This window comes from Labrus mixtus, chromosome 6, assembly GCF_963584025.1.
Source record: "Labrus mixtus chromosome 6, fLabMix1.1, whole genome shotgun sequence".
NCBI lineage: Eukaryota > Metazoa > Chordata > Actinopteri > Labriformes > Labridae > Labrus > Labrus mixtus.
The window spans coordinates 27,780,464-27,920,734 of NC_083617.1; the positions used below are offsets into that span (position 1 = coordinate 27,780,464).

The following is a 140,271-nucleotide window of genomic DNA, read 5'->3' on the forward strand; positions in this document are numbered from 1 at the left end:
CGCAAAAAATGTATCTTCTGTAGGTCATCTATGAAACACTTAATGGAGTGCACAAAAAAGCGTATACTGTATAATGCTTTTAAAAAAATAACTATTTTGAACATCAGCTGCAACTTTACAGTCACTGAAATATTTGTTTGTTTTACAAAGCAATTATCCATTTACAAAGTAATATTAACACCAGTTGTAACTTAAGTCATTCACATAATGTTGATGAATGGTTTATAAACCAATTATAAAGCAATTGTTAAAGTTTTATAAACATCAGTTCCAACTTTATAATAACCATCCAAATAATGTTTATAGATGCTCTACACATTATTTATTAACCATTTACAAAGTATTATAAACATCAGCTGCAACTTTACAATAACCATCCAGATAATAATTGTAGATGGTTTATAAACCAATTATTAATCATTGATAAAATATTAATTATCGATCTAAAAAATATTTATAGATGCTTTACAAAGTATCAGTAAGGGATTATAATCTTCATTTCCAACTTTATAATAACCATCCAAATAATGTTAATAGACGCTTTATAAAATATTTACAAACCATGAACAAATATCTGGTCCATGTGGCTCTGTAATGTTTATAGATGTTTTATAAACCATCTCTTAAAGGTTTATAAATCATTTGGTCATCATTAACAAACACTTTATAAAGTGTATGAAATGTTATAATGTGTACATCAATAAACTGTTAACATAACATAAATTAAAGCATTACAAATCATTAGCAAACATTATTAACTATCAAATCATTGTTTGTTAACAGTAAATAACTATTAACTAATGGTTAATTAACTATCTATTTACCCTTATTTACCCTTTATAGATGATGGTTATTATAAAGTGTTACCCCTACGGAAACTCTCCTTGTGTTTCACAGCAGTGTTAGGTACTGCAGTGTTTAGTTAATCTAATGAAATATGTAAACATACATCAGGGTTTACAGTAAAAATCATAATTTGTGGGTGAAGTGTACCAAACCATCACAGTGGATTTAGTATCACAGTGTTTACCAAGTACATATAAATGAATACATCACTGACCGCCTCAAGTTGAATTTAGTGACTTCAAAAGAATAAGTAGTAAATGGTTTTACCTGATTAAACTCCTGATCCTCCCTTGAGATTCACTCACAGAAATGTGCTCTGAACCCAAACAAAGAACTGTTTAGTGATTTTCAACTTTGCTATGACAACGTTGCCATAGCGATGACTCTATGACAGGCATTCTTAATCTGCTGATCACTTATGAAGCTGGGGAATGATAACAGTTTGTCAGATCCGGTATATGTTAAGATGATTTGCAACCTGGAGCAGAGAAGTACAACAATACGCTTTTCAAAACAGCTTCCTATGAGCATGACATCAGAGATAATTGGCCTCCACTTTAAGTAAAAAATAAGGTTTCTAACAGAGTGAAAATTGTGTCTGTATAAATGCTTTGACCTACATCAGAAGTAAACTAGCTTACCACACAATATGTAGTGACCTGTGGGTTCATATTTTTGTCCTGGTTGATATCAGCTGTACAAAAAGTTGTTAATTATCTAATCGCATCATGGTCGACAACTAGTTCACTAAATCATAATCTGTGGCTAAAAATAGTTCAATAAAGACCTTCTGCTTCTACGTTTAGATCTAGATCTTGTTGTCAGTGATTTTTACTTGTCAGCTGAGTCATGTGTCCTTGTATCTGATTAGTAATGTTAGGGAACCCCTCTCCAGCACACACAGTCTGTGATTAAAATGTTGAACACTGACATACTGTAAATGTCACCCTATAGCCATAAATGTACACGGCTGCGTGTTAAACCTCAGGGACTGTTTAAAGTGTGTGTGTGTGTGTGTGTGTGTGTGTGGAAGCTTGCTGCTGTAAGGATGGGTATGGAGGAAGGACAGAAGGAAGGAGGGGAGAGGGAGAGGGAGAGAGAGGGAGGGGAGAAAAAAAGGGGATGCACGTCATTCTGACACGCAATTGGTGGGAGAGAGGAGGAGGAGGCGGAGGAGCGCGAGAACACTCTTACAATGAAGGGTTTCATGTAGTACTACGACATGGTGCTATGGGCTTGAATTAATTATTTCTTACATAATCAAAAATATCAGTTTATTTTGACCCACTTTACCCACCATACACAAGGTCTTTATATCTTTAACATGGTCTCAGTGTACAAAAGTGAATCTTGCCAAATAAATTCACTTACTCATACATATAATTGCAACTCATGAAAAAGAAAGTCAAGACAAGAGTCTGTTTAAAGGGATAATGTGAGGAAAAATGTGTTGCAATATACAAGAGTACAAAAGCCAATAAAAAAACAGGCACAGATTTCACGTTATTTATCAGATTGTAAAAGGTTAACTCGCCATCTGCGTCCATCACTTTGTTTTGTAGCCAGATGTGACAATATTTGGACCAAAGGGTGGATACCTATGAATGCATCTATCGTGAGTGACAGGTTGCTTTGATAGAATTTCCGAAAGCAGACTACATTTATTTAAATGAAATTAGGAACATCACTAAAAAAATAAACTTGACACAAACACATTTTTTTTTTTACAGTTTCAATGCTGCATTTGCATCACTTTTCAAAACCTAGTAATTTTTTTAATTACAGGCTGTTGGAGCGGGATCTTGCATTAAAGATGAACATGTTATGTAGATGGGTTTACACACACACACATAAATAATCCGTTTATGGTCTCAATGATTGTACATTATCTCACCAATGGTTTTATATGATCGCTGTTTTGATCTTTTGGCTGAATAGAAAACAGATGAATAAGGGATTTTTATTTGACTGTGAATGGTCCTACAAAACCCACAATGCACCTTTAAGGAACCCTTCATTTCCTGTGTGTTCTAGGCTCTCAGTGAGCGCGCATCTTGACGGTGAGTGGAGCCCCCATTCTGAAATGAGGGCTGCGCGCTCCCGTCGCAGGAGCAGTGAACGCGCTTGAGGGGCTGCGGTCCCATTGACGGTTCCGTCTCCCTGACAGCAGCATCAGCAGCAGCATCAGCATCAGCATCAGCGGCGGCGCTGCAAAACAAGAAGAGTCCGCCTCGCCCCGCAGACACACGGCCAGCCGGCCATCCGGACCGAGTGGAAACCCGAGCCGCCTTCGGGGGACCCCCACCTCTCTGCCCGGCCTGAAGGAAGGCAGCGAGATCCTCCTCCCGTGTCCCAGCATCCCGACCGACCGCCGGAGAGATGGGCTCCCCGTGAAACGGTGGTGGTGGAGGGGAGAGGCGGGCGGGCGGTGGGAGGGGGGTGGGGGGAGAAGACAGCGGAGCAGCAAGAGGGAGAAGGAGAGGCTGAAAACCGGGAATCGAAGCGCTACCACCACCACCACCACCGTCACCGCTGCGACTACTACTACCGGAGCTAGCCCCGACACTGCTGCTGCCGCCGCCGCCGCCGCCGCCGCCCTGGGTGCCCCCCACCACCGCCATGGGAACTCCACATCAGTCGCTCAAACCGCCGCTTCATCCGTGGGCCATGTCGTGATCCGTGGGCTTCGCCAGCGGGTTTTCTATCCGTGATCCCGACCGAGGCGAAGAGGAGGGAGAGGAGGAAGGAGGAGGAAGAGGGAGAGAAGGTGGTGGTGGTGGTGGGGAAGATGTTCGCCTCGGTGGGCCCTCGGGGCGGCCCGCGCCCACCAGTCGCCCCGGCCATCCCGGAGCCGGACCTGAGCCATCTGACAGAGGATGAGAGGAAGATCATCATGGCTGTGCTGGCTCGGCAGCGGGAAGAGGAGGCGAAGGAGGAGGCCATGTTAAAGTAAGAGAGAGAGGAAGAGGAGAGGGATAGTGTGTGTGCGTGTGTGTGTGTGTGTGTGTGTGTGTGTGTGTGCGCGCGCGCGCGTGTGTGTGTGTGTGCGTGCGTGTGTATGTATGTGTGTGACTGGGCCTGGGCTATTTCCGTTCTGAAGATCCACCTCCATTCTCTCTTATGGTTGAGATGTTTCAGCACTGTATCTGCCCATGCATGCAAGCTTGTGTGTGCGTGTGTGTGTGTGTGTGTGTGTGTGTGTGTGTGTGTGTGTGTGTGTGTGTGTGTGTGTATGTGTGTGTATTCTGCAGTTCCATCCGCACAGAACTCACTCACTAACAAACAGGCCCACAAAAGCTACAGATGTGTGCATGCATGGCGGCGCCAGTGTGGACCAGGTTCACCTCTGGTTTGCAGATTCTCGCTGCTCCAACTGTGGGTCAGGAGCTCTGGAAGGAGGAAGACTATAGGGTGATGGAAGGATGAAATGAAGGGGTGTGTCATCCCCATGCCTCAACATCAGCAGAGAATAAAAACTAATCTGTTGCCTGAACTTGCCTCCGCAAAATCACCAAAGCCTGAGTTGGACATCAGGACTTTAACTGAAATATTTAAAAGATAGATGCAGCAGAAGTCTGGCTGAAGCCTGGCACTCAGAGTTGCAAAAGTAAAACCCTCCCTGTTGGCTTTTATCTGTGCAGCATCCATCTCAACAGCTGCTGTTCTCCGCTCTGGGGTGCGGTTGAGCCTTTCCCAGCCGTATGCACTGTATGTAGGCCAGTGCTCTTGCAACAGACATCACACGGGCTGTTATAGAACCAGTAGGCCTGTAACAGTGAGGGAAAAGGTGCCTGTGTAATGTCATTTTGAATCAGGAGCTGCATCCACCTCCTCCTCTGTACCACCACAATCCATACAGACATGTATGTGTGGAGAAAAGTCTCCTCCTGATTATTTGGCCACTGCAATTGGTGCAGAAAAGAGCCCACATCCTCCTCTTCTACCTCCTCCAGGACCCAGAGAATCTTCATACATTTTCTGCATGGTCTGCATGGAGCAGCATGCATAGATGGGCTGATAGAAAAAGATAGAGCGACCCACCTAAGCGAGGCGCTCCTCAAGCTTTACGTCCCTGTTCTATTTTAAGCCCTCTGTGCGGACTGATAGCCCAGCACTGGAACGGAAGATCGATTCATTGCATCTAAAGAAGGAAATGTCCAATATATAGCTCCAACTCTAAGTGGCTATAGATCATTTTCAGTAATGTATTAGAAGCCGTGGATTCAGTCATGTCATACTGTGGCTGCTGCAAATAAGGCAGGGCTGTCAGCACATACATGTCTTGTACTATATTGGCCTCAGCAGTGTTTGCTCTCATCACTGTTTGGATGGAGAGCAGTGTGTGTGCGTGTGCGTGTCTGTGCGATTAGGTCTGCACTGAAAAGCTGCACTGGTTGACTAATACATGCATGGTGAGTGTGCTAGCAGTAGGGTAGTGTGGGTTGTAATGCAGAGAGGCAGAGAATACTCCACACTTAGGAGCATTTTTAGGTATACTCACCATCACTCTCCAGGCTCTTAAAGCATACAGGATCACTCGATATGTTGCATATACTGTAAGTTCAAAGCCACAGCATCATGATATGATGGTGAATATAAAGAGGGTGAATAATGACATCCTGTCAATAATTGTACTGTGTTAAAGTGGTTATAAACTACAAACAGAAAGACTGAGGAAGAATTGTTAACCTCTGCTGCAATCCTTGATATCTTCTTTAAAGCCTAAATCCCAGTTACATAAGTACAGGGACGTAGTACAGTAGAGCTCCTCCCCACGGCAATATAACAGACACCAAGTGACCTATGAACAGCAGTCCTTTTGCATGCTATTAACATCGGAGTCAACCTTTATTGTGCATAGAAGTGGAGTTACAAATACTCAAGGTTTGTGCATTCTATAGATGCACGAGTCGAACTAGCTGACAGTTTAAGGCCAGGCCTCTTTACAACACAGAAATGATGAAACAGTGTTAGAACAACTGGCAGGTGTGCGGTTTCTTTCATCAGTTTCATCACGACTGGATGAGCAGTATGTGCTATTTATAGAGTAGATCCACTGAAGTACATTGTGATAAGTGCATATTGTTGTGGGCTATTTTTTTTATTGAAAAACGTTTTAGCCTTGGTGATCTACTACGGAAGCCCTTAGCGGACATGCAACTACACATTTTGTTTTGATATATTTTTGAGTTATAACAAGTTTTTTCCAGCTTTTTTCTCCAGACCTCGACTTATACGTTTTGTTATCTCTGGATGATAACACTGGTTACATGTCAACAAGTTCATTTAAGTCTTTTTGTCAAGATTTCCAGAAATAAATTAATTGTCACAGAAAAACCAGTATTGTTTCCAGAGACGAGATAAAAGGTCAAGATCTCGATAAAACAACCTCGGTTTAGTTTTTATCCCTGGAAACGGAGTACACTAAAATGTATGGACGCATGTACTCTCATGCGGAAGTCAGATTACAAAATCTTGTGTCTGTTACGATGCTCACTGTGTCAGATTAGGCGATCAAAGAGTCATCAATTTGTACCATGACTTGACCGACAGACATGACAGACTACACGGTGTTACCCGACCAATTGCGATGACCGATTTGATGACGTTGGAAGGAAGAGGGGCTGGGGTAGATGACACCTGGCAAGAAGGCTGTAAACAAAACAAAACAAGGAATACATTGTGGAAAGCAGAAAACATTTAAAACATGTTGGACTTTCTGCCGGGAAGTCGTGAGGCGTCCCAAATGTGGCCTTGATTGTTGTTCACTATGACTCACTACACGGGCTAAAACGATCGATTATTGGGGCCGGATCAACGTGCTGTCTGACCTCAGAATTAAGGCTTCTGTTATCTACCTATGATGCATATACTGTAGTAGCAATTTGCTATCAGCATTTAGAAACTCTACATTGTGTATTATATTCCAGGGAGATGTCATAAAATGGAGCAAAACAACTAAAAGTCAAACATTTCTAATACAGACAACCAAATCTCTCAGAGAGAAAACAAATCTGATAGAGAGGTGATGAATGTGTCATCTCATCGTTTTACTGTTACTAAACCCTCTCTGATTCCTCTATGAAGATACAGAATTAAGCTATAGAACAAGTGCTGAATGTTCTATTACATTGTTGTGTGGAAACGATCGGCTCATGCAAACGTTAGTTAAATGATTTAAGGGTTACTGTCACAATCAAAGATGAATCACATCCTGTCATGATGGAATGTAACTGATCATGCAAATCCTGAAGTCTTACAAGATATTTCCCAAAAACTTTTTAGAATCAAATCCCGCGAAGAAGTTCAAAGAATTGGTGCCAATTACAAGCCATTGGATCCGATCGGGCTCAGAGAAAGATTAACATGTCACATCATGTCACCATTTTTTTAAAGCATGAAGCAGTGAAGTATCAATTTGAATGCTTTTCCCCCAGGAGTTCAGACGTTTCCCTCATTTACAATATTAAAGTATATTAGCAAACTCTCTCAAAGTTGCTGGAGTTGTGTGATCGATAACTGCAATGTGTTGTGTGTGTGTGTGTGTGTGTGTGTGTGTGTGTGTGTGTGTGTGTGTGTGTGTGTGTGTGTGTGTGTGAGTGACATCAGTATAAACTGACATATTGCAGGCTTTCAAATCTGCACTTTAAGCCTCTGATGATATTGTTTTGTTCCAATATTAAAATGTATTAGCAGACTCTTGCAAAGTTGCTGGAATTGTTCAGGCCTAATATCGGCGAGCTTACATAAGTTATTTCATGAGTCAGCTCATTTATTTGGTGCCTTACAGAAGTAAGCCAGTGGATGTCTGAACCGCTATGAGAACACAATGAAAAGTCGATATGTATGTAGCTTTACTTTTTTTTATGTATACGTATTCAGAGTACATAATTGGTTGATATACTATAACCTCAAATCACAATGGCACAGTCATTTAATTATTTGTCAGCAGACACCAAGGGAACAACCCAAACCTTAGCCTAATTGAATGATTTTATGAAATGAAGAGGACGAAAAAGTCCATCAGATTGTCCATCAGGAAGGAAGTCTCCTCCTTTACCAGAGTAACTCGAGGACGTCAATCTTCATCAGTCACTGGTTATTTTTAACTGTCAATGCAGCAAAGTATGGTTAGAAGAAAGAGCCATCACCATATCTAACACGCAGAAATGTCTCTTAATGAGAGGGATGCCCACAGTATTGACGATCAAAAGACACGTCTTCTGTTTCAGACAGCGTGGGTGTTGGCGGGGATTTCTCTCTCCGGTTTCCTTTGTGATCCGACTGATCAGAGCCCGCACTTCATGTTTATGGATGAGATGGTTTGGAATCTAACTGTGATTGTGTCAGTGGACATATTGAAAACATGTCATTGTTTAAGGCCTGTGTAGGTTTCTCCTACACTGCAAAGAGAGTCCAAATGACGTTCCCAATAGCTTACGGTGCTTTCACACATGCACAAAACTCAGAGTAAATGTTCTGTGGGAAGTTGGGGTGAGCTGATGTGAGAACGCTGCAGGAAATATTCAGGAAAAGTCACAGCGAGCGAGCTCTGTTGATATTGTGAATGTGTTGTACTACACTCAGCATTCAGACTTAGCAGCATTGCATCCGACTCTGTTGCTTCATCTTCCATTTTCGTGTGTTTTATTTTTTATTTTTATTTTTTTACATCATGTCTTCCCTCCTGAGACCCCCTCCTCCTGTCGGACAAGGATAGTCTCCCTTTGTATGGTGCATGTTTTAACAAGCAAGTCAGGAAGATTTCAGGGGCAGTCTGCCTGAAAAGTTCTAGAAATGTTCAGGGGTGCGTCATGCTAAAACCGCTTTAGATTGTAGTAAGAGGGTTTGCCTGAGAGTTTGGTTTGTTTGAGTGAGTTTACTGTTGTTTAAAGTCAGTTGACATTAAAGACTTTATATGCGATTTTTCAGACTTAAATATAATATAAATCAAGTATATCCTCTGAAAATAACTCTGTGATTCATGACTGTCTACAATGGGTGTAACACCCGAGTCCCACTGTCTGTGATGCTTTCAGAGTTTTCAGAGTCCTATCTTCACTTTGTTTACATCGCCTGGACGGCCGGCTGACTCCTCCCCTCGTGTATAAAAGTTGTTTAATTGAGGGACTAGAGAAAAGAAGAATAACATACTGTACTCACTGCTTAACTGTGTTTCTAGATCACGCTCATTTCAGGTAAATTTACATGCAGTGTGAAGATACGAGCATAATAAAGATCACTAGCATTAGCATGCTAACACAACAATGCACCGCAAGTTGTTTTGGTTTCATGCTGGTGCTCAAGGGCGACATCTGCTGGATCAAAAAATAAAGCCTTTAAAAAAGATGCTGGGCTATGAAAACTAACTACAGAAATCAAACTCAAAGTGTTATTCCTTTACTTTAAAACCAGCACCTCTTCACAAGCTGAGCGGTCTAAGTTACAAAAAGTTTTGGCACCAAAATATGTCTCTAATATCAATGTTATACTTTTGTCTGATTTAAGTAATTCCTCTAAAAGTGCTTATTCGTGCCGATGTCAGGCTGAAATTGTTATTCTTAGCGTGTGACAACATAACTGAAAGGATTGTTACTGAGATTGACTTATTTGTTTAAACAGTATGTCGCTTATTTTGAAAAGAGAGCACATTTTATAACTTCTCTTTTCATACCTCATGGACCCCTTAAACAAATATAGGCTACAGATGAGCCTGCATTTTTGCCTTTTACACCAATAATGCATTGGGCCTGGACTTACAATTCCAAAATCAAGGTCACACAACAACACAAACCATTTAAACAATTGAGACAGTTGAAGACAAGCAAGTCCTGTGTGCTGCAGGCTTTGAAGTGAGCGAAGAAACAGCTAAAAAAAAAGGCATCTTTTCGTAACCAAAAGGGGAGTTCAGTAGCCTGGCGCAGTTTTGGTAATTTGGTCATCATGAGCCTGGATTTGGCCCTTTGTAATATAGCAATGAGTAAGGTCTTTTACCTGCTTTTTGTAAAGTGTCTCCAGACAACACTTGTTATGAATTGGCGCTATACAAATAAAGATTGATTGATTGATTGATTGAGTAGGGATCCATAATGTTGACACTTGGAATAACATTCCCAGTTTTGTGTAAAGTGTAAAATAAACAGGCTTTTCTATTGGTAAAACTTTGATTGGGTTAATTTTTTGTACATTGCAACCATTATGGTCTGAAGGAATACTGCAACCTTAAGCCATCTACTGGAGTAATACCAATTTTTTGTGCATGTTTTATTCTTTCAGACCATACAGTTTTGTGAATATAGTGTCCAGGGTTAAAACATCAGAGATTTCCATTAAAGAATAAGGTTACACGATGATAAGAAGATGAGTTCAAACAGTAGGACGACACATAAATGCTGTCCTGAAAATCCACGGCAATTATGAGAGTTGAACAGAGTTAAAGTTAGCTTATATGTTTATCCTGCACTGAGATTTCAGAGATGTGTAAATGATCTGCATACAAATTAACTGAGAGCGTCAAAAAGTCAAAATCCTAACTTTGTATGTTTCAGAGAAGAGAAGCCAATCCAAGCAAGAACGGTTAATCTGGTTGGCCAGAAGAAACCTCCGCAGCAAAACGACGTCCGGTGAGTTCCATTTTTTACTCCAACAACAACTCGAATATCACCTTGTAGAATTCTAAACTGTCCCAAAATTAGTTAAAGAGAGTGGTTTAATAGTTGCTATTGCGTCACTTTATCGTCATTGCACCCCGCTGGCAACACAACCTCCTTTTATTAGCCCGCAGTCTGTCCTTTTTTCTCATATTCATGTTCGGTTGTGAAATTTATTCTACACCTTGGATGAGTCACGGCATAAAAAATATAAATTTGTGTTCTGGTGGCTGTCTTTTTCACAAGTGTGACTCAGGCCATTATTATGCAATTTGTATGATACTGTAAGTGGAGTGGCACTGCTCAGGGACCTTGTTCAGACCACCGGATTTGTTGTCAGGAAATATTTGAGTGAAAATATACGTCAGGAATCCACACACTCCTTAACCTGAGCGACTTCATATCCTGTTAAACACACAAAGATACAGTCGCTGTCTGTCATCTCTCAGACAGTAACAATATAGCTTCTAGTGTTGGAGCGTTGGAGATGGACATAATCAGTGTGAGAAGTCCAGTCCAGGTCCGGTTGAGTCATTAGAAACTAAAGATGTTGTGGCTCCTTTTAGAAAGGCTTCTCAGGCTGGATTCAGGTGCTCTGTCTGTCCCTCACTTTGCTCAGCTGTCATGTCAAGCTGCTAATCAGGAGGAAAGGCTTCCATCATGTGGATGGTTTTGTGCAGGTGCTTTTTGTTGACTGTTTGCAACTACAACAAGAGATGCACCATAACTCGGCATTTCAATATGGCACCTATTTTGAATTCCTTGGATTTTGCAGTCGGCTTTAGGTAGAAACTCGACTTTTTAAAATCATAGGCTAGTTTGGAGGTAACGTGGTGTAGTGAAGCTAATAAACACATGAGGTGCAGGTTTTTTCATGGATGCATTTACCACTTTTGGTGCACATTACGTCCGTTCCCCATCCCAAATCATCAACTTCTGTCACATTGCATCTCATAAATATGCACAAGGAACCCTTAAGCATGTCAGTGACAAGTCCATGACGCTTTCATCGGATCCCAACATTTCCCGATCAGGTGTGGTCAGGTCCGACCGGTCAGGTGATGTAGTTTTGGTGTTGTTCACTTAGGGCGCACTCACACTACGTTGCCCCGTACTGTGCTGGAGTACAACTGCACCCCCTCCCCATTCCCCCGCTGGCCTGCACCCACATTGCTCCAGGACAAACCGGGTCTCAGCACGGTTACCTCTTGTACATAACATGTAACATTTACGTGATCATGAAGCGTGTACAAGACAGATAGACTCCCCCCAAAAAAAGGCAAGCACGGTAGAGTCGGCATCCACACATCAGAGAACAACACAGGACCGCAACTTTACTGACTTTGTGGCTTTTTTTGAGTCATTTTGGTCAGATACAGCCATAACACTCCGGGGTTTCTCGATAATGGAAGGCAGGAATTGATTCTACGTCATGTCCACGTTGCGTGCCCGTCTTTGTGCTCGTACATGAGCAATTGACTGTACCATGCCAAACCCCACCTCTTTCATCGGTGCCAGGGACAAGGAAGTGTACTGGGAGCTTGGAATGCAGCACTCACATGAGTCACTTTGGGGGTCAAAAGGTCTTGGCCATGGTACAGATTGTATGGTGTGAGTGCACACTTATTGGGTTTTCTATTGCTCCATTGATGAGCTAAAGCAAGCTAAAACCAAACAGAGGACATAAGAGATGATTCAGGTAAAACGCAGTTCAGGTTAGTTATTTTAATGATGGCACACTCACTGAGAAAGACCCCACATACCAGATATTTAACTATGATACAATACTCATAAAACTCAAACGATATTGCTATCAGTTTCCATACCATGGGTCCAAAAACAGATGTATGAGGCTCCAAATATTGGGTAACTTCTTGTTTTTATTATAAAATTGCAGGCAAACTTCTGCAACACTGTCAACATTTCAAAAATGTTTTTGTGCAATTAAGACAGTTTACTTTCTTTCCCGTGCTGCAAAGTTTGGTTAAAAATACGACTGAAGATTTGTAGTTTTCTTAAAAGCTTTGGTATTCTTTGGCATTATCAATCATTAAAATAATAGAGAATTAATGGTTTTAAAAGGTGGTATTTAAATATATTGTACTTTTTTGTCAACCTTTCCTTACCACTGAAGTTTTGAATCTGGGTCTTTATCCCTCTTTGTATTGGACTGCAATGGTTGCAATTATTGAAGCCAAATACTTTTTTACAGAGAAGGGGTTAGGCGGAAGTTAAAGAGGACAAGTCATCTGAGCCATCTCAGCCTTTGGATGTGCACCTGTTCCTTTATTGGATAACACTGAACAGATCTAAAATGACGTTCAAAGAAGTCATTTACAAGTTATAAGCAGACATCCAAATACAGAGGTTAGCCTATTGATTTTTATGTTTTACTTATTATAAGAGCGAAGACAGAAGGACTGATCAAACTGATAGATACTTCACATTAGCATCTCTTATCTCATCTCAGTTAAAAGCAGTAAATGGTGAGAATCACACCAAACACAAAAACTGTTGTTTCTGTATCGATTTAAATATTTTAATACTGATGATCATAACATTTTGAAAGAGCCTTATCAAAGAGATGTCGATGATTTTCACTGACTGCAAATTCACACTAGAAAACAAATGTCCAGCTTCACTTGTGCTATCCTTTTACTTTTAAATGTCCCTTTAGGTTGTGTAATGCTTCTAACTAACATCATATTGAAAATGGAGGTGGTTAGAGGTCACAGTAACTTCTTCGGGAATAACGCCTCCCATCTTGTTTCCAATTAGCGGGGATTGGAAGCTTGATGGGTTGGTCAGGAGTGATTCTTTAAAAATGCTGAGTGATCATCTTTCCCTCACCACTGTGTGTGTGTGTGTGAATGTGTGTGTGTGTGTTTCTGTGTGTGAAGCCTGGTTATTTGATCAGCCGCTGGTTAATACAGACTTGAATTTGCGAACGCGTTACTTGAAACAGACTCGGTCGTTTCCACTCTTTGATGTTATATGAGCATCTCGGTCCCCGCTGGCTTATTTGCCCGTTGAAATGCGAATTTTCATGCGTCCTGTTCGTTTGCGGTGACTTCTGCAGCCAGTAATGTCTTTTTTTTCCTGCCACACAATGATCAAAGGATAAAGCTTGTTTATGCTCTATCTGTGTGCATTGTATATGTGTGTGTGTGTGTGTGTGTGTGTGTGTGTGTGTGTGTGTGTGTGTGTGTGTGTGTGTGTGTGTGTGTGTGTGTGTGTTGGATCAGAGAGTGAGTGGGATTACAGAGTAAGTCAGCTGGAGCACATCTGCTTCTCTGAGGAATCCCACAATATGGCCTCCATTTATAACATTATACAATCTGTGCCTTTCTGGTCAGTATTCCCCGGATTATTCTACAGACATTACAATCAGTATTCCAACATTATTCCCTCTGTCTCGTTGATCTGGTGCTGATAAACCTCGTCTAAGTGATTTTAATGTAAGACACACAAATCATGTACTTTTTTTTCTTTAAGGCTGATCTATGTTTTGATATGTTGGCCAGTGATTGTTAGGTAGCCTAGCATTCAGATCAAAAATTCACATTTTTGACATGAGACAGTAACTATCTGTTGGAGGTTTGTGCAGCTGCCAAATCAATTTTTCTTCCAGCACCAGCGTGGTTATTTGATGTGGATGGTGGCCTGTAAGATTTGAGAAGACTATGTCAGTTTAAATGTCTAGTCCCCTCCTTCACTTGAGTTCAAAATGTACAATAGAAAAAAATGGCACCCTAGCATAGAAACGCATGTGGAATCAGTGGTGGCTTGTGCGTTGTTCTCCTGGGGGGACACAATGTCTCACAGATAAACCAGGATGTACATCTACGATTGTTAGCTTGACGCTGACACATAATGGAAAAGCCATACACGGGCTAATAATAATTAACAATCTGTAATTTCAGTAAAATAGATAATGTTCAAATTAAGAGATGCTGAGTATGTTTCTTAGCACCTCTAGAGTCTCTGAGTCTCGAGCTTTCATTGGTCAAAGTCGTTGGTCTGTGAGCTGAATGAATTTGGTCTAAATGACCAGCAGATCAAGGGGGCGTGCCTTGACAGCTGTCACTCATTTATATACTACCAGACTTTCACAGTGTGTCTTGCAAAGCCTAATATGGCCATTATAATACATTTGTGGTTAATTGCGCAGCCTAAAGTTTGCAGTAGAACAAGCTACTTAGCTTCTTTTATATTTTTATTGATTCAAGATTCAAGATATTGAACTTCACCCTGAATTTGACTGAAGCCTCACTTTCATGAGAAACCTCAGTCACAGCCAGCAGCACTTTAAAAAACAAAGATGTCAACCTTGTTTATTTATTTCAAGGTTGACATCTGTGTTTGGTTTAATTTAAACCAGGTTTTTACCTTGGGATTCTGTTGACTATGCTCAGCTCATAGCATCTGCAAGTTTAGTTTTAAGCTTGAAGAAGTGGTGTAGGGGATTAAAAGCTCTGAAATATACAATTTAAAAGTTTAGGATTTAAACGTTTCTTAAAATCTGTTTGTAATTTGGTCGGCAGTAAATGCAGTTTAGTTAAATTTGGTGTTTCAAGTGCAGAGCCCGTTCAGAATGTGCTTGTTTGAATTGTGTTTGGTGAGAACGTGGCTCAATGTAGTCAACTGGTTGGTATGATGGCTTACACCTGGTATTGCTAACCTTAAATAACAGCAAACGTTAATCACACAAAATGACATTACATGCCTAGTGCGGAGTTAGCTTACTTAGTTGCACAACATTGGCCGAGTGATTTCATGCGACTTTTGTTAACGACGGTTATCTTACATGTAATAGTCAAACTGAAAGGGGGACCGTATTTAGTACTAAAGATAGACTCCAATTAGCAAAACGAAACGGTAAACTTACTTTACGTTGTAGTGTGGAGTGTGTCGAGTCCACTCAGCGACCTAAATAACATGGTCTTTGGCGAGTCTTCTTCTGCACGTGCACTCGTCTTGTGTTTCCGTTTTGATTCCATCGTATTGCGCCACAGCAAAACTATTTCAGATGTTTCAGCAATAATATGAGCTCATGTACACTTCACGATCAGCACTACACTTCTTTGGGTCCACAGCAATACACCCGCCGAGTCTGACGTCCATTGGACGAATGGTTGGGTAGAAACTCGACTATCAAACACACAGACACAGAGATTCCTGGATGTATAGATGAGGGATCTGTGATTTGTACTGTAGTTAAAAGTCTGGTTGCTGCATTTTGTACAAGTTGAACATAATCAAAATCCCCTGTCTTTAAATAATCTAACTCTGTAGAACAATGGTCATTCCTGTACTGTCAATAAGACAAAACAAACACAGCTCAGGGAAACCCTTGATGACAGATATCAGCTGTTCATTGTGTATTTCAGAAGCCATAATGTTTATTCACAGATTATTGTAACGTCTGTAGGAAACATGGTGGTGGGCAGAGAAAACCTGGCTGCTGATGGTGCGCTCCTGCCAAACGTTTGTCAGGTTGATCGGCTCAGTACAGACTGAATGGACTTCCTGTGAGCTGTTGACTGAGCTGCCGCCAATCTGAGAGCGCTGCGAGAGAAAATGGCTTGTTTTAAACTTGACCACCATGTACTTTTGAGTTTGTCTCTCAGGGTTTTATAAACTTTTAATAAGCCCGGAAGTTGTCGAAGTTTCTCAGTCTGTAAAGGAACATCAAGTCCTTGAGCTGAAGTTAATCACCATATGCGAGGCTTCCAAATGATAATATCTCTATGTCACAATGTGTGTGATGATGACCTTTTGTCACTGACTGGATTATAAATTAACATTGTATTCCTGTTGGATCCATTTGATCCTTAATTTAAGTCATTTAACAATGGTATGTTCTCGTAAAGGTCCACCTCTTGAAGTTTTAAGTTTCATTTTTTCAATTTACTCCATGAAATACCACAGACACCAAACCTTGAATTATTGCTTTAAAGAAAGTGATGGTATTATTATGTTGTGGGACCAGAATGTATTGTAAAGGTGTGTTAAAACCAAAGTAAAGTTTTTTTAAAGTGTCATGATGTGGATTTTCCTGTGTCTTATTTGCAATGGGCTTCTCTGATTACACAAACTGGCATCATCTGTGTAAAGGCAATGTTGGTGTTTATGAAGCTAAGTTGCAAAAGCCCCATGACTTCTGATGGTTGCTTCAGAAATCTTTGATCCAAAGTCCGCTCAAAAAGAAGTATTTGAAACGAACAGAGCTGTAAAAGCATGAATAAAGACTTTTTACAAACCTACATCATGACGTAGCTTTTTCCGCACCTGTTAATTACAATAAAATCACAGAAAGAATCTGTTCATTTTGTGTTCATAGCACTGTAGTTGATTTAATTGTGTGACTTTGTACACAGGGGCGGCTGTGGCTCAGTAAATAGAGTCGGTCGGCTCTCAAATGGAAGGTTGGGGGTTCGATCCTCAGCTCCTGAAGCAACATGTCCGATGTGTCCTTGAGCAAGTCAGAAGTAGTAGTCAGAAGACTAGAAAAGTGCTACATAAGCTCAAATCCATTTTCCATTTACTCTCTAGAGATGGGTAAGGTCTCACCTGCTTAAAATACCCATAACCTGCACTGAGCCTGAGCAGCCTTTGCCAACAGGTCACCAAAGTGGGCTTTGGTTATGTAGAAAGGAGTATCGGTAAACTTAATGCAGACTGAGAAAGCTGCAGGTAAAGTTACCCAACTGTATGTGCCACTAGGTAATGCAGTAACCCCGTCACAGCAGCATTTGGAATATTTAGAGAATATATTTTACACAAACAATATAAGCCATGCTCTCGTCCAATCATACATGCTCAGTGTCTTTGTGGCTTACAAATATTAGTTACAAATAACTTGGTCATAGATACTGATAAATATATTTTCTTTGACTTTTACATCACTGTGACTCACTGGTCAGGTCTGATCAAACTCAGAGTGTTTGAGCCTCTACCTCCAATCATCTGCAGACATCTGCATGTTTCTGTACAAGCGATACAGATGTACTGCAATGTAAGGATGTTTACGTTCACAACACTAAATGTGATTGGCCCAGTGTCCCCTGACAGCAGGGTACCATGGCGATGGCCCAGCAGAGCCGTAGTAACCTCATTAACCCCTGGGATTGGCGAGGAGTCTCTTCCTGACTTCCTTCAAGGATTGGCTGTTATCCACGGTCGTCCCATGAGTCTCGGCTCCAACGGGGACAGGGGAGGGACCTGACACACACTCAGATACATGTGTGTATGTTTGAGGGAGTTTTTACATAAAAAAAAAAAAAAAAATCAGATTTTTGTTTGCTTGTAACTGGATTTTTCCAAGTCAAAGGAAGGCATAACAAATTCATTGCTTGATGGTCACCAAGGTCTATAATTTGCACCAAAAATTGGTTGTTACTTTTTAAGGGTCAGGTATGCTTGATAATAACTAGTTTGTCTGACTTCTATGTTTTCTGACAAGGTGTAATTGGTAGTTAAAGGCAGGAAAAACATCCTTATTGGCTCATTTCTGAATGAATACTTTTCCTCTAAAATTACCCCCCAAAAAATATCTTTTATCAAACTGTATCATGGGATCTCCAAAGAAGAAGTTACATTTTGCCTTTGTCTTATGTTACAGTAGCTGTGTTGCCACGTTCTCAGGAAACAGAAACTATTTTGGCACATAAACAATCAAAGATACAGAAATCAGTGTTGACATTTTGTTTGTATATTTATGAATTGTTTAATCTCTAATTTATCTCACTAATTTAATTTAGTGTGTGTCACAAACAACTTTAATCTCCTCATCTTACTTCCCTTCCAATCTCTTATCTACACAGTACACACAGTACACACACACACAGACACACAAATTTCACCATCCCAGCAACACGTTAAAAATGCTCAAATAAAATTGTGCATTTCTTAATGTTTCACTCAACATCTCCAACAAGCAGCTGCACAGAAATATTTAAACAATGGTATAAGAAGCTATAGTTTTAACATAAGATGTCACTCTTGATGGCGTTATATGTGAATTAAAAACAAAAAAGGTCAGCAAATTTACTTAGGCAGCCGTGAATATACCTGGATGGTCCATCTGATCTATCTGTCTATATGTAGGAAACACTTCAGATAGATAGATAGATAGATCTGCTGTCCACCTCCCCTATGTATTAATTAACACAAACAAAGATTTAAAGAAACCCCTAAATAAATCAAAATTAAACCCGTACAATTAAAAATTAGGCCTACACAAAGGAAATGTGCATAACCGGTTTGGAATAAAAATAGATTAAAATGTACATAAGAATAAGTATTTGCAACTGAAAATAAAGCATTTTCTAAAATGATCCAGTATAACATCTATCAGAAGGGTGGGACGGATCAACTCAAGTCCAGGACCCATGGTGTTGTGGATCTGAAGCACTCTAAGTTTCTGGCTACTCAATTCCCCAGATGCACATTGCAACTATCCAGATTTCTTTCTAAATTTACTGTGAACCTGACCCCAGAAATGATCGTAGCAGTAAAAAAAAAAAATCTTAATCCAACAGTTGGCTTGTTGTTGTTTCTCACTTTTTATTAAATTAAAAATTAACTTGCCAAATAACATCACCGACGACGAGTGATTTTTACGATCACATTCAGGTTTTGAATTGGCAGCCATTAAAAAGGGTTGTATCAATATTTATAAAGGGGTTATATTTTCCATTTTTGATGATTGGGGGTGGGTGTTTTTTTTCCCCAGTATGTGTGTAAATTAGATTGTTTGTGTGGAGGATTATATGGCTTTACACATGCTGTGTGTTTCTGAGTGTGTACATGCTGTGTGTATGTGTGTTTGTGCTGCCTGGCTGTGTATGGCGTTGCCAGGCCATATGGAGCGCTGTCTGGGGAGCACACTACCCACTTAGCTCTGCTGTTGGCTCTGGTGCTCTCTCCATCTGTCCCTCCTCTTTCTCTCTATATCTCTCTCTCTCATCATTCCTTCCATCCCACACTCTCCATCTTTCCCTTTTTCGTCCTTATCTTTATCTTTTGTTCTTTGTTTGATCTTTTTCTCTAAGCTTCTTTCTTTCCTCTAAGTCTCTTCTTCACTCTTCTACACATCTTTTAGTTCAATTATTGCATTATTAATAATTGACCCAATTTTTAAACACATTTTGGGGTCTAAATAACTCAAATGAACCAAAAGTTTTTGGCTTCACATCTTGCCTCAGCTTGGAGTCATGGGACAGGCTGCAATGGCTGCAACACACTGGGTAAATCTGGCCTGAAACTGGCTGTAATGGCTGCTATAATCCTTCAGGGCAAGTATTCCTAACCAAAGTCTGCAGACTAAAAGTGTTTATTTTTACCCCTGATTGCCTCAGATTGTCATTAGGTGTCTAACAGCATTACGAAAAAGGTTCCTGTGCATATAGACCTTTGTGTTAAACAGTGAGATGCTATTTTTTTGATTCTGGAAACAGCTATCACATTCCTCTTTTCAAAGCCACCAGACTCCATTGACAGAAAAAGGACACAAGAGTTGTACTGGTATGCCGATGCTGTGATCCGTTCTTTTTTTGTGTTTTGTGAAATTGCGCGAATATTGTTTTGTGGCCGAGCTAGCCACACACACACACCCACGCTTCTGTTATGCAAAGGAGAATTACTGGTTTTGTCTGGTTGCTTTGAAAAAGCATATTTATCTCTGTTGAAACCATCATAAAGTTAGTTGTGAGACACTTTTGAGCCTGTCAGGGATCAAAACAAACTGTAGGCATACTTTGGTCAGACCCTAAACAAAGGCAGACTGTTGGCTGAAGTGAACTTCTTTTTCTTTAAGTCTCTTTAGGGGTCTTTTTGTCTGTATTACATCTGAAGAGAGACAGGAAATGCTGGGAGGAGAGAGTTGGGGATGACATGCAGCAAAGGACCGAGGTTGGATTACTACCCATAGCCGCTGCGATAAGGACTATAGCCTCTGTACAACATGGTGCACACAACATAACTGATGTGGCTGCTTAACTACGGTGTGCTGAAAGGGACACATTAGCACATAGTCATAATTCCAGTTCTGGTTCTGGTTCTGATTAACATTTTTAAAAACTGGTTCATTTTGGACCGCATGCATGTCATGTCTTGGCATCATGATTATCAGGTAATGCTGACAGCCCTATAATTTAGTCACAATTTCTTTTAAAAATCCCTTTAAAACCGTTTTTAAACAGATTTTTAAGGCATCAGTTTCACATAGTGTGCTCATAGGATCAATTATGAGGCGATCACTGAGCATGTAGTAGACGGTACACTTGGCTGTCAGATGAGTCTTTCAAAGTGAAATGACCCCTTCAACTGAGCGATGGTGCCATTGTCTTCCATCACAGCAGCAGCAGCAGCAGCAGAAGATGCTACTGTACTTTAGGTACAAATGAATACAACTTTTCTGAACTGAGAAGGTCTCAAATAAACTATGAATAACTTGAAACTTCTGCGGAAAGACTGATGCTTACTAAATAGCGAACCAATTTATTTTGGAGCAGTAGTCAAGTAGAAACACTTCAAAATATTAATGTGAATTTGCTGTTTTTGTGCTTCATCGTTGGCATGATTCTTTTCTCAATCGCTTCCGGTTTGAAAGTGCAGTTGGCTTGAGGGAGAAAGTTTCATAACCCCAATATACATTTGTAGATGATCACTTTCCTTGGGTAGAAAGAGGAGACCGGTTTCAGAAGAACATGGTCGCCCTGAGAGAGAAACAGAGAGAGAGAGCGAGAGAGAGAGAGAGAGAGAGAGACTGTGGTTGGAAAAGCGTTCAGAGAAGTACACTCAGAGAAAGAGGAGGAAGGGGGAGGTGAGAAGAGTAGAGGAGTGTGCAGAAGGAGCGAGGTGGTTTGGAGAGATACGAAGCATCACACAGACTCACACTGCTGCGTGTTAAATCACAACTGTCTGTTTGGGCATGAATCATCACCTTCTTCTCTGTTGGGATTTCCCAAAACGAGAATCAGATCCTGAAGAATTAATGACCAAAACTGTTTTGAACGCTGATGGCAGATTGGATAAATATGACACGCCGCTGCAAATGCTCTGAAAAATGGAAGTGAATAAAAAGAGTGGGATATTAGTATAAGGGAAAAAAGAAAGAGAATAGAGGAGAGTGTGATATAAGAAAAGGATGGAGGGATAGTCGGAGGGATGGAGGGAGTGGGGGAGGTGAGAGTACAGCCGAGCAGCTCAGCATGGAGAGCTCTCTGACGGAAGTGAGGGAGGGGAAGGGACGGAGGAGGAACAACAGAGCCTGGCACAGAAAGAGAAAAGTAGAGAGCGAGAGATTCTCCATGTCCCTGCTGCCATATGGTGAGCAGCCAGGCTAACACACAGCACATACATGCACTAAAGGAAGAAGTAAGCACAGAGACGGCATAATCATGGTGTGGAGGACCATCAAGTATCAAATATTTGTAAAAAAAAACACAACAACACCAAATAAAGCAGATAACCACAACAAGAGCATTTTAAATAATGAATTCCATCTACTCAATGACATGCATATATTATAAACATCTTACGCTGACCAAGGGTTCTCAAACGTTTCACAGTGAGTACCACCACAGAAAATATTTGGCTCTCCAAGTACCACCGTTATGGCCAACATTGAAAATCAGTAGCGTAGGGCTACTTAACTACATGTACAGTTTACACAGAAGATATGATATGCATAATATTTATTATTGACCGCACACCACGCACTGCGGCCTGGGCTCATTCTCTGTGCCAAAAGAATCCAAACAGGATGTGACTCCACGACTCACATACATGCAGTGATGAGGAGGAATAACGGTAATGCTCTCTGGAAGATGCTCTCTGGATTCATGCACACCTAAGTCAAACTTCAGATGGACTCACAAATGTAATCTTACATTTTGGGTCTGTGCAACTTTTAACACATCACATATAGCATGAAAATACTAAATTAAGAGAAAAGCTTAAAATCATATTACACAAAGATGCCATGTTATGAGACAAATCTCAAGGGTCTTCATGGTGTACAATTACAGGTACACATGACTTTACATACATGAGCTTCATGTCTGTTTGATGCAGCCCAACACGACGTATGTGACCTGTTTTATAATCCCTAGATTCCCATCAGCCTTAAAAGGTTATACACACTTTTCTACAAATAAAAAGGTGTTAAAGTGAGTGTAGGTGGATCTCCTTTGCATGCAAACAAATAGCTTTTCTGTTAGCACACACACAGACGCACACACACACAAACCGGAAGCCCATTTCTAATTCTGGCATGCATTTTACCTTCCATTCAATTTCACAAATAGCGTGCGAGGGAGGAAACTTTTTAATACTCGTCTATTATAGGAAACAGAATGAGTTCCAATCAATCTTGCAGATGACTCCTCTACAGTAAAGAGAGTGTGTGTGTGTGTGTGTGTGTGTGTGTGTGTGTGCGCGCCTTTGTGTGCAGGGGACCGGATTAAAGACAGGAGTGAGGGAGAAAGTTGTGGGATGTTAAAGAGGATGCAGAGAGGGAGACAGGGTTTGAGGAAGAGTTTGAGAGGATGAAACTTTTGAAGGTCTTCACTTAAACATCTCACAGCAGCTCCGAGTAACAAGGGAGTAAAGTTACTTTAAAATTAAGTGTCGGGGAGCAAATGAGAATGGGACGGAGAGAGTTGGAGAGCTAATTTCCAAATGGCTGCGAGGTGATTTTCTCTGACACTGACTCATTGTTATTTGATTCATGTCTGCCTGCTTTTTGAATATCGATCCAGGAACTGGAGGAGTGACTCATACTGAGCCATAGAGGCCTGAGTCACTACAGGAAAGAGAGTCGAAGCTGGCTCCCCGTCCCAGCCTGATGCCACCCTGCTTTATGAAGCCCAGGAGTGAAGGAGGCTGTGCCAACTTTTGGCTGAGCAGCAGTAATGACACTGCTTTATTTTAGGACACATCTACAGTATGTCAAGCAGGTGGTCTCGAACTTTTTGGGGAGTTGTTTCACTGAAACTTCGGTCTTTGATCAAGGACCCCAGCTCTCTGAGAGAAAGTGGTCCAAAAACAATTTTGGGAAGCAACTGTGGGAGCTGAATGGATGCTTTTTGCCTACGGAAATAACTGGGAGATCATGAGTGGACACATAATTGATGATTTTTGGCTCCAACATGAGAAAGTCTTCATTAAAACGGAATATTTGTTGAGTATTGGTTGGTTTAAAGTGTGCACATGGCCACATTTATCAAGGATAATGCTGCAAAGTAGGTCTGCTGCAGAGAGGAGCTCCACCAACTGAGATGCCAATTCATGAAACGTGTTTAAAGGAGGAGACAGGTGGTATTGGAGATTTCTCTTACTGTCGAAAATGCCATGGAAATCAAACAAAGAATTAAACAACAACAATCTGTTCCTCCTCTTTATAAAATCCTTTACCTTTCTTATTTATTCATTTATTTGTACGATGAAAAAGATTTACACAAATGAAAAAAATAGACAATATAAAGTGCAGGAAGAGGCAGAAAACTCAAAGAGCTTACTTGAAGCCTCCACCCATATACTTCTGAAATAAGAGCCCAACCGATGAATCAGCCAACCGATAATATCGGCCGATTTTAGCATACCAAGTGACTATCGGTATCGGCTCATTTTATTGCAGTTATACGCAGATATTACTAGATTTATTCACCAGTCAAAAAGTATTTCTTTTGAGTTTTATTGTGTTACACTAGCAGTTCTCTTTCACCAGCAGAGGGCGCTGTATAGATTACAACAAGAATCATCACTCTCCAGAGTGAAGCGGTGATGAACGTACATGTTCAGTTACTTTCCTGTTGAGTGAACATCTTGTCTTCATTATAAATCAATTATAAAAGTGTTTGATAACTGCACAAATGTGTTTATCTATATCTATATACACCTCTACAGATCGAAGATAGATCTTAAAAAGATATCGGCCGATATATCGTTATCAGATTTTCTTCTCTCCCTAATATCGCTATCGGTATCAGACCCAAAAATCTCATCTCGGTCGCGCCCTAGTTACAGAAAATAATACACAATTATGTTAAACAATGTAATAATCTACATACGGTAACAATGACAATCAAACCAAAAGCAGAAGATCTAAATATATGAGGTTTATTAGTAACTGTTTGTGAGTATGAGTGAAATGTCTATTTTTACACCTGTACTGACAACAGAGCAAAAATACTCCTAACAAAAAACTAAAATAATGATTATATATCTATATATATATATAGATATATATATTTATATGTATTATTATGTATATTAACATACTAAATAATGAGTATAGTTAAAGAGCAGCTGTTAAATGTTTTTCAGGCGTCTTTGGTAACATTTTAATTAGAGACAGGTTTTTGACAGATCATTTGCTGCCTCTAAATCGTACTGAAGCAAGTAAAACATTTAGGTGGATGAAGATCTAACGCTGCTTCTATAACTACAACATGGGGCAAACATGTCAGAAACAAACATAGTTTCACTAAAGAGCACCACTCTAAATGATGTTCTGTAACACTATAAGGTAGCAGTGTGTAAATTGTTAAAGTTTAAGGAGAATCTTCAGCTGCGGATTCACACACATTTGTTGTACTGGTGGCGAGTGGGGGCCTTGGCTTCATTGTGAGGCAATAAGTTCTGGGAATTTGATTGACTCATGTTTAATTTGGTGACAAAATGAAGCAGATATCAACTGAAATGGTAAGAAAATCCAATCATTTTCACATCTTGTCTCTTTTCTTATTTGATTATGTTGTCAGCTTCTTATTGCTGTCGTTGCACATTGCTAACTGTCACACTGCAAACATGGAACAGATTGTAGAGTATGCCCGCTGACCTGATGGGAACTTGACCACATTGTGGGGACTAGAGCTTATCGTGCCCTTGGGTCTCATGGTAGATTAATCTGACCCTGGCTGGTATTTACGGCAGCTGGATGGTTGAAGTGAGACGAGGGCGAAATAAACGACAGTGAATTCCTTCTTTCCCACCCCCTGGGACTTAAACCATTTTCTGGTGCACTATTAAAACAACATCTTATGAAATCATTAAACTGATATAATGTTTTCAGAAGATTAGTAGTTGATGGCTTGTACTCGCGGCTGCTAGAACAACCTTTAGTCAGGGGCAGAATGTAATTGTATGCCAGATTGAATAAAGGGCTTACTTATTCCCTACATCACCAGCCCACTCACAAACGCACAATGTTTTGGTGACCACATGAAAAGGTCACTGACCTATTTCAACTCCTTTTTTCCAACCTCCATCAAGCTGCAATCATCAGAGAGAAGAATTTATGAACCCAGACACGAGGCCTGGTAATGCATCCACTGGGTTTATAATATTAATTTCATTTATGATTCAATTCCTGTTATTGAAGAAGTAAACTGAAGTTTTCATCTAGAAAATGTCCCCCAGTGTTAAAATACCAACGAGGGATATCCCTGATAAAGTTGATGGTGTGTGTGTGTGTGTGTGTGTGTGTGTGTGTCCTCATTTGTCCTTGCCAGGTAAAGGTCCGTGCGCTGTCCAGCTTTGAGTTACGGTTCATTGTAGCATCTGTCACAGTGCCATAAAGTTTGTCCACATACTCCTCCCCCTCTCCTCCTCTCTCCTCCACCCGTCCTCACCCTTTTCATTCATCGTCTTTACTCTTCTCTGAATCACCTATATGGCCAATGGTTTATCTCATTCCTTCATGCTATAGAGCTCCTTTCTTGTCCAAAAACGATCGTAAAAAAGAAGAATGAGCCTTCACATTCGATGATATGTTCTTTGATTTGTCGTGAACAAAAGCTGCACACTGTAGTTTATTTTTTTGTTTTCGACTCATCTTGGAGCTAAATATACCCACTAATAGATCTCATGTACCTGAAAATAGTCACCAACAAATGCACCATTTCCTTCTATTTTAGTAATTACTAAAAAGCGACAATGGCCCAGAAATGTTTCCAACAAACGATTTAGTTATTTTTAGTTAGATTTTGTTAAAAATAGATACACTCATCATGACTCATTTTCAAAGATGGACGTACGTCTCTTATGGGAACCTAAGGGCCACACTATAGACTTTAACCGTAATGCTCTTTTCTTGGGATTTGTTTCCACAACGTTAACCTTTCAATGAGTTCAGTGATCAATTTCCACTTCCAAGAATTTTCCTTTGGTTGCATTTTAAACCATATGCAACACTCCACTGCGCCTGCTCTCATGGTAGTTTGCATGTTGATATGATATAAGGAACGGTGCACATGGACATGAGTTTCTCTCTTTTTATGTGTGTGTGAGTAAGCACACATTTCAAAGTCTTGTATGTTGAATGTTTGTTCTGTGCATGTAACTTGAGAAGCTTTGAGACAGCTTGTTAAGTAATAAGGACTTTTAGAGAAGAGGGCCTTTAAAAGATCGCAGCTGAGATGAACCGTTACAGAGGAAAGGGCTGAAATGAAGGTTAGAACGGACGCCAGTTTTAGAAATATAACGATTATTATTTTTAGCTGCAAATCATGCAAAGTTATTGTATAGGGTTTACAGAGTGATTTAAAAATGTCATTTCAGGGGTGCTGGTGAGCTAGTGGTCATTGTGCATGCTCCATGTGCAGCGGCAGGCGGGCGGGCGGCCCGGGTTTGGGTCCGACCTTTTGCTCTTTTCCCGCGTGCCCTTCCCCACTCTCTCTACTCAAATTTATCTCCCTATCCAATATCCTATCTCTAAAATACAAGTATAAAAAGCCAAAAAATAAACTTAAAAAAAGTGATTTCACTCAACTGACGGATAGAGTCACTATTTTAACATTTGAAGATTCCAGTTGGCGTTTCTTTATCCAGTGAATTTTCTTATTCCCGGCGACAGACGGTGGTGCGCTTCTAAAAGTTTGAATGCACAGTCTGTCTTACTTTATTCATTTTATTTAACCTGGTTTAAAGTTTCTGGTTAATTCCAAAATAAAAGCAAAAGACACATTGTTGTTGAAAGTTGGTAGATTTTCAAGATGCCCTCATCATGCACAGTGAAGCGCTGGAGATGTTTTCTGTACGAGGGATTTTTAGTATTTCCTTTATGTAATCCAATTTCCTTTGAACATTCTCATAGACAATGCTTAGGGTTTCTTTCTCTATGTGGAGTCCGAGTGCAGAGCTTGTTAGTGCTGCACAGCTTCATGATGAGACACTTTATGTTAATGATGTTTTCTGCAGTGAATCATGTGCCGTTTGTTTAAAATATGTAAGTATGCACCCACATAGACACACACTGGTCTGTTTTTATGTCTTCCAAGAGTGAAGTTTGTGTGCATAAGAAGGAGAAGCTTTTATTCTCACTTTGCTTTAACCTTGTGTCTCACTGCATTTGAATATGGATATCTTCCTGCTTTTTCTTAATGAGCTTGCTTTCTGTTTGTCCTCCATACTGTACATTTCCTTCTGATCTCTCTCTCTTCCTGTCGAACGGCCTCTTTTCTCCAGCCTGTCTTGTTCTCATAACGATCCCCCCCCCCCTCCCCCCATCCTCATACATATCCTGGCACTGATATTTGATGTGATAAAGGCTTTTTTGTTTTTTTCTCACCGTCAACAGAGAATCTGATGGCTTGTTGTGGTTGGCTGACTTGCAGAGACGTACTTGATATATTTCCTGCTCCTTGTTGTTTGCTTCTACGGAACGTCCTACTTTGTTTGTTGCAAAACACACAAACAAGCCACAAACACACAAGCACACACACGCTCACACACACACACACACACACACACACACACACACACACACACACACACACACACACACACACACACACACACACACACACACACAGAGCAAACACACCCCATTTGTGTTAGATTGTCCGTGAACTACCTGGTTTCTGTTGACTGAAGAGATCAGATCTGGTACTTAGTTTAGCATGTTGTTGAGTGATACGAGGCAAACAGTTAGCATGTTAATAAAAAATACTTTACACAACATCACACATGACGTAAGAGATTTACCATTGTGGGATGTGACCCAACATTTAAAGTGGGCCGATGGTGGGCTCGATGCAAAATCTTAGTCTGTCTTTTGAGTTGAGGTTTGTTTCTAATTTAAGAGACAGTCTCTGTGTTGTAACTCTGTAAACCATACATTCTAAAGTTTATACAATACAGAAGGATTTACTTGAAACATGCTTATCTTCATAATTCATCTTGTGAAGGGGAGATTTCATGGGTCATTTCATTTAAAGAGACACACACACCAAAACGGAGCGTTCTGAGAGAGCTGGTTTATACAGGGTCACAAACCTCCTCTGGTGTTTGATTCATGTTATATTTTGACCAAAGCACAGAACAGATGTTTCATTTAGACCACGGGGGACTGTTTGAAAAGGTGGAGAAGGGCTATAATAATGTCCTCTTTAAAAAAAAAGTGGAGAAAGGGAGGGGGAAAAGGAATAGAGGTCAACACATAACGTAACATAGTCAAGACAGATCCACAAAGACCACACTTGCAACTTCCCAGATACCCAACAACCATCAGCAACTACAAACATCAAAAACCAACATTTAATCAGTGTCAAACGATTACTGCCCCGCATGCCGTGTTGCGCTTATTTTGTCCAAAGTGTTGTTCATGTGTAGTACATTTTTCCAACTGTTTGATGTAATATTTTGATCACAAGAGTACATCACCACTACCTCAAACACATAGTATTGTATTAATATTTCTATGTATATCTTTATTTTTTTCAATTTTTATTCAATGCTACTTTTTCAAAAGTAAAAGTAAAAGTTTTAAGAGTTTTAAGAGTATTTAAGTTAAAGTTCAGTCGCAAAATTTCAACAGTTAATGCTGATTAATCACATTTTTTTACTGTCTCAAGCGGAGAGTTCTTTAATTGACCCTTCCTTTGTCCTTTTCATTCCTTTGTTGAAGTTTTATTTTAAACATGCCTCTTTTTTAATCAAGATTAGCGAGTAGACCAAACAGGAAGAAAAGTAGACCCAAAGTTAATAATGTGCTATGAGGTAAGGAAAGTACAAATATAAAGGAAAAAGAAACCTGGCAAGAGAAGATGGGCAGCAGAACTGGAACGTAAAGGTTTTAAAATATAATCTTCAAACCTGATGAACCCAATGACAGAATGAGGATAAAGACAGGAGAGTAATAAGATGCAGTGAGGGTGAGCGAGTGTATCCCTGGATGCTTCTTGTATTAAGTGTAGTTACATCCAGCCAATAAGGATTTATTCAACCTAATACCAATAAAAGCTATTTTGGATGAAGGCCACCTATCGTCAACAGTAGTGCCTTTAAAATAACAAGTCAATACAAATAATCTTAATAAGAAGCAAAACAGAACCCTTCATCTTCATGTTGAATCTCAAACCTTTAGAAAACAAGATTGATTATGAAGTAAGAGTCCATGTTTTTTATTTTTTAAACAACCAGACTCCAATGATAAAACAAGTAAAATGATCTTTCAGGATTCGGGAGTTGATAGACTTTTACTTCTATGATCATGTACATTCTTTGAGTTATTCTTTGTTAAGGGCCTTTCAGATTAGGTCACAGAACAGAAGGGGTGCGCACACACAACCAAAAAGCAATGGCGCCCGTTGCCAAGGGACTGAAACAACAGTCGGGAAAAGAGCTACTTTTTGAACACGCAGTATTTGTTTCTGTCCACTAAGTAGACAACTCAGATCTTTCTTCTGCTGAAGAGGAGGAGACGAGCAGCACGGAGTGTCTGTTCATTAAATCCTCAGGGCAAGACAGGATCTGGAGTTTTTCAAACTAGATATTTCTCTGCGATGTGCCTGTAGGTCTGTAAAATAGAGCTCAGGAACGTGGGACACCGTTTGTTGTGATCTGATCTTCCCTCCTATTTGACGCGCAGAGGTGACGTCAGAGATAAAAAAAAATGTGTCAGTCCGACGTCATTGTCAGTGTGAGATCACTGATCTAATCCCATTGGCTCGTTGTGGCAAGCCCTGCAGCTCATGTTGAAATTTCCGAGACGCGTGCTGAGCAACTGACCAATAACGACAGAGTGGATCGGCAGACCAATCAGAGCAGACTTGGCCCATGTGGGGTCTAACAGTGGGGGCTCAGCAGAGCGTAGCTGACGGACTCAGAGCGTAGTGGGAGCAAGGAGGAGCAGTACATGAAAACAGACACTTTTTTCGGACTTTAGCTATTGTGAACGTACAAAAGTAGGTACATAGATTAAATATACAAACCCCAAAAAGGGCATAATATGGGCTCTTTAAATCAATACTGTACCCTTTTAAAAACTCACAATTAACACAATAACAACACAAATTGTCAAAGACACAGCAGTAGACCAGAGTCCTGTGAGGTTAAAATACTGTTTTTATCATATCGAGTAGAGAGTGGAGAGTGACATGCAGGAAAGGAGCCACAGGTTGGACCCAAACCCAGGCCACCCGCCCAAGAGGACCACAGCCTCTGCATGTGGGGCGCACGCATTAGACCACTAAGGCTATTGGCGCGCTGCAGGGTCTTGTGGTAATTAAGAGACCTATGTAACATTTGTTTCAGGTTTTTAAAGGATGCTACCTCAACAACAGACATTTAAACCCCAAAATGTGAAAACGTGTGGAAGAGGTTTTAGCTTAATTCCTCTAAACAAGCCTGTAGGACTGGTTCATTATTCAATAAACAGCCCTGCACATCAGTCCCACTGGCTCCATATAACGAGCATGTAGACTGTATATTAGTCTATCTTAACAGAGCAGTTGGGACAGTCACAGTGTGAGTGGTGGATCAGGAAGTAAATCCTGCCGTGCTGCAGCAGCAGGTGACCTCACCCTGACCTTTGGCTATTGCTCCCAGGAAGTGTGTGCTTGTGCACTTAACTTTGTTTGTTAGTGTGTGTGTGTGTGTGTGTGTGTGTGTGTGTGTGTGTGTGGGCAGGTGTTAACATTTCCTCGTCCTTAGGGTCTCTGAAGGGTTCTTATCAGGGTGTATTTAGTTTGTACCGATGAACACAAAGAGCAATGTGGACTAAACGACTGGATGTAGGACTTCTTTTTTTCTGGCCTCAACTGCTGGGATTTGTAGTTTTTTAAAGGCTGAGCTGATGGGGGAGGAGGCTGAATCACTGACCCCCAGTCTGTAAGTAAACTGGTCCTGCAGTCAGAGAAAGTGATATGCTTTAGTATCTTATCAGATGAAATGCTCCTCACTCTGTTTGATTGATGGTTAAATGACGGAGCAGAGATTTACTGTGAGGAGCTCAGAGCTGGGATTTCAACTTGTAGTCCAACATGTCTCAGCTAGCTTTACCTTACATTGTGAAAAACTCCTCTCCATAGTCCTGCATTGTTCTATTCATCTTGTCACACTGGTGCATTATTATTATATTATTATACATTGTGCATTATAACAGATATATTGTTAGATGCATATTGGGACTTTTAGACTGCCTCTTAATTGAGACTCTTAAGAAGAATTTCATATTTGGTCTTGTTTTTCACAAAATGTTGCTAAAAAGTTGAATTATTTACGCACATAAGGTCACTACTTTTTCCTGCAGTTCTTCAGTAAAGGATTTCTCTCTATATATTTGGTCTGGATTGGATATTTATCATTAATATGACGTTATTTTCTGATCTAGTCTTTACTTTTTAACTTTTCGTCATTATTTGTTAAGTTGATGTCCAAAGAGTGCATCACCGACTACCTCTTAAAATAATTCTACACTTTCACTACTACTTTAAAAATAACAGAAATAGTAATTAATCACATTTTTGTTCTCATTATTTTGTCTGTCTTATTTGTTGCAACATTTTTTCAAAGTTTACTTAAAATTAGATTTTAAATTATGATTTATTGTTGGTTTTAAATTGTTGTTTTAGTTTTTAAGATTTGGGGAAAGTTGAAACATGTTATTATAGGAGCACTTTACCTTTATGACCGAGAACGCAGAGTTTTATATTGGTAAGATTTCAAGTGCAAACACTATTTAATCCTGTCGCTCTACTCCTCTCATCTCTCTTTTTTTTATCATTTCATATCCGGTCTCCTCCTTTTCTCTCCTTCTGTGACTTCTCTCCTTTTACCTTTTTGCCATTTCATAAAAAGAGTTAGAATAGTAAGAAGAGTTTTGTTGGGTAGTTTTCTTTGACATGAATGAAAAATGTTGGACTTTTGACTCAGTTTGAGGCTCTGAGGCAGCTTATTATTTTTCATTGGATCATGGTGTTAAAGGGAAATTCTGCAGATTTCAATCTTCCCTTTCTGAGTTTGATAAATAAGAAAACAGAATCCCAGGGAAAAATCAAACATGATACACGATGGGCGTAATTCATCGCCCACATTAAAGAAGATATTACGATACAGTGATTCTATAATAAATAATCAGACAAGACAATCATATTATGATCCTAAGATATTAACAACTGAATAATACAAATTGTAAGTTTCTCCTCTTATCATGCTTCTTTTTTAACTTTTCACTGCTGTCTTCTTCTCCTTTTATCCTGCTGTCAACCTCTTCTTTGGCTTTTTAACTTTCATTCAGTCAGCCTGATTTATGAAATTAAAATAAATAAATGAAATAATCGCATGTTTGAGGAGTCATGAAGTAGTGATGCAGTGAGTCAAATTAGCAGGGTTTAAAAAAACTGAAAAAAACTGAATTTAGCACCAGCCATTCCACTTTTGTATGACACGAGCCCAGAGAACAACATGCTCTGTAGAGTTTTGGTCCCACCAAGATGAACAGTGTGAAACACCTTCAGTTGTTGTAAATGTTCTCTTTGGGGCGCTGCATACAAATGTGTTGTACTTCCAGCACCGCTGCAGGAGTTTGATGGAGGTGTTGGCCTGGAAGAACTAGGACTCTGCTTAACATGTTGATCAATGCTAGAAATGTTGTTTGGACTGACTCCAGCATTCAGCTCTGTTTATACTGAATATGGCAGAAGATATCAGCTGAGTGAGGCAGGGGATGCAGCAGAAATGCATCCTGGGACATGTAGGCAATGCTGTAACAGATAAGAGCTGGAGAACTCAGCTTTCTCTGTCAGATTTCTTTTACTTTAGTTGACAACATTTATAATCAATACTGATACAGAAACCATGGAGGAAATTCCCTTACCCCCCAAAAGAACAATATGTCACTTTCTATAACTGAAATAGTAGTTTTAAAGGTCGCACTATAACTTTCATTGTCTCTTACTTGTCCACAGCGCAGCACTATCGCCTGTTAACTGCAGTTTGTAACTTTACAGCACTACAGTTTACACATCAGCCTTCAGCTACAGAGCAGCTAGTTAGCACGTCTCTGTACTGCTGATATGACGGCCGAGGCTAAGAGAAAGAGTACGGTGAAAGATGAAGCTAGGAGGAGAAAGAGAGAGAGTGACTGAGCAAGAAGCAGAGTGAAGTGAACACCGCTGCAGATATTATTCAGAAAAGATTTCGACATAACGTTCGGCTGTATTGTTAGCAGTGTCATCATCGTCTCATGTTTAGCAGCTTTAGAGGTGCGGAAAGTCCTCTAACTCAAGTGATACCTCAAGTTTGCTCACAATTAAATAACTAAATCCCTCTTAAGCCAAAAAGTTGTCTCTCTCATTGCGACTCTTCAGGATAGCTTTATAAGTTCAGAAACCGTGCAAACCAATTTCAACCAGTTAAATACACCTGCAAACAGTCTGCAAACATCAGACTAAAGAGTCATATTTGTGCAAAATCAGGTAATATTACTCTACCTTATTGGTCAACGTGTTTAACTTCTCGCACGTCTTTGTCGGCTTTGCACCTTCTGCTTGTAAACAAACATCGTTGTCTGACTGGTATAGGTGTGACAGCACTATGTGTCTCACGACAGTGCAGTTACAGTTAGAAACCTGCGGTGGGCACCAAAGAGCACCAAACCAAATTCCTACTTATTGTTGAGTGAGCGTGTCTGAGGACCTAAGGGGTCTCCTCTCTGTTCGATCTTCATGGCTTTTTAAGCCAACACTTCTTTATACTCCAGTCTCCTCTCTCTCCCTCTCTTCCCTTTATTTCTTTCTTTGTCTCTTTTCTTCTTCTCGCTCCTTTTCTTTTCCAGTCTCCATACCGTTCTCTCCTCCTTCTTTTATCGTCTTTATAGTTCCTTAACTCTGTTATTTATCATCCCTTGCTGTCTTTACTTGCCTTTCTTATGCTTCCCAATTTTTTAATGCTTATGAAAGGATGCATGGACAGAATATGTTAGATAATCTTGTTAAGAGCCATCTGTAAATTATTATGCGTTTTTTTAGACACCTGCCTGCTCAGATGAGAGTCAGGAGAAAGCAGCCCGACTAAATCAAATAAGAATACCCAGTGTGTCCTCTCAGCCCGTCAGCTCCTCTCTGGTCTGTTTCCCCTCTATTTGCTCCCTCCTCAATCTCCACAGTGTGAAATCCAATTAATCAACATACTGTAACGCCTTAGATAAAACCAATACTCTTCTCCTTTCTTTCCCACATCGATCTGAGGAGTTTCTTGAGTCGGCAAAGCGGCCTGAAACACAAGCACACACGAAAAAAGTTGATTGCACCAAAACACAAACAATTCAGAGAGAGCGGTGATATCGACTGGACTTAATGCAACGACTGTCTCCTTCATACTCTGGTTTCACTTCACTTCTGCTTTGCTTTGTTTATTTATTTGTTCATACAATGGAATTGTACATTTGTATTATTATTATTTTATTACATCACTCTTTAATTGGTGCAGTTACATCATCATTTTTTTTATGTCTGTCCGCTCAAGACTGACATAACTCTACATGTACTATTTGATTTTTAGCGTCCAAGTCCACATTACATAGCCTGTTCACTTCTGGTCAGTGATCATTCTTGCATTTTCTCCTTTCTTGTTGTTTCTTGTCTGCAATGGCTGTCCATTAAAACTGAGAAAGCAGTCTGTTAGCACGTTTGTTAAAATCCATTGGTTCAGTCAATTTCTACTGTATGTATGTCACTTTCATGTGATTTCACCCCCTACCTTTTAATGCAAGTACAGACTACTAAACAGGATACAGTTTGATATCTTGCATAGGCGGCCTTAGGCTTGGGTGAGCCCTGAAGTTGGTATGCACTTTAAACTAATCAACTAGTTAACTCATAGGCATCTTCAGCTGTACTTATTGCCTGAAGCTTTTTAAAGAAGAAAATGTCATCACTACACTCAACCTGTTATGCTTCTTAGGGTAAATGTTAGCATGCTAACACCTTTAGCTAAGTTTTGGGCCATGATTACTATTACCTGTAATATATCAAAAGCTTTACCATGTTGATGTTTTCACATCAATATGGAGACATTAGCATTTAGCTTGAATCATGGTTGTGCATAAGTGAAGCTTTGTATGGACACTAGCACATCTATAGATACATGAGGGTAAAAAACACCATCACACATTAGCAACACCCATTACTTTAATGTAAGTTTATGCAAGTGTCAACATGTCTCAACATAACTTTTGTTATACTATCGTAATTTACTTTGCTTGCACTCATATGCATGCTCTTCTTCTTGTCTTTCTTCTGCTGCAGCACTTGAATTTCCCCACTGGGGATCAATAACGAATGATCTTATCTTAACCTAAGAGTACAATCATCTACCAAAGATACCAAATATTCATTTTTCCCTCCTGCTTTTTTTATTGCAGAGGTATCCAGCAGCAGTTGTCCAGCTACAGGGAGACGGTGATCCGGCAGGCCTCGGTGGCGGCGAGCTCGGCCGTTCATCGGGATGACGCGCCAACCTGCGGCATCTGCCGCAAGACCAAGTTTGCAGACGGCTGTGGGAGCCTGTGCTCGTACTGCAAGACCAAGTTCTGCGCCCGCTGTGGAGGGAGGGTCTCTCTACGATCAAATACGGTAATTCAAACTAAAAATTTCTCCTGAATCTGCCACTAGCGATCTCCTAGTTTGACATGTGTTGACTCTGAAGCCGTCAGGATATAACTCACAGTATTTTCCTATAACAACACAGTCAGCACCTCATGACCTGTTGTTGGGATCATTATCACCATGGTAGAGATCAACAGATCCTTTTGGGGTTTTATTGGAAATGGGATCAGGGTGATCACTTTTTATTTTTTTATTTTACCAGGTAGTCTCATAGAGATTTTGTAATCTCTTTTTCAAGAGAGACCTGTTTACATCAGTGGCAATAAAAACAAAACAAAAAAACCTCGAAGTACATACATCAAAACACAAAGTGGATGCATGGCCAATACACACAACAACATCATACAAACACATTAAACGTCAAGTCAAGTGTCCAATGCAGGGCTATTAACATAGACAGCCCCCGACTGATTTAGATTTGTGATCTTTCAGCATCGCTTTAAATTCTACTAGAGTGACCTACTAGAGTAGAGTGATCTACTAGAGATCTCTCAGCCGCAAGCCAGCCTGTAGTGTGTTCCAGGAAGAGGGGGCTTACACTAACTTTGTATTGATTCGTGTCGACTTCCCCCCAAAAGGAAGCATATGGAGTCACATACTGACAAAAAGTATTTGAAGTATTAAACCAGTCAGAAACTGAAACCATGCAAAATAATGTTTGTTTAATTATTAAAAATATGTGTTAAAATTAGCTTGAAGGTAATGCTTTAACCTCTAATAAGAAATCTTACGTTGTTATTTTACATTAACTGAAAAGTTATTTAAGTCTTTAATTTATTTGTACTGGGTCATTTTATGCTCCCTCTTTGCAGGAAAATGAAATGTTTCCTCTCTGTTGCAGTTTTATTTATCATAGACATTTCCATTTTTTCTCATGCTAACTTGAGCGTGGGTACAAGCGAGTCATTGCCAAGAAATAATGAAAAACAGTTTATCTTTTCATTTTGTTTTTGAGATTTGAATTATAGTGATGTGAAAAATTATGTTGTGAGGAAAGTTAAGCTTTCTAATAAACCCCCAAATGTTAAACTTTGATTATAAATCAAGTTATGAGATGACATAAATTAGAGGAGAATTTTTCTTTCAACAGAGGATGAGGAAATTTTGATATTTGGATTTAAATCTCAACATTTCAATTCCAATTGAATCATAGGCACGTTGTCCTTATTCTCACCATGCAATTCTCTGAAGTAGAGGTCAGGGGGAAAACCCACATAATTATTTCCTTTTTCTTTTTACTTAATGACTGAAAACAAAAAGAGAAGAAAAATGGCTTCCCCAACATGATTTCATAAACAATTATTTAGGAAACATTCAATGACATGTTTGAATTTTGAGTTCATCTTTCACTATTTGGATCTTTTGGGGCTCCATATGATCGATCTTAAAAAAAAATCGTCTTGAATATTCTACTCACATATTTCATTTTAACGCATGATATCTAGTAGTCTGAACTTGGTGTGTTCATAAAGGAAATATTTCTCGTTGTGTCCGGTCTCTGGTACTCTTTTATAGCACATACTGTCGACCAATCAGTGTACAGCGGGGCCTCAGGTGTTGGAGCTCAGGTGGAGGTGTTGAGCCGTGTTTGAAAAGCAAGTGTATAGTATGCTCTGGATGTGTGTTGACATATACTGTATGTGGGCTGTGTGTGTGTGCGACTGTGTATTTATGTGTGTGTGTGTGTGTGTGTGTGTGTGTGTGAATATGATTGGTGCCTGCGTGTGTTTGCCTGTGTGTGTGTGACCCAGGCAGGAGCTGGTAAAGGTTAATTGGGCATTAGACTGAGCTGTGGACAAAGGGGGTGGTCTCCTACTCCGTCTCCGTATCCCAGGGGTCCGGAGGTGCCCTATACACGCACAGCAGGGCGTATGTGTGTGTGTGTGTGTGTGTGTTGGCATCGCGAGTCTTCCACTGAAATAAGTGACGTCCCCTCTCCCCCTCTCTCCCCCTCCCTTGCATCGCCAGGGTGACATTTAATGACCCCACACACGCACAAACACACACACTCTAAAGCGCACCCTAATGACTAACATGGGGAGAGTTCAGCTGTGGGGTCCTGGGTGCTGTGTTGGGGGCGGGCCGCAGCTGCATTCAGTGAGAGAAGGTCTTGGAAAGGTGAAATTTACTACTGTAAAAAACAAACGTTAAAAAAAAACAAAAAAACGTTGATGACTTATTTTGAACATCTGAATACGTTGTGATGTCGAGAATAACTTTCCAAATAAAGCTGAACTTTCAGTTTTAGGTCTGGATAGAAAAAATATTACATTAAATCACATTAAATCGTAAGCTCAAATAATTGTCTCTTTTCAAACATTAACTTTTTTTTTATAAACATATTTTTATTGAATTTCACATTTATCAGGACATGTACAATATATGTATTTGCATGTAACAAAAGTATGACATAAAACAACCCTCCCCAAAATAGAACATGTGGCAGTACATCAATAACACAAGAATAATAAAAGTAATTTGTACAATGCAAATGAAAAAAGAAATAAGTGAAATAATAAACATAAACAGTCACATTTGACACATATTTCTCGTACTAGTAACAGTTCACTATCATGCTTTCAATACATTGTCCAAGTCAGCATTTTTAACAAATTCCCAAAAAAACTCCCAAATTTTACCAAATTCTGAAGCTTTCTTCTTAACTATATATCTAAGTTTTTCAAGAGCCAGACTTGCTGATAATTCTTTTAACCAACGTCCAAGAGAGGGACTACATGCATTTTTCTAACAGAGCGCAATTGAACGCCTCGCCTGTAATAAACATAGGTCCACCATTACCCTCTCTCTTTTAGAAAGAGTACATTCATCAGGAAACAGACATTCACATGCAAATTCCCACAAGCAGTGAAATAGAGTGCCACGGTGTGAACTGCACTTATAACATAGGTCAGGAATATGAGGATCAAACTTGTTCAGTTTTACTGGAGTGATGTAAGTCCTCATTAACAAGTTATATTGTAATTAACTTTTTAAATACAATCAGAAAAAAACATTTGGGGAAGTTTTTAAATCTTCATAATGAATCAAACATGCTTAAAATTCAAATTGTCAAGAATAAAAAATAACTTTCAGGGTTAGTGTTAGGTAAAAAAGGAAATCTGAGCTTTGTAATTTTTTGTTGCTGTTTTTCTCATCTCAACAATTTGAATCATCTAAATACATTTTCTCACTTCTTTTTAAAATACAGTTGATTTTATTCTTGCAACGCAAATGTGATAAAAGTTTTCCTCCTCTTATTTGTTTTCTTATTGCTGGCCTTCACACTCCTCTGTTCAAAACGGTCGTGTTTGTGTCATTGAATTTAAGAATATTTCAACATATAACAACTAATTACTTAGCTGAAGGTAAGACGCAGGATCAAACAGATCGCCTGCCTCTCTGAAAGAAAAAGACATACCATTACCAGCGAACACCCGCTGTATGAAAACTGCTCTCAGTCAGAAACTTACAACCTTTGCTGTCATTTTCCGACATGTTACCAGACTCCCAGTGCAGGACCAGTGGAAAATCCTTATCCTTATCACTAACCCGTGTGCATGTTCTCTCAAGTGAGCATTACAGATGATATTAGTATTGTTGAACTTTTGACGACCCCTGCTTTTAGGCACCGTGCTTTACGCTAACGCTGTTTGCCACCCATCTCCAAATCTGCTTCTCATTTTTGCATTTCATTTTCATTCTGTATAAAAGTTCAACACAAGTGGTACTTTGTGCAAACATTAGGAAATGTACTGGTTGTGGCTGTCATGCTGGATCCTGTAAAGAGAAACAACTCTCAATAAGCTGAATCTTCTAGATTCTAGTTTCTTGCTAAGCTAGGCTAATACCCACCAGGCTCAAGCTACACAGCCGTGAGAGTGGAATCAATCACAACTTCCATCCTGATATGATCATCTATGACTTCATTGGACAACTAAATGAGTGTTGCAGATGTCACAAAGTCTGCCATGACTGAGGTTTACAATGAGACGAGTCCTAAGGAGATGTTAGCAATCAATCAATCTTTATTAGCGCTGAAGACACTTTACAAAAGAGCTGGTAAAAGACCTTTACTCTTTGTTATATTATCTACAAAGAGACAACATTAATCCAGCAGGAGCACTAAGCAACATTTAGCAAAGTTACAGTGGGAAGAAAAAACGTCCTTTAAGCGGCAGACACCTCGAGCCCAACACTGAAACAGTGTTGGGGTTGGAATATGGGATAGAGGGAGATGCAGGAAGAAGAATATGGATAGAAACAACCAGAGCAACAACAACAACAATGGATAATATAGATTTAAAGCTGCAATGTAAATAATATTGGTAAGAGTAGTATTAGCAGTAACAGTTAAGTGTGATAGTAGACGGATCAGTCTGATGTTAGCAGCTAGATAGGATTTAACCACTGAACTCTTTCAGAAATGTAAACGAATTGGCCAACATGTATTTATTTTATTTTCTATAACTTGATGACTTCGATCAAAGTTTCCACCTTGTATTGAAGGCAGTAAAAATGAAGATCATTGAATATATATAAAGATAGATAACGATTGATGATGACACCCTTATCAGTCGTCATATCCCTTTTTTTCTAAGATTGACGTTTCTCAGACTGCTGATTCACTCTTGTGGTTGTTGTGGTATGGAGTTCCTTCAGGTGCCATTGTTGTAAATAATAATCAGCGTACAAAGCGTCAACTTTGATACAATGAGACTGAATCCTGTCGGCGAGTTAAGGTTGATTTCTTACCATGAATCTTAAGCGGGTTGTTTTAGTCACCTTATTTTTACCAGACATTATCCAAGTTTTATATCACAGACTTTGTTTGTAAAGTACTTTAAACATTAACTCTCTGTTTGTTGGACAGTAAAGTGTGTTTGTTGCTGGTAGGACTGTAGGGTCATTACCATGCTCTCAGATATCATCTTTTTCTCACATTCTCTCTGTCTTTCTTTTTATTTTACATAAATGGCTGACTTGGCTGCAGGAGGACAAAGTGGTGAGTGCTGTGTTTTCTCTTTTCTTTTCTGACCACATAATTCTGCCTGCAACCTGCAAGACAATCCGTCTATACAGGTTCAGATTGAATGTATGCTTGTGTGTCTTCAGTTCTTTTTTTTTTTTTTTTGCCAATCCATGTGTCCATCATTATAACAGGTGGCACAGGGTTTTATCAGTAGTGGCAGTACGAGCTGCAGTGATTTAACTGGAAACTGCTTCAATTAAAACATTCTTTTCATACATTTTTCTTTTTGCATACCGTCTGATCTTCCTGCATCATCCAGCATGCACTACATCATGTAGGGAAATAAACCTGGACTTTAGAGGTAGACCACAAAGACAAAGCAGTACTGCATGAACAATTTTTAGATCTAGCAAGTGAGTAGTTACCGTGTGGGAGGAGGTTGGTGCATGCCAACACTGAGAGGATGTGTAAAACTCACATTAGGAACGTGGTCATTAAACAGACTTAAGATACTAAACTCTACTGGTGGGCGATTTTTAACTGGTTGTGAAACAGACTCAGTTTAATACAGATCCCTCTTTAGCTGTTTTCACCTGCATACAGTTTTGAAAATGTCCGAACAGCTTGCTACTGAAATCTTCCTCAGTTACTTATTCACACGTCCCTCACTGTGTGAAGTTGTCCCCTGTCAAATGGAAAGACGGTGGGATCTCAGGACTCCATGTATAAAACTATTTCTTCTTTTATTTCAATGCTACGTCTAATTGCATGTGTTCATGGCATCAATAAAGGAGTAGAAAGTAACATGTTGGTGAGGAGAAAAGAGTAAGAAGCAGCCTCATTTTGTGCATGAACATGGTAACGGTCCTGCACCAGTCTCTTGTTGTACGTGTCATCAGCCCTGCCTGCTCGCTCACTCGCGTCGATTCTCCTGAATATTTCCTGCTGCGTTCGGCCATCGGCTCACCCTGACTTCACGCTGACATTTTTTACGAGGGGGCTTGCAGGAAAGTGTAGTTGAAGTCGTTTATGTTAACCTGGGGATTTCAGGACATTTTCAGGAGTTTTGTGCATGTGTGAGAAGACCACAGGCGACCTATAGAAAACCAGTCTGTCAGGGAGAAGACTGACTGGTATAATTCATTTTGAATGTTTGTCCTCACCATTACTAATTAATATTGGCTCAGGATTAAATAAAAGTAATTAACAGTATCCTTCACATTCATTCAAGCTGAAATAAGGAAATAATGAGGTAATAGTTTGGAAATGTCTATTACTACGCCAGGGGGCTTTCAATCAAAACAATAGCAACTATGTCCATATTTTCTTGACCGTAGTGAAGACGAACGGGCGAAACCGACAGGAGGAAGAGAAAATGTTTACCGATGATGTATCCCAGTAAAATTGACTTGACGTATTTATCACAGCAGCACATACAGCAACAGTACGGCAGCTTTCAGCAGCAGCTCTCGCTTCCTTATGCAGCGGTCTTTGACGTAACATCAGGTGTTTCCATGGCAACGATAAACATGTCTTGTCTGTCATGGCGGTCGCCACGACAAGACACGTCCCGTAACAATTATAAAATTAGGGATTTCTCTGGCTTTGATAACTGTTGGAAATATTTGAGTTGATGTAAGTACTCAAAAAAAAAGTTAACAGATTCTGAGGTATATGTTCATAACTCTAAACACAAACTGTCCTCAGAGGAAAATGTGTACCACTGTTTAAAGATAAAATGCTACACAAAGAAGTTTTGGTGGGGGGTCCGCAACAGTGAAACAGTAACTCTCCCGGTAGCTTTTTTAGCTCCAAACAGAGTTCCAGGGACTCCTTTTTTCTTTGAGTAACCTTTGTGTATTCAGTTCTGAAACTATAGCATAGAATTGTTCCACTTCTCCAACTTTTAAATTTCACTACCAAAACTACACTGTAAAAGTAAAGTAAATATGCTATGTAAGATGTAAGGAGTCAACGTTATCGTAAAATAAATAAGCAGGTAAAGTAAGAGTATTTGTACTTTGTTTCTTCCCTCCTCTGATGCCAAAGTTTGCTGTTTGTAAACCAAAACAGTGGCACAAGTATTCTTTTTTGCTTCCGTACTACAAACACACATCAGACAGAAAAGTACAGGAACTCAAAATCCTTTCTTTAAGAAGGTGGTTGATTTTCGGCATTTTCCCCAGTTATTTTAAGTGTGTGTGGGTCATGCATCTTGTATCATATTTTGTTTGTTTGTATGGCTGCTCATTGTTTTTGTAAACTTTGTAAACTGTGCTGCAGGAAACGGTTGATTAGGAGATTTTCAATATCAGCAGGCTAGAGATGAAATAAATCACAAAATCAACAATGCCCCCTGAAGTAGTACGTACAGTTAAGATGGATATATAAATGGACACCTGCTCGGTCACCCTATCTGACATGTGTCTTTCGGGTTGTGACACTTAAGTCTTGACTGTATGGCCGTGCTCCATTGCTCCAAAGAAGACTCCCTCCTCGGTCATGTAGCATGGTTAAACAAGAGTTAAGCAGCATCATCGGATATGAGAAGGGGCTCCCGGCGGACATTCCTTTTAACACCTTCCTCTGCTTGTGTAGTTGTGTCAGGTTTAGAACCTTACTTGGCCTTGGCTGACTTCCCTCAGGGCAGCTGCCAAACCGCCACTTTGATGATACTTGGCTGTGCTCGAGCACCACGGCTGTCCGAGAGTGCTTTGGTGTGCTGTACATAGCAGGCTCACTCCCTCGCTAAAGCGCCGTACAACAATCACTGGCTCTAAAGAGGAACGTTTTGGCAGAATGGACGCCTTATGTAGCGCTGGCTGTATAGCTGGACAGCAGACCCAGTTTGAATTACTGTTTGACATGGATTCATTTAATTACTTGGGGATTGATTCATCTTGCCTGGCACAGCCATCCGAAAGTTACTGTGCCCCGCTTTTTCCACTCCACTCAACTAAACACTCAAAGTTAAAGTGAAAGTGTTGGCAAGGTGAATCCTGGGCCTGAAGGACGAGTAGCCTTTGAGTGTGTTGTATTATCAAATTGAATGTTTGGGTGCCGTTAAAAGTGGCTTAGGAGTTAGTCTGAGAATAAGCAGTACAAAAAAGGGCTGTATACTTTTTTCACTTCCCTAAATTTACATGACATGTCTCAGAAAGTTTTCTAATTCTGACCCTATTTATTTTTTACTTGTACACTGACATCTGTATCTTTGAGCTCAGTTTTTTTACCCATACATTTTCCCTGCTTGAAATCTACTTTGCAAGTCGATGCATTGTGTTAACTAATGGTAAGTCTTCCTCTGATCTCTGTCCATGGTGCTGAAAACATGCTCCACAACATGCACAAGCAATCATCGGGAGGAAAACACTTTTTACGGGATTAACTTGTGCACATCAATCAATCAATCAATCAATCAATCAATCAATCAATCAATCAATCAATCAATCAATCAATCAATCAATCAATCAATCAATCAATATCTATGTGTCCTAAGCCAACTCATTTTGTTGTCTTGAGACACTTGTACACTGACATCTGTATCTTTGAGCTCAGTTTTGTTCTACCTTTACATTTCCCCTGCTTTAAAATCTACTTTGCAAGTCGATGCATTGCCGCACAGGTTTGTCCATGGTGCTGAAAACATGCACCACAACATGCACTCAATTATCCAGGCATCACTAGACGCCTGCAATTCATCAAAAATCTTTTGCATCTACTGGGAAGTTACTTTTATCACTGGCAATATTTGTCTTAAGTTGTATTAATCATCGGCAAAATCATTTTTTCCTGTCAAAGATTTTAAAAAAGAATCTAGATTCCTAATGCTAAAATATTTCTCGATACACCATCATGATATCTGGAAGTTACACTCTTAAATTCTACTAATTCTTTATAGTTATTTTTGATGCCTCTAACTGCTGCCGCTGGGTAGATATCAGGCAAAGTGAGTGACAGCACGCTGAAGAAACATCCCTTTTTAAATTCAACAGCAAAGATTCAAAATTATTGATACATATGACCATTAGAAGAAGACAGGATGCGATGTTAAAAGCACTAATTACCCATGTATAGCACTAAATCATCAAGAGATAAGAGGTACTGCTTTGTCAACAGGAGTCAACAAAATCAACACTAATTGGAAGTTCCTCACAGGAGCTTTAAAGCAACAATATGTAGGAATTAGATTCTGTGCGCTTTAGTGCCCGCCGAGGGTCTCTATGTGCAACTGCAATGTTGTAAATCACAGAGAGCGGTTTCTCTTCTTAGTTTCATCCGTCACCGTCGTCTTCCTCTTTGCCTCAGCCATTGTATCAAACAGTATCCAGACGGGCTAACTAGCTAGCGCCGTGAAGAACCCGCTGTCAAACTCATACAGTAGTGCTACAAGCAGGAGGGCAGGGCGATCTGTGGACATGAGAGAGACTCTACTCTGCCTGTTGAAAGTTGTTGTACTGTTAGATCAACTTTGAAAAGACTATTTAAAGATGGAAAGTTACATAGTGTTGCTTTAAACACATGTTTGTCTTTCTGTATTTATTTTGTGCACTGATGAGCGTGTTTAACACAGAACGGCTCTGAATGTAAACGATGGAGAGATAAATCAAGTTTTGATCACGATGTGCAGGGTGTGTTGTGTGTGTGTGTGTGTGTGTGTGTGTGTAGCCTTATGTGATGTGCTAATGATATTCGAGGCTCATTATCTGCAGTGATGGCTGAGCGCTATAGTGCAGAGACGAGCGTGTGTGTTGTTGTACCGAAGCCAAGTGTTTCTCACAGAAAGGGCCATTTTTGAAGTCTTGATTCGTCCTCTCAGGGGACACTAAAGAGGAGTGTTGTGTGTTACTTTGTTTCCCTCACACATTGAAACACATACACACACACTAACACCTCTCCCTCTCTCTAATTGTAAAGTCCAAGGCTGTATTTCTGTGGGGGGATCTGTGATTTTTATGTGGCTATAACTCTGACTGCTCGGCACTGCTAGATTGCTGTTTTTAGAGCAATTCTGATTCAAAATTATAGGCACGGCTGCTTCATCCACCCGTGTTTTCATCCCACTGCTGCTGTTAACCATAGATGTAAGGTTGGTTTTATAAATATACTCTCTGCTATTTAAAAAAAGAGACTTTTCCTCTTCTGTATGAGACATAGAGGACACTGGTTAGTGCCTGTTTGAAATGTTGTCTGGAGTTGAAGGAGTGGGTGGAGAGGATGCGGATACTTAAAATATGTTCTGATCACTTCATGATACATTTAGGGCTGCAAATAAAACTTCATTTCATTGTTTATAATCCTTGCACGGAACACTATTGTAATCAATTAACTATGGAAAGATCAACAAGGAATGATGAGAACATTAAAGTAGACTTTTTCTCACATCAGGGATCAAACACAGGTACAACTGTCCACATAATTATGTCGAACAAAGCCGTTAAAAATATTACTCATCACACGCTTACCCCAATTATGACAAGTCCAATATCTATGATGTATATGTGTTGTAAATAGAAGAACAAAGGGAATCACAGATGGTTCTTGTGCTATCATGGCTAAAAGATTTAGGTCAGCATGATATTTTTAGAGAGCAAAATCTCAAAATCTCAAGATTAAAAGACTTAATATGATGATTCCAATCGAAGAAATGTATCGTTTTTAGTTAGTGGACCAATATTTGGACAACAGTGAGGTTATGTATAGCTCACCTGTAGGTTCTTTTCAAAGAGGCAGCCACGCCCCAAATCATGATTAATTTACAGGCATAACTTTTCTGTTTTCTAACGTGTGTAAAACAGGTTTTAGATTACATTTTTATAATATATTATATATTCTTCTCTTACCTGCTTTAGCTTGATTATTCACTATAACTAAATATGGTGGCTCAGTGTTCATTGTCTCTCAACCGGAAAGCTGAGGGTTCGATCCCCAGCTCCTGCAGCCACATGTCCGATGTGTCCTTGGGCAAGACACTTAACCCCGAATTGCTCCTGCTGCTTTGTCAGTGACTGATGAATGAATGTGATAAGTTTCTTCTGATGGACAGTGTACATCTGCCATCAGTGTGTGAATGTGTAGGTGTGACATGCGGTGTACATGCGCTTCGTGTAGTCAGAAGACAAGAAAAGCGCTAAACAAGCTCAAGTCCATTTACCATAACTACACACTTTTACCGACTGCACAGCACGTTATTTGATGCACTTTTCTCTGCTGGGTCTGAACTGTGCGGTTGGTGTACCTGTTTTTCACTTGAGCTGTGGATTTTCTGTATGTCTTTATTTCTGATGTTGTCCTTTTGTGTACCTGTCGTGTCTTATTGCCTGCTGCAGATCTAATTTCCTTCAGGATAATAATAAAGTTAAAGTTGTAGTTAAAGTTGCTCCACCTAATTGTCCATTTGACGCTAATGGTTAACACAATTAGTTAGATGAACATCATGCTGTGTAGAAGAAGACTAAACACTTATGATTGAGACAACTAATAAGGAAAATGTTTAAATAGAGTTGCCCCCTGCTGGCCATATGAAAGAATACAGTTGTACAGCAGCTCTACATTAGCTCTGTTTTTTTTTTTTCAAGATTATTTTTGGGCTTTTTACGCCTTTATTTAGAAAATCGGAGGAGAAAGCTGGGAATGACATGAAGGGAAATAGCGGAGGGTTCGAAGTCAAATCTGGGATCCCCAAAAATGGGGTGCACGACCTACCCCCTAAGGTCGACCAGCCCCACATTGGCTTCCCTTGTGAAACCCAAAAGTCTACTCCTTATAGTCCGTGGGATTAGGAATCTTAGCCTAGGCATTTTTTGCCTAGTTTAGTATTATGAAGAGCCAGAAGGAGCCCCTTAGCCCCTTCCCAGTCAAAAATGGGTTGCCAGTGCCCGTGGGGTTCATTAAATACCCCACTCTCCCTCGTTATCGAGACAACCCCAGAGTAGCTGTTTCACTTAATATTAGCACTTAATATTCCTACAAACATCTCCTCTCTGGCCCTCTGTTTCAAGTCCTTACCTCACAGTCCTCCTGTATTACACTTAGACATTTGTCATATGAGACTCTGCACGTTCATTCATCACATGTTAGTTCAATTACGTTGCTATAATGCAGTGATGGTTGTGCATCACAGCTTGCCCTGACAGAGGTGTTTATGACATCAGAGACAAGTCTGTGTCGTGCTTGTGTAGGTTTCCTCCAAGCGTCACACACATTTTTTTTGGGACTAAACACAGATTTGTTGGGCAGGAGGAACACTCGTTAAATCTGACACGAAACCTTCTCCCAGCTGCTGTTACAAAAGTGAGTCTTGCAGCCTGTGAGAGAAATGAGCTTTCACATGAAGGCAGGAATACCTAAAGAGTAATCCTACTATGCGTCTGATACTTGTGGAAATGTATATTTATTGATCTAAGCCTACAAGGAATTATGGCTCTGTGCTTCTTTGTGTCGGGCTACAGCGCAGTAGAAAAGCCGGAGCGATGTGTCATCTGCTGTTAACGCCACAGCTACTCATGATTACTATTGATTGCTAGTCTCGCTAGCTGCGTACGTCTCCGCGTCCATCTCTCATTGACTGGTCTTAAGGGGGCCATCTCTCTCCTGGTTGTTGCTTCACACTCCCTTAAGACAGCAGGGCTCACATACACACACACAAACACATAAACGTTCTTTCTGCAATGGGGTTTTATGTGCACATATGCACACACTGTAGTGCAGATATAACACAGTGCAGCACTGATCCATTCACATACTAGAAGCTACAAGCAAACGCAAAAATGCTGAGTTCTTGGTGTAGCTATGGGTGTGTTTCATCCGTGCATAAAGTTCAGAAAAAGTTGCAAAGATTACATACTCACTAGGTCTCACAACTAAAAGGTAACAAAGGAGCAGAATGGTGTCCCATGGGGGGGGGGGGGGGGGGGGGGGGGGGGATGGACTAGCGGTAAGGTCGCACCCTATGTATGGAGGCTGTATAGTCCTCCAAGGTGGACCTGGGTTCGAATCCGGCCTATGACTCCTTTCCGACATGTCATTCCCCACTCTCTCTCTCGCTAGTTTCTTACTCTATCCACCAAAACAAATGGTGTCTAGTCCTATGAAAACAGGACTAACGTTACATGATTTTTGTGTTGGGCAAAAGTTATTAAAAATCATTTGTTTGTTTGAATCTGCACATCACAAATGATGGACATTACAGATTTGAATGGGATTAAGATCACAGAAAACCTCTGGAATCATGACAAATGACTAAATGTCCCCAGGTAATACTAGTCCCGTGTGAACGGGGATTAGGACGAGGATTTAAAATCTGCAGCATGAACAATGTGACTCTCAATTTTATCAATACACAAAGCTCCTTAGTATTAGTGTCATTGCTAACCCTCAAGTTGCTCATGTTAATATTTCAAACACAATGCTGGTGTTTTACATTTTAAACCTCAAAATACTAAAAACATGTTTCTTCCAGACTGAAAACTTTCAGTTTAAAAGTTATAAAACTTTCTGTACTGTGGTTTTGTTGCTGCGACTGCTTAAGATGACCGTAGGTCTGCTTCTTTGCACCCTTTATGGGCAGTAAAGGTTTCAGGTGATTTATTACATTATGCAGTCTTCCTCAACAATTACCTTTCAGCATCATCTTATATTTCAGCAACACTGTATCTTTTATTTTATTTTATTTTATTTTTGGGCTTTTGTGCCTTTAATGGAGAGATAGGACAGTGGATAGAGCTGGAAATCAGGGAGAGACAGTCGGGATTGACATGCGGGGAGGGAGCCACAGGTCGGATTCGAGCCCGGGCCGCCCGCGTTGAGGACTACAGCCTCCATACATGGGACGCGCGCACTAACCACTGCGCCACCAGCGCCCCAGCGCCCCAGCAACACTGTATCTTTTGATATGTGTTTGATAGGGTTGTCAAAATGTTTGCTTTGTCTGATGGTTCGTTTGGTTTGGGGTGGTGTGAATGCTCATATGAACTCTGGTACGGACCAAAGAACCGAACTCTGGTCCGTTTAAAAACGGTTTGCTTTCAAGTGCACAAGAGTTTAGTACGCTGTAGCTCTGAACATGAGGATTGAATCAAAATGCAGTGCATTGTGGGTTGTATTTTGCCGTCTGTAAACCATGTTAAATAGGTTTGCTGAGCGTGGCTAACGTTAGGATTGCTAACAACACCAGGCTTCAGTCCTCATTACAGGTTAACATGCCTGTGCTTAATGTCGATATACCAATTTAACCTGACACAGCCGACATGTTAGGCCTACTTTATCTTCATTTTATAGATCAAAACACTGCCAAACTGCGCCGTGCTACGGGATGCCATTCTTCCACTATCTTGTTGTTCACTTTAAGGTCATAGTGCAGCATTAGAGCCGGATGGCAATAGTCACTGAGCGGAGCTACAGCCCCAACTAGTGACAGGTGGCTACGATACACAACATTTGACATGTTTTGGTGCACTTAACAAAAAGCAGTTTGAAAGCAAACTGAATCAAATGAAAAATGCAAAGATGTTACAACTTCACCTCTGAATCGCACCGAGTCCACCTGACTTCATATAAAAGCGACCTCAGAAAAAAGAAAGCATAAAACTCCCCCTTAGATTCAGCATGTATTCAGATACAGCTGTTCTTTTTGGTCTTTTAAGCTATTAGAAATGTGACTACTATATATGTGTTGTGCACAATTGTAAATTGATTGTATATCAAACCATGATTATTAATAGGGATACTCAAGTGATTAAGAAGTGTAGTGAATCAGTGTGTGTGAAGGAAACTGGATAAAGCAATCTCTGTTTTATTCTTACAACACAGAGCAGATGAAATGTAATACAGTGTATATTTAACAACAGACTGCATCCTTGATTTCTTTTCCTATTTCACACACATTGAAATGTTAAGCTCTCCCTCACTCACTTAGGTGAGTCTTCACATTGCAAGGTGCTACATTTTGCTAACCAGAGACATTCAGTGGTAAAAATAGGGAAGTGCAGTGTCATGACTGAACAACTAAATCAGTGTAAGTTAAGAAAACAGGTGTGTGTTTGTATGTGTGAGTGTCAAACATGATGATGATTCGGGAGAGAGGATTCCAACACAATTAAATGTTAACCCATTCCTTTTTTTTATATTGGAGGAGTGCAAACTCTTGGCTTAGCGCTCTCTCTCTGTCTCTCTCTCTCTCTGTCTCTCTCTCTCTCTCTCTCTCTCTCTCTCTCTCTCACACACACACACAGACAAATCCTGCGAGAACAGGCTGTGTTTGTTTATGTAGAGAATGAGGCTCAAGCTAAAGTTGTCCTCCCACTGACCTAATAAAGATGCACAAGTGTGTGTGCTTGTGTGTGTGTGTGTGTGTGTGTGTGTGTGTGTGTGTGTGTGTTAAAACATACGTTACATCTGACCAAAAAGGACCCGCCTGTCTACAGTATTCGTACTGTATGTGAGCGAGAAAAATAAAGTGTGTGTATCCCATCATGCATTGTGCTTGCTTGTCTGACTAGTGTTCCATGTGTTATTGTACAAATACAATGCACTTTGAGTGCCTGTGAATTCATTTAGACGTGTATGAGCATGTGTGTACTGTACGTGTGTGTGTGTTTGTGTGTAATGCTGCGGGTGCCGGGTTGTGCTGATATAGTACCTCATTAGCTGCTGTGGACACTAATCTCCTTTGTGGCAGTCTTTCATCCTTAGCACAGGATTTATTGACGCCCTCGGTTACGGCGCCCGCCTCGCATGCTCCCAGTGCCATACGTCAAGCTGTCATTGGCTGATTCTACTTCCTGGTCCCGCCTTTTCTCCCACTCCTCTCCCCTCCCTCGGGGGAAATGTGTGTGATTGTAGGCAGCGGGCCTTCTGTGTGTTTAAGCCTAACCTGTACCAAAAGCATGAAGACCATGGTGACTGGGAGTGTCATGTGACATCAGCATGTAACACTTCATGGGCAGTGACAGACGACTTCTTGTTCCAGTTAGTTAAATCGCTGCTTTTGTGAGTGCCATAGACTGCCATATACCTGGTCATCATCAACAGGCCTGGTTCTGGAACAAAATGACTTAGGGTGCATCTGAGATTAAAGTGGGTGCAGATACAGTGACCGGCAACAGCAATGAAAAATAGCTTAGGTGTTATGGGTCCTGCATGTGGTCGCTGGTGAACAGACAGTGTCATGACCATCAGATCAGATGGATGTAATTAACATGATCTGAGTCACTGTTGTCATTTGAAATCCTTGATTAATTATTGTACAAAAAAAAAAAAAACTGCCATTATTTTGTGAGTCCATTCACAATTGAGAGTGCAGAAGTTTAAGTGGGGGTGCAATGCATCCTTTTGCACACTCAGAACCGGGCTTGATCATCAAGTACTCACCTTATTACTTGAATCACACTAAAGATACTCCTGGTCAAATATTACTCCAATAAAAGTGAAAGTTGCTCAGTCAAATTATTTCTTGACTTAAAGTACTGGAGTACTTCCATTTAAAACTACTTAACTATTTGGGCGTCGTCAGACTAGCGGTTAAATTGCGCGCCTGTACAGAGGATATAGTACTCGTAGTGGTCATGGGTTGGAATCCAACCTCAGCCCTTTGCTGTTAGTGATCCCCCCCTCCCAACATTTCCTGTCTCTCTTCGGCTGTCCTATCTAATAAAGGCAAAAGGCCGCAAAAATATCTTAAAAAATGGGGTGACCTCTTTCATTCATTCAAACTACTTTTTGTGTGTACATCCTGCTACGTTATGTTTATTTAAAAAAAAAAAAAAAAATCATTTACATTTTTTAAACTTGCATGATTGAAAGATTTGCTTTAATTAATTAGAATTAACTTCATTACCACCACTCAATGAACTGCCTGATCTGAGTGGTGTTTGCTCTGTGTTTGGGTGACACAACTTACACAAGCCAAACACAGAACTTCATGAACACAGTTTATTGTCTTTTGAAGACTTTCAATAAGAAAAGAAAATTCATCAGCTGAATGCAGAGCAAAATTAGCGTGTAACGAGAACGTTCATTGAAAATATAGAGGAGTCAAAAGTACGTTCAAATGAAAAATAATACTCAAGTACAGATACTGAAAGTAATTTACTGAAGTGCAGCACTCAAGTAAAATAACATTGTTACTGTCCACCACTGGTCATTGTCTATTTAAAACAATTATTCATGTGTTCATTTGGAGGTCTGACCTGAGACAGAGCGAGGCTGACAACATAGTGCACCAACAAAATGAGTACTACTTGTCATAACATACTGATTATAATGTTGGGAGGGCTTGCTGGCACCTAACAGAACATTATTTCTTCCTTAGCAACACATCAGGCTTCCCAGTCCATTTTATTGAATATTTTACAGTTATTGTTTTTCCAGCTAAGATTTTTCCAATGAGTTTTTTAGAAGGAAAAACAAGAACAGGCTCAATAATGTAAAGGTCAACATTAGTTGATGATTTGGCAGACTTTTGGGATCAGACTTTTTTTTTCCTCCAAATGCTATTGGCTACAAACACTTTAAACACAGTAAGAGAAAACTGATATGAACACTGAGTTGAATGCAGGCACCAAAGAGGAGCTTGGGAATTGAACCTCTTAATTGTTTCATGTACATTACAATCTTTACATTACACAAATGCCTGCATCTCTCCAGGAAACAAACACCAAGCTGCACACACTCATAGATTTCACTGCTGGATAATTCATTGTTTTACTTTATAACACACACACATGCACCCAAATGCACCACATACACATGAGCAACGATGCACACATGCGGTTACACACTCCAGCGGATACACACTCCCGCCTCACGACAGACACGAATAGACACATACACAGATGGACACACACACACAGATGCAGCAGGACGCAAAACAAACACACACAGGGGTTTGGTGTCCTAGTTTCCATCTGCAGAGAAGCTATACTCTCTCTCTCTCTCGCTCGCTCTCTCGCTCTCTGCGCTCTCTCCTTCACTCACAAACTCATCTCAGGGGGCGAGGGGGCTGTGACACATGCTGATGTTGTTGCAGTTTGTGGATGTGTGGATGAAAGCAGCCGTTTGTATCTGCTTGTGTGCATAAATTTGATTGCATGTACAGTAAAGGATTTGTGTGAGCGTGCACAAGCCACAAACATGCGTGTCCATTCTTTGTGTGTGTGTGCGAGAGATTGCAGCCATGCTCGTCTCTGCCCGACTATTCTCCTCTCCAGCGCTTGTTTCACCATCGGAGTGTGATCTAATACAGGGATTACTGTGGGATTAAGTGAGTGTCTTTTAAAATAACAGCTCACCACTCCATCTCTCCACAACACTGGCCATTTGTTCTGCACTATCAACACAAAGGTGAGGCACAATAACTGCTTGAAAGAGGAGATAACTAACTCTTACTGAATCTATAAATGTGTTACTAGAAAACGCTACCTAACCAATACATTAGATGAATAGATTTTTTTAAGAAGGCCTAACAGAAGAGAGTTTAAGCGAGAATCTTGGGAAGGAGTAACCTCTGACCAGCTGAGAAGCGTTTAGTATTTTCACACCTGTACATCGATGTGGCTTGTTTGCAGGATCTGTTTTTTTCTATGTCTTTAATCTATCTCCTTCAAGTTATATTATTCTTGTCTTGTACACATTGATTTGGTACTTGTCTGTTTTGTCTGTATGAAATTTCCAATAAAGTTATTTAAAAGAATGTTGAACAGGTGTTCTATTGAATAATGCTCCCCATCAAGAGGTGCTACCATGCAGTCTGTGCAGTAAGGGAACAGTATTTGAGGGGCTTTTCGTCTATATCTGAATTACTAGAGTAGTGGTGTTCTAAAGAGACTCCGCCCTTGGAGCAATATATGATAGGAGGTTATTGTCCATAGATATATGCTTCCCCCGAATCTTAAATAATAGATAGGCTACCAAAACTGATGCTACACTACACTCTGACAATATAGAGTAGTGTCATGTAATGTAATATAATTGTTATACATTTGTTCTGGTATTATTTGATAGGGGATACTGGTATTTTTTGCTATTGTTTTCCACTTTCATATTTCTTTATTTCTTTTGGATATTTTTTTAAAGGCCTATTTCAGGATATTTAATCTTCTCCATATGATTATTTTTTGTGATTTTTACATTTTCTATTTTAATGTTTCTTTTTTCTTCGTCATGAGGCTTTTAATGTCTTGTGTGAAGCACTTTGAATTGAATGGAGCCAATGCCAGTATAAACAGTATAAAAATTCACACAAATTAATATCTTGTGCGCACAAGATATACTGTAGGCTACATATATTTTAAAAACGTTTTGGACTTTAGGGACTCCATAGAATTGCCTTGTTGCTGTAATGTGCTCAACTATATGAATAAACATGCCTTGCCTTCTTGCAGTTATTTGCAAACATATCAGTTTCATTTCAGAATAAATCCTATAAATAAAGTTGAATTATAAATGTTTTCTCTAAATTATAAAGTCAACTAGGTTACTAGTTTGTATGTATTTTCACAATAATAGGTAAATGTAAAATTTTAAATCATTTAAAAAAAAAAAATTGGTTATGGAAGGGATGTCGACCCCCCTTTCAGTGTCTCACGGCCCCCAGGGGGTCCTGACCCCCACTTTGGGAACTACTGAGTTAACCTGCAGATACGAGACCCGAACACTCATTACGCATCTTCAATCTTCAAGCGACGACATGTCAGGCCGGCGTTTCAGCGAGTCGTGGCGTCTTCTGGATAACGTGACCGGAAATCTCTCATGGGAGGAATGTTACGCCGTCAACAGAACCGTGTGGCATTTTCCCGAAGACACCGACCAGCTTGTGTCAGCGACGGAGTCCGACGTGGACGAGTGAGTTCAACACCTGACAGCCTTGTAGCTACCTGAGCTAACAAGCTAACAAGCTAATTTTCATTGTCGGCGTGTTTGAAGTCGTTGGTTAATGAAGCAGCTGGTTAGATAGATTGATGTTGACCTACATAATGTGGTAGAAGAGTCAAACACACTGCAGGTTTGAGGTGTAAAATATGTTAACAGCAATCTAGTTATCTGGAGTTAACTCCTTTCTTCTCTGCTATCACATTCATTGTTTATAATAATTAAAATATAATTGTTTGTATTTGACAATATGACAGTAATTGCTTTTCAAAGCTGTGTTAATTTTCTTTTTCATTTCAGAAAATTCAAATCCAAATTCTTTATTTTTCAGAATTTAAGATAAGATAAGATAATCCTTTATTTATCCCACAATTGGGAAATTTACATTGTTACAGCAGCAAAGAGCAAAGATTGCAGACAAACAGTGAACACTACAATTTAAATTAAAAAAAGAAAAATTAAGAATGTACAAAAAAATAGATACGAAAAAATAGATACGAAAAAATAGATTAAAAAAATAGATCAGCTATTGACAAAAGTGTAGTCCGTAGTCCTTATTGACCATATCAATGACTAATATGATATCTGACCAGCTAGAGGGCCTTTAAACTTTAAACCACTGTAAACCTAAAAATACATTACATTTTTCATTACACTTAAGCCCTCCTGTCATGTTTTTAATCCTAGACTGAAGTTGCACACACAGCAAGATGTAGCCTATATTGAGTTATTGTTAAGGTAACAAATAATGAAATAGTTATTAACAAAATATTACATTTAATTTTTGACGTGTGTCAAATCTTTTACCTGTCTTTTGGGTTTTGTAATAATGATAAATAATGTGTTAAACAGTAATGTTTTGGTGCTTACCTCTGCATTAAAGGCAGGATTAGCTTTAATATTTAACGTAAATAATAAATCTCGGCTTTGTAACCTAAAGAGGAGTTTATGCTGTATATTTACTCCCTGGTTACCTTGACTTGCAGACTGCTTAACAAAAACATCTTAACATTCATGAGATGCACTTCTTTAATTTTCCTCACTACTCACAGGGTGGGCTAGGTTTTAGATACCAAAACAATTAATGATAATTATTTTTAAGATACTTTCTAATTAAATATAACTATGACATCACTCCTTTCTGAGACACACACAAAAACTAAATTGTCAAAACAGTTCTTTAATTCAGCAGAAAACTGAAGATTTGGGGCTTTTGATTTGTTCGTTTGTGTGTGTCATTGCAGGACTTTAAGAGGAAGCGTCTTAGTTCATATGCAGCACAATATTTGTTCAGCAAACAATAACACAAAGAAACTACTAACTGATTAATACAGACAGCAGACAGGTTACTGCTTTGGTCTGTGGTTTGTCAATTAAGTCTGGAGGCTCTCAAGTGAGCAATGTCAAAGTTTCTTCTGTTTAAAAAAACATCTGTCTGCCTTTTCTCTGTCAGGCCTCTCTACCAGTTCTGTTGTTAGACCCTTATGATAACCATGAACCTGTGTCATAGTTATTCAGATGAGTGAAGTTGCCCTGAAGCTGAGGTAAAAGCCACTTCAGTCTGAGTTGTGGCTTTCGGCTTTATAAATCTAGTGGATCAACACTAAAACTCTCTGAGTCATTGAGACCCCAACATTTCTTAAAATAGGGCACCGTTACAGACAACAACCCTTACATTTTGAAATATACTTTAATAAATTACTAACACAATTATTGGACATGATTAGTAATGAGAAAAAAAAGGTTTGTCTTAGTAACCTTATTGTCCACCTTAATGGCTTGAGTACTCTTCTTTATATAAATTGTAGGGGTGTAAAGGGGTGGAACCATGGCTGTTTTTAAGATATATTTCTGCCTGTCTGTTTGTTTTTAGTCCAGGGGAGAATGAGCTCGTTGCTCCAGAAGAAGAAAACCCGTTTTATTCCACTCCTTCTTCTCCTCTGAAATTGCCTTCGACTTCTGGCGCCATTCTCCCGTTCCCCGCAACAACACCGGTACCTCCGCGGAGAGCTCCGAGGAGCAGGTCTAAAACCCAGAGTCAGTGGAGACGGAGACGAGCAGCTGCATCCCATCCATATAAAGCCAGAGGATACCGCAAATATAGAGCACCTGTCTCTGGGAGACGGAGTTGTGGCTGCTGCTGCTGCTGCAACTGTAGTGGAAGGAGATACAGACCGAGGGGATGTGTGCAAAGGCAAAGAAGATACAGGCTTACGCCGAGAGTGCCATCATGGGAGCACCTTCCTGTGGCCATCCAGCCAACTAAATGGTACCAAGTTGTCGGGAGCATGCAGTGCAGCCACTGCAAAACACAGGGGAGGCACCAGATGACATCTTGGATGTGCCAGATCTGCGAGGAGCCCCTGTGTCTGATGCCATATAGGAACTGCTACGCCCTGTGGCATGGTCAGAGATCTTGAGCTCACAGGCTGGGATGTAGCTTTTTCAAAGGGAAGAGCATCAGAAGTTTATTATCCAATCATGGGATATGTTCTAATTTCAAGCAGCTTTTGTTAGCAAATGGGCTTCTCCTGGTTATCTTAAATCATGCTTAATTTTTCAATGCAGATGACTAATTTGTCTGTTCACATTTGCTGAATAGTTCATTAAAGAAGTTCAATTACAAGTATATTTCCCTCCAAAATTAGCATGGCAGGATTTTTTTTGGGAGCCCTCAACTGTTGTACACCCACATTTAATGTTCAGATGTTTCCACCTAAGTGATTGTAGGACAATTATTTATAATGTGTTCCTTTTTCTGTAAATGCTGATTTCTGATTAAATTGCAGAGAAGTTGAATGTGGCTTTTGGGCTTTTTTTTACTATAAGACTTTAAACATATAGATCTATATTTTACTTTAAAGGGTAAATGCATGAATATTCAGAAGTACACACACCTGCCTCGTATTGTGCAGCTGCAGGATGGCTGCACAATTTCATTTCTCAGCTTTAATTTGTTACTCATAGTGGGTGGTGAAAAGCACATATTATTCTCTGATCGCAGAATTTTATTAGGGATAAAAAATATATATAAAATGTCAGATTTAGAATCACAAATCAATTATTTACAAACAGCCCAAAAGATCCCACTCCATCCAGTGCTGGGATTTGTTTTGCAGTTATCTGGGCATATAGAGCCTTTTCAGGATTTTTAAACTTTTTCTATTTGGATTAAATACTGTATAAATGAGATGAGGGTTCAAGGAATTGCTCTGGTACATAGCTCAGTCTGCAGCCCAGGAATAGGTTGCAATGGCTGCAATATAATCTTTGTTGCCAAGTCTGACCAAGTAGGTGCTTTTGCACACAGGGATTACACTGCAGCAATTACAGTCTGACTCTTGGACCGAATTCCCTTAAAAAGAAATCAATAAAAAAAATCTTAGGGGCACCGGTAGTGTAGAGGTTGGTGCGGACGACCCATGAACAGAGGTTATAGTCCTCCAAGCGGGCAGCCCAGGGTTTGAATCTGACCTGTGGCTCCTTTCCCGCATGTCATAACCCACTCCCCACCTTGACTTCATGAGTCTGTCCACTGTCCTATCTCTGAATATAGGCATAAAAAGCCACAAAACAAACCTTTAAAAAAAGATTATAATACACAAAATAAAATATGGTGGTCTGGTAAAAATACCAGAATTACCCTTTAAGGCAATATCTGTGGATTAAAAAAAACACCCAGCGTTTTTGTAATAAATTTAACGTAAAGTTTTATACCTTTTATTTCACGAGTTGGACGTAATGCAGGAGAATCATCAAGGAATATTACATTTCTGCTTGACTTTCTTGCAGCTAGCCGTAACTTCCTCCCTGCACATGTATGAACAAGTGGACTAGCACTGCAGTGTTGATTTGGCAGCCGTCCACCTTGTTGGTCTGGCTGCAGAAAATCACAGATTGGTGGATGTTTTTACCAAAGCTATAATGTCCCACATGAGGCGGTGTTTTGCTTTCTTTGCTCTGTGTGTGTGTGTGTGTGTGTGTGTGTCTATGTGTGTGTGTGTGTGTAAGTGTGTTTGAGCACACGTTTTCTCTCTCTCCCTGGTGGTGCTGGGGTGTTTGGCAGGATAAATATAGCTGCGTTGGTGTAAAGCTGTTTTCTCCTCGGCTTTTGTAGCTTTAATCAAAAGCAATCTGGAGGAGGGAGAAATGGAAGGGAAAGGAAAGGGGGGTGAGAAAGAGGGGTAGAGGAAGAGGGGTGGGGGGTTGGAGATGGCCGATGCCAGAGTGTTTTATTTTAGCTCTCTTTAAAGAGTCATTGGGGAGTGTTCAGGAGTAATGAGAACCCTGGTGGCTGGAGGAGAGGGACTGACTCTAACCCCCCCACCCCACCCTCCCTCTTCTCCTCCTCCATCCTCTCACTGTCTCTTTATTTTCCGCCCAGCTTCACTTCCCCTGTCATCCCCTCTTCTGGCACTGATGTCAACACAGGACTATGACTGCGTTCACACTGCAGGCCCTCACGCTCCGCTCTGCCTTGCTGGATGAATCCTCATATCTATTCTGGGATGTAACCCACATCCCTCATCGATATGAGCCGACAGCGATGTTGACAGGACATGTGCACAGAGGAAGAGTCATCAAAGACGTCACGTTTGTTTTTGATGCATTTCTGTGAGCATATGTTTGAAGCCCTCTAAATTTGGGCCTTCTGAAGCTTCTGTACGAGTGTTGTTAAAGTTAAAACACTCGGTCATAAAAATACTCTTGATAAAAAAGGTTGCAGTTCAGAAACAGAAGGATGTTAAGAAGATGAAATATAAACACGAACCCTGTACTAGACTTCTCATAGCTGAAGGAAATCGGACATTTTATCGATGGAGAAGCTGATTTTAAACATGCCATGTTTTTTAAATGTCCGTTAGCTTTGAAAAGTTTTGAAAATGCTCTATTTGCTTTTAACTTCTTCAGTCATTTCATGCTTTAAACAAAGCCATGAGACACTGTGTAAAAGCTGTTATTTTACATTGCAGAACACAGGACTTGGTTCAAAATACAATTGCTATTTTTGCCAATGGAGTCTGGTGTACTGTATTTGAAGATAGAAATGAAGAAGCATCTTGTTCTCCCCTCCCTCACTTTTTTAACATTTTTGTACTTATTTGAGAATTTACCCAAAAAATGTGTAAGAGTAGCATCCAGGTTTGAAAACAAGTTGGAAAGCTGTAAGTTGTCATCACTTGCAGAAGGCATTAGCATCAGATAAAGTATGTGGTCCTTACTGAACTGTGCCTGGGTTATCCTTCAAAACTATGTAATGGAAAACAAATCATTAGCGTTATATTTTTGTGTACACACAAATTACATAACCTGACAACTTCAGTGTGTGAACACAGCCTATGCATGGTCCGTGTGCATATGTGTGATAGGGAAAAAAAAAAGAACGACAGGAGACTGATAGATATTTTTTTTTGGCAGCGAGTACAATATCCTTTTATCATCCAGTTGGCTTTGTGTGCTTCATTTGGAGGACAGAAGCAGCCCACAGTTGAAAGCCAAGCTGCTCGCTGGTACAACTACCATGATGGTGATCTTAAAAAGCTTCCATAAAAAGCCTTTTTTTTCTGGACAACTAATTGGCAGCATTGCAGCTCTTTAGGATGTGCATTGTTCTATTTCCTGTTTGACTGTCACTGCGATTGAGTGAAGCCCAGCCTTAGATTATTTGTTAGGAAAGTAGCTGGTTGAGATGGATTTACAGGCTGCACCAAGAAAAAAAACCCAGCTGCAAATATCCCAGAAAACAATGTTTAACCCTCTGTTGTGTTCTGTAAATGAATGTCATGTCACTGTAGGAACAATATATTCATCATTACAACTTGTGTAGCTGTGATTGTAATCTCTACCTATGCTGTTTTTTTTTTCTTTCCAACAGGTGATCTGGGTGTGTAATAACTGCCGGAAGCAGCAGGACATCCTGACCAAGCCGGGCGAGTGGTTCACCGGTCCGGCTGGAAATCCCCTCGGTTCAGCTGTCAGCGAGCCGTCAGTGTGCCAAACGCCAGGTGACAAGAAGCTCCGGTCACGCTCCCAAGCACCCCCGGGATCCACCCCTGCAATCCAAGACCCCAACCGACCTGGTGCGCCTGGGACCACACCTGGCACTGATGCTAGGTCACGTAGTGAACCACCGAGAGACACGTAAGCTGACAAATATAGATGACACATCAGAGGAGGAATCAACACAATGTAGCACCGGTTACTCTCCTTTTCCAAAGAGTTCTTCACACTTTCCTCAGAGGTCTGTCTGAGGTCCTTTCAGACATTCAATGTAAAAAATCACTTACTCGATTGGTGATGAGAGAGGAGGCTTTTCCTCTGAAGTTAATCTTAAACAACAAACACGTTAACAGAGAATTTATTGATGTGTGTGCATGAAATAAAATACCTTGTCTGTCATCCACTCTCACCTCTACTTTTGTTTGCCTCTCCATCCCTGCTTTGATTTCCCCCCAGGAGAAATGGGAAGGGAGTTGGTCGAGGAGAGCGCCGTCAGCCCAGACTGCAGACCCAGGTCTCCATGGACCGGGACCTCAGGGGGGAGTCCAGGGAGCGCAGGGAAGGTCGGCGGCTGTCAAAGGGACGCTCTCTGGAGCATGATCCTGTGGGAAGACGGACAGAAGAGGGGGGCTACCATAACATGGACCACAGTGGTGCCCCCCCTCGCCAAGCAGGGCCGGTCCCTCCTGGAGGCCGGGGCCACCCTGTGCCCACACAGGGTCGGGGCATGTCTGTAGTAGGGGAGGTAGGGGACGGCGTGCGGCCTGGTCAAAGGACGGTGGGTGGGGTTGGCGGGCCACATGAACACAACATTGCTCAGCAAGCCCCTCCTCCTGAACTTAGAGAGCCCCAAAGTATAGGCCCTGGCTTAGCGCCTGGCCAGGGACCTGTAGCTAGACGGACCAAAAGGGAGAAGGCTGAGAGCATGCTGCGGAATGATTCACTGAGCTCTGACCAATCAGAATCTCTGCGTCCGCCACCGCCGAGGCCCTACAAGTCGAAGCGGGGTCTGGGGGCCGGAGGGAAGAGGCAGACCAGCGTCAGCAGCTCAGAGGAGGAGGGAGGTACCACGCCCGAGTACAGCAGCTGTGAAGATGCTGAGATCGAAAGTGTCAGCGAAAGAGGTGAGAGACGATATAAATCATCACTCTGTGTTCATGAAATAACTGTTGTTGATATCAGCGATGGAAGGGACGGGACGTATCGACATCTGTCTGTTCATTCATTTGTTTCTCCATCCATCACATGTGACATCTGAGGAAATGTTCCCTCTCACCTTTACTTTATGACGGTTTCTTATACCTTATTTATGTCAGAAAGTGCTTTGAAGTAACTTCAGATTAACTCTGAAAACCTCTCAGATCATATTCTAAACCAATATGACATTTGATTGACATGTCCTGTTAGGCACTGGACCATCACACTCACATCATACTTAACGTCAGCTGCCAGCGCTCCGAGTGCTCAGGCAGTGTACATGATACGCTTTGTCTTAGTGTCCCAGTGTTAAAATGACTGGTAGTACCCTTTCAGGGCGCAGCAAGTCTTCAAGCTGAGTGGTCAGGCTGGATTCTTAGATTAGAAAAAAACTGGTGACATCATTTCCTGAACAAAAAAAAATGCAATTTGTAGAAGAGAGCCTTCTCTTCTCTTATTTTTGTGAGGTGTTTCAACTTTCTTGAGCAAAGGACACAGATGTTTAGAGCCGAGTTTTATAAATATCTCTCTTCCCTTTTAAAAGTATATTATGGAATCTATATTTGTGAAATAAGTTACATATCTCTTTAACCAGGATGTGGGCAGTAAATGTATATATTTAAAGAAATATTATAATGCAATACTTACACTGTATGTGTTGAATAAGTGCAATAATATGTGGTGTTTATCAAGCGGCAACCTCCAAGGTTGAAAAATGAAGCCAATGTGGAAGTGCAAAATCCTGCAGTTTGTCGAGGGTCCACTTAAGGCTGGCTGCAGGAGCCCTGGAAGTCACATACACACCACATTTAAAAATGCAGTTTTTAAAGCAAGAATAAACATGTTAAGAGCCTGGCACAAAAACGATATTGGTCTAATTAGTTATTGTCCTCACGGGCACACACTGTACGGGCTATGCATGTGTTAGGTGCGTTGCTGACATGACTGACAGGTGGGCGCGATGTAACGGTTCGTCAAGAGGTCGTTAGGTTGACTGAAAGTTAGGCTGAGACAGGATTTCCAGCGTGGCGGCTGACGCTTTTTATGAGCCTCCGGAGCCCCCCTGCTGTAACAGATGGGTGATGTCACTCGGGCTTCGTCCATTAATACTTACAGTCCATGGTGTTTATACACTTCCACTTGAACTTTAAATCATGGGAGTTAGATGTAAGCAGTAGAGTGAGCTCTCTAATGTAAGCTTGCTGCCTTCACTCTCTCTCTGGGTTCAGTGATCAGAACAGGTAGACAGCTCTGATATGACTCTGTGATTGGCTGAACCACTGTAAGCTCTGACTTTGTAGTTAAGGTGTATGTCATGTTTCTTCAATACATAAAAATACTTGACCAGATTAGCATCAACAAACTCTCTTAATGATGATGTGTAAGTGTGTGTATCTGCATGTTTTCTGTGTGTCAGGTTGTATTGTTTTCAGCCCGGCCCTGAAGGGGGGGGACGATCCCACACAAAGTATACATGTGTGTTGGTTGATAGTATGTCTGTTGGGGGGGGGGGGCAGTTTGACCCCATTTGATCCCTGTGTTGACATCGTGTTGCCTCACATATCCAACTATGTCCCCAAGCCTGAGAACACTTTCCTGTTTACACTCCAACCTTGTCATGTCCAAGCTGGGATATGTGGCTTAACTACTAACGGTTCTAAGGAACTGCTACGTATGCAACTGTGCTGGAAAAATGAAAAAAGCTACAAATAAATAAGCCTGGCTGGGAACTAAAGAGGCAGGAGAGATGTTCCAGTAGTACACTGAAGGGTGAACAGAAGCCGGACAAGAAAGATAACGGCACACAGTTTGTAAAAGTATGAAATATGATTCAAATCATTGTCTGATAAGCTTACTGCAAGTATGCAAGAAATGTCAAAAGAGACTTTAGAAAAAGAAGTATTCTCACACTTATGTCTTGGGGTGGCTGTGGCTCAGTTGGTAGAGTCGGTTGTCTCTCAACCAAAAGGTTGGGGGCTCGATCCCCAGCTCCTGCCACATGTCTGATGTGTCCTTGGGCAAGACACTTAACCCCGCTGCTTCGTTGGCGGTATATGAATGTGTATGAATGTGATTAGTTAATACTTATGGTCACTTTACATAGCAACCTCTGTCATCAGTGTGTGAATGTGTAGGTGTGACCTGCAGTGTGAAAGCGCTTTGAGTAGTCGGAAGACCAGAAAAGTGCTATACAAGATAATACACACAAAATAATATTAGTCTTAGAAGAGAAAAGATGCTTTGTACCAGATTTAGCTAACTAGCTAATTTCCACCTGTTGTCTCGGTTTATTTATCCGCTTTCTTAAGATAAGATAAGATAAGATAATCCTTTATTTATCCCACAATGGGGAAATTTACATTGTTACAGCAGCAAAGAGCAAAGATTGCAGACTGAGCAAAGATGCTTCCTTGTCCTCTTCCAGTTTCCCCTTTTTGGAATGACGATTACAGACTACCGCCACCTACTTGAAATTCGAGTTGATGCACTTTAGCCGAATCTCTGGGGTTTAGTGAACCTTAAAGACTGGAAACCAAGCAGCCAAAATGAGCATACGTTTTCATGAGCCTTCTTCAGCCTGGTTTTAAGAATCTAGATTCAAACTTTGTGTAAAATTGTCCGACATCCCCAACATGATGAACGCGACAACGTGATGTATGCTACATGTAGAGCCAAAATCCCTGTCAGGGTTTCACGGTATCCTCTGCAACCCAGGACACAACTTTTATACCCCAACTCAAGGTGAGACCAACACTGCTCCAAAGTCTAAAGCCAGTTACTGACAAAAAGATGACCCCAGAGAAATCTGCAAAGAAATGTTAAAATTTGGTCGGAAAAATTCTGGGATTAGATTCACTTCATTGTGATGTCAAGTGAAATGTAAAGTGTGAAGGATAAGAAAGATAGTGTGTGTGGGTGTGTCTGTGTGTGTGTGTGTGTGTGTGTGTGTGTGTGTGTGTGTGTGTGTGTGTGTGTGTGTGTAATGTTTCCTGTACTGATCTTGGGATGATTTACATGCCTGGATGCTTCTCTGCTGCCAGCACCCACCTCTCAGAGCTGACCTGGACTCAGTCTCGAGCTAAAAAAGGAAGCAGCGCCTCGCTGCCACAGCGGTGTGTTTAAAACCTGCCCTGACAGAACACTCTCGCCCTAAACCTCCACTTGATGGATGTCAAGATGTCTGGTCTGGGTCCAGGCTGGTGCTGCACGCTTCCTTGTTCTCATCAGAACACTTTGTCAATGTCTGCTTAGGATGACTACAGGCAGAAAGAGCATACGTGTAAATGATCTGTCAATAACTGTTTAAAGACATGTACTGTCATGTAGTGTGTAATAAAATATAAAACCTGATTTTAGAAACAGACTGGACACACAGTAGTGTCATGATTATGTAAACACAGAGAGAAATAAACGGGTTTCTTAGGTACAGAAACAAAGTATAGAAACAAAACATCCCAAATCAAATCAACACAAGAGAAGTTCATCTCTGTTCAACCAATGAAAACTTTGAGTTGTAGAACAGGAGCTGCAGAATCATCCCGATCACTTCCAGGTGTATTTCAGGGTCTGTCAGTGGTCCAGATTGATACACTGCTAGCTATACTGGAACCAAACACACAAAAGAACATCACCAATTTCCACAAAGCAACTGATCCCCATCAGCTGCTGGCAGCATGTTTGAGGCAGGGGACACTACAGACACCCATGCACCATGGACAGGGATGGATGCAAAAAAAAAATGTAGACAATTGAATCTGTTCTAGTAAAAAATAATGACAAAGAAAGTTTTCGGAGTCAACGTGCAAACATGATTGACATAACATGAGATCGTGTTTCTTCTTAGAGACTTTATATGTGATTTTTCACACTTAAATATAATATAAATCAAGTATATCCTCTGAAAATAACTCTGTGAGTCATGACTGTCTACAATGGGTGTAACACCCGAGTCCCACTGTCTGTGATGTTTTCAGAGTTTTCAGAGTCCTATCTTCACTTTGTTTACATCGCCCGGACGGGCTGACTCCTCCCCTCACGTATAAAAGTTGTTTAATTGAGGGACTAGAGAAAAGAAGAATAACATACTGTACTCACTGCTTAACTGTGTTTCTAGATCACGCTCATTTCAGGTAAATTTACATGCAGTGTGAAGATACGAGCATAATAAAGATCACTAGCATTAGCATGCTAACACAACAATGCAGCGCAAGTTGTTTTGGTTTCATGCTGGTGCTCAAGGGCGACATCTGCTGGATCAAAAAATCACATATAAAGCCTTTAAACAAGCGTCAATTACGGACGAAAAAAACTGACTCGGTGTGCAAAGACAGTAAGACATGCTCCAGTGACATTTCAAGAGGAGAGACTTCTTACAAGAATTTAAATACATCCAATCACATTTCTTATTTAAACAACAGACATTACTCAGAGTAAAGAAAAAAGCATCAGTATTTGAATGGGCGTCATATTGTCATATTAAACATCTCTATCGTTATCAGCCCTGATGTTCGGTCAGTGGATCTCTGGTATCATTCACACTCAATACTAGGCACTATTTGTAATTGAACATTTTTAGGCAATCAGTTCCTAAAAACGTCTCCTACGACTCTTCATGCACAGCAAGTGACTCCTGGTGGGTCGTGACTCTTCTCCGATCAGGGCTTGTAAAGGGTAGAAACACAAGAACACACACTCACCCATGCTGCCCACCCACTGTTCCCGCTCGGGTTATGAAACTGAGACGTGGTCGTCTCTCGTCAGAGCGTTTGCTTTAAGATTACATAATGTCACTATAAGTTGTCACAACTCATTAACCTCATAGCCTCCTGGCTCCTAGGAACGCTTGGCTCTGCTTTACTCTGTGTCATAACAGTGTCGCTGAGGTCCTGCACACATTTCAACACGGCCCCCCCGGCCCATGTGTGCAGAGGGAGGCTGTGATTTGGGACTAAAACAGGAGTTGAAGCTGAGCCACTGAAAATATTTGTGTCATTGTAAACTCCTGCTGGACATGAGGGAAATGTGACGGTTATCTTGAGAATTCCCTAAAAACGATCGTTGATACTGAAAGAAGTCAATGAAGAAATGTGTTCTCAGGTTCTGTTTGCACACATAGAGATGTAGATCTCTATCAAGTTTAAGTGAAACTCAATTAGCAATACAATGTCTTAAAATACCAGACTTTTCCAACGCTGTCAGCTTCATCACAATGTCATCACTTAATGAATCTTACTCAGTTAGAGAGACTTAGGGTGGTTTCACATTATAGGGACCCAGGCCCAGATAGAGTACGCTTAACCCCAAAGTCCGGCTCATTTGATCAGTGTGAACATAAGCGCACCGTACTCGCAGCATGTTTGGGTACTGTGCCAGAGTCCACTTGAAGAGGTGGTCTTGGGCACGAGTCATATGTACTCTAGTAGGTCTGTGGGAGATGTGAACGCAACTGTACTCAAACAAGGAAGTGGACCGCTATGTGATGTAAATCCAAACATCTCCTGTCACTTCAAAAACATTTGTATCTGCACAGCATGAGCCCGTTTCATCGAGCTGCACGATAGATGTGGAAGTAGAGAGAGGTTTGTTGTTGGCGTTTCAGAAATAACAAAAACATCGACAATTAGCAGGATGGACTCCGCCCAGGAGTGGTTGCCATGGTTCTGCTTTTTGGCGGATTTGCAAACCAACTATGTGTATACTGCCCCCTGCTGTATGGGACTGTGTATATACACGAGTGTACTGGGGTACGGAACGATATAACTAATGTGAATGTAGAACAGCGAGTGGAGAGGGGAGGAGGAGCTATCACGCTCAGGGAAGGTACGAAACAATGGTGCCTAATGTGAAAACCTTTAAAAAGGACCAAATGATAAAGATGGGAGGCCCAGAAAGAGTTACGCTGACCTGGGATTGTTTTGCCAAATTATCTTAAATACCAAATATAATTCAGAAACAGTGAGCTTGATCCTGCTGGACAAACCTTGAAGGTTTATTTATTGGAGCAGAGAATTCATATTTAACTATTGACCATCTGTTTTATGTCAGCAGGGCTCATTACAAATCAGAGATTCTACTAACGCTCCCTTTCTTGGCTTTTATTTCAACCTGATGGAAAATTTTGACATTTCTATATCAAAGAGAACTGTTTAAAATCCTTTACACTTTTTAATTTAAGAAATGCGATGTCAATTAAAAAAAAAAATTAAATCTTTTGAACATATTTAAATTGTACCTCATCATGACACTTTACAAAATAAACTCACATTAAGTCATACTGACCTGACACATTGTGAATATAGAAACAAAATGATTTTTTTATTGACACAGCTACATTTTATTTTAGCTTTAGGCATTGTTTTGAATACTTTAAATGCATATATAAACTGTAGATGTAGGGTTTTTTTTGTATTGATAGGTGCAATAATTTATTTTATTTAAACATGATTACGACGGCACATCCTTTTTATTTTTTGGGACTTCAGGGGCTCCGTAGGAAGATAACATATAAAAATACAGTTTTGTCTTTACTGCGACCATAACAAGATTCTGGATATTTAAAAAAAAAAAAATCACTGAGACGAGGTCGTCCATTATTGTCACAGAGTTTTTATTTGGCTGTACGACTAAACAAAAGTCTACAACATGTTATCTGTAAACTAGATCAAACACATTGTAAAAGTCTCATCTGTCCTTTGTTATCATCGCTGTCTGAATGGACTACTTTAAGTATGTTTAAGTCATGTTGTACATTTCTAATTCTAGCCCAGGAATGAATATTCAATAAACTTTAAACAAATACCTTCTGAAGAGCCCCCATATTTGGCCGAGCTGTGTATGAGAAGACTCAGGGCTGGTATGTGCTGTGTATACAGTTTCTGCTCTATGAATGTATGCGTGTGTGTGTGTGTGTGTGTGTGTGTGAGAGAGAGATAGAGAGAGAGAGAGAGAGAGAGAGTGTGTGTGTGTGTGTGTGTGTGTGTGAGAGAGAGAGAGAGAGAGTGTGTGTGCATGTGTGTGTGTGTGTGTGTGTGTGTGTGTGTGTGTGTGTGAGAGAGAGAGAGAGAGTGTGTGGGCGTGTGTGAGAGTGAGAGATAGTGTGTGTGTGTGTGTGTTTGTGTGTGTGTGTGAGAGAGAGAGAGAGAGAGAGTGTGTGTGTGTGTGTGTGTGAGAGAGAGAGATAGTGTGTGTGTGTTTGTGTGTGTGTGTGTGTGTGTGAGAGAGCGAGTGTGTGTGCGTGTGTGTGTGTGTGTGTGTGTGTGTGTGTGTGTGAGAGAGAGAGAGATAGTGTGTGTGTGTCTGTGTGCTTGTGTGTGTGTGTGTGTGTGTGTGTGTGTGTGTGTGTGTGAGAGAGAGAGATAGTGTGTGTGTGTCTGTGTGCTTGTGTGTGTGTGTGAGAGAGAGAGAGAGAGAGAGAGAGAGAGAGAGTGTGCGTGTGTGTGTGTGTGTGAGAGAGAGAGAGAGAGTGCATGTGTGCTTGTGTGTGTGTGTGAGTGTTTGAATGAATGTTTGGAACATGAAGGAAGTCTTGGTCTCGTGTTCGTCCACAGTATCTGAGCCGGTCTCTTTTCTCTTACAGGTGACTGGGAGTGCTACCCTCATGACCCCACTGTATGGCATGTAAGTCTCTTTATTTATGTCAACTTTAACTTCTGGTTTTATTATTCAGCTGTAGGTGTAGCAGCCTTTTGGGCGTTGAGATGCTCTCTAATGTTTGTATGTCTCTTTTACCTTCATCTCCTGTTCAAAGTTGTCTCCTGTTTCTTTCTCTGACAGTTGTGATGGTAGCTATCACTGCCTGTCTGCTGTTTTACAAATGTTTTACTCCAAATAGATGTCAACTACTCTAAAACTATTCAAAGTAACCCCCCTCCAAATGTCTCACTTGGAGTTTGGCTTAATTCACAAAATAGTTTAACTTAATTATTGACAGTTGAACCCTTTTCTTACATTGCAAACTCAAAAACACATTTTGTTTTTCCTAGTCACAATAGCAAGTGCAACTGTAAAAATGTTAAGGACCTTTTTGTAAGAATACTGTTGTGTTTTATTCAGCTGGTTGCAAAATTTAGCTAATTTATTGTTAGGAAATGCTGCTCTTATCTCTTGCAACATTTGATTCCAAGTGATATGATCCTGTGATCCTGTAATAGTCAGATCAAGGGAAAATGCATTAAACCCTTATGTAACTGTAGTTTCATAATAGTTTGACATAAGTCACACTGTTTTTACTTAATTTACAGTTCAACCTTATTCCTTCAATGCAAAATAAAAAAATGTGTTTCTCATCTTAGGTTTCAATGCCTCAGTAGCCACAATACTTTTCCATAAAGTTGTTGTTTTCTTTAACTTAATGTAAAATACTTTTGTTGTAGCTGCACTTAGCTCTTGCAACATTTGATCCAGAGTGATGCTGTGATCCTGTAATATTCAAATGGAGGGAAAATGCATGAGCCCACAGTGAGTTCAGTTTTCACTGAGACTGTAAGATTTGTAAAATAATTATACTGCAAATATGGTCACATATAAAGATTGTGATTCATGATTTAAGAGAATGTTTACTTTCACATGAAGAAAACAGAAATATGTGTCTATAATGTGCTGTGACATTTGAAGGAGTCTCTAACAAACAAAGTCTCCTTACATATGGAGAACACATGTTGTATGCCATGTGTAAATACTTCTGGAAGAGATGGTTCTGTCACTTATTTGACCTTCATTAACAAACTTTAGCTGCTCAGATATTTGTAATGCAAATATATTTTAATATTTCCTATAATTGTAATCCTGACTGCAGCTCATCCAAACTGATTTAGCAGAAAACAGAGATGTGTTCAGCTTCATTTTTCATCAAATTGAAATGCAGTACTTCTGAAATCCAGAAAAAATATTTCAGACTATTGTAGTGAAAACTTTTAAGGACATTTGAACATTTGAGACAGGTGATACATGCAACACTCCAACTATTGCATAACATCAGAAGCTCTGTGTCCACCCTGACTCTGTTCAATACAGATATGTAAACAAACCCCTTACCTATAAACTGTGCACTTAACATCAGACAAGAGACATAACCACTCACGTAAAATAAGTCTGGGTTTGTGTTTACTTTTTAAATAGAAACATAGGTTTCACGTTGGGATATATTAGCAAGACAAGTTCATTAATAGAGCACCATTCATACACAAATCAATTCGGAGGGATTTAAAGGGTTGAAAACAGAGAACTTGTCACATTAAGAGCAGAAGCTCAGTCTGTAGGGACTTGGTTTGGGAACCGGGTGCCTGTCCACTTCGCTGCCCTTGAGCAAGGCACCAAACCCCCAACTGCTCGGCCAATCCTTTATGTGCGGCCCCTCACTCTGACATATCTCCATTAGTGCACGTCTTTAGGATCCTGTTTGTTAGTAGGTGTGTATTTCAGCCTGTGTGTGTAGAACTTCTCAATAACAGAGTGTAAAAAGTAATCTCCCCTTATGGGATAATAAAGGGTATCTTCCGTCTATTAAAAAACATGTTGCATTGAGCACATTCAAATACGAAATGAAACATGTTTCTTGACTGGGAATAAGATACAATAAAGCCAACAGAAAGTAGGTTGTCATTAGCATCCTTATTAGAAAGTTACTAGAGAGTAACTAGTAAACTCCTTCCACCACTGGTCACTGTATTTAAATACAAAACTCTTTCTTTCAACTGAAATGTATTTGTGCATTCAACACTTTGGACAAGACAAAAGTAATCACAGGGTGACCGACAAAGGTTCAGCTCAAATGGTGCACTGCATGGTTAACAAACCGTTTCCCTTATTGTGACACATTAAGTCAGGGCAAGTTTTTTTTCCAAGAGAAAAACTCTGGATTTCAAAGCATTGACTACAGCTAATATTATTATTATAGACATGATTTAAAATGGTTTTCTCCAGCTGTAGATGATTTTCAAGCTGTGTATGTACTGGTCCTTTGTGTCCTCTTAGTGAATCTGCACCTTTCTCTTGTTGTCTCATGTTGCAGCATCCTGTAACCTGGCAACCATCCAAGGAAGGTGACCATCTAATCGGGAGAATCACCCTCAGCAAGAGGAGTGCCACCATGCCTAAAGAAGCCGGAGCTCTGCTGGGGTTAAAGGTGCGAGTGGACACAAGAAAACACACAAACGGACGGACACACACACACACACACACACACACACACACACACACACACACACACACACACACACACACACACACACACACACACACACACAGGTCATTGACACATTTAGCGTCTGAGAGGGCTGGAGTAATGTGTTTAACTAAACCTTATTGATGAGATAACTTTTCAGTGTTTTTGTGCTTGTGGTTTGTACTTAAATTGCTTGAGAAAACTTTTTCATTTATAACAAAAATGTCCCTATAAAAATGCTGCCAGACTTTAAAGGTCACATACTCTCGATCTCTTCAACCAGTTTAAATAAGTCTCAGAGCTCCACAAAACATGTGTGTGAAGTTTCTTGTTCTAAATCCACTCTGATCCTGTATTTGATCATGTCTATAAACCCCTCTATTTCAGCCCTGCTCACAACAGGCTGTTTCTGTGTCTGTACCTTTAAATATGTAAATGAGCTGTGTCTGACCACGCCCCCTCTCTGGAAGGGCTTGGATAGCGTGGGCTTTCTTGCTCCATGCCCTATTGTTTACTGTGAGAAGGCAGACTCAGAGGGCAGAACAAACACCTAGCTGTGGGAGTGTCACCCACCTGGGGGAGGGGCTACTGCCCTTTGTGATGTCATGAAGGGAAAATCTCCAAACAGCCTGTTTGAGCACACATTTTCTGAAAAGTGGAGTGGGCAAAAGATGGAGAGGATGGACTTTTCTCATAGTTGGGGGGTGTGTAGACGGACTAGAGACACATATGAGTGTCAGAATATACATGTTTTTATTATACTTAAAATGTTTTTATGCTACAAGAGTGATACATTTCATGAATTAAATGGATTACTAATTGTGCTGTAATGAAGCTTATTTATCTTTGTGATGTTTTTTTTTACAAATACTCTTCAGTAAATGTTGTCTTCCCCTGATATCATGGTTATGACACTCATCTCTCTCTCCCTCACTCTGTGTGTGTGTGTGTGTGTGTGTGTGTGTGTGTGTGTGTGTGTGTGTGTGTGTGTGTGTGTGTGTGTGTGTGTGTGTGTGTGTGTTGTGTGTCTGTCTGTGCAGGTGGTGGGAGGCAGAATAACAGAGTCAGGGAGATTAGGTGCCTTCATCACTAAAGTCAAGAAGGGAAGCCTGGCTGACGTGGTGGGACATCTCAGAGCAGGTAGTCTAAAGCAGCACACCTGTCACACTGTCTGTAGAAATTCCCCTGACGGTAGTAAATAAGACAACGATGCAGACACTGTGACTTATGAAGTCTTGCTTTTGGGCGTTTTGGCCATATTCATGTTGAAGTTTCGATTCAGAAGTGACCTTATGAAGATAAAGAGTGTGGATAATCTTTGCTACACCTCCATCCTGGTTGACAGAGTGTTGAATCAACTTGTCAGTCACATGTAGCCACATCCAAAGTAAACCCTGCACCTGTTTGTTTTACGCTAAACAGGGCCATCAGATAGGCTTAACTTAACATCATGCTGTATTGAAAAAGACTTAAACCAGCGATTGAAGTCATACACTCATTTGGAAGTGTTTACCTCAATAATAAATCAAGTGAGAAGTAGGCTCAATTTCTGTTTGACAGAGCACAAACATCTGCTGTTTGAAAATAAGCATACTGGTAAAAATAACTTATTTCTGAATTTTTTTATTTCTGAATTTTTTTCTCCAACTAATCCATTTTGATCTTATTAAGCCAAAAAGTTATTCATAAAGTAACTAAATTAGGGGCGTTGCTAAATTTACTGACTACTGTTTGCCCTGTTTTTAGATTAATCAAAAGCTAGGTTGGATGTAGCAATTGGAAAACAATGTGGCGACCGCCATTATGTATCCACTCCTTCTTGGTATTCTAGATAAAATACATATTGAAGCTCTATTAAATGCATATCTTATTTTAGGGGATGAAGTTTTGCAGTGGAATGGGAAGCTGTTACCAGGGGCAACGATGAAGGAAGTTTACAACATCATCCTGGAGTCTCAAGCTGAGCCCCAAGTGGAGCTGGTGGTATCCAGGCCTATTGGGTAAGTCAGGAATCAAATTCACTCTGAACACATTGTTAGTGTGGTACTTTGATATTTGTTGAAAATGCAGCTCTTCAGTTTTCAGCAAGTAATCACACTGAATGCCTCATTGAATTTAACCCCTTGATTAATCACACTGTGGCTCTGACTCAGAGTTGGCTGACCTCAGATAAGACTTGAAACAGCGACATTTATTTGTACTCTGATCACGACTGCATTCAAAACATTAAAAATAGCCATCCATTACTCGCTGCGACTGCTTGCCAAGTTTTGGAGCAGGAGATTTCCATTTCGCCTGCTCATACGTCCCCTCTTAAAAAATCTCTTGTGTTTATTTCGACGATGATATAAGGTGAATGTTTACTGACCAAATAAAACAGGCTTCAAGTGCCATAAAAGACAAGAGGAGGCTTCATCTGATGCTTGAGGCTGATGGCTTGTAAAAATTCAACCATGCACATCATAAGTGATTACAGAAAAAGACACGTTTAGGTATCCTGAAAACACAGCGTTCTTTTTTGAAGGAAACATTGATTGATGCTTTAATGAAATGTAATCTTTACTGGCTTATTAAGGGCCTTTAAACTTAATAATGTGCATATTTTCATTTGTATTAAGTGGTGGAGCAGCTTATTAAGGGAAGTATTTCATTACTCCACCCAGACAGGAAGTATCTATGTGTAGATCATCAGCCTTATAACTTAATGGAGCATTTTCCCTTCATCTAAATCAGTCTTAATGAATCTATTTCTGGCTGTTATTTGTTTAAAAGCCTGATGTGATATTTACTGTATTCATAGGAAATGATGATGATTGTTTAAAGGCGTTTAGTTAGCCCATTATAAGGGATTATATTAGACTCAGTTGTCCCTGTTTCTTCAAGCTTTTCTTAAGATCTGACCTTACACGCTCTTTGATGAGGAAAAAAGCTGAATCTATTAATTTCTCTCCTAACACTCACGAAGGGTGTATAGAAAATATCAGTAAGTAATCTGAATTTTTTTACAGGACCCCTTAATCCTCTCACGCTTATGGAAACTATTTTGGTTTTGCTGGTGCCATTTTGCATCCCTAAACAAAATGAACTGAACCCTGTTTGGTAGAAATGCCAACCAATCCAAGTATCGGCTTTTGTGCAAAATAACTTCAATGTGTCGTCTCCTATTATGTTTAAGTTCACTTGAAGAGATGCAAAATGGCCTTTTGGGAAATGTCCATCAATGTAGCATTTCTTTTGCAAGCTTTTTTGTTTGTTTTAAATTGTTTTGCAGCATCTGGAATTCCTGTTTTTTTTTTTCATTCCTGGTAGATCCTGAGGATCCCAAAGTAAAATTCTCACAGTGTTAAAATATAATTGATTATTTGACTTTACTCCTAATCCTTTCTTTTTAAAGTTTGGGGATTCATGAAGCAAGCAATGTCTCTTTTTTTATTTCATTTACCCTTTTAAACTGTTTGGTTTTGGAATGGCCTCAAAGGCAGCCGAGGGTCCATGAAACACTTATCAGTTGAAAATTTGCATTTCAAATCAAAAGTTTAAAATAAAGACAAAGAAACTGTTGATATGTTTGGGGGATTTCTTTTAAAGGGTGATATATAAAATAGATATTTATTTCTTGTTTTTATGTGAGGCACTGTAAGTGCTGCTTGAAAGCTTTATGCTAAACTAGGCTAATGACCTCCTGACTCCACCTCTCATCTAACACTTAAGCTGTGTTCAGACCAAGAGTGAAGCAATTAAGCTGGACTAATGCTACCTTCGAATATTAGCCTTCCAAAAAAAAACAAATATCAGTCTGTTTGGATTCATAACATCAACTGGAGGTGTATCCCGCTTGGGGAATTTCACCCTCGCCACTAATTTCCTAGTTTGGTTAAACAGAATTTTTAAGTGACTAGCCGACTACTGTAAGGTAAGGAAAGCTCAGAAAACAGTCAAAATTGGGCAAAATGTATTGTAGTTGAGGGGAAGCATATCTTGTACAGTTCTAAATGAACAATGTTAAACAGGTTTGCCACGTGAGTCTAACGTTAGCAGTGCTAGCACCACTGGCCTCCGGGTCCTCCCACATGCTTGTGCTCACTGTGGTTACGCATTTCTCTGGTCGATGTGTCAGTTTAACCTGACACAGTCTAAATACATTCTATCTCAGTTTTTTGGATCATAATTCTGCCAAACTGGGCTTGTCCTATGAGTAATATCTGTTCACTGTGCTGGTTTACATCTGGGCAGTGGAGCGATGAGGGAAGGCCCATTAGCTGTCGCCTCAGTCAGTCTATGGCTACAGCCCCGGGTAGTGGCAGGTGGCTGCATTACAGCTTAAGCACATCATTAAACCAGCATTGTGGGCCAAGATATAAAATATAAATAATTCTGGTGCCGACTAGTGAGGGTGACAACTGTGTGTTTTTAGTAGGCTGGTCGTGTACATCCCTGGTCTTACCTTACCCTGAGTGACGACTGTCCCTGGGGTAAATGTGCCGCCCCTTCATGCTACTTACGGTTAAGAAGTGCCAAGCTTGATGCCCTGATAGCTTGGCCAGGCTTGGCTTGTAAAATATTTGCTTCACTTGTGTCCAAAAACACCTTTGGAAATAAAGAAACCTAGCTTAAATAACCAAATATTGAACTATTGCTTCAAAGGAAATGTTTTACTTTTTTATTTGCCCCATTGGTCTGAAAAGCATTAAAATACTGCCTCCAGATGTGTTCAAACAAACATCAGCATGACCCCCTCCAAATATCAGTTGCCTGGCTGCTGATTTGAAATGCTGAACATGCTCTGGATTTTGATTTTAAAATGACAAATTACACTGATAAGTGTTCCACAGATTATCATGCTTTCTATATTTAACATGAAGTTGGTGCAATGGATTCTGGTGTTTCCCATCAATAAAACGTCATTGTAGTGGTGGTGGTGGATGAGAAAAGGTGGTGGTGTGTTCATAATTAAACCACTGGTTCCCATTTCTTTTGATTCCACACGATGATTGACCGTAACAATGTCTGAATGAGTCTGGGAAACACTGCAGATATGAGAAGAACTTGGCTTTGCACACATTTCCTCTTTAATGCTCCATTTTTTTAACCACACAGCATTTGATCTCCTAATGACTTTTAATAACAGTGCTACTTTTCTCCAGTAGACTATATTTATTGCATGCCTGCCTGTGCATCAAGAATTATACTAACTTTTTAATTATTTTTAAGGTCATGTGCCAGTATGAGAGTCACTGACGTTGTTGTTTTTTTCACCTTTTCTTTTTTCCAGTGATATCCCAAGAATCCCAGACACGTCCCACCCTCCATTAGAATCTAGTAAGTATCTCCTGTGTGATCACCTACACAGACAAATATACTCTCAGTGGTTCATTCACACACATTTACGTAGTTTACATGTTCAATGCATTATACAAACATAGAAGTTAAATAAAGTGCAGTTTGATTGAATGTGAAGCCCCTGAGATTATCATTTTCGTTTTTCTTAAAATAACTTAGACATGCTAAATTTAGCATTTAGACTTGAGCCTTGCTCAGTCAAAACATCAAAGATTCTTCAATCAAAACCTCTGAGGTTCAAATTACACACAGTAATGTAACAAATGTTTGTTCTGATGACTTCCTCCAGCCTTGTTGTTTGGGATTGCCAGGATTTGTGTATGATTGTGTTGGAAACAGAGCCTATAACTTTATTCAGACTGACATGTCAAGCCGGGATATTTACGCCCCTGTGACGTTTCGCCTTCAATCCGAAATCTTGCAGAGGTTGAAGTGAAGTTGAAGTACCCCCTATGTACTGTTTCCAGAGGTAGTTGTGAAATGCTCTATGCTCACTGTGGAGTTACCAAAAGTTTGGATACATTTAAATACACGTCTCAATCCTTCGATTAATTCTTCCCTTTTTCCCAACACCACTCATGTTCTCATATGTTTCTCCCTGACTCTGGACTAAACTTTATTCTCTCTGTCTGATATTTCAAATCCTATTTCCTCCTTCTGTCCACACAGCAGGTTCCAGTTCTTTTGAATCCCAGAAGATGGAGAGACCATCCTTAAATGTCCTGTCTCCCTCCAGTCCCGGGATGCTCCAAGACGCTCCCCAGTTAATGCCGGGGCAGCTCTCAGTGAGTGTGTGCGCTATGAGTATGAGTTTAGCTGTTGATGTGTCAAAGGAAGATGCAGCATCAGGTTTGTTTGTGTGTTTCTCGACCAGGTGAAGCTTTGGTACGACAAAGTGGGTCATCAGCTAATCGTCAACGTGATGCAGGCTGTGGATCTTTGTCTTCGCCCTGATGGACGGCCCAGAAGCCCCTACGTCAAAATGTACTTTCTCCCTGACCGCAGGTATGTCAACCCCTCCTCATAGGGAGTTATTTGATCCGAGATTATCTACATTAGACTGCATTTGTGTTTTGCATTAAAGGCATTCTAGGTGGACTGATTGGGATCTGATTAATCAGAACCACACAATTATCCAAACAAAAAATAGAGTTCATTACATCTCCTGTTAGAGATGCATTGATTGGAAAAATCAGGGCCGATACTGATGTTTGTTTGATAACTTATTTTGGTGTAAGACTCCCACAATGCCACCATTTTCTTTCATGAGTAAGAATGAAAACAAGTCAGAGTTTGTACAACAGGCGACTTCATCCGTCCATAATAAACATCTTCTCTGAATCAGTAGTTAAGTGTTCTAGATGTCAGCATTAAATTGATTTGGTACAACAAGTAAACATCAGCCACTGACATCGGTTAATGCCACATTATTTGCTGATGTGCTGATGTTTGTTAACAGGGCTAATATCAGCACATACAGCTGTTGAACTGATGCATCAGTGCATCCTTATCTCTTATATGTGTAATGACTTTGACCTAGAATCTTGACCTCATTAAAACATTTCTAAAGCCTGATTTTTACATTTGACATGATACTCTAAGTTTGTACTGGTTAGCATTAACCACTACTGGGTGAAAGCATTGGAAGTAGAGTAATGTTATCTACGTCATGAAGCCATATCTTGCAGACTTGCCATTAAAAATCAACAATTATGGGGCGCTGGTGGCGCAGTGGTTAGGGCGTGCACCCCATGCATGGAGGCTGTGGTCTCAAGCGGGCGGCCCGGGTTCGAGTCCAGCCTGTGGCTCTTTTCCCGCATGTCATTCCCCACTCTCTCTCCCTGATATCCGACTCTATCCACTGTCCTATCTCTCAATTAAAGGCACAAAAAGCCCAAAAATGAATCTACAAAATAAAAAAAAAAATAAATAAATAAAAAAAAATAAATCAACAATTAAATCGACATGGTGATTTCTGACATGCTGTGTGAAGAAATGATTGAGAATTTGGGCGGCGAAGGTGAACCCTAGTCAACTTGGTTGGCTCAGTATCTGTGGTGTTCAACAGTGATAAGAGCAAACGAAGAACAAAAACAATGAAGAAGACGTGCGAGCCCAAGTGGAACCAGACGTTTGTCTACAGTCACGTCCATCGGAGGGATTTCCGCAACCACATGCTGGAGCTAACGATATGGGACCAACCCAGGTCACCAGAGGAAGACAGCATCTTTATGGGAGAGGTACTGCAAAAACACATACACATGGACACACAGATTAAAAGCCCCCTGACCTTTGAAAGCTTTTCTTTTGCACAGAATATAAAAATGTTGGTGTCAAAGACTTTTTATCCACTTGTTCAACAGTGGATCAGACTGAGTAATGGATCACTAGAATGTATTTCCCTCTTCCCTTTCAGAGCTTCTGTAAAAGCATGACAATCCTCCCATCTAATATGAAAGAACTTTACATAACTACTTTTTTTTTACCTTCTATCAGAAACAAGAAGTGTAGAGCGAAGATATTGTAGTAACCATTTTCTGTCAATCAGCAGTCATTAACAGAAGGAAGACATTTAATTCCGATGTGGGTTATGACTTGAGCAGATCCTAATAGAGCTGGAGACGGCCTTACTGGATGACAAGCCTCACTGGTATCCACTCCAAACGCACGATGTCTCATCCATACCGCTGCCCCGCCCCTCCCCGTATCTACCCCGACGAAACACAGACACCCCCGGCAAGAAGCTGCAGCGTAAGTCTATGACCACCTGTAGTTGTGTTTATCTCTGCATTAGCTCCTTTGTATCCTCTGCGTGTGTGTGTGTGTGAATGCATCTTTTACTATATAAGAGTGAAAGGATTTTGTATACGACCAAATATAACATGTACGTGTTAATGTCTGTTTTTGCAACCCTTCCCTTATTCCACTTTTGTGTTTTGATGCATCATGCGTATGTGTGTGTGTGCATGGTGTGAATACACATCTATGTGTGTCTGTGTCTGTGTCTATGACTGTGTAGGTTCTCAGCGTGTAACAGAGCCTGAATTTGATGAGGGTACAGCAGTAATGTCTAAAGGTGGGTGGGGATTATTTTCTAGTATCACATTCAGTGTTTCCCACCAACTCTTATTTGTGGTGTTTAATTGGGGGGGGGGGGGGGTGATGATGCTGTGTTGGAACAAATGTACTCATAAGTTTAAAGTCGCAGTAACAAATATTTGAGCCAAAATGTATTCCATACAGATTTCCCTTTACTTCAGAAAGGAGGAGACCTCTGCTCCTGGTACAAACTTGAACAAAGAAGATCTAATGAGACTCTGTTTGCAAAGTTTACAGCCCGCCATATTGTTTCTGTGTACAACTTTGCAGCTAAATATAAACAGAAAGTGCTGAGATTTGACAGACCTGCGAGTTGAATGGGGTTATTTCCTGCTTAACAGACTTAACAGACCCTTTTAAGGTAACATTTACAATCCAATAGTAAAAAAACAAATATAGACAAAAATAGACTTTGTATGGCAGACCACCACAATTAAATCAAGAGTATGGGGCACACTGGCTTGTCACATATTTCGGTACATGTTTGCATAGGGGGATGACCATGCAGGCTCCATGAAGCACTCACACATTCATCCTCAGAGTAGCTCTTACTCAGGTCTCATTTATGGTATTGACCCAAATATAACACAGGGATTTAAAAAAAAAACTTGAAATACACGTGAAAAATATTGGGGTCGCCTTATTTTCAACGTCTAGACTTTTAAATGCCAACATATGTTCACAACAATATACAGGGCTGCTTATCGGTATAAGGAGTGTACCTCTCAGGACCGAGGCCAGCTGTCACTCACAGCTGCAGGCCCAGGGGGGGAGATATGATGATCATACAGAACAAAGCGGTGGAAAAGTAGGTCGAGATAACTAACAATTCAAGCGAAATTATGAGGCAAATTTTAAGATAATGATGATCGATGCAGCATTTTAACCGTATCAGATCGGTAAACTCTCAGACCATGTGCATCCTCTGTACAGACTTCTACAGGTGCAGGTAGTAAGAGAGAGAGAGGGCTGCTGTTAAGTTAAGAGGAGTTACGTTGGCACATATAGGAGACACTGAAAAATGACAATTTAATCCTTAAAGATATTGAAAAATTATTTTTATTTAACAGCTAACAGGTAAAAACAACAAGGTACATTATATAATTAAATGTGTTTGTATATTTTTTTATTTGTAAATTAAATAGTTTTCTTACAAGATGTGCTCTTCAAAAAGTATTTTTCGAAAAATATATAGTGTATCTGGCTGCCACGGGGGAGACACGTTGACTGGTAAAGGGGGAGGGGTCATCTTACAGACGGGCCAATACGGTGATTAATCAAACCAAAAAAAGACTCAGATTTATGTTTTTGTTTGTTATAAAACATTTAAATCGTGCACGTCTGTGTTGATCGTTTGTGTAAATTATCCGGGTTGAACTATGTAAGAATCAGGTTAATGGATTCAGTTTATCTCCACTCATCAGCCCATATGTTAATCAAAGATGGTCTTTTATCACACGCCATGTATCAGAGAATATCAGATACATCAGTGGAGAGCTACGCGTCTATAGTTTCACATTAACTATTACCTACGTTAAAAAAGGAGAGACAAAAGGAATGCAGAAAAAAAGACACCACTTTACTTCTACCAACTTTTTGTCTTAATTTCCATGCATGGCAGGAATAAATGAAAAACCTCAGTTGCACTTTCTAAAGCAAAAAACCTTAGAGCCCGCTGTGAGCTGTGAGATGCTCTTCTCTTGGAAATGAAACCAGTAACCTTGGGACCACAACAAAGCCCGACACAGCCGCTCGAACCCTTCAAGGCTGATCAGTCCGTCTATTTATATTTTTGATCTGCACACCAAAAGGAAGAAGACTTTTTTTTTAACCGCATTTAAAAAAAAAATATCAGGACACAGTAATGAAAAAATAGTCAGCAACAGCTCTATTATTAGACTAGTCTTTAAATAGTCTGTATCATCGTGACGGAGGATCCTGAGGTAGATGTCATTCATTATGTTCAATTCCATCGGGCATCATGCTTAGGTGTTAAAATGTAAATGGAGGTAGGACTAGTTAGCCCTGTGTAGTCAAATATATTTGACTTATTAACTTTCGTAATGTCCTCCCGATTGCAATACACCACCTGTCCTCTGGGGTCAAAATGACCCCGCCCGGTTTGACTGTAATTTGAGTCATATAACATAAATTAATTCAATCAATTCTGTGTTACACCTTTAGTCTGACTTCAGTCTAACCCATTACCATGCATTTTCCCTTTTTTTAAATTTTATTTAGGGCCAATAGACCTTGTTTACATAAAAGTACACCCTTTTTTTGAGTGGAAAAATAAATATTTTGAATTTATATCATTTTGACTCTTTGACTTATCACAGAGTGGTATATGTCTATGTCTAAGTATAAATTTAGTGAAGATGCTGTTTTTGAATCATTTGAATTTTTTGAATGGCAGCAAATAATAACACCTGCTGCCCTCCGGGGTCAAATTGACCCTGTCCGGTTTGACTGTAATTTAAAGAATATAAAGTGGATTTTTAAACCCAATTCTGTGTTACACCTTTAGTAACAACTTCATTCAAACACATTGGCATCATTTTTTTGTTCCATTTGAGATTTAAGGCCAATAAGACCTCATTTACATGCCTGCATGCGAGGCAGGTAGTAATGGCCTGATCTGTATATGCACTGCATTTTTGGCACATTTCCAATGTTTTGAGATCACTCTGGCGAGGGCAGAATTTGCACCTGTTTTTTGGGTGATGGGCCAGGAGGGGCGGCTGGGCGAGGGGGAGCTGCTGCAGAGGCCAAAAAGATACCTACTATTTTAACTAGTGGACATTGAGGCACTTATTCCTTTACTTGTAAACTGTACGGGGCTTTACTAGTAAACTAGTAAGGTGAAAACTGTTCCCCCTAGTGTGACTAGTTGACATTTTAGCTACTACTAGTTAACTAGTAAACATTTCCGAGTCTATGGCAAGCCCTTTTAACATTAAATCATTAAGAAATTGCAGATATCAATAATTGCTTTTTGACATGTTAGAATTCCAAGCCGACATATCCACAATGTAATTTTCAACTCAATTCTCACTAAAAATGTTCATTCTTGATATCAAAAATTTGAGTGACAAAGTTCATTTATGATATCTACAATTGTTCTTACATTACAAATGTCACAAATTAATTCTAGATATCTAAAATGCAATTCTTACTAATTACATTGAAATTACATTATTGATATGTTGACCAAAATGACATTTTGACATGTTGAAATGTAATTTCCAATAGTGAAAACTAAATTGCCACTTGTCAGCCAGACTCATTTAATGTTAAAGGACTGGCCATACCGAGCCTCACTAGTTAACTAGTAGACATTTTGCACCTTACTAGTTAACATGAAGAATTTTTGCTGTCTACAAGTTCACTAGTAAATCTTTCAACTCTCTACTCATAAACTAATGCAGTCAAAGACCTCACTAGTGCAGGAAACTGAGTTTTTTTTTGTTGATGTTGTTGTTGTTGTTGTTGTTTATAACTATTGCTTGACTCCAAACATCCAAGATCAAAGATGTTTTGGAAAGCAGTATGGTGTGATCATTTGCTCCAATACACCACTTTATGCTGCGGGGTCATTTTGACCCCAGAGGACATTCAGAGTAGTAAATTAAATAAAAAACCCATAATCCAATCAAATTACCTCAAATGTACTGTAATTATGGAGAGCATAGTACTGAACAACCCTCATTATTTTCAGACCATTTGATGAATAAAAAACATATTTGACGGCAAAAGATTGAATTTGGGGTCAGATTGACCCCAGGACAACAGGAAGGTTAACCAATTAGCAAGAATTCTAGGTGATCCAAACCTTGTATTGAAATCTACATCAATCCCCTAAGCAGGGGCGTGTCCAGACCTTTTTGTCTTGGGTGTCCTGAAGTGTGATGCACACACACAAATTAATCAATTATTTACCCTTTCTAACTTCCACAATTATATCTTCTTTATAACACAAGATAAAGGAAACATACATAATAGATATGCAAAGAATTAATTTACAATTTAAAATACCGGAAATGTTATTAAAAGCAACCTTTTGGGGGCGCTGGTGGCGCAGTGGTTAGTGCGCGCGCCCCATGTATGGAGGCTGTAGTCCTCCAAGCTTGAATTTTCGTTTTGTTTTTCTCTGACAAGGCAAATAACCAAATAACCACAGTTTAGGATTTTTGGGGTGGCACCTGGGGTGGCCATTCAGATTTCAAGGGGGGCCCAAGCCAGCCCTGGACAACCCTCTGGACACGCCCCTTCCCCCTAACTGCCCAAAAACTAGACGGTAGATAATCACTGAATTTTGACAGACAAAAAAAAACTTCTCTACCTTAAAAATGTACGTAAACATTTGGTTTGTTTCCATGTTGAATACATAATTTAACCGTAGAGCTTTGCACTTCCTGAATATCAATATCCCTTATATCTTTGTCAAAAATAAAGAGAGTCCTATTCAGACGCGATATTTACGCCGCTGGGACGTTTCCCCTTTAATCTGAATTTCAGTGGGCGTACCGTCTCCGGAGGTTGTAACAGAGGCGTTACAGAGGCGAGAATAATTTAGGTGTTTCAAGAGAACTATTGGGTAACATTGTACAGTATAATAACTACGTTATTTAGTGGGAGTGAAGCATTAGCTAAGAATAACTGAATCACCTATAAAGCATAATTTCTACATTAATGCCATTCTTTGTATTAAGTATGCTTTACTGTAACTAATTTATTAACACAGTAATACGTCATTCTGTAACATTCATAATAACTTCTCACTGTTAAGGATTAGTTCAGCATTAGCTTAGCATTAGTTCATACTTAACTCTTCATATATAAAGCATCAAGCATCATATCCTACATTTTGTGTGTCACTTATAAACACAGTTATACATATTTTATAGTTGATTAATACATTCAACTATAAAGTGCTTAATGATTGTTTTGAATTATTATTGAAAGCTGCTAGTTTATAATTTACAGTCCAACTTAGGAATGAACATAAACATAGCTGGTGCACCAGAGTTAAGGATGTTAAAGCACCTACTTGCATCTACAGAAGATCCACTTGAACTCATTCACCTTTACTCACGACTGTGTTTCTATGTGCATGTGCACGCTCATTCCCATGCAGCAGCAGACGGGCGAGGCAGGGAGAGGCAGCGGGAGCCCTCGTCTACCCTGGAAGTGCCGGACCAGCAGAGGACGCCTGCCCATCACATACGTTCCCGCTCAGTCTCCCCGCACCGAGAGGAGCAGGGGCGAATCAGGTCACGGCCGCCCAACGTTCCCACTCAGAGGTGAGGGGTCATTTTTACACTAATTATTTTGATTAATAACATGAAATCAGTATACAATATACATCAAACATTAGTAAATGTGTAAATTGACCCTTCTAGTTCAGCTGTGATGTAAATGAGGACCAACATTGATCATTTATGGACGCGTCATCTTTGCAGCATTTGTTTAGTTTGTCTCGTTTCCTCCAAAATGTTGTATTTTGCAAAAACATGACTTTTCTTTTTTTCTGGTCTTAATGACCAATGGGTATAAAAAGTTTTGAAAGTGCTTATGACATCAACCAGCAGCAAAGTGAGGTTTCAGTGACTGCTGAATAATCTTTCAGGGAGAATGAAACAAAGTACATCCACCACAGTGGCTGTGTTTCCCCGACAGGCTCAGATAGTCATTCTTTCTGTTTGATTAAGTAATAGAAAGGATCCCTAAATTAGGGGTGGGAGTCACCTGAGGCCCCACCATACGATATTATCACGATACTTGAGTCACGATACGATATCATTGTGATTTTCAACATTTTTTGATGTGCTGAGAATTGCGATACAATAAATTGAGATGTAACTTTCTTTTTTACTGAATATTATGTCCACAAAATTAAACTAAATCAAGGACTGGTTTTTCAAATAAGAACAGTCAGTCTTTTTATTTATACACAATGGGTCAAGATCACAAACTGACCAACACTATGATTAAAGTAAAACCCTGAAAAAGGCTGCTTAAACTTCACTATCTGAACTGTTAATATTTCAGTCTAATCGAACTTAACTGAACTCAAACACTCAGCACGACTGAACAATGGCAGTAACACAACGGGTTCCAAATTAATTGTGCAACCCCTTCAGCAATTAAAAAATTTAAAAAGCATATTTGCTATGAATATAATAATAATATTGATACTTGCCGACCGTGAGACGATATAATATCGGCTCGCAAAATATCTCAATACTATGCTGTATTGTAATGAGCTAGCTTAAAGTTCAGTTCACACAGCTCTAAATGAGATAGTAGTTCATATTTATAGTCCCCAATATTTAATTTTGAATAAGTTTAGTTAAAGAATGAAATAGTTCTTGTTCATTTCCTGGTTCCCTTTTTTCACTTGCACCAAACTCCCTTTTCTCAGTAGAGTCTTTTCTTTTAGGCATACATCGCTCACATGTTTTTCCACAACTTAACTATAAACTGTTAAAATTAGACAAGCGGTTACGTTGCGCACCCCATGTATGAGTAGTCCTCATTCCTGCAGCCTCTCTCTCCATCCAACATTTCCTGTCTTTCTTCAGCTGTCCTATCTAATAAAGACCAAAGCCCCTCCCCCTAAAAACAAATGTCTTGGTTTTCTACATATCTTAAGAATGGATTCTATACAGGAGCAGGTGAGGAGGCCTGTGCTACACATACTAATACATACTAATCCCTCTTCACTGAACAGTTATAGACAATGCACCACCAAATGTTAAGGGGTCTACAAATCTAAGCAATAGAGATAGTTTCAGCTGAGTCGACGGGTTTCAGGGATAGGCTTCTAGATGTTATAGAAAGATCTCCAAGACAGAGATAAACAGCTTTACAAGTGACTTCGATAAGTAATCAATTGTCACAGAAACAATTTCAAAATAAAAGCACCGTGTGAAAACGCAGCGAAGTCTCATCATAGAAAAAATAACCCAAACAGAACTGACTTTACTCATCGGAAGTGTTACCTTACTTAACGTTTCCGGCCTGAGATGTTCTACAGATGAAGCCATGTCTGGACACACACCAGGTGATGTTTATCTGACTTTGACACACAGTATTCTGGGCGTTCAGCGTGAACTGTGCTCACGTTGTCATTTGTGAGTTGAAAATTGATCTGTCCTCTTTACTGTTCATTCAAAAACATGAACACACTCGGTTGACCCCAAATATGATTTACACTTTTAAAAAAATAAAATAAAATAAACCAGGTTTAAATATTACTGGAATTCCCTTGAAGTTTTTTGGCAGCATGGCCTGATGTCAGATGATGGATTTTAATTTGGGGGCCAATGTCAGACTGGAAAGAAGACATTAGTGAGACAATGTAAGAGGTAAAAGCAACATGGCAGAGGGAGGCAGGAGGAATTTGTTGGAAGCCAGCAAACAGAGTCCATCTACTAATGAAATGTCTGTCTGATGCAGAACACACAGTGCTGCCAGCTCTGCTTTTACTATTTGAGCCAAATGAGCCCCACCAAGAGTCTGCTGCAATACGGCCTGACCACCAACCTGACGTAAATGTTCCTCTCTTTCTTTCTTTCTGTCTTCTTTTTTTGTCTTCCTTCACTCCTTTCTTTCAGGAGTCTGGATGATGAGCTTCCCTACACTCGTCGTTCTCGCTCTCCAACCCGTTACCACGATGTTCCCCGAGGTCGCCACCAGGAGGAGTACCTGGATGACAGGTGTGTGTTTGTTCCAGAGCACTGCTTGTAATACATCTAATTATTCTAAATGTCGCCAGGATTTTCCTAAAATGTCCCTCTCTCACTATGAGTTTTTTCTTTCTTTCTGGTGTGTGACATTGACAGCTTCTTTGTGGCCCAGTTAGTATGACACAGCAGATTTATTGTGCAAAACCGTGTGACTGCCGCAGAGTGTGAATGCCTGTCATGACATTTGCTTTAACTGTACTTTTCAGAAAGGTTAAATTATTTTGCTTACCCTTGTCATTCTCCAAAAAAACATTTCCTTGCCCTTTCTCTCTCAGTTTCCCTTTTTAACGGCTGCTTTCTTTGGCTCTTGAACCAAGTTTGGAGCAGAAGCAGTTTGTTGGTTGTCATATTGTATAAAGTGACTTTGAGCTGTGTTAAGGCAAAACAGCTTTGGCATTTCTGCGTGAGTGTCTGTGTGTGTGTGTGTGTGTTTGTTTGTTTGTTTGTTTGTTTGTTTGTTTGTGTTTGTCTGGCGTGCATAGCAATCAGCAACAGCTCCTCTTTCCTATTCACCTTCTCCTTTTGCTCTTCTGGATTTTTGACTGTTGTTGATTTCCTCATGTGTCATCCATCTCCATGGTAACCACAGTGAGGTCATCATGATCCACCAATCAATGCGAGGCAAAAGTGCTGAGTGCCTCCACACCAGGTAAACTAGCCTCTGACGACATGTTGTTTTTGGATCAGTAGTAGTGTTATATGTGTGGAGCTTCAATATATAAAACTGTCCTTCTCTTTCTCTTACTTTGACTTTAATGTTTACAATTAAAAAAATGTAAACAGAGAGTTAAAGTTACATAATGTTTGTTTTTCTTAAAGATAAAGGGATCAAAACACACTCAAGTAGAAGCTACATTCTAAACAGGAATCCGAGAATAATGATGGCAAATGTTTGTAGATTTTTTAGGTCAACAAATCCTCAGAAAATATCCCATCGTTGTCTGTATTGTTCAACTTCTCAATATCTTAACACTCTTTGTTTCTTCATAAATGTATGAAAACTGGTCAGGAATGTGTGGATTTTTTATCTACAAAAAAATATGCTAAATGGTTACTGCTGTTTTTATCCAAGTGGTAAAAAGTGCCTCTGAGGGGGACTATTTTTAACAGCGGATTAATACACTTTGACTGTTCTAGTGAGTACTAAGGGCAGCAGGATGGAGTATGTGGGAATGAGTCTTAATCAAGTACGGTATGTGTGTTCTCAAAAGACATCTTAAAAAGTCCAAAATGAGGGGGGTCGGTAGCCTATCGGTTATTGTGTGCACCCCATGTACAAAGGCTATGGTCCTCCAAGCAGGCGACCCAGGTTTGAATCCGATCTGCAGCATGTTGTTCCCCACTCTCTCTCTCCCCAATTTCCTCTCTAACAACTGTCCTATCACTAAAAAATCAAAACATAAAAAAGCCCCAAAATGAACCTTAGTCTAAAATGACTGACCCAAACCTTCATGGACCTTGGTAGTTTTCTTAGACCCTAGACCAGAAATATATAAAAGTGACCAGATTCTGTCTGTGGTATTATAGAGCTGGCCGGATACAGGTACAAAAGGCAGAGACACCTGAGACCTGGAAGGGCCCAGTCAATTTAATTGACCTGAAAAACCTGGAAGTTAAAGTTTTAACTTCCAGGTTTAACCCAGGAGAAAGAACACAACCTCGACCTGATTAGACATCAATCATCAAAAGATACGATGACTCTTATTGGATCTCCCTAGAGGAGAAATTCAGGTTTTCAAAAATAAGGAGGTAAACAAATACAATCAAGTAAGAATAGAGGGGATAAATAATAGAGGTTTATACAAGTTGTGGCAAAGTGACAAGTTTTAAGATAAAGAGACATGGTGTGATTAATAGCAGCAAGCAACCATAGCAATGCAAACATAGACCAGAACCTGTGCTAAGTCTTTAGACATCAATAAAGTTATCTGCGAGAAAGTAATTGGAAATATCACAATATACGCAAACATCTCTTTATATCGGGATCAATACAACGCTGGGTTTGATGTTTTCACAGGATTTGTTGACATTAATAAATGGCCAAATAAATGTTTACTGCCATTTTGGATCTGAAAAAAGCAATATGGGGTAGTATGAGACGCATAAGCAGGTAAATCAGACTCTGGAAAGACAGCAAAAAAGAGGACTTGTTCAGTTGCAATGCTGACTAAGATCCACAAGAGGGCACTACAGGACTGTGCTTGTAATCATTGACCTTACTCCTAGCTGTAATGAAGCTGCTATGATACTAAAAGTGTCAGCAGTTTAGCTTCCTAGGGTTAAAAAAAAAAAACATAGCTCACCTCCTGTTTAATGCAAACATTCATACGATTTAGCTCCTTAAAGGAAACACATCTTAATTTTCTATATTTTCCTCTTGATAAGAAGTTTTCCACATCTTGTCTCTGTTCTTTACTCGCATAAATAACTACATATAGTTTGAGATGTAATTTTACATTTGGGTATCATGTATACTGTAGTCATCTCCACATGGGTCTCATGTGAACACACAGACAAAGAGGTAAGTACCACGCTTAAGAACACATCTGTCTGTCTTATTAGAGGCTTCTCCTTGTATAACCACACACACGTCTGATGGAAACATAATAAACTGGTCCCATTTTGTGTTTGTACTCTGAATACACACAGATGTGTTTGAGGGAGATGGGTGTTTTTAATCTCGTCTGTCGAGATGAGAGCTGCCTTTCGCTGCTTGTACGCCTGTCATGGGCTGCTGTAGTTCTTCTCGCTTACACTGCAAAAAAAAAAAAAAAAACACAAGCTTAGCCAGTGATTTTAGCAAGGAGGGAGCTGTTTGGAAATGTGTCACAAGATAATATGACTGCTGTGAAGACATACATAACAGTCCTGAAACATGGAAATAACCTTCCATGTTTTAGTATAAGGAAAATGAAATACGCTGGCTAGTGTGGGTTTCATAACAAGCGTACACGCATAGATCCTAAAATCACTGGATAAGTTGATCCCCTTTATTAAAACTTTTCCACACATTTTGTTTTTTCTCCTCTTCCACCCATTCCTCCCGTTTTCCTATTTCTGTCTACTGCATGCACGCTAACATCAGGAGACCTGCTAAGCACTGTAATACACTGCCACCTAAGATGCCACTTTTATTCAACGGTATCCACAAACACAAAAGCAGGTAAGTACATCATGAAGGGTTCAGTATGCTTCAAAGTAAACACGGGTTAAATACCCAGAAAAGCTATCCCGTTTCTAAATGGTTCCTTAAATAATATTATTAATGATATAGTATTAATAATATCATGGCTGTCTGTAATCGTAGGAACACAGAGATCTCCTGGAGAATGCTCCTATACGTTTTCACTTCTGTAAAATCCTGTTTGTTTGTCAGTTTGACACGACAGATGGCTATAAATACTTCAGTGCCCATTAGTGACAGAGGCCATTGCTTTGGGGGAGAATCCAGTCAGAGAGAGATGAATCAGCTCTGCAGAGTTGCATTTTGAAAAATAAACACAGAGTCATGTTTGCTGAATTCATCCCAAACTGACCCACATTCTCAAGAGAGAATTCATCTAAGCTCTTTTTGACCAGTGAAAATGACACATTTCAAGCTGGATTTTTCCAGCTGAAGTGCATCCTGGGTCCCCAGGCTTACCTTGAAATTTTCTATGATTTAAATGTTTATGGTAACACTTAAAATCAAAGTCACAATATTCACCATTAACTAGTTCCCTTCTAGCATGCTAATAAGTAGCATACTGGCTGTTTATGAGTACCTTATTCTACATGACCATAGTCTAAAGCTAATAGGTCATTAACTTAGAGTCTGCCCTCCTTATTACTGATTATTGAGAGTAAGTCAGGAAGTTGTTGAACATGAATTATGATCGTAACATGCATTGCTTAGTATGACCCTTATAAGGTAGAAATAAGCAGAATCTTATTAAGATCATAATTCATGTTTAACAGCTTCTAAGACGAGACCAAGACCATAACTCTATCTAAAAAAAAAAAATCATCATCTTGTGTGCAGGGGGCGTGTCACTCACGTAGACTGTAACACTGTGTTGTTTGAATTGAAGTTATTTGTTCTTTGTCTTTTCATAATCATCTCTGAGAGAGAAGTTCAAACCCTGCTTACTTTCCCACCTCCCACAAATCAACCAATGGCTGTGAGGGGGTGGATCAAATTTTCATTTTAATTTTTGGACAGTAGCATCAGGTGAAGTTCTTATTTCTAATGTCAGAAAGTATTTGAAGCATACTGAGGCCTGAGACATGTTGTAGTGCCAGTGTGAGTCCTTCTCATCCTTTGGAAAAAAAAATAAAAAATCAGTATTCATCTGAATAATACCTCATATCAGAAGATGAAAATCTGCAGAACTCTACATTTTTATAGTAGCAGACACAAAGATTCAATCTCCATAACCCTTCAAACTTCTTTTTGTGTGAGTATTTCCTAAAGGAGCTTCAATAACACAGCTTTCATCTCTTTATTTTGTTTTATTTGCAAAATGCATGCTGTTTTTTTTCCCATCTTGTGACTAGTTCCAAGCTGTCTGCATGTCGAAAGATAAGCTCTACTGTTGGATCGCACATGGTCATGGCAACGCGCTCCTCCATCACACACCGCGTTGTAATGTTCACAGATGAGGTGACAGTTAGGTAAGGCTTACTCATAACAAATGTTCAGATTGTTTAAGTCCTAATGAAGGAAAATATGAGCATTATCTGTGCCCACTCTGGGGAAACAATCAGAGAGCAATCAGAAAAAGTTGTCTCCATCATTTCTCATCTCCATGACAACCTACAGACACTCCCATCCTTCCGCCAGTCAGCCAGTCATGGTTTAATTTTCAGACTAGCGTTATGATTTGGAGAATCAAACTCAACTTTCTTTTAAAACATTTGTCCATTGTTTTTCTCTTTTTGTTTGTTTCTGTCCTCTCCTCCTGTCTTCTCCTCCATTGGATGGCATGTTGTGCTGTGGTGCCTCTAGTGATCTGCAGCCTTCTCTGGACAGGGTTAGGAGCGCTAGCACCAACTGTCTGACCCCAGACAATCATGCCCCCTCACCAGAGACTGAAAGGTACCAGCCTCTGTCCCCTGCCACCCCTCCTGTAGTGCTCAAGTAGTCTCTTACTCTCTACCTTTCCTGGTCTTTGTAGTTCTTTCCACTTGCTGAAGGTTAAGCTTCCCCTCTCCTCGCTCTACCCACACCCCCGCACTGTACACCACTCAAACCTCTCTATCTGCTGTTCCACTTAGCGGCTTCCTTGTTTTACCACAATCTTCAAGTTGTGTATGAAGGTGCAACATTTTCTAACACCAACACCAGTGTATCATCCATGAGCAATACTTTGATTCTCAAAACATTTTGTGAAATGGAACAGAAATGAAGTATTGCTATCTACACCTTCATCAACCCATCTAAGTATGAGTGTATGCAAGAGAGATTAGCACCCTGACAACAGAACTGGTGCTCTTCTCCTTATCCAATATCCCCTTATCTCAATCTTTAGATCTAAAAATAAATGACCTTATCAGTTCAACTTGCTTAGCTTCAAATTGTCCAATCTTACGTCTCGTTATTATCAGTTCACAGTTACCTGTATTTGTGCGGGACTAGCATCTGAAGAGATTTCTGGTGCCATTGCTGCTTTCTTGATCAACCGTCACATTCAGTGTAATAAAAATACCATGAGGAATACCTTAAAGGTGAAGTCAGTAGCCTGTTTCATTGCAGCTTGTAAATACAATATTCAAACTGGGCCCCTCTTCCCGGACTCATCGTCCCCAGAAGCACACACTTACTCCAGGACATAGTGTGTACGTTTACTGCTTGTACCTACACTGCAAGCTACAACACGTTAGCACAAGCTAACCACCAGGTGTTTAGCACCTGCCTGTCCAACAAAAAGCAGGCCAACTCTGAGTCCGAGGTGAAAGCCAACCCAAAGTCCACCCCTGTTTTGGAACAAGCTTTGTCCACTAAGTGTTTCGCTCACTATGGTTATATTTTCTCTACTTTGGCGCCACATTCAGTCCGTCATATTCGCCAGCTATGACAGACTCTTCTCAAAACTCAGGCAGAGGACAGGGTCTCTGCAGACACAGTCACCACCACATATGTGTGGAGGCCCATAAGTGGTGATTGATCGGAAATACTTTTGTTTAAGTCTATGTTTTATTTTTTAGGAAAAAGCTACTGACTCTGCCTTTAAATGTTTTATAGTTTTTTTAAATACTTGAGGTTGATAATAATCCCTTTGTCCATACCGGCCATAAACTGCTTTTTGCTAAATCAAAGGTTAAAGTCTTAGATTGTATATAAGAATTGGAGTACACCTCAGGTTCTAATAAGTGAAGCCACAGTGTGAACTCTTCCTCAAACCTGCATGCTTTCTATTCCCAGCTGGTGTCACACCACTGGTACCAAAATATGTCCAATTGTATAGAAGCAGATGAAAAAAAAAGCCACCTATTACTTGCTGTATCACCTCAGTAAGCAATTTGGTAAAGAGTTAATGGTCCCCATTGATTGTTTCATGTCTTCCTTAAGATGGCATGATGTTCCTTTTGTAATTTATGGTTCCACTTCAAGAAAAAAAACTATAAAAATACTAAAATTTAACGAGCCACAATTAGCATCCCAAGTAAAATCAGAGTTAGTCAATCACTTACAGTCAGTGATGTAAGTGCAACTTGCAAACTAACCTGGTGATAGTGTAAGCTGACATCTTGCATTTCCTACATCCTTTTGTATGGTTTTGTACGGTCACCTCTGGCTCTATCAAAACCAAGATGGTGACAGCCAGAATACAAAACTAGGACTGTTGGACGTCACAGTGCATCTAATTATGATATGTCAATCGTCAAAACACATAGTTGTCCTTCTGTCCTTTGTAATATATGGAAATTGCATGTAGGTTTACTGTTGGATTTTTGTTCCAGCAACAAATCTACAAACAACTGCGTGTTGTTAAGAGATTTTTGTATGCAAAACAAGAAAACAGAGAAAGGATGGGATTTAGTCCTCATCAGTTGGTTAATAAAAAATAGAGCTCAAAAGAGTGAGACAGTGGGCCATTATTCATTGGAACCAAAAACAACAACTGCTAATGAAAGCTGTTGTCAGCAGTCTGCTGGACGTGTAGATGAGCACACTTGTGCTCACAGTTTTACCAACTCAACTTTATGAAGTGTACTTGCATACCCAATGATGCCATGGCATTTCTAATTCTGAAATGTCTTTTAGATGTGGTCATACTGTATGGGTGATTTGTTTTGTATGTGTACACGTAGAAAACCTTTGTCCCATTCCCTGCCCCGGAGACGTCCTGCAAGTCCCAGGATTCTTATCCAACATGCTTCCCCTGAAGATGACAGGTACCCTTTGGTGGATCCCCAACCGCTTCCTCTTAGAGCTTGACTACTGCCTTCAAATCTGATGCAACTATGACCCAAACCCGGAAGTGTTTAAGTTATATAAAAGGAGAAAGGCGTGTTTACAAGGCAAATAACCACCCAATATGTCAGCTGGTTTTCTATTATAATAAACACATTCTTTTAAAATTGACAGAAGACCTTCAGGTTCAGTTGGGTCTTATTGGGTTAAGGCAAATGTCAAGCTCTTCCTCATTTTACAGCTAATGCTTCTCTCTTCGCTCAGTCCTGATATTAGCAGTTGGTGAATTTACAACCTAAATTCTTTCAGCTCTTTCTCTTCAGACTTAAGTGTAGTGAGTGACTTTATCTTGTATTATATCCAAACTGTAAGTCATATTAGCACACTGGAGAAGTTTGTCCTTTCTTCCAAATTGTAACGACCTTTAAAGAAACGGTGTGGGAAGGTTTCGAGATTTGGATGAAAAAGTTGTATTTTATGTTAAATATCAAATCACAGAAAAAGGAGGTAGTTAAACGCGCATCACATAGGTGCAGGGCAGTGCAAAATCAGCAGACTGTGGAAGAAGTTAGGCCCGCACACTTGATCAAATGCCACAAAAAGTTTGAATTCATTCGACGAGAGGTCTTCTTCAGTTTCCAAAGTTTCCAAAACTGATCACCTGAAGAAGACCTCTTGTCGAAGCGTTGTAACGAATGAAACATTTTTGTGGCATTTGAGCAAATGTGCGGGCCTATCTTCTTCCACAAATATGAAATCACAGCAATGGGACGGTTAAGCATTCCATTAAACATTAAAATGGTTTCCTAAGATCCCTAAATCAGTATACACCAAGAGATTTAACAACATTTGATCTAAATGTTTTGTTCCACAAAAGACAACCTTTATAATATTACTAAGAATATGTACAGAGCACAGAAATGTTTTTATGGGGCCACAGTCTGGCTTATATGTGATTGTCATTTCAAGAACCTTTCATCAAACCTGTAACATCTGTTTTAAGGTTTATGGGAGTTTTAAACAGATGTTACAGGTGAATTACTGAGATTTTCAGTTAGCTTTAGGCATATTTTATCCCAAGGAATGTGACCAGGCTAACTGTTAATGCCAGGGCATACTCAACTTAGGCAGACACATATAAAAGATCTACTCTTATGAGACTTATGAGAAAAAATGCTTGTTTCGGAAAATTTCAAAATAATACTTTTAATTTAAATGTTTACCCTCTTGAAACCAACAATAGTTGCAGTTAAACCTGTAGGGTTTTCAGGTAATTTCAACAAATACAAGATAAAGTGACAAACTACTCTTGTCACTTTTTGACCTTTAGCCTTTTGTTTATAACTGCAGTAAGGTCAATGAGCTGGACACAGTGAGAGTGAAAATAATGCACAATGTAGAATTTGCCAAATGAAAGTGTCTCACAGGCAAAGACAAGTTCTACACTGTATGAAGCTTTTTCACTCCCATTGTGTAAAGGGTTGCCTTTGTATCGGTTTTTTTCAGCTTGTGGTGGTGGTGGTGTTATTCTGGTTTCCAGTCTGTTGCCAAGAGATGTAGTGATAGTTTTCATCCCTGGTTGTGGTTTGTCGTTGCTGTAGTTGTGACTCCTTTTTGCTTTTCTATTCTTCCTTCACGGTTTTCTGGTGCCTGGTTTGTGCTCTTCTAAACATCTGGTAGTTTGTTCTGGTTATGGTGTGACCTCCTGCCTTGTTGAGTTGCTTCCTGCAGTCTTTCCTAGCGTACTCTTTCTGTTCTGGGATTTGCATCTGCAGCTTCTATGTGCTCGCATTTTCTTCACAGTCTCTAAAAAAGTCCTTCTTTCTCAAGGCTTAGTGCTCAGAAATGACTGAAAGTTCACAATGTCCATAATTCATATCAGAAGTGTGACTGTGTGTGTGTGTGTGTGTGTGTGTGTGTGTGTGTGTGTGTGTCGTACATGTATCATCCTTGTCATCTTCATGTCCATGAATGGAGAATATGGATGCTGCTTCCTACTCAAGAGACTTTAATTCACCTCAGTACAAAGAGGTACACACACACACACACACACACACACACACACACACACACACACACACACACACACACACACACACACAGTTACAGATGAAGCATGAGTGTGTGACACCCCTTATTCATATCCCCATCATACCATCTATCACAGCATGCCTCCTATTTCCTGTTTTCCAGATCATAAACTTATAAGGCCACTGACAGCCGCCTGACAGACTCTTCTAAATCTAAATGATGTTCCTCCATCATACTCTCTTCCATCCTCTCATCCATCCATCCATCCAACCTTTTTTTCTGTTTTGTATTGCTCATCCACCATTCTCCAGGCAGCCTCGGACCCTGGAAACACCTGAATGTCAGACTCATGGCAGGAAGCTGTCTAACAGTAGCAGGTAAGGCACGTCAAGAAGGATTGTATGAGCTCATTGATGGAGGGGCTCGCAATTTCTCAACCAGCTTTGGCCTCTTTTCTTTAAACTGACTACTGCTGGTAGCTTTTTAAATCAATTCATCAGCTTGGAGGAAGCTACTATCTTTGAAATACTCTGAGTCCGCAGTGAGATTGGATTAAGATTTCCCCACATTGGACCATCTTAAAGAGAGTGTGAAGGGAATGGTACTGTGTCAGGAGAGTTTCAGTCTAACATGGAACACATGATGATATCATGTAGTATGACTGTCCCTTTCTTCATGATCTCTTATGGGAAAAGGTGTCAACTCACTCTTATTAGAAATAATACCAAAAATAACATTTTTAGTGCACTTCATCAGATAACATTAAGAATATATGTCTTTCATAACCTTCTTTAGGTTTACAGAAAAAACAAGAAAAAAAAATGATGCCATTGCGTTACAGTGCAAGTTTCATTGCAGAATCATTCAAGGTGTTCGCACATGGAAGTATATTTTTCCCCCTCTATTTTGTTAGAATACAGGCATATTCCAGATGGACACCAACTGTTGTAGGGTAGGTTATGACTTGCAGAGCGACCACGTATGTGACTTGCTAGATAAGCGAAAGTGCCACTCACGGGAGGTCAACAGAGAAGGCGCTCCACAGCCGGCATGGTTGGTGTTCATCCGAGAAATCCTAGCTAACTGGTCATAACACTGGGCATGTTCAGCCTTAAGTAGAACTGGAACTGGCAATCATCCAGATGCAATTCATGGAAAGGCAGTGAAATTCACAGAGCTGTGTGCACCTTTAGTGGTGAGCCCCAAACATGGCCTACCACTTTGTAAAAATTAGATGTTTTGCTAGTTTCGATTCGACACATTTTTGATGAGCTTTTGTTTATTTTTATTCTGTTGCTTTTTTCTCTTTTTCATTTTTCCACGACCCCATCTTTCTTCTTGCATGCCGCTGTCTCACGCACTGTGTTGCTGGGCTTTGGGTTTGTATGGCACTTGTGTGATTTGTGTGCACATTTGTGTGTGTGTGTGTGTGTGTGTGTGTGTGTGTGTGTGCACCAGTATTAAACCTACTTCCATCTTAAGGGGCTCCAGAGGAAAGAAGGCCGCGCTGCGGCCCCTCGGTAAGGGGAAGCCCCCTTGAATGAATGTCCTCTGACTCAGAGGTGTATCCCTTTGAGGTTCTGTAGATACTGTTGTGGAAAGGATAAAGTCAGGGCTGCTCTCACACTCCGTCATTATCTTTCCTGTTTATGTGTTTCTGTGACCCGCCTTTCCCAATTCACTGACCCTGACGCTGCTGCTGCTCTTCTATGTTTGTGCATTTATCGTACATGTGTGAAAACTCAAAGTTCATTGTTTAACAGTTGTAATATCCAAGCAGATGTGTCAGTGTTGTGTTTTATGGTATGTGTAAGAAGCCCATTTATGTAGTTTGGTCTGTTTCAAACTTTTATAAAGCAACATCCGAAATCAAGTGTTTGCAGGATTATTTGTAAAACATAATTCTTTCATAATGATAGGTCTTTTGATTCTTTTTTACCTGGGCCCCCTTACCTTTTTTTTGTTTTTTAAGCACTCCCTTCAAAGCACCAGACTGTGTGTTACACAAACACTGTGAATGATCGAAATAATCATGAAATTTAGAGCCTGACTGATAAATTGGCCATATATTATATGACAATCGGTGTCAGCAAATTTGATCTCCAATATGCCGATATAACTATGTTTATTCAACTTAATGTGTATTATTTATTTTTATATAGATTGTATTTATAATTGATCATATCAAAATTAAATTAGTGCTTCTGCATACTCTTTTTATTCTGGCCATAAAAGACTTTTGTTCAACTGTAAAATACATCTTGTTTTCATTGTACATCTTCTTGAGAAGTTTTTTATAACAGAATTTGAGGGTGTTTTATATCTATATCTATCCATCGATTTATCTAGCCATTAAGATTGAAGATTCTCCCTAAAATTGGTATCGGCCCCAAAAATCTCATATCGGTCGGGCCCTAATGTAAAATCACCAAATTCATAGATCAGCAAAACACACTAACCAATAATCAAACCAGGGATTCCTGTGTTCTACATGGTTAAATGACTGTTTTCATCAAAGGAGTCTGGTGCTTTTGAAGAGGGCGGTATAAGGATATTTAAAAAACGTGTTCACTGCAACGATAGCTCCTTATGCAATAGTTCTCCATGGACCCTTTTTATGATGATGTCAAACACTTAGAATAACAATCTGAATGTGTTAGTGGCCAAAACATGTTGGACATCTTTTGTATCTATTACTGCCTGTTTTTTTAGGATAAAGCAGCACAGCAGAAAACACAACTGATTTGATTTGACATAGTTTATGTCACTTGGAATGAGTGGGTGAGTAGGTTCTCAGTCATCCAGTTTCATGGTCAATTCGAAAGCTTGATCATAGACAACTGGATCGGTTGAAGCTCCCGTGCTTGAAATGTCTTCAAGATCTTCAACCAGTCCAGTTGCCTTTGGATCATGCTCGAAGTCAGTTGGAATTAAAACAAATTTAGCATTTTAAGAAAACACTGGTTGGAGGAATAACCCTCTTCTTTGTGGGTTAGGTGCAGTGGGATTTATGTTTGAAGGCTTCCACCTCCTCTATCTGATCTTCCACCATCTAAATGTTTATTTGCTGCTTTTTTTCTGCCACAGGATCCCTCACTGTCAACCCCTGAACAAGCTTCACATTGCTTCACTCTGAGAACATGTTGCTGACACTGATCGTTCACTGAAATATTACTGCTACTGAGTTGTTGTTTTTTTCATTTAACTTATGTCACTTTATACTTAAGCCACAGTCTGTCACTTCAAAGGTGCAACTCTTAAGATAAAAAAAAAAAAAAACATATTTATGTGACTGTGTATAGCTTTTGATTTCCTTCAGGTGAGTTTCAAACACTTAGGCTGTGTGAATGTGAACTCCAGTGAGTGACCGGAGCTGCAGTATAAAAGAAGGATTAAAACTATTTTGACTTTAATTTTCTCTTTTTTTCCCCATCCTTACGTCATGTTTGTTCTTCTTCAACTCTCTCCTCATCTCTCTCTACCTCCGTCCCTTTTCTTCTCTGTCCCTTTACTCTGTGTTAGGGGCCACCTCCAAGGTGGTTCGTCTCTTTCCTCCTCAGTGACCTCCTCCTCAGCCCGCAGAGTACGACAACTCCCTCAGCTTCCCCCTCAGAGCAGCACCGCAGAACAAGGTAAATGTTCATCACTTTACGTGCGTGTGTATGTGCAGGTGTGTGTGCTGTACTGTACAAATGTCTTTAGAAAGCTAATGCTTTTTTTTTAGGGCCAAAAAACAAGTACTGGTTCAAGAAATCCTCTCTTCAGTTCAAATGGGCCAGATGGAAATAAGGGCATTTTCTTAAATTGAGATATTTTTATAATGTGTTTATTAAACCAGGAGAAAGATGATGGACATTTTTTAACATCCAGGTCAGTGGCAGTTGCCGAGTCTGTTAGGGCAAAAATCAATTGGGGCCCCTCGAACCAGCGTTCTGCAGGTCACCAAGAGTGAGTTCTGTCAGATGGGAACCCCTTAGGGAGGTTTCCTACCGTCATTGCAAAACCTGCACATTTTAGACTGCTGCTTGTGTAATGTGTAATGACTAATTTAAATCCCATCCCCCAGCCAGGTTAAAATCCTTAATTTAAAAGTTCACCTGTCGTGTTGAAATTCTTTCTTCTCACAATTTTTTCTGTACGTCTATCCCCAGTTCTCAATTGTATTTTTTTTTCCAAATGAGCACGAGAAACTTTTGCCCTAATTCAAAAGATGTGTTCTCAGAGACACACACGTATTTATTCCCATGTTTTCACCTTACTGATAAGTTACATATATCACCACATGGCTTTTAGTGGACTCCACAACCCAGACAGCATTGCCACCTTTAACAAACCCTGGCTTTGTTCACAAGAGAGTTCCAGGTAACAACGGTGACCATACTGATACCGTCTACCCTTCCACATGACTCCACAACCTAGCTGTAAAACGAGATGAGGAGTATGAGCCAACACATCACCAGTGCGATCAAGTGGGAACCTCCCTTCACCGATGTTTCTGGTGTGCTGGAGCCAACTTGCTCTGTGCTCTCTCTCACTGTCCATTATACCCATTGACAAAACGTCCTTGTGATATCTTCTTGATGTAAAAAGGCCAAACAAAAACACTACTACTCCAACATTACCCAAGGGATAAGCAAAAAACAGATAGTCTGTAGTCTGGAGGTCACCCCCACCAGATTAGGCTTTACGCCCCTTCCCCCCTAGTCTCTCACTCGGATGAGGGAATAAAGAAGAAAAAGTTAAAAGAAAGAGGACAGGGAAGGCAGATCCAGGGTGAGGTTCCTGTTAAGGTTAGATCTCAACCAAGCTGTATTAGTCTGTATGCACTTCCTCCCCCTTAGTCTCTGCTGTCACGAGGAAAGAAGGGAGAAAAGGAGATACATGGTTTACTCATAAGTTTGTTTAGGCCCCCAACTGGTTCTAGTCTCCTTCATCCAAATCCACTGATTTAAAATGTTGGGCTGGATCCTGAGTAGATAACTTCTATAGCTCTGCTGCTGCTAAAAATACTTTTGTTTGAGGTATTTCCTGAAGTTTCTCACTGGTGAACCTTAGGACCTTCGTTCTATTGCAGACAAAAATGTGACTTTTTAAAATGTCTCTTCTTTCAGGTGAAATTCAGTATTCAGGAATTTATTCAGGACTGTATGTGTCCTAGCTGCTGAGGCTCTTTCTCTCTGATATCCACCTGAATTTATCACCTCCTCCTCGACACAATATGATCTCAGCAGTAACATTTTCTGATGAAGCGGGAGTTTCTTCAGCTTTTATTTTCTTTATTTGTGATTGTTTGTGTGTGTGTGTGTGTGCGTGTGTGTAGCCCTGGTAGCAGAGGAGTGTGTTCGTCAGCTCCAGATGAGGGTTCATTCCAACCGGGTGTCAGCTGCCTCCACCTCCAGCCAACAGGACCTGGACCGAGCCCTCAAGAACAAACGGGAGGTGGGCCACGACTATTTGTTACTGGCTTCATTTAGTGTCATCAGGAGCATGGGGGGGGGGGGGGGGAGTAACGCTTAAAGCCAGAGAGCAGGTGCCATAATGTTGCTGAAGTGCATCGCAGTGAATTCTCTTTACTGTCGAAGGAAGTCGTAAATTATGTTACGGTAATGGGGAAGACCACTCAATAAAATGAGTTGGTTCCAAGTCAAATAGAGAAGTGTTTATAAATTCACACAGGCTGCCATTAAATCCCTTACTTACAGAAGGAGTGACAGATAAATGGGGCTTTCCTGACTTTCACACGCCTGTTTGCAGGTGGTTAAACTTTTCTGTATGCAGAGTGTCACTGCTGTCTGTGTGATGTATTACACTGTCCCTCATCTGGACGCATGCTAAGTTATCATCAGCACAAACTGGCTTACATATCCACAAATCAGAAGAGGTGCAGTGATATGGATGGAAACACATAGAAAGTAAGTTGTCAAAATGTACTTTTGGATATGGTGTTTTTTAGAACGATACAATCTCTGACCTATAACCCTAACCTAAAGATCATCAGTCAGATTTTGAATGAAAAGCTGCAGCGAGCAGAAGAGATAACACTTTGTAAACTACACATAAAATAATGTTTTTGAACAATTTCCAGAAGTTTGCCTGCATTTCTTTGGTGTTAGAAAACAGGAACAGGGTGCTAGTGGCTGGCATTTAGGTGCGGGCCCCATGTACGGAGGCTGTGGTCCTCAAAGTGGGCCACCAGGGTTCACATTGGACCTGTGGCTCCTTTCCCGCATGTCATTCCCTCATTCCCTACTCTCTCTCTGTCCCTGATTTCTAACTCTATCCACTGTCCTGTCTCTACAGTAAAGACATTAAAAGCCCAACAATACATCTTTAAAAACAAGAACTTACTCAATATTCTGACTTAGATTATTGTTGCCATGGCATCAAAATCGTTATCAACGTCATATGACTTTTACTGGAATCATATTTGAAATTTAAAAAGATGATATTATGACAACACTACAAAGTAACACATTTAGAATCAGAATCAGCTTTACACAAGGAATTTGACTTTAGTGAACTGTGCTCTAAATTTACAAAAAGTTAAATACAACAATAAACACAAAATAAGAAAAGATGTACACGACTAAATAAGACAATAGTGTAGTGGTGAGTAGTGCAAGCATGCTGAGATCAACGGTCAAATGTAACTTAAAATTCTTCTTCAGTTTTGGATGTGTAGAAATCATCATGTGATGAAATGAAACCATGACAACAAAAAGGCCTTGTTTCTATGCTGGTTCAGTTCTGACTAAAATATGTAAACGTATAATAATAGATTCTTAGATCTATTGTTAATGGCAATCTTTATAGGTTATCCTTAGAACCTCTCCTGAAGGCTGATTATTGGTTGGTTTGTTCTCGGTGTATGTTCTTCGTATCTAGCACTAATATCTAAATGGCAACATTTGTTTTTGTTTGGTTCCTGCAGCTCGACAAGGACCGCAGGCGGAGCAGTGAAAATGTTTCCCATAAGTCCTCAGACAGTGATGTCAGCGACGTGTCAGCCATCTCCAGCAGTGCCTCTCGCATCAGTAGCACCAGCTACATGTCCATCCAGTCAGAGAGACCCCGGGGACGCTTCAGGTACCCAAACACTCCCACAGGCTCTTTTTGTCTGTTATTCATTCATTTTCACTCAAACTGATTATTTGTTATATGTAACGACAGCAGGGCCATGCGTGCATCAGGCCGCCACATGATGAAGAGTACCAGCGTGAGCGGTGAGATCTACGGCATGGAGCACGCCGACGGTAGCCAATCTGACACGGCCCTCGGTAGCCTGGGAAGCGGGATCAAGAAGCGTCGCTCGAGCCTCAGCCAACGTGTTGTAGCCATTCTTCCATCCAGACGCAGCCGGAGTACCTCGCAACTCAGCCAGACAGGTCAGAGAGCAGTCAAAGAAATCTAAATCATCTCACTAATCCACAGAGAGAGAGAGAGAGAGAGAGAGAGAGAAACACTTCACACAGATAAAGCCTTCTTACCTACATCACTAAATGCCTTTTAGTCTGCTGTGTGCACCACAGTTAAATAAGACATTTGTGTAATTACTGTAAATACCATTTGCTACTGCCAAGAAGATTGGCTTCCTCTAATGTCAACTAGTCCGTTTGATGTTGTGTGGTCAAAGGAGCCAAACAAATGTTGAATGCTTCATGTGTGCATTTCTTTATGGATTTGATGTTTAACAATATCCATGTACAAACAAAATGTTCTCATGTTTTAGTACAGGTGTTGTGTATCCTGTGTTGTTGTTTATTGGTGTTGTTGTTGTGTGTGTTATTTCAGAGGCGGCGGGTAAGGCGGCGAACAGACAGAAAGGTAAACCAATAGTGAGAGAGACAGACAGACAGACACACAGACAGACACACACACACACAGACAGACAGATAGACAGACACACACACAGACAGACAGATAGACAGACACACACACAGACAGACAGATAGACAGACACACACACAGACAGACAGACAGACAGATAGACAGACACACACAGACAGACAGATAGACAGACACACACACAGACAGACAGATGGACAGACACACACACACAGACAGACAGATAGACAGACACACACACAGACAGACAGATAGACAGACACACACACACAGACAGACAGATAGACAGACACACACACAGATAGACAGACAGACAGACACACACACACACAGACAGACAGACAGATAGACAGCTAGACAGACAGACCCTCATACAGTGTTTAAGTATCAGGCAGATAGACACTTCAGGACAGTAAGAGATGTAAACTGACACTTAAAGGGATACTTCACCCATTGAAACATGAATCTGTATTGACATTGGGTCATTCCGATTCAGAGATTTCTTCCAGAATTGGTATCTTGTAAATTCCTGGCAGAAAACAGACTCTATGTCTGTGTCCATAGCAAACAGTGAGAGCACCGACACTACCAGCTCCAGCTCGAGCCGGCCCTGGCTCCTCGTCCTCACAGCCACTGGCTTCGGGTGCTGGGGCTGCTGGGGGCCAACACCCGCCTGTCGGCAGCAGCTGCCTCGCTGCTATATTGCGGTTCGTAGAGATAGCCACGAACATCCGATTCGAGCACAAGACCTTCAAAATCCCCTTCATCCATATCAGTTTTTTTCGCCATTGTTAGTTCTTATCAGCTTTCTCCATAGAGCCTGTTAGCATAGCATTCCAAGCAATATGGCGGACGTTAAGTTTCGATTCTGGGAGTGAGTTCCCACCCACTGATCTGTGATTGGTCTGTAGCTTCAGTGGTCGAAAATATGAGGAACTAGCGTTGTAGTTTCACCCCACTAACCACAACAGCTTCCGATGGCGCAAAATGACGATTTTTGCGTCATCGGAAGCTCCTTTTCAGACTTACAAAGAAGAAATACAAAGATTTCCCATCTCAGGGGAAAATGAGGGCGGGATGCACGACCATTCAAAAACACTACCAGGTTTCTAATGATACAAAGCTTAATGCAAATGGCTGAAGTATCCCTTTAAGTTCAGGTGCTGCTCAGAAAGACTCATAGACACCATGAAGGCACAACGTGAATACATGATCAACTAAGCGTTGTGTATTTAAAATATTGTTTGACTTTGTATTCACTACAGAATAACTAAAAGGTACAAAATAATGTAGAATGAGTCACGTTTATTGCTCCAGTCAACAGACACATAATGGGCTTGATCACTGCAGGATTCGGTAAAGCTTGGGGGTACATGTTAGCAAATGAAGTATTTACACCAAGAGTGGTTGTCTTAAAACTGACAGATTCAGATTTTTATTCGTCTACAATTCATTTATCAGAAGCTTTTCTCCAAAGCGGCGTACATCAGGGAGGAAGTACAACACAAGTCAGGATCTAGAGAGGAGGAAACAACGTCACTAAAGTGCAAACTAACAGCTGAGAGTCTGATCTGACACAGGAGCTGACAGGAAGGGCACAGAGGCAGAGCACCGTTTTATTTATATGTATAGATATTCTTAGTGTCTGAAACATGACAGAAATGATCTCTTCAGAGACTAAGATGCTTTTTTTAACCACAGTTAACCATTTTGCTTAGTTATCAGTTATCAGATTCAGATTGGTTTGTTTTTTTATGTTATGAAGTTTTACACAGTATTGTATTAGATCTGAAACTATTACACAAATACAGTTCAATGCACACAGAATGCAATGAACCCCAAGCACGGCGCCACACCGGGGCTAGGAGGTGCTATAGCCCCATCAAAAATGTCTAGCTAAGCTTTTATCACGTATGTCTGCTTTTATTTGAAAAAAAAAAGAAGAGAGAACTTAAAAAGTAACAATGAATTCATGAAAATCGACTATTCAAAGCACCCCAACATATCAGTAAATCTCCCCCTCAGCACCGGGAGGAAAAAAAATCCTGGCATCGTCCCTGAATGACACAAACAACGTTTAGTTAGTGGAGTTCAGTGGCTCTAACTGTGCAACGAAAGAGAGAGAGAGGCTTCCTCTTCACCAAAGAAGACTCTCCCTGCAAGGATCATTTCTGTAATGGTCTACACTAAGAAACTATTTAGGCTTGTAAGTGTGAAAAAACAACAACAAGCATTTTAAGAGGGAATATTCTCATCAAGCACGTTTGTGACTGAGGATTATGTTGCAGTGATTAATACTGTTTTACTGCTGCTGTCTGTTGAAATCTACTGGAGCAATCAAACGCTATATGCAATAATGAAAGAGTGACTTTAGATCTACTGTATATACGAAGAGAGCTTATGAAGGAACTGTTCAAAATAACTGATTTTTTTTTTTAGTTAATAAATCATCACAATACACAGAACGATATATGAGACATATGAAGAAAGAAAAAAAAATGATCAATCTAAGTTAGAAAGGCAGCTACAGAGAGGAGTGATAGCCCTGTTAGACAATCCTGCACCTCCTGCCCTCCCCGAGCTCTGTCTCCGGCACGCTTCCTCACTCCTCCTTCTTCTGTCTCCTTTGTGTTTAAAAGCTGCTTCAGTTCTAGATAAAAGCCTGGCTGAGTCCAACATACATGCATGCTGGATCTACATATACAGTTTCACTACTTTAGGTCGCGCCCCGTGTACAGAGGCTCAGAGCAGGCGGACCAGGTTCAAGTCCGACCTGTGGCTCCTTTCCTGCATGTCACTCTCTCTCTTCCTGGTTTCCTTCTCTATCCACTGTCCTGTCAAAAAAAGGCAAAAAGCCATGAAATAAATCTTTTCGAAATATATATCCTCTTTTTTTAACAACAAGGAACTAAATCTGACTTCATCTGTGAGTCATTATCCTAACCAAACACGTGTGTGAGATTAAACAGCCAGCTTTTAAAAAGTTCTGAACTCCTCTTGTAAGCACACTTTATGTTTTCTTCAATCCTCTGACTTTTCCCTTTGCATTTTTCTTTTTACATTTTCTTTACATTTCTGCTCAACATTGCAGATTGTTATAGATTCATTGAAGCATAGTCACCCTCCTGCAGTGACTTCATCACATTAAACTCCTCCCTAGTTCCTAATTTTGTGTCTTACTTCCAAAAACCTTTTGGAATCTGACAGAAAATGTATTTGTATTTATGTTAGAAATCTTGTTTTTAGATGTTGATGAGGTCACCCTGGATTATAGATTTGCATGGGATGGCGTGTACATTAATAAACCTCATGATGATCAGGCTTGTGTTTTGTGGACACACAAAAAAACGTCCCGGAAAAGACTTTTAATCATTACTAAGGGACTAGTCTTTTATTTTTCTGTGTCAGTCCGGCTCCCACAAGTCCTTAGGAACTGAAAGACTAGCCTTGGTCTAACTGTTGTTAATTTCCTCTCCTGTGTTCCCTACAGAGACGACAACAGGAAAGAAGGGTAGTAAGGGCGGCAGCAGCAGCATCCAGCGGAGCGTGGAGACGGGCATGGCCGTGGAGTATCCGCGGGGAGGGTCAGGCATGAACCGACAGGCCAGCAGAGAGTCCACTGACGGCAGTATGAACAGCTACAGCTCTGAGGGGAAGTACGTACACACCTAAGAACAGATCTACATGAGAAGAGAGAACACATGTAGTGGTTTTCTTAGCTCTCTTTTGGTACCATTACAAGTTAATCACAAGTTGGTCTTTTAATTATTTGTATTTACAAACAGGCTGGTTTCAAAATGCTACAGTTCTAACGGAGCATCAGACCGAAAGCAAAGCAAACTCTATGTGCAGCCAAATGACAAAGAAGTCAATGCAAAGATGCCAATAGATACGACTATATACGAGTATTAGGGCCACATTAAATATTTTTTTCCTAAAATTTTGAGTTTAAAGTCATAATTTTGCGAGAATAAAGTTGTTGATTCACGGGAGTTAGGGTTAAATTGGTTGAACAATTTAAATTAGGATATGGTCAAATGTACAGCTCTGGAAAAAATTAAGAGACCACTGCAAAATTATCTGTTTCTCTGATTTTACTATTTGTAGGTATGTGTTTGAGTAAAATTAACAGTTTTGTTTAATTCTATCAACTACTGACAACATTTCTCCCAAATTCCAAATAAAAATATTGTCATTTAGAGCATTTATTTGCAGAAAATGCCAAATGGTTAAAATAACAAAAAAGATGCAGTGTTTTCAGACGTTAAATAATGCCAAGAAAACAAGTTCATATTCATTTATACACAACACAATACTAATGTTTTAACTTTGGAAGAGTTCAGAAATCAATATTTGGTGGAATAACCCTGATTGTCAATCACAGCTTTCATGTGTCTTGGCATGCTCTGCAGCAGTCTTTCAAATTGCTGTTGGGTGACTTTATGCCCCTCCTGGCGCAAAAATTCAAGCAGCTCAGCTTTGTTTGATGGCTTGTGACCATCCATCTTCCTCTTGATCACATCCCAGAGGTTTTCAATGGGGTTCAGGTCTGGAGATTGGGCTGGCCATGACAGGGTCTTGATCTGGTGGTCCTTCATCCACACCTTGATTGACTTAGCTGTGTGGCATGGAACATTGTCCTGCTGGAAAAAACAATCCTCAGAGTTGGGGAACATTGTCAGAGCAGAAGGAAGCAAGTTTTCTTTCAGGACAACCTTGTATGTGGCTTGATCCATGCGCCCTACGCATCTGACCAATTCCAGCCCTGCTGAAGCAATCCCAGTCCGTCACCGATGGGTGCGATACACTGTGGCTTGTAGGCCTCTCCAGGTCTCCATCTAACCATTACACGACCAGGTGTTGGGCAAAGCTGAAAATTGGACTCATCAGAGAAGATGACCTTACTCCAGTCCTCTATGGTCCAAACCTCAGCCTGGCTCTTCTTTGCTTCTCATTGATGAAGGGCTTTTTTCTAGCTTTACACGACTTGAGCCCTGCCCCTAGGAGCCTGTTTCTAAACGTTCTCACCATGCACCTCACCCCAGCTGCCATTTGCCATTTTTTTTGTAGGTCACTTGATGTCATCCTACTGTTTCTGAGTGACATTCAAATGAGTTGACGGTCATTCCGTTAGTCGTTTTCGCCCTATGCCGGTCTGTAGCTTTGTTGTCCCCAATGTCTGCTGCTTGACCTTGTTCTTATGAACAACCGTCTTGGAAATTTTAAGGATGGAAGCAAGCTGATGCTCACTGTAACCCTCTGCCAGTAAAACCAGAATTTAACCCTTCTTTTCCTCACTCAAAACTTTTATTTTCAACTCTTTTGGAATGGTCAATAGTTATCTTTTTTACTCCAATTACTTTTGAGGTACTACTAGCACTGTTTTTGCCATCCAGCTGGTCCTATTGCAAGAGGATAGTGATGACCACAGCAGTGGTTTTTATACTTTTCCTCTTTTAATAAGATTTGGAATCAGGTGATCACCTAAACAGTACCTCGTTAAGTAGAATGAGGTGTGCTTGTGTTGGAATTCAACAGACACTGGAATGGAATGGCTTTCATACTATGTAGAGATGCTGATTTCAGAAAAAAATGCAGTGGTCTCTTAATTTTTTCCAGAGCTGTATTATTCTGAAAGGTTGTATCAGAAGAGCAGCCACCTGCCTGTGCAAAAAAGATGAAAGGAGAACCCTTAAAGCTTTTCCTCTGACACAAAAGACACACATTTCCTCTGTGTGTTTTTTCTTTGGAAAAGCTCCACTTCCTTGCAGTATGTTATCAGGGTCTTGATATTTTATGACAATGTGATGCTGATGTGCCAAAACCATGTGTAGTTTCATATCGGCACACGTTAAGCCCCAACACAACTAATCAGATATTTTAAGACCTTGTCAAACTGTTCATACTCAGTCAGTCTGTGTTGCAGACAACACAAGGAAGTTATTTCCATATTTGTGAAACCTTTACGAAAGTATAACTGCTCCACCTTCCTCATTTACGTACAGGCGGCTGCTGCTCTTCTGATAGCCTATAAATGTAGACTAAAATAACAACTTTATTCTTGTTAATTTATGGCTTAAATCACAAAATCTACAAAAAAAAATCCCTAATACTCCTTCGTAAATTTCCTTTCGTTTCAAACCTTTATTTATTCTCAAAAGGACTCTGAGGCTTCCCTCATTGTAAATAGATGCTAATTTGCACTAGGTGGGGAAAAAAATGAAACAAACCTGTCAGTGCTGTCTTCATCACAGCATTTAGATTCTTGACATCCTGAATGCGCATTAGAGCTGTCAACCAAAAAAAAAAGACACATTTTTAAAGTTGCTGTCCTGTCCCATCAAACAAGGCTTGAATTTCCACTTTTTATAAATGTAGTCATTTCAGCTTCCCTTAACCTCTTCATTTCTATTCAACTAGAAACATCAGATTGTTTAAGGTTCGTATTGTGTAGTGTAGTAGACAAGATTTCACAAAACAAAAGAGAGTAACTGTGGAATAATTGTGTGAATGTGTGTGTGTGTGTGTGTCAGTTTGATCTTCTCAGGTATGCGGTTAGGTGCTGACAGTCAGTTCAGTGACTTCCTGGATGGTTTAGGCCCCGGTCAACTGGTTGGCAGGCAAACACTAGCAACACCTGCAATGGGTGAGTCACGCCTCCGTCACCATCAATGTTCCCAAGAGTTCAAAAATGAAACTGCAAATAAAAGGATCTATTTTCTGATCACATGTATAATAGGAGATGTGTTTCTCTACATACAGGCGATGTTCAGATCGGTTTGATGGACAAGAAAGGCCAGCTGGAGGTGGAGGTGATCAGGGCACGCGGCCTTACTCAAAAACCAGGCTCCAAATCCCTCCCAGGTAACACACAAACACTCTCAACACTTCACTACAGAAGGTCTCCAACTCAAACACATGCACAATAAGACAAAGTCTCTCCATCCCTTTGCTCCTTCCTCCCCTTTCCTTTTGCGCTTTACATCCATCTTTAACTTTAACTCCTTCCTAACCCCTCCCACTGTATTCAGCCCCCTATGTCAAGGTGTACCTGCTGGATAATGGATCCTGTAAAGCCAAAAAGAAAACCAAGATTGCACGAAAGACCCTGGAGCCGCTTTACCAGCAGCACCTGCTCTTTGAGGAGAGTCCCCAGGGCAAGGTGCTTCAGGTAAATCTTCTGTGTGTGTGTGCGTGCGTGCTACATGCTTATTATTTGTTTCAAAGAATTTAGTCATGATTTGTTTACTCAGACCCAAGCTGGGTTGTTTCAAACAACTTTGAAACAACTTTTGTCACATTGCTTACATAACTAACACTGACTGGAACTGTCTGTAGTGAATTGAGAGCTGACCTGGACTTGTCTAGTAAAGCTGGAGACTCACCTTGGACTCTTAACACAGTTGTGCATTGATTATTTTATGAACATTTTCCTGGCTGTAGAGGGTAAACTTAGCTTTGAGTTGTGCTCTAAAGTCCTGAGTCAGGTTTGTTTTGAAGTCTAGAAGCTTTTCTGCGACTGAAGTTATGCAAATTAAAAAGCTTTCTTGCTAAACTCACCTCATCTATTCTGTCCTGCAGGTGATAGTTTGGGGCGATTATGGACGATTGGACCACAAATGTTTTATGGGTGTAGCACAGATTCTATTGGAGGACCTGGACCTCTCGAGCACGGTGATTGGCTGGTACAAACTGTTTCCACCATCCTCATTGGTGGACCCTACATTAGCTCCGCTCACGCGGCTGGCGTCTCAGACGTCATTGGACAGCTCAGGACCACCACCGGGCGTTCGGTCCTAGTGACCGAATGGCGACCACAACCCCCACCCCAAATAACCCTTAACTGACAAAACAATGGACCACAGCTACTGGACCAGAACTGAGCAGAGGGCGAGATCACGTCCTGAGGACGACAACAAGAAGCCTTCGGTCAACAAATGAAAAGCCAGACGGAGCGACAGGGAATGCAAGAGAGAAAGAGAGTGAGGGAGAGACAGAACTAGCCAATCAAAGCTTAGCTGGAGTCTGACAATCATGTCTCACACCTTCCCTCTTCCTCCTCTGTACACCTTTTCAGTTTCTAACTTTGCTTTCTTTGTTTTCTTCTCTCACCTGCAACAGGAGACTTTTTCTGTCCATCATTCTCCACGTCTCTTTACTGCTTTTCTGTCTTTCTTTTCTCCTAACATCCCTGTGCAGCCCCTTTTAGAGCACCTGTTCAATGTGGAGCCCTCCGCCCAGTAGCCCTCCAGCCAATCAGAGCAAAGCTTACTTCTAGAACACAGGGATGAGTAGTGATAACAATGTGTGAGTTAGTCGGTTGCATGGATGGCAGCTGCCCTCAGCTGTACCACGACTTTAAAGTTATCTGATGTCTCTAGAGTGTAACCACGGTAACACTGTCATAACTGAGTATGAGTGGCAGTGGTTTGGCACGGTTTGGTATGGTTCGATAACCTCTCGGTGAAAGTGAGACTGCACATGCTCGTGCACATTCTTAGCCTTGTTGTGATTAATGAAAGCAAGCACAAGAGAAGCTTGGCTCGTTGGCAGAGGCAAACAAAGTTTTGCTCTTTGTCTTAAGAAAGAGGAGAGATAATAGAGGCCAATGACGATTTGCTTTTATTTCATTTGCTATTTTTTTGTCTGTCTTTGTTTTGCCCAGGTTTCAGAATGGTACCATATGGTGCAGACTCCCTCTGTGTATGTGTGTGTTTGGTTTTTCGAGCGATGTTGCGCCAAAGACCGACCTTAAAGGTCCGGTCAGATACGCCCGAACATCCTTAACCCAACCCTCATCCCCATTCTTTGTCTCCTCCCCCTTCCTGACCTCTAACTCCCCCAGTAGGAGGGAGCAGCATGACTCGGGGACGCCCCGGATCGGCCCCCAAGCTGCATGCACGTTTCTTTTTGTTCTGTTTGTTTCGTTTTTTGTTTTGTTCTCTACTTTTTTGTAAAATAGAAGACGAGACAAATTAACGAACAATTCTCAAAAAAACATAAACAGAAAAAAAGACTAGACTATGTGTGTTAGTTCCACATACTTTTAGGCCAGCTTGTATGTTGCATGTTCTTGTACAGTTTGCTCGTACTGAATATGAATACAAACAGAGAAAAGCCAAGCCATCCCCGCCCCCTAACAGGAGCGGACCAATAGGGGGGGACAACTCTACCCAGGCCACGCCTATCACTCTGGGTCTAAATATACATATTAGGAAGTCTCCGGAAAAAGAAAAAACTCTTTGTTTCCGTTTTTCTTGAACCCTTAAATAACAGTGCTGTTCTGTAGTACTGAGCATACTCGAGCCCCTGGCGTATCTGCGGGTGTAGGTGTCTAAACTGTAGTTTAACACAGTCGGGGCTAGAGACAGAGATAGAGAATGTGTGTATAACAGCTCAATGTATATGAAGTATCATTATGAGTTTGACAGAAATTATAAAGATATAGATATATGAATATAAAAAGAGTGTATCTGACTGTACACCGGTCACCGACACACACACACACACACACACACACACACACACACACACACACACACACGTACACCTTGTACATACAAACCAGGAAGAGAGGCTTGAATTACGTTAAGAACAAACAAAAACGTTGCTGACACACTAACATTCCTGGTCTCGTAGAAGGGAATTTGCGTCCTGTGGATGTGCTCGAGCCGCTGAGCGGCCCTGAGCCACAAGGGGGCGCTAATAGGCCTTTATTTTTGTCCTGATTGCAGAAAACAAGTAGAACCAATTGGAACAAAGTTGACTTTCTTCTCCTTAAATCCCCTCACCCCTGTTTACGATGATATTGGTTTGGACTGGACTTCTGAAGCCAATAAGAAATCTAATTTTTGCAGACATATTTTGCGGATGTTTCTGTTGAAACCCTTGGCGGTGTGGCCGACTGCCCTTTCCTTTGTCAGTATTACTCCAGGAATACTGATTGTTTACAGCCCATGGCTCCCCACTCCCAAACCACAATTTTAGATGAAAGACTAAGTATTCACTGCAACAGTTCTTGTTTGTATAACAGATGTGGCTCTACTGATGTGTATGTTTTATATTCAAGAGTTCATTTTTATTATTTACAAATAAAAGACTGTGTGGAAGAAGATGATGGCTTTTTGGAACAGAGTGGTCTCCCTTTATTCTGAATTATTTTCCTTCTAGAAACTATTTCACAGGTTAAACAAGACTTAATTTAAACTGGTGCACAGACACAGAAAGCCAAACAATACACAAAACATGTTTTTTACATTTACATCTCACCAGTTATTTATGAAATGTATCTTAAAGTACTTATCTCAGGCTTGTGCTGCCCCCCTGTGGTGGGACTAGGGATGACATGTAATTTGTTCACTCCACTTGCTGCTGTTTTTTCTTTTTCTTTAATAAAATCCACATGTTCAGACATGTTTTTCAACACTTCAGCAAACAGCTGTGAGTATTATAGACATTAGAAAGATATGAACTTAGGGCAAATGACCTCCAGAGAAATACAATATATACACACACTATTGAAGAAGAGGACTTCAGAGCCCACCAGGGGTCAAATTATCACAAACATTTTCTAGCTTTCTTTTGGGACTAACAACTCATGAACTGGAAGCATGGGTTTAAGTGCTGGACTTCATCTTCCTGCAAGTAAAATAAACTTTTATATGTAGCAACATAAGTAGTGAAGAGTTTTGATGTGTTTTTTACTATTAAGGGACACATATTTTTTCCTTCATGCTGAGAGGTTTGTCATTAATTGCTTTATGAACTGAAGAAGTCAGGAGGCAAACTTTTAAGCTGATCATCCAACAACATAACTTGGATTTTCCTTCCCTTCTGAGAGGATGAGAACGCTTTGCAGCACACACAGTGAGGAGGAGATGTAGCATGATAATCTGTAAAACCAGACATTCATGTCCCTGTTGATGATTTGTTGTGTCTTCCAAACAGAAGATATTGGTTTAAAATCATTGAGTGTGGGATCTACTTGTAGACTTGCTACACTTTGATTTCTGTGCAGCCATTTCCTGCTTTAGAGGAGTCAGTACATGTTGGAAATATTTATAAATGCATTGACAAATCCTACATTGAATGAGCATATTAGTAATGTCTACAGACTGCACTAAGGTAGTGCTTTGGTGTAGTAGTGGATAAGACACTGCCTATCAGGAGCATCATGAGGTTCAGAGTCCTGAATGGAGGATCCACGGATGAAACCCTGTCAGAGGTGAGTCCTACCCAAAGATTCACAGTGAAATTATGAGATAGGATCATTTTCCAATAATTCCAATAAACCACATTTATTGGAAATTCAGTGAGTTAAAGAATACATAAAAGGTGTCCTAAAGGGTTGTAGTTTGCTTTGCTGAAACGTGAACTTGAGACAGAGTTCAGGTTGACTTCTCAACATTCATCAGTACACAAGAGCCTGAAATAAATGATTGTTTCTTGTTTCCATAATGCTCTGTATTGAAATATAATTCAGGTAGACAAGCTTCTTGCTAAAGTGATTACACTCATTTTAAAGACTCTCAGGTAGAGCCTGGAACAATGAGGAAGAAAGATGACACGTGTACAGATGATTGGAAAATAAAATACTTTTTTTTTGAGGGCATGAAAGTGATTTATCTTTAGAGCTGAGCTCTAGTCTTGTCATAAAGTTCTTTACATTTGTTTTATACAAAGTGTAGATGAATGAGATTGTTCTCTTCTTTCTGCCTCACACTGATATAAATACTCTGAGCAGCATCAGTAACACCTTCACATTCACTCAACGTATGTCTACATCCAACACCTAAAACAAACAAACTCCTCTCATTAAAGGAATACTTCCTAAAAATACTTGAATATGGTTGTATTAATAGTTTTAAAAAAAAGATATCATTTGATTTGATTTGAATATTTATTCAGAACATGTAATAAATGAAAAATGTAAATATAACAAAAGAGAGAAAATACACAATTACTACTGTAAAGTACGATGCAGACATCAACAGTCATCATCTTTATATGGTATGAATAATATTATTTAGTTTAAACGTTGGATGATCTTGTCCAAAGAAGAACATAAAGAACTGTGTTTTAAAATAAGACAGAAAATCCTCCTGCAGGCAGGTGAAGCAAAGAGTGACACAGAGGTGAACATAAGAAAAAACATGAATTAAGAATATGTCACATAAATTATGAAGCTAAACACTTTGAACAAATCTACTTCACACCTGTAACAGCACTCCTTTGATACTCTGATATTTAACAGGACTGACGTTTTGAATGTCTCCACAGAGGAGACACATTTCTGGCTCTTTGATGCCATCTTGTGGTGAGTTGATAGAACTGAATTAGGTTGTAAAACCAGTTGGCTGAGTTGAATACCATCCTTACTCGCCTCCTCAATATCAGACGGTTACATCCATCTAACCGTTGTTTTCACAAACTATTTAAATATTAAAATAAATAGTAAAAAATCCAATCAGTTGTTAATACAGTCAATAAAGTGTTAACACTAAACTTTGAATAACGAATGCTCAGAACTATGTCTTTACTATGATCACAGCTGTTTTGAGGTCAGCAGTTTTGTAGAACTGTGTTGCTTATTTAAATTAAAGTGTATTCTCCTTCACAAAAGGCAACTGAGTCATTACATGAGGAAGGATTCATAAACATCCTCATTTCAGAGACAAACACAACAGATCTGTGAGGCCATTTGACCGTTTGTGTAATGTAAGGTGTGTAAATTATGAAGTATTTCAAACAATATAAGATTTTGCTCGTCAGTTCATGCACAGCATAAACAAATCTAAACTCCATAAATTCAAAGTTATAATAATTAATATGAACTGATAACTAGAAAAGGGTACAAATGTCAATACTTATGAGGGATTAAGATCCTCATATCAGCAATCAGAGTTTCTCTTGTTACAGTTATACAGATGGATGTTTATTCAGTATGTGGAGATTTATTATATACTATTTACACCCCCTTTAGGCATCATGTGGCAGAAAGCTGTGTGAGCTGCTTCTCTCCTTTCTCTGTGTCTTTTCTGTGCAGGTGCAAAAGTCACATCTCCAATCACATCATTGTTTTAAGACCATGAGAGTACTTCATACTGCCAACACAAACCATCACAGTCTGTTAGGGCCCTCGGTACAAATCAACACGACACATGTCCCGACACCTTCTCCTCTTCCTCTTTCTTCCTCTTTCTTTTTTTCTTCACTACATATGAAGAGTTCTCCTTCATTTTCCTTTGTTGACTTTCATTGACAAACTTTGGTTTTTCACAGCAATAATGAAGGGCAACACTTAGCAGGGCAACGAGAGTGAGTGCTGTTAGATGGGGCCTCCTTAGGGAGGTTTCCTTATGTCGTTGCAAGAGTTGTAGACTTTGGTTTAAGTTTGTGAGCCCTCAGGGGGCCCCTAATGGTCTGGGGGCCCTAGCACTTTCCAGCCCTGCCTGTTGACAAACAGAGACTCTGTCACCAACTTGATTTGATGAATTGTTGCAACTATGAGTTGAAATATAACAACATCAAATCCTCTAAAATGTTTATTTAGGTTTTTCTAAATATGACCTCTACCTCTGCTTTAAATAAACTTCTATCCCAACCAATTTATTTCACTGAGGAACTTTCAGGCCTAAAGCCAATTGTACATAAGTTATTTTTAATAATGGCTTGACATCTGTGTTGTTTGTGATAATAAATGTTGATAATCTTCTTGAGCTCTCAACTTTATTATCTTGTTTTCTCTGGAAAACAAAGCTGCTTTTTTCCCTGTGACGACGTTTGTATTTCAGCCATTTCTCGAGATATCGAGAAAATGGCTGAAATACAAACGTTATGACTGGAAAACCAGCGCTGTTATCCTGAGATAAGAGATAAATAAGTTGAGCTCTCAAAGGAAATAACAGAAATGTGTTTATCATAAGGGGAAAATTTAGTTAAATAAAATGTATTGATGCATGTCGGGGCTTCTATAGACAAGACTTCAAACTAAAACCACATTTTCACCAAAAGTACCTGAAACTTTTAGTCCCCGGAACTAAAGGGTCTACTCCTGTTTAACACAGCTTTACATACTCACTTTATTTTTATGAGTAGAATCGTCACAGCTGCATGAATACACGTGTTACTAAGTCATACATCAGCTTTAATTTAGCATTATGACCTTTATTTAACTTAACCTTGTTTGAAGCACTGGCTCACTAATAATGATGATACTGGGGTTATTAATATGTAATGCTGCAATATGGTCACTCTGTGCAATAACTACTATTCTTGTATATTTTTTTTATATTGTGTGTTGCTTTATCTTGTCTTTAATCTGCTGGTTGTATATTTTTTATAAATTCTATTTTATTTTAATTTTATTTTTGTCTTGCACATTGCTGCTGGGCTGTTTGTCACCAACAGAATTTCTTTGCATTGCATTCAATGACAATAAAGTGTTTTATGTCTTATGATGATACTGAGGTGAAAGAGTGTGTATTTAATGTATGGAAGCTGCCTTCATGTTGAAGTTTATCACTCATCCTCTGTGACTGTCTTGACTCATGTGTCCTTCATGGTCCAGTTCTTTCTTATTTTCTTATTAGACATGTATGAGTGTGAACATATAATCAGGGGAGACTAAAAGTTTGATAATGATAAGAGTGTGGAGGTGGTGGGCACAGTGCACTCTACAGCCCCACTAGAGGGCGCTGTTTCTTCATGCTGAATGAACACATACAGTCAAAAATGTGATGTCAGTAGGAAATGTGCTCATCTCCATCGCCTCTTGTTGTGGGAGACAAAAAAAAAGATATTTTTTTATTTCTGTGGTCGGGATGATTTTTGATGTTGTTTTAGTCATTATGTCTTTTTTTTTTAACAAACACTTATTCAAATGAGGACGCGGTAAATGCTTTGACTGCTGTGTTAGAATCTGATAGAAAAGCTTTAAACCTTCTAGCAGTCAGGCAAGGGTGGTTTCTACGGAAGCCCTTAGTGGACATACATCAAACTATTCTATTTAACATCATTTTCCTATGATAATGAATAGCCTTAGTATAAATTGTTTTCTTGAGTTCTCAATGTATCTCATGATCTAGGCGTAACAGCGCTGGTTTTCCTGCAATAACAACTTAATTGTGTCCATCCCTCCATCACAGGGAAACCAGTGTAAGTCGATTATTCCAGGAGATCTCAGGAAAATAATATTTGTTTCATTATCACGGGAAAATGTAGTAAAATAAAATCTCTGGATTTTTGTCAGCTTTGGGCTTCCGTAGTTTTTGCACTGGTCTTATTTTGGGAATATCAATATCATGAAAATATCCTTTTTATGAAACGTGGATGGAGATAGATCCATCATATTCAATGCATCATTACTGTACATGTTATATTAATGAAAAAAGTGTTTCAAAACATGCTTTAATACAAAAGCTTGATTTTTGCAGAGGAAAATGTATTCCAATCATAGTTACATTCATAGTGTCAACAAACAGACAAACACGAGGGGTCTGACTGAAATGGTGTTTATTTGAACTTTATTTGGATGACTCGAGTTTAGAAAAATGAAATGCCTTTTATTTAGGTTTTTCTTTTCTTTTTTGATGAAACCAGAGTGAGACAATGTGCCTGTGATGATATATGAGATGCTTTAATGCTGGAGGATATTTGATGGAGAATTAATTAATTTTTAGGATAAGTTAAGACAATAAAATGAACAGCTGCTCTAACCCGAGACCTTCACCTTCCTGAAAATGGAAACATGCTGTATGACTGTTTTAAAGATCTGAAGAAGCTGAGCAATAAACAAAAAAGGTGTAAAAAGTAAGTCCAGTCTCTCCTACAGTCAGTCACCTCCTGCACTCTGAAGCTGTGTGCTGTTTGAGCGTCTCTCTCTAGGGGGCACAAGAGACCCACACATTAAACTCAGGTTATTCAGGTTCCATCTGTGTGACAATCTCCAGCAAAGACTTAAAACATGGTGCGCTCATGATAATAATGTGTTGTCAAACTTCAGCTAAACTAAAGTAGTAAATAAATGAACAAGCCATGGATGCCATAAAGACAATCTTTTTTTAATCTTATAATACACTTCTGGGAGGGAGAAATAGATTATGATTGAAATAGGTTGCAGTTATCTTTGCTATTCTTGATGTGAGAGGATGATGTGGGAATTCAAAAGGAACAAAAGACTCAAACTTCAGGTACCGTCTGAGATCTCCTCTTACATGATCACTTATAATTTGATCACCCGGGATGGTAATTTCTTCTTAGTCGATGCAGCAATGACTCCACCCAACTACAGCAAAAACCATTAAATAAATGACTAAAGAGACAATCATTTTGTCCTGTGATAAATTATTGTGGAATCTGTTTTTTTTTAATTCCCGTGAATTCACATAACAGATTGTAGGCTCGCCTGAGAGGAGAGGGGATGGATGCTGTGGGATTGCAGAGGACACAAGAGACTAAAACTACAAACTAAAGTGAAGTTATGTTCCTCTTGTGTGATCTGCACTAACATTGTCACTTCTAATTGCTCAGTTGTGATAATAAACGATCCACTTTGTCATCAGAACGCGCAGAGGTTCAGGACTGAGCTGACGTGCAGGCTCGGACCCGGTGGCTTCTTCAGACTGAAACAGAAAAGGTGTCACATCACATTAGATTTGTAATGTCACTCCCTCTCTGACTTCATGTTTTAAGCCTCCAACGTCTAAAAAAAAAAAAGTAGCTGCAGTCATTACCGCAATGTTCCCCCCGTGCGTCCGGCCCCGCACACGCAGCCCCGCACAGCCGCTGCTTAATCTAATTACTTCTCGAGGCTTCTGCGTCTTCTATTGATATTCATTAAAAATCTTGATTTATCACCGAGCTCTCTGAGGTGTAGCCTGATCAGAAGAACAAGATTTACAGGATCAGACTTCATTTAGAGCCGCTGATCGCCGCTGCGGGATTATTGGACGCGATTAATAATCCCTCAAAAACTCAACCACACGGGCGATATTTAATATATCTAATAATGATGTCATGGGTGGTAAAAATAGTTTATTTCCTTAATGGCATTATTAGGAGGTGAAAACCCCGCGGGTTTAATAGGCCTTATATAAAAAAAAAGACTTCATCCGTATAGCCTTTAGTTTAAACTAAAGAATATCAAATAGAAAGTGTTTGACGTCTGATCCATAAATTGCAGAAATGTAGAGAAATAAGAGCAGCCGTGCGTTCTAACAGAGGGTGGTTTCGTTGTTATTTGAGAGGTAATAAATGAATAATAATTGTATTATATAACACACTAAAAACACCATTTTTTTTACTCAGAGTGACTGTAATAAATAACTTTTAAAAAGGGATACATCCGAGGCTGAATACAATTGTATCCGTTTATTAAAGATCTTTTGTGTTCCTCTAACTAGACAGTAGCTATTCAAAACACGACGAAAAGATAAGAAGTGGTGCTTGTTGTGGATTTCAAGGATTTGGTTTCATTTTGTGTCTTCATCCGAAGCAGAATCACTGAAACGACAATCTTGACGATCGCATTTGAGACGTTTTTCTTGAGCGTGAAAGCAGCTGATCACTCTGGACGTAAAACTATCTAAATGTGTTTATATTTAACATGTTGGTTTTTTATTCCCTAACGCACCCCTTCCCAATTTGAGCAGCTCCTACTTTTTAATTTATTTAGGCCTAATTGACGACCTTTTCTCTCAGCTGATTTTAATGTTGCTGATTTAGATGAATGATTCCAAATTTCTTCCTCACAATCACTCACAATCCAGTCCTTCAAAACAACCCTGACGCTCCTCTTTTCCGCTGCGGGCCCTTATCGGCGGCCTCATCCTACAGGGGCCCCTTTTACCTTTCCCTGCGCTCTGACACCGGCTGCATTTGGACACTAGGGGGAGCTAGAGTCCGTGTCTGTGGCATGACATTTACCCCGATTTAAACCGGGTGCAATTTCAGGTTTTTTCTCCTGCCTTACATATTATGGGGCTATTAGCGGACTTAATTCATTCGAAAGAGATCATGTTTAATATTATTTTAGCTTTTATTAGTGTATCATATTGTTAGTGCTGCATGCTGGACTAAAGCAGCTTTCAGCGTCAGTCCTTCTCCAAGTCATCAGTGACTTATAACCACGACGTGTTAAGAACATCTCCACGAATAGGCCCCTGCAGACCAATCCACTCTCACATCTCCTGCCTTTACTCTCCTATAGTCTATAGGCTCCTCTCAGAGCAGGAAGGCGCTCAGATGTCCCATGTGAGTCATTCCCCCCTCCCGTCATTCATCTTCATAACAACCCGTTTAGTGTAAAATTAACAACGACTTAACTACGGCGGCCATAAACACGTCCGTGCATTACAGGCAGACGGATGAATGTGGAGTGTGGTGGAGGTGGTGAAGAGAGACTCTCTAAAGACACCGGACCCTGTACACTCTGCAGCGGGGGTCTTTGGCTTCCAGGGGCCCTTCAGGGATGCTGTCGGGAATTTTCAATTAGTCCTAATGCAGCAGCAAAAGAAAAGATTTTACATTCACTTAATGTAAAAAAAAAGAAAAAAAAGCCACCTGCTCAAATGCGTTTTAAATGTTTGCACAAAGTTTGGATTCCCCGTCACATCAGTACCACGCATTATACAGAGAGGAGGTGGAAAAGGTGGGTGGAAAGAGGTGAGGGGAGGGGGGAAAGGGGGTCTGATAATTTGGTCTATAGCCGTGTAATCCCGCCTGATTTCATCTAATACCACCGGGCGGACGCAACGGCGTGCGCGCACATCCCCCGATGTGATAATGGCACGTTGTGAAATCCACCCCGCTCCTTTTATTGTTAAGCTTTTTGGAAATGGAAGTGTGGTGGTGGTACACCGGGTATGTGAGCGTATGTATGGGGATGTGAGGGGGACTACCAAAGCCTGAAATTCCTCCGCAAAAGCCAGAGACTAGATTTAACAGGGATTTGAAGATAATTCCCATCGGAAATAAAAGAAAAACATTAAAACCTAGAAAATTGTGTTTTTGTCTCAGCGCAGGTACGATGAGCCAGAATAACATGCCAAATGATTTCTTTCAAGTTCACCATTTTTGTGATTTGTGAGTAAAAACAAACAAAAAAAAAAGTTTATTAACGAGTTCAACTGAATAACAGGATGAACAAATCAAAAGCCCAACAATGAATAATTTGGCATTGCACAGGGGCCACGCTGAGTACTGCTAAGGATTGAATTAATTGCATAAAGCTAATGTTAAGTTTGGCTCAGGTGAGTGCAGCGGTGTATACACAGGCTTTTATAAAAGCATTTTTAATACAGCTCTTTTGTGTTTTCCAATGATATAAAATTAATTTTAGATATAAAGGGCAATAAATCATTTTGGATTTGATTTAGGTCATCCAAGGTTCTGCACACGTTGATCAGACTGGAATCTTTGGTTTAAGAAAAAAAAAAAAAAAGTTCGGCCTCATCCATCTTAGGTTGGATGCATTTACGAAGCCCTTTCATTTTGACCTTGTTTAGAACGCCTGCATTGTTGAATTACAACGCGTCTTTACGCACGGTTTCGGAAATTACGACAAAAGCAACAAAAGCAGCGGCTAGAGAGAGAGAAAGGGGGACATTAAGGTATGAAGAGAAGCATGGAAAAGAGGGAGGGGGATATTGTGTGGGGTGGTTGGGGGTGTGCAGGGATTGGAGCTGATTTATCTCAGGAGCCCCCCGGTCATTTCCATATATTGAAATGCGCCCCCAGTCACTCAATTTCCCCGGAGCTGTCGTGCGTGCAGGGAAGGCGCGCATGTGACCACCGCCGCTCTGATGCCATGTCCGCTCTTTTCACGCTCCTTACAAACCTATATTCTCCCTCTCTCTCTCTGTTTTATGACGCATCATCAAAGTCCGTTCAATAACTGCATATATGTACTGAATATATAGGCTGGGGGAGAGTAGCACCCGCTCTAACCGGCGAATAAAAGTGCTGAATAGGAGGAATAAAGTTAGAGTGTGGCCTACATACGGCGCAAAAAATTAATCTTTTTCTTCTTAACAAACACCTGAATGGCCTGCGACTTGCTGGGAATTTGGTTATATTTTTTAAAGTTTTATTTCAATAAGAAATCAAATATAAAAATCTGTTTCTCGGTGTTGCATATATTCATGCAAATGTATACACAAACATGCAATCCGGCCCTGCTTCCCCATGCATGCATGCAGATTACTGCTGCACCTCCACAGCATTAAACATGCAGGCTGACTGATGTATGACGGAACCGGCGACGCGCTGCTGCCATTTACATATAGAGATCCCCCCGTGCGCTCCCCGCGTCCGAGCAGCTCTGCGGGCTTTGATCAATGTCCCGTCTTGACTTATGTGTGTGTGTGTGTGTGTGTGTGTGTGTGTGTGTGTGTGTGTGTGTGTGTGTGTGTGTGTGTGTGTGTGTGTGTGTGTGTGTGTGTTGAGGGGTGTATAAGTCTGAGGAGGAGTACATGGGAGAAAGAGAGAGGAGGAGAAGAGAGGAAGAGAAAAAGGAAAAACACTCTTTGTTGCCAACAGATGGAGCGGGGTGTAGGGAGAGGTCAAGGTTAGTGCTCTCGGATGTGTGTGTTGGGGGTGTAAAAATCGAGGGCCCCCTTCAAGTGCGGGTACCAATTGAGGGTGGCATGGGCTCTATTAAACTCGGGAGAACAAGTTTCGCTTAACAGATGAGCTGCGGGGCTCGGATTCTGTCAATAGGTTCATCTCCCCATATGTGCGAAAAGTTTGGGTGCCAAAGGATGCAAGAAATTTGGCATATCAGCCTGAAGGAATGAAGTCCAAATTCACAAAGGGCCAATATCGCATCAGTGGAAAAACCTTACCATAAACACGATGAATATGAAGAAGTCTATGCTTCCTCCTACATGTTTTAAACTCCGCTTCGGACACTCCGCCGTGTCAACGAGCCTGTAAACGCTCCTAGAGTTACTGGATCAGGTTCAGTGGGCGCGGTAGCCGCCTGTCGCCACCCAGGCCAGCAACAGGCCACCCAGGACACCCAATGCCCAGGGAAGAGAAAGCTGAGTTACTCGAATAATTTATCCCCATTAATCCCTCTAAAAGGACGAGTCATTTTTGAGGAAAAACTCAGAACAAACGCCTTTTTATACTTTACAAGTGTTTTCACCGACACCTTCTACTCATCTTTTATCCCCGTCAGTGCACAGTGATGCGAGAGTGATTGTACTCCATCACTGACACAGCGCTTAGTTTCCTAAAATCAAGAGGATAACATCCTCGACTGAAGGAGACATTTTTAGCAATTGATTGTAAATCTTAAAATTAGGCAAGAAACTGAAATTGACAGAAACTGAAACCCCCAAACACTTCCTCCTCTAAACAAAATGTAAACTAAACCTCACTGTGACGATTAATCACCTTTTTGATTCACTTAGTTGCCGAAAAATATTGATCACGTTTAAAATCGATGTTCCAAACATATGCCCATGCGCATCATCGGAAATAATGGAGTAATTATGTCGTAAAAATGTCTTAATCTCTGTTATCTTACATGGATCCACTGTTTCCACTGTCTAGTTTTCTTTCAAATGGTGCGTGTCGAGGAAATAAATTATGTGTTTCAAATAATCATAAAACTATAATGGTCATACCGCTCAGCCATACCGAGGACAGTTAAAATCAACAGAATTTATTTTGAAGTGAATATATGTTGTACTATAAAACATTATGGCTGCAAATGTATGATTTTCGTTCAAATGAAATTAAACAAACTGCGAGGTTAAAATCTTTCCTAAACTTTGACACACTATCGAAAACGGGTGAATCACCCTGTGCCGTACATCGGTCCGTCTAATAAGCCATGCAACGAGTTAGAACCTGCAAAATATTTCACTCACTGGTCATGCATTTTTCCCCCTTGACGTTGAACCTCCTCCTCCGGCTTTTCTCTCTCTCTCTCCTTTCTTCCTCTATGTCTCTCTCCCATCACCTCCCGCCTCCTCCTCCTCCTTTTTTTTCTGTCTTGCCTCCCCTCCACCACCACCCCCACCCCTTGGTATTAAGTGCGCGTCCTCTTCGGTCAGTGCGCGTAGCTCCAGGTCTCCGAAGCACCACTAGAGTAGCCGCTGCCTCCGCTGCTTCCTCTCCGGGCTTCTTCTCCTCTGCACCGCCGCGGAAAGCTGCTCCTGCTCGGTGCCGCTTCTCGGTGCGAATCTCTCAGTCTTCTCCTCTCGTGGCATCCTTTTCATTTTCATTTCAACTTGTCCACACATTTTGGCTCTCTTCTCCTAAATTTTGCGCCGTGTCTCTTCTCTTGATGTCTGCGTCTTAAAAACCCGAATCGCACCGTGGATGCGCGGCGACTTCGCCGTTTTAAGCCCCGCGTCTTATATTACCAAACCCCCTTTATTACAAGAGTATTTACAATCTCTTCCCCCTCCTCTTCTTCTTCTTCTTCCTCCTCCTTCTCCTTCTCCTCCTCTCCTCTCCTCTCCACACCCCCTCCACCATCACACCCTCCCCTGTACCGTATGCAGCTCGAACCTGAGGCACATCTGAAAGTTATTACACGGGGCGCTCCCACGGTCTGCACGCGGGCGGCTGCAGTGTGGATTTCACGCAGACAGATACATACAGACAAACAGGCGGGCAGAGGGGCTGAGGACCCTATAGTGCCCCTTATAAACTTGCCCCGTTTAAAAAAAAAAAAAAAAAAAAAGACATACAGTACACCTCCAAATACTGTACAGACTGTGCGCCTTACTCACTTTAGAACTGCTCAATTGAATTCATGGCACAACAAACTGGTGTTAAAGTGACCCAGACCTTAAGACCAGACAGGAGTTCCTCTAATTACTCCAAATAATTATAAATGATAAACCAGTAATACTTGTCTTTTAGTTGGTGGAGTTTGATGCAAATCTAAATACTGAAGAAAAAATGTCCAAAATATAATCAGAATGCACAACTGTGGGACATATTCTAATAAATCTCATACACATAGTTGGAGAACTGTTTCATATTACTGCAATATTGTTATAGCAGCCTCGATATTGCATGTAATAATATCCCTTCTTTGTTTTAGGAGAACGGGATGTGATTATGATCTGTGTATATTTATGTAAAGCATTACATGTGAAGCCACCAGGTCTGTGTCTGTGTGTCTGCTGCTTGTTCAACCTGTTCGCCCTGTTCAACGGAACCGGATAGTTCGCTGCGCTCCTCCTCGACATTTCACCATCTCGTCCTCTCTGCATGTGTGCCATACATAGCACCTATGGGCACGCGCTTTAAGGACACAAACGTATGTACACATGCACGCGCGCGTTCAGCAGGTGAAATTTTGGATAGCTTTCAGTGACCACCACATGCGACAGACTTTGTTCACACACACACACACACACACACACACACACACACACACACACACACACACACACACTCCTTCGGTCTGTAGCGTATGCAGCAGTGTTATATCCGCCCCCCTCCAGTGAGCTCCTGTCCGCGGCTTCCTTTGCCCTGTTTTGCGTCCACCTCCCTCTCTCTCTCTCTCTCTGCATATTGCTTTCATTAGACATCTCTGCCTCTTTCTCACTCGCGCGCGCACACACACACATTCACACACACTCCTCCCTCCCTCCAAGTGCCTCTAGTCCGGCCCCCCTGATCTCTATGTCCATTGGCTTCCACTGGGTCTATTTCTCATGTCCAGCCCCCCTCCCTCTCCCGTCCCTTCTCTCTCTCTCCCTCTCTCTCTCTCCCCCTCTAATGACCGTCCATTGGTGTTGTTATTGCGCGTCCCGTCCGTCCCTCCTCCCACTCCCACTCCCACTCGGGTGCCTCGGCCCTGCCCATGTTTTTGTATGTCGGGTGTCCGTCCATCGCCTGACGTTCAAGTTCGCCGGGAACGTCACGTCCGTGCACTTGAACTTGCACAGCTCAGAGGGGGGGTTGAGGGGAGGGGTGGCGGGCGGGGGGGTGGAGGGGGGGGCTTTTGCCATTTTTTCCATCTCTCTCCCCTTCTCTCTCTCTCCATCTACCTCTCTCACACACTCTCTCTCTTTTTTCTCCGCTCTCCTTTCTCAAAAAAGCCATGACGGCGATTCTGCGATCCATCTTCGCCTCCGCGCCATCTTTGTATTATTTCTAATTTATTTTTATTTTTTTCCTCTTGTGGATGTCAAAGGCGTTGGATGAAGATATTTTTCTGCCCCACCGGAGTCTCCTCTGTAACCCCGGCTCTCCCCGATGTGATCCGCGCTGAACGCCGCCGCCGCCAGCCACCATGTCTCGCCGCAAGCAAGGCAAACCCCAGCACTTAAGCAAACGGGATTTTTCGCGTAAGTAGAGAAAACAAAAAGAAAGAAAACATGTCACTTCTGGCTCCTTTACATTACATGCAGCACAGAGGGGGAAAGGCAGGAAAAAAGGGAGCTTGTGGACACCGGACGCACCGCTCGGACCCTGGACTTAACAGCATGGAGAGAAAGTGCGACAGCTCCGTGCGTAAAAGCCATCGTGAGATCTCAAAAGCCCGAAAGAAAGAAAAAAGTTTTGTTTTTCGGTTTACAAGCTTTACTGCACTTTTGATACACGGTGAGAATGTGCATTCATATGCTGATAGATGCCCCCTTGGTCTCTCCGGTCAGTGGAAGCGCGCAGAGCTCCCGGTAGCAGAGCGCGTCCTCTCCGCGGAGCTCTGTGGAGAAATCATGCCCGGAATATCGCTGTCTGATAGCTTCTCTGCAGGAAGGTTGTCATCTGCTCTCTCTCCCTTTCTCTCTCGTTATATTTTTGGATAATATTCAGGTAAAAAAAAACAAAAAAACTTGAATTTTTGGAACGAAGGGGGAAATCTTGTGTTTGATTGTTTACAACTACCTCCTCCTGTCAGCAGCTCGGCAGTAGAGACAACACAAATCGATTTATTGTAACGCATATTTAAAAATTCTATTGCTTCCCCTGTAAAAGCTGTTTATTGATGTTTAGTTTAGATGAGAAGCTTCCTTTACTAAGCCGGCACCAGAGCCGCTGCAGCTCAGAGTTACAGAGACAAGAAGCACAGCAACAGGACACCTCACTCAGTCCTGTCATTGTGTCACTATTTCTTATTAAGTCAAATTCAAACCAAGAAAAAAGTCATACGACTCCAAAGTTTAATGCACAGTAAAGGTAAGGACTTAAAGTCAGATCATTTATGCACAGTAGATTATATAAAAAGGAACAAAATTCCAAACATGTTTGGAAAAATCCGACTTTACGCACGGCGTTTATTTATCACTTAAACTTTATAATGACAAGTTTAGTCTTCGTAAATCTGACACGTAACGAGAGAGCAGATACGTGTGTTTGGAAACTGCGGGATGATTATTAAAGTGGTGCTTATCACCGCACCATGTGCCGCACTGGACGCCGCCTTGCATCGTTTCCAAGGCTCTCAAAGTGGCCCGAAGATGTAAAACCAGGAGATATTTGGACATTTTTTTCGCTTAAGTGCTTGATAATGTTTCGGTTTGTTGACTGGCTATCGCGTATGTATGCTTTGGGTAGAGACTGTGTATGTATGTATGTGTAATGTGTGTGGCCCCGGCTGGGTGACAGCGCAGCCACCATGTCCACGAACCGTCGCTAGGAGGCAGAGCGCGATCAGAAAATCCAGCGCTGAGCTCGAACCTGATCAGTTTCACCGCCACCCCTATCTACACGGGCTACTATTTTGCGATCTCTTTAGAATAAAGGGAGAGTATACAAGACATGGCGAGGGAGGGAGGGAGGTAGGGAGGGAGAAGGACCCCCCCCCCCCCCCCCACAACCACCACCATCACCTTATATCCAAATCTACATTTCCTCTTCATCAAACCCACCTCCTCTGCTTGTATCTCCTTTTTTTTTTGCATCACATTTGTACATAAGTGCAGGCTGAAATCAGCATGAAGCTACGCTGTAATATGCCTGCAGACCCTGCCGTTTACCCCCTCTAACATTACAGCCCATAGATTTCTGCAAATAAAAATTTGCAGAAATCTATGTTGTGTTACAATTGGAGCAAAAATTCACTTAAAAGGAAACATTCATCTCTGGTTGTTTCTTGTTGTCTTTTCCTTCTTTTCATTTCGTTATTCTTTTTTAATGGATTACTGATCAAGCAGTGCATCTCCGGTGTTTGTGGTGTAACAATCTAGCTGTAAAATGTTACCACCATAAGCAGTGCTTTTTATAATGTTAAATAATATATGGACATCTCCTTCCTAGATTTGACATCACATTTTAATCTACACGTTTTTCCAAAAATGAAAATAATATCCAATCACATTATTTGGGGCAGAAAGCCAGACTTTACACAGATAAGTTTACTAACTGCTTTTATCGATTTATTAGACTGGCAGGACTTTTGACCTCATGCTTACTAGATTCAGGACATTTATTCCTTCCTTTCCCCGTCCTGCAGGGAATGTGAATGTGCATGTTTTGATATATTAACAGACAGTACAGACACACACTTCTCCTCACTGCTCCTCTTTTTGTTTTACCCAGCTGTGGAGCCTTGAAAAATGTGATTTATGCATGTTTTTATTTGATAGAAAATTAACTCTGTGCATGGGGACCTGCTAGTATTTAAAAAAAAAAAAATCATTTAGGTTTTTACCCCTCCCTCACTTCGGTTAAATCCAACTGAATGTTTATTTTTACCTAACGGCGGATATCCACTCTTGAGTTCAACTTCAGAGGTGAGGGGCTTATGCAGCTTTCATTAGATTTTTTTTTTTTTGTTTTATCTTGATCTGTTGTGTAACATGCGTGGCATAGTGTTGACCTAAAGTTAAATCAAAGAGGAGAAGGGTGGTGTGTGTGTGTGGAGGGGGGGTGATAGGGGGGTGGTTAGTGGTGGTGGTGTTGGTGCAAGTCGGGAATTTATCATGTTATCTCCATGTCCCAGTTTGCGCACAGATGTCGTGCAGGATTGCAGCATTCAAATGATATTTCCTTGAGGGGATGTAGTCCACATTCAGACCCTATCTCTCTTTCTCTGACACACTCACACACACACACACACACACACATACACTCACACACAAACACACACACATTTGTGCATTCCCACACACACACACACACACACACACACACACACACACACACACACACAGACACGCACACACACACATACACACACACTGTTACACATGCATGCACAGGATCCCTTTTATCAGACAAAATCTGTACCAATCACCCAGACAGTGAAAATTAAAATCTATTTTTTGACTCTCAGTGGTTTTAAGTTCATTAAAATGTGAAATTGGCGGCTGAGTAAAGAAGGTCAACATGCATTAGGCGGCTAGCACAGAGTCAGACTCTTCACCTTGGACTGGAAGATTTCCTTTAAAAGAGGGACAGTGAATTATGTCCTCCCGTCTCGCTTCTCTAATTCAGCGGGCCGCTCTCTTCACACTCCTCTCCCTCTGCTGCAGGACGGGCTGAGCTCTCACAAAAGGCTGCTTAAAAAAAGTAGTTAGGAGTTAATCCGGCCCTCGGAGGGGTGAGGAATCGGGTTGAACGGCTCTTTTTGGGGTGATTTCCCGCTGTACAAGCGGCTGATATTTAAGAAGTGTAAGGCAGGCTCATGTAATCAGGGCAGAGGGAAGAGTTCTCCCTCTCGCTGACACACACTCACCGAGCCGCCTGCCTGCCTTCCCCGTCCTCTCCCCGGCTCTGACGCTGCTCTGTGACAGTTCTCCCTTCTGCTGATTACAGGATCAAAACCTTTACAAACAAGGATAGACAAGTCATCCACATATTTAGCTTATGTGTTGAACCATCATTTTTCTAAGCTCTCCCTGTCATTGGCTCTGAAATTGTTATCTTTGAGGAATCTGATTTGAGCTTTGCAGCTATTCAGCATATTCTTTCCCACCATTTCCCTCTTCTGATGTGTGATCCAGGCCAGCTCCTGCTGTAATCATTTTTCCAGTATTGCATGCATTTCTATCATTACAAGGCATATTTTCCCACCCCCTTATTGTGTGCACTACATGTCAGCTTGGCTTTAGCTTTGACTCCTGAGCTCTGATCCTCTGTGTGACTTCTCTTCTCATTTATTCTCACAAATAGTTCAATCAATAGGTTCTAATTACTGAAAAAAATCTGAACATGTGCTTATTGCTTTTGTTGTTGAACGTAACCGTCACTTTCTAAATTCACTCTCCCTCTTCCCTCCCACCCTCTTCTTCTTCTTCTCCCTCTTCCTCCATGCCTGTTCTCCCCCTCTGCCTTGCCAGCAGCCGAACCTCTGTCCACGGCTGTCATCTCGTCGGAGGAGCTGTCGGAACGCTGCTCAGAGCACTCAGAGGAGAGCGGCAGCTTCAATGGGCACCACCCAGGATCGACTGTGGGCCGGCTGGCCCGGTTGGGTCATGACCCCTCTCACCCCTCTCTGGAGCAGGACCTGCTGACCTGCGGCCAGTGCCAGTCCACCTTCCCCCTGGCGGACATCCTGCTCTTCATCGAGCACAAGAGGAAGCGATGCCACGGGCCTCCCTGCCTGACTGTTGGCCGGGGGCTGGACAAGCCCCCCTCGCCTTCCCCTGGCCTCGCCCTAACCCCGTCGCCTGCGCTGGGCTCTCGGCGCGGCAGGAGGCCTGTGGAGGTGGGCGTCCAGGCCACACTGGCGGAAGACGACGAGGACCGGTTCTCGACGCCTCGAGGGATTTTTCCCAAACTGGAGCCCCTCCCAGGTAATCAGACTTGTTTTCACACCAACAAACACACACCACCTTTGTCTGGATTAAGCCACAGCTGCACAGGTACTCAAATGTAGATAGACACGTCTTTCTGAGGCTGTGAGTCTCTGTAGAAGGTGTGATTATTGGCTTATGTGTACAAAAAGGAATATTATAAATCAATCAGAGCTATTTATAATAAACATGTGAGGGATAAATGAACTCTTCATCCTCCCTTTCTATATGTGATTTACCCGCGGATAGGGTTACTTTTGTGCGTATTGTGTTTTGCAACATCAGGTCTTGTTTTTCTATCATTGACACAATGTGTGAGTGTTGTGGTAGTTTCCAGTCTGGCCTCCATGTTCCTCATGGTCTCCTTCCAAATCGTGTGGGGGCTGTAGCTGACTTGAGTGCTTTTTAGGGGACAAGCATGTCAATCCTGGCTATGGAAAGAAATCTGATTGGCTGAGCGTTGTTTGGGGGAATGTTTCAGACAAACAACAACAGAGGGACGTCACAGGTGGGGAGGAAACCCGGGAGAGTACGCCCTCTGTTTTCATTTATAGCACACAAAAAAAAGGGACACACACTGCTTTGATTTACGGCAGCTTTCCCTCCCTGTCTGTGACTTTGTGTGTGAATCGTCTTCTGTCTTTACCGTCTCGTGTTAAGGGCAGTGTTCACTGTGTGACAGATAATGTTACAGACCCACGTCTGTCTATGTGTCCTTTGACTCATCCACTGAAAACAATGCAAAAAAAAAAGTGTGCATGTGTCTTTCCAGTCTCCCCAGTTTAGCCATGGTACCCAAACCCCTGTAGGCCAGACGCCAAGAGACTTGATGACCTTGACTTAGTACCGCTGGTCAGTGTGTGAGTGCTCCTGGGAGACCACATTGTGTGTGTGTGTGTTGCACTGGATGCTGGAAAAACTGTGTTTGTGTGCGACTTTTTCGTCTGGGGAGTATCTGCAGCCTCTTTCTGGGATTGGGTATGCATAATGTGTGTTCTTGCATAACACTTATGTGTGTGTGTGTGTGTGTGTGTGTGTATTTGTGTGTGCAGTTCTCTCATGTGGCCCTAGCAGATGTGTCCTGCTCTCGGTGTGGTTTTGCCCCCCCCCCCCCCCCCCCCTTTCACTGCCATCTTACCCGCAGAAGCCCAGTTCTCCATCCCTTTCATTTGTTTCCCTCTCTTCAGTTTACCTCCATACCAAACTTCATAGGTAAAATGTGTGATTTGACTGAGTTTTATCTTCCCCTTCCGCCTCTTCTCTTAGTACAAATGAGAGGCAAGTGGCGAAAGGGAAACGCCAATTTTAGTTTTTCTCTCAGTAGGGAAAGTCGTTTATTTAAAGCGTCTTAACACCACTAATTATTTGTTGCAGCGCCATTTTTTTTTTCTTTCTCGTGCATTTTAATTAGCAGTAGTTTTTAGTGGCGGGCTGCCTGTACTAAATTAGCCGTTACAGAAAGAGAGAAAGGGGGAGGGAGAAAAAAAAAGGGGGTGAAGATGAAATAGAGCGGCGGAAACACACCAGCAAAATATACACTTTCCCACTTTGCTCGTTGAATGCAACTCAGGATTCCTTAATGTTGCAGTTTGTTTCCATTTTAGAGTTAGGGTGCATTTGAGGAAGTATAGGCACAATAAGCGGTTGTCGACAATTATCTCAGTTCTCACAGTTTTTTTTTTACAGAGGCAGGACGTGGAGATTAGTAAAAGTTTTGTCAAAGATGCATTTGTGTGTGCTGTGCGTCAGGTTTAAGGAGGTAATGCCAGTTTATTTTTTTATTTTGATAAAAAAAGCTGCTTGTATCTCTGCTGTGACAATACATTTCAACACCCACTCCCACACACACACGCACGCACGCATGCACGCACACACACACACACACACACACACACACACACACACACACACACACACACACTCACTCACTCACAGACACTCACCGGCTAAACTGGGTTATTAGAGCGATTTACATCATAATACAGGCGTCTGGTTGCTTCAATAGCATTGTGTGTGGGAACGTCTTGGTAGGAACAGCTGTACACTCAGACAGGAGGAGAAGAAAACAGGACAGCAGCGTTATATATCTTGTCTGAAGTTGACGTCAAGCCGAACCAGCAGACAGACCGAGCATTATTAAACGCTTAAACCGAGGAGAAAGACTGGCTTGTAAAATATCCATCTGTAGCAGGAATACATCATTTTATTTACATGTCTCCTCTTTAATCAGAGCTTTCTCTGGACCTCGTCTCAGACACTGGGCACACACACACCACCTCACAGGCGGAATTTACGCAACACATCCATCCTCATAGGCGATAATTAAAGCCAGTATTTCCCTCCCCGACCCCAGCTTTCATCCTAATTGACCCCAAACTGTCACGCTGAGGTAAATATGTGAAAAGGGAAAAATAAAAAAAAACAAAAAACGGAAGGAATTTAAGCCATGATGATTGCCGTCCAAAAAAGCATTCTTAATGACAATAAAAGGAGGCGAGGGAAGAATGCGTGTGTTTCTTATTTGTAAATGCTGGCTTGGCATTCCACTGTGTCGACTGTCTTGACAATAAGGCCTCAGCTCAGCAAGAAGGCATCACATTTACCACAATAACAAAAGTATTTCATACTGACTATCAACCTTAAATATTTGACATTATGTCAGCAGATTTAAAGTTTCACTCTGGTTTGAGTCAGTAAAATCACGATCCATAGTCAATCATTTTAAATAGAATCCTCTTCTCCCTTTAGTGATCAAATGTAATTTATTGTATTTTATTCTGCCTCGTGGTATCTAGGGAACATTTTTCACCGTATGATGCAGATATTCTGATGCTCTTGTGTAGCATGTTTTTCTGCATGCATCTTGCCTGCATAATGGGATGTCTGTGTATCTGTGTCCACGGTCGGAGAGCGAGAGAGAGAGAGAGAGAGAGAGAGAGCTCCTTTGGCTGCTGCGAGGCTCAGAGGAACACAAAGCGTCGGACTTGTGCCGGAACGCTGCTATTTACATATCAAACAGCCTCGACCATGAACAGACATTACCTGTGTGTGTGTGTATGTGTGTGTGTGTGTGTGTGTGTGTGTGTGTGTGTGTGTGTGTGTGTGTGTGTGAGAGTGTGAGAGAGAGAAGACTGTACAGGCAAAATGCCGATCAGGGATGCAAAAAGGCAGCATACCCGCCCACCCACACCACACACACACACACACACACACACACACACACACACACACACACACACACACACACACACACACACCGTTAGTGCTCTCTCTCTTGCCCATTTATTCTATTAATCCCTGACTGAGATGAAAATTCTGATTATAATCCCTGAGGCACCCCTCATTCAGAAACAGCATCGCTAATGTCTCAAAAGAGAACGGTTTGCATGTGTGTGTGTGTGTGTGTGTGTGTGTGTGTGTGTGTGTGTGTGTGTGTGTGTGTGTACATTGATGTGTGAATGGCCATGTCTCTTTTAACTGAAAGAAGAAAAAAAAGTCTTGGCTTGAAAATTGAAATTTTAGAAGGAATTCTTTGTGGATTATTTCTGCTGTAAATACCATTTCCGCTGTCCGGTTTTGCCAATTGATTTCTCATAATTGGCAACAGGAATTGAATCTGTCCCTCAATGGGAAATCAGTGATAATATGTGTGTTAATGAGCTGAAATTGATACTCAGCCATTGCAAAGAATTATTCATTTTATTGACCATTGATTTTATTGAGCAATATTGACTGATAAACTATATTAGCATGACAATATTTGGCTATTAACAGAGATAATATCGATTGTTGTGCATGTTTTCAAATCCCTCATTTATTGGATGCATGAATATTTTCAGTCCTGAAATATGAAGAGCCTTCCTGACTTCTAGCCTTGTAACATGAGAATTGTTAGCCTGTGATCTAATGATTAGCAATTAGCTTATCATCACTGGTTAATGCTAGCCACCTCAATACACATTAGTGCATTTTTAACACCCATCATTGTCTGGCTCGGTGTCAGATCTCTCTCTCTGTCGCATGCATATTCTCTCCCTCCTCTTCTTTTTTTTTTTTTCCCTTTTTGGCTCATTCGTCCGTCTCTCCCTTCAACATTAACAGTCAATGCAAATCAGGGACAGCCAATTGATACTGAATCAATTACAGTATGTTTGGTGTGTGTGTGTGTGTGCGTGCGTGTATGTGTGTGTCTCATGCTGAAGCACATCCCGGCGAGCCTACAAAGAGATTTCACACACTGGCTGCCATTACTAATCTATTGTTGCTCCGTCTTTCTTTCTCAACACAAGATTTTATTTAGTGGACTCAAGTGCAGCGTTTGAACTGCAGCGTTTGTCTCCACAGAGACATCTGACTGTGTCGACATTTTGAATGAGCTTACTGAATGTAAACATGTTCGGGGTGTGCAGAAAGCATCAGTTGAAGGATAACACATACAGCAGGCCTCTGGAATGACTGGAAAAGCTAATAATCTGCCAGCGAGGCCAACAGGCTCTATTGTGTTTTA

The 140,271-nt window shown here is 40.6% G+C and overlaps 3 protein-coding genes and 1 long non-coding RNA gene across 31 annotated transcripts in view; all 4 read left to right on the forward strand.

Annotated features, from left to right (window-relative positions):
- The first annotated feature begins 3,297 nt into the window (after positions 1-3,297).
- LOC132975911 (regulating synaptic membrane exocytosis protein 1-like) lies at positions 3,298-117,166 on the forward strand. 27 transcript variants are annotated; one of them, XM_061040788.1, is made up of 34 exons: positions 3,299-3,795; positions 10,395-10,469; positions 36,151-36,361; positions 41,385-41,396; positions 62,107-62,372; positions 62,688-63,355; positions 71,005-71,045; positions 73,438-73,551; positions 74,631-74,730; positions 75,467-75,590; positions 76,556-76,573; positions 78,863-78,909; positions 79,600-79,715; positions 79,805-79,935; positions 80,999-81,170; positions 81,531-81,681; positions 81,950-82,006; positions 87,167-87,332; positions 89,649-89,750; positions 90,370-90,429; positions 92,866-92,943; positions 94,768-94,857; positions 97,074-97,157; positions 99,519-99,584; positions 102,730-102,839; positions 104,528-104,646; positions 106,139-106,293; positions 106,381-106,592; positions 106,999-107,031; positions 110,543-110,708; positions 113,586-113,698; positions 113,815-113,916; positions 114,084-114,223; positions 114,634-117,166. In XM_061040788.1, exons 1-34 carry the CDS (start codon positions 3,635-3,637, stop codon positions 114,850-114,852), a joined length of 4,479 nt encoding a protein of 1,492 aa, XP_060896771.1. In that variant the 5' UTR covers positions 3,299-3,634; the 3' UTR covers positions 114,853-117,166. The 27 variants fall into 27 exon arrangements, with proteins under 27 accessions (XP_060896776.1, XP_060896771.1, XP_060896775.1 ...); XM_061040783.1 differs by having other exon boundaries at positions 3,300-3,795; positions 106,378-106,592; XM_061040787.1 differs by having other exon boundaries at positions 3,300-3,795; positions 87,170-87,332; positions 106,378-106,592.
- On the forward strand, positions 55,191-59,030 carry LOC132975913 (uncharacterized). The gene is made up of 2 exons (XM_061040812.1): positions 55,191-56,204; positions 58,105-59,030. Exons 1-2 carry the CDS (start codon positions 55,912-55,914, stop codon positions 58,649-58,651), a joined length of 840 nt encoding a protein of 279 aa, XP_060896795.1. The 5' UTR covers positions 55,191-55,911; the 3' UTR covers positions 58,652-59,030.
- Positions 117,167-131,011: 13,845 nt separating the features above from the next.
- LOC132975909 (B-cell lymphoma/leukemia 11A-like) overlaps positions 131,012-140,271 on the forward strand; it is a 56,444-nt gene continuing 47,184 nt past the window's right edge. The window contains exons 1-2 of one of the 2 annotated variants that reach the window (XM_061040781.1): positions 131,012-131,372; positions 135,309-135,764. In XM_061040781.1, coding sequence (XP_060896764.1) covers positions 131,318-131,372; positions 135,309-135,764 — 511 coding nt within the window. In that variant the 5' untranslated portion in view covers positions 131,012-131,317. The remainder of the gene's footprint in view (positions 131,373-135,308; positions 135,765-140,271) is intronic. The other variant, XM_061040782.1, reaches the window with a different exon arrangement.
- LOC132975910 (uncharacterized) overlaps positions 135,773-140,271 on the forward strand; it is a 7,950-nt gene continuing 3,451 nt past the window's right edge. Inside the window, exons 1-2 of the long non-coding RNA XR_009673332.1 lie at positions 135,773-138,836; positions 138,895-140,271. The exon at positions 138,895-140,271 is cut by the window's right edge and continues 2,292 nt beyond it. This is a non-coding gene — a long non-coding RNA (uncharacterized LOC132975910). The remainder of the gene's footprint in view (positions 138,837-138,894) is intronic.

What these genes read in the sequence shown, in the direction of transcription:
- LOC132975913 (XM_061040812.1), top strand. Translation starts at nt 55,912, where the DNA reads ATGGAAGGGATGTCGACCCCCCTTTCAGTGTCTCACGGCCCCCAGGGG. An exon ending in ACGGAGTCCGACGTGGACGA is followed by an intron (nt 56,205 to 58,104) that starts GTGAGTTCAACA and finishes GTTTGTTTTTAG; the next exon opens with TCCAGGGGAGAATGAGCTCG.
- LOC132975911 (XM_061040783.1), top strand. Translation starts at nt 3,635, where the DNA reads ATGTTCGCCTCGGTGGGCCCTCGGGGCGGCCCGCGCCCACCAGTCGCC. An exon ending in ATGACCCCACTGTATGGCAT is followed by an intron (nt 71,046 to 73,437) that starts GTAAGTCTCTTT and finishes CTCATGTTGCAG; the next exon opens with CATCCTGTAACCTGGCAACC. An exon ending in GCTGAGTGCCTCCACACCAG is followed by an intron (nt 90,430 to 92,865) that starts GTAAACTAGCCT and finishes CGCTAACATCAG; the next exon opens with GAGACCTGCTAAGCACTGTA.